At 43.6% G+C, this 142,196-nt stretch overlaps 1 protein-coding gene across 4 annotated transcripts; it reads right to left on the reverse strand.

The window, feature by feature from the left end:
• Nucleotides 1-16,495: 16,495 nt before the first annotated feature.
• On the reverse strand, nucleotides 16,496-117,529 carry WNT7B (Wnt family member 7B). 4 transcript variants are annotated; one of them, XM_063355084.1, is made up of 4 exons: nucleotides 117,105-117,529; nucleotides 60,097-60,323; nucleotides 31,880-32,151; nucleotides 16,496-19,863 (listed from the first exon to the last, which is right to left on the reverse strand). In XM_063355084.1, exons 1-4 carry the CDS (start codon nucleotides 117,173-117,175, stop codon nucleotides 19,384-19,386), a joined length of 1,050 nt encoding a protein of 349 aa, XP_063211154.1. In that variant the 5' UTR covers nucleotides 117,176-117,529; the 3' UTR covers nucleotides 16,496-19,383. The 4 variants fall into 4 exon arrangements, with proteins under 4 accessions (XP_063211154.1, XP_063211144.1, XP_063211163.1 ...); XM_063355074.1 differs by lacking the exon at nucleotides 117,105-117,529 and adding an exon at nucleotides 109,972-110,353; XM_063355093.1 differs by lacking the exon at nucleotides 117,105-117,529 and adding an exon at nucleotides 109,323-109,736.
• Nucleotides 117,530-142,196: the final 24,667 nt, after the last annotated feature.

The following is a 142,196-nucleotide window of genomic DNA, read 5'->3' on the forward strand; positions in this document are numbered from 1 at the left end:
AATCATGTTCCAGTTACTCTTGTCCTTGATCTGGAAAGGAAAATGCAGGCGGCCAACACTTGTCAAACTCTTTTTGTACAACAGTTAAGATTAAATAGCTGTACCACTGAGCCAATAATCAGAGAAAATTTATGTCCAAAGCCAATTGTGAAAATATGCATTCGTTTTTTGAAAATGTTTCCAAACTTACTTGCCTTCCACAGTATTTGAAAGAAACCGCGTTAATTCAGATTTCCTCAGTTTTCTCTGTGAACCGATTACTCGATTCGATTACTTCTCACAGATTTTCACTGAAGATACTGATATTTAAGATGACATTCTGCTCTTTGAGCAGATTTGAATGCTGCATTGACGGGATTATTTACATTGCATAGATTATATTCTGAATGTTTTCTGGGCGTACCTTTTGAAAATTATTTTATTTCAAGCTTTTGAGAATTCATTTTTTCCCAATACGCTTTGGGCTGCTCAAATATTAGTTGAAAGACAAGAATGAATCACAGGCAGAATTGAGTAAAGCTTAATTTTGCATTTCTAATGAGTTATTTACCGATCATCTCGCCCACTTTTGCAGTGTAGAAAGCAGGGGCACTTACAGCGAAAAGCTGAGTGCCTGTAAACTCCTCTTTTATTTCTATAGGGTAATGCAACTCTTATTCGTACAGTTCCAGAGGAATGACACAGAACAATTTTTGTATATTTGTAATACACAGCATAGGTTGTAAAGCTGCCCTGGTTTTAGTTAATCCAAACGAGAACAGGTCGAAGACAGAGATCAGCAAAACCTGAAAGTTTTCTCCGTCAAAGCATGATTCAGCTTTTGCACTGTATCTCTGCTCTGATGGCTGCGCAGTAATGCTTATGCATTGCCCATGATGTGTTTGGGTCCGGCATTTTCACTTTAAAGATGTTTACAACGGAAAGTTTTGATTTATTAAAGTACTCAGAAGTTAAATGGATAGCTTGAAAAATGCCAGGTGAAATGGCACCTCTGAGTGTTCACAGCTGATTTTCCTATGTTTCGGAGCAATGTAACTCTAAGCCGGTGTGTCACAGTACATGAAGTTCCTGTGAAAGTCGGTCCGGATATATCCTGTAGGATTGTTATGGAGCATGCAACCGCGAAATATGGATCAGAAACATTAAAAAGGACCCAGAAATCTGCAACTAGTTAGGGCTGTGCAAGATGTCCACAATGAAAACAGAAACTGCACGAGATTTGTTTAGTTTGAGGATTTGTTTAGAAATTCAGAATAAAAACTGCCTGTGTCCGAAGGTCTGTTCAAGTTCACTAGCTTGCCTACTGACTCTAAATTCATTCTCAAATAAACCCGGCTTGATTTATAAACTGGTATCAAAATCACGCTAAACTTGTGGTTTCGTACGGTTTAAGCTGGCCGTGCTACTTAAACTAGGTAGCACTCGGTGGTTTTGGCTGGGTTTTGCCTGGCTATTTCGAGTTCATTAGAGCCCCAGGCTGAAGGTGGAAAGCCTGGAGGTGCCAACCCTGCCCTGCTCCCCGCCGGGAGCCTTTGGCAGGGCAGCAGGATTCACGCGGGGCAGCCAGGTCGCCTTCTGTGAGGGCAGGACCGTAAATGAAGGAATCCATCTTTTTCCAGGGAGTAGAGGCGCTTCTGTGCTCGGTCGCAGAAGAAAAGCGCACGCGTGTGTGTGTGTGCGCGCGTGTGTCTGTAAAGAGTTGCAAAGCTGATTTGGGGAGTAGGCGTTCAGGCAGAGGAGTTACTGCTGCAAGTTCTGAGACTTATTTTTCCAGTTGTGAGTTGAGAGTGTTTCTACTTGCGTTATTATGTCTACTAGTATTAACCTCTTTCTTCAACGCATGCCAGATTTTATCAGCGACACATATGTTTTGAGAGGCGAGTAGCTATTTTTGGAGTGAGGCTTGCGTTTCCGTGACCGCTGCTTCTGCATCTGTCTTTGGTGATTCGGGAGCAAATTCATCCACTTGTCCTCTCTGAAGTATAACCCACCGTGCTTCTCCTATTATGTGCGTAATTTCACGTATTAAATTTATTCCTCGTGCTGTATTTATTTAAAAACTTTATTCCGTCACATGCCTCTATGTGCATTTAAAAGGAGCCACAAATATTTACGAGGCAATTTTAACGCTTAGCAATTACTTTTGTGGGGCTTGGTATTACAGTAGGTACTTTAATTGTATCAACCTTGGCTGATATTTCCTAATTTTTCATATCTAGAAGTGTTATCAGCAGCCGTCACAGAGCGTTACCAGCATCATTTTAAGCTCTCTTCACCTTCTTCAGTCTGGGTTTTATTTGAAAAGCAGACATGCAGTCCCCAGTGAGAATTAAAGTAGAAGCATTAGCTTGCAAAATATATGCCAATGACCTAATGATTCTGACATTTCCACAATACGAGCTTTACAAGAAGGCATGCAGACAGCAAAGTCTGTTTTTCTATCTCATATTTTTTTAATGGGTAAATGTTTGGAGGAAACAAAATGGATTTATTCTGCTCAGTCCAGGGTATAATATCAGGACTTATCCGGTTCCGGGCCCCAGGGCTTCAGACAACTAACAAAACACATCTTACTTCTGCTCTGCTAGTTCTCTGTTATGCTTTTCACACGCAGGAAGAAAGAGTAAAAGCATAACCCAATTGAATAAAGCAGCGTGGCCTGCTATTCTTTGCTTATGAAGCATCACATGATAGACACCAAATTAAGAAGAACCCCCCACCTGTGGCTAAGTATGTATGCAACTGTCAAGCCGTTTTATGTAATATAGAGGGAATTTTACCATCCCTTTCGCTGCCAGAGTGCAGGAGTATGTTAAAAATGTTAATGTCTCACCAAAGCATGCTTCATTATTTTTGAATAATCCAGTGATTTTATGCCATTTAAATAAAATCAAAGATGCTCTTCCCCCGTTTATTTTGAACTGCTCCCGCTTTTCAAATCTTTTGCTCTGATACATGGAAAGAAAACTAATCTGAGGTTCTCCTTGTAGAATTTAAGTTGCAATTTGTTTTTTGGCTAGTCAGTCGCTGTTTATGTAAGGATGTATTGGGATAGGGCTGTCTGCCATAATATGGTAAAAAAAAAAACATCTTTTCTAATAAAAATAAGGTGCTATTTAAACAAGAAGTTAAAGGAAATCTATCCTTTCCTTTGACCTTTCAGACTGTGGTAAGCATAGAACATGCAGTGCCAATTTTATGACACGGTTGCGTCAAATAGATTGTATATGATATATTTTAGTTGCGATTTCAAAGAAGGTTTCGATCGTGAGAGTTAGAAAGAAAAACTCACTCATGCAAATATGTTCTGGTTACTTTTCGTACAGTAACTTCATGGACCATCCACCTAACACCTATGACATGCCATATGCAAGAACATTTCCTTAACCACGGGGCTTTCTGGTTCATTTTCTTCAAGTACTCTAAATTTTTCCTGTCGTTGCCCTGAGAAGTTGCAAGCAAATCTGATGGCGACGTCAAAGTCTTAGAGGTGTCTGGCATTTGTTCAGATACCGGGCTGGCAATTTTGACTTTTGTGTTTTTCCTTCCTCTCCCTCTTTTGCAGGATTAACTGCATAGGTGATGAGTTAGTTGCAGTGATTTCTCGTACCTACATATAGTAGGGTCCTTGCAGCAAAAGGGCTTACATTTCAGAGGTGGCCTGTGTACATAAAAACCCTGTAAATTTGAATTGTTTTCTTGTGATACAGTGTTCAGTACATAAGCAATGAAGGGATCACTTCAAATTCATTGGAAGGATCCCTACCACAGTTGCCGTTGCTGACTGTTGTGACGGAAATATTTCAAATACCTGGCTATAGACCAAGGAAATGCAAGCTTCAGAAGTGGCTCGTCACTGTGCGTGAAAACCCAGTCCTTGCAAAGTGTAAGGATCATTAATTGCCTTAGTCTGGAATTAACATGACTCCTTGTCTGCTAAAATTTCTTCCCTGCAGTTGCTGTTTCTCTCTGTGCATACAGAGGAAAAGCATTGCTAGTGCCATCATTACCGTACGGCATCTTTCTTTTCTTTTTAACGTGGGCTTCTCTTTGCCACAGAGGTGAAAGCTGCGGAAGCCTTCTGCCTTTGAAGAACTACTTAAGATGAAATGGTTCTGAAGTGCATTTAAGGGCGTTTACTTTAGGCACTTTATTTTTTTCTCTATTTTTATTCCTATTGGAATTGGCTAATGTTATTCATTAAACTAACAATTTCTCCCCTGCCTGTTCTTAAGTGTGACTTGTGACCTTGCAATCTGTGTATTTTGTCATCACAATGTGTTACCATGGAACTGATTTTGATGTCATGAATAAGGGCATTGTGAGTTTCCACGTTCCCAAGCATATTTGAGACACAGGTTTGGAAACAAAAATGACTTCACCAGTTAAATATTGTTAGATCCTATAGTATATCAAAGGTAAGAACACTTGTGCCCTATATTCCTTTACATAGAAGAATCTAAGGTTAGGAATTTCAAAGCAGGTATATACAAGAATGACACTACAAATAACATTTCACAAGATTAAATATTTTGTGAGAGCATTGAACTCTAACCCCTTTATGTTACTGTAGACAAAAATCTTTCATATTGTTCATGGAGACTTCTCAGACTGTCTAATACGGAGCCTGTATAAAGAGGAAGAAAGCTGTGTGCACAACAGCACTTGGATGCTGCTGGGACTTAACTCCTTCAAGACAATAGCGGCCAAAGGGAATTTTCCGCCTGAGATCGCTCACAGGCAGACAGAGGGCAATGTAACATTGCTGGTTATGAAGCCGAGAGTAATATTTTAGGCATTTTTCTGAAGAGAGCCGTACACAATGCACAAAGGAAAAACATACTTCCCTTGTGCAGCAGAGCGCGTGTATTCCGTGCCTTAAATTAAAAAGAAAGCAAGTTTCCTCGGTGACCCACCTACCAACATGAGGTTAAGAGAGTTCAATTGAATCTCTTATCAGGCTGTTCCCCAGGGTGTTTAATTCATCACAATTAAAGGGTTGATAAGATTCTGTAATAACGAAAAAGTTTGGAAAGCCTCAAGTGAGGCTTAAAGTCCTGGGTTGCACAAAAAGCGCTAGTGTAACAGTGACCTCAGATACATTTCTATTTATTTGTGCTGCTTTTTTTTTTTTTTCCAGTTGAGACTTACCCATCCTTTGCATTTTACACACTAGCTCAGTAGCATTTTGCTCCTGGCACCCGGCAAATATGTCCTCATTAAGTAAAATTTATGCTAATACCATTCTGATTAGCCAGCAGTCATTGATATTCACTCTCATTAGCTAAATTGGTTCGCTGGAAGACATCCCACTGAGGATTTTTTTTTTTCCTGTTTTAAGTGGAATATAAAATGTATGAATTCGCAGAGATGACAGATGATGATAATTATACCCTGTGTTTACTCAAGCAGGTTTTTTTATCCTAAAGGCTCCCAAAGTAATTTGCAGCATTTCCGTCTGCAAGGAGAGAGAAGACTTTTTTTTCCCCCTTCTGAGAAAGAACCTCTGTCGGAAATATAGAAGCCATTCTGGTTTCACTGTTATGAGGACAGATTGCACAAAGGAATCTTCCATTCTGAATTCAGGGCCACTTTTTAATGAGACAGAATCCAGGTCAGTTCATAGGAAATCTAGCTGGGGAATAAACTCGATTCATGCAGTAATGGGACTTTCTACGTACAATCTTTTTAGAGTAACCTTGCGACTCTGACTTAACATCTCTGGGAGTTTTGCCTGCAGCAATTTTGCAACAATAGCCTCAGTGTGAACCTTTCATCAAAATTACAAGTATTCTGTCAGCCCACTCTTACACATCTTGGTTGAGAGGACCGGTAGTTTCAGCTGGAAACGTTATCACGTTTTCTTGTATTAAAACATATACGATTAATTCAAGCCATGGTTTAATTCAGTCTAGTGTGATGCTGCGGTGAATTATCATCCGTTTGCTGTTAACTCTCTTAAAGGGCTCTTGTTATGCAGGGATGACCAAGTAGGAAGCTGTTACTCCCAAGGTGTGATAATCTTGTCATCTATTAGGGTTGAGAATATGTGTCTTTGTGTCACAGCCCCCATTTCAAGTGCCAGGTGGAAAGCAGTGATCTTAATGCCTTACATTCTTAGTCATATTTAGAAAAAATAAATCTCAGTAGATACCTGTCTATATATGTAGGCATATATATCCTTTAGAAACTCTGCTGCTGTACTCTTCTGATAAAACTCTGGTTACACTTAAATATTGGTACTCTGTATACTCCGTTTTCTTTAAGGTGGGAAAACATTTCTCTGGTCATTCAATCCTTGACCTCACTAGAAGGTATATAAACAAGGATGTCTCTTCATGCCAATTTTTTACCTTTTGAATCTGTAATCAATACCACTTCATTTGGGCTGCCAACCAGCAAGCAGATGGCAGCAACCATTGACCATCAGCAACGGCAAGATGGGGAACGCTGGCCGACAGTGACCTTCAACTGGGCTTGAAATTCCTTGGTTTGTCTTTGAATCCCCATTGCTGAATAGTTCACATCACTCCTGTGCAGTAATTGCAGTGTTTTCACGTGTGCTCTTCTGTTTCAAATCGTCTCGCTCCTATATTGATCTAATCTTTTCTTCGGTAATCAAAACTAATTTCACATCCAAAAGATGCTTTGGAGGGGACCACAAACAGTAACGTGAAACCACCCAGAGGCAGATAAATTGCCATTCTCCCTCACTGCGCAGAGAAATTGCGTCCTAATGGTACGGCAATTACTTTGTTTCCATGGTGATGTGTGTGTGTGAGAGCATGCTATAAATAATGTTTGGTGTTTATAAACAATTCAGTTGATACTGAATTATACATACTATTTGTATGCTAATATCCGGTATGCACTTCCAGTTATTTCACAGCAGTAGAAAAATTAATAGAAAGCTGGAAGTTTTGGAAGCACTGCAGTGAACCATGGGATTTTATTATTTTTTCCCCACATTTTATGTCCGAAGGAAAAGCTACATGAGCTGAATCTATTTCCTTATCATATGGCATACACCAAATAACTAAAAAAAAATACTGGAAAGAAAAACTCACAAAATTAACATATTTTTTTTGCTGCTCATCATCATTACTATACCAGGGTTTTGTCCCAGAATGTACAAAATGTTTTGCTTGCAATTCAGCACACTGTTTCTGTGCATGCTCATTTTTAAGCCTGTGAACTGATAAAATACCTCAGTTCAATGGTTTAAAAATTTATTTTTTTCCCCCTGTTATTGTGTAATAGCAAAATATTGTCTCTATTTTCTTTTTGGCACTGAATTTTCATGAGTACTGCAAAACCAACAAAGGGCCGTCAGCATTTGCTCAAATAGGGTAATAAAATTCACTTCAATAGCAGCTTGTTTGCTAGTCGCAAATCATTGCCAGGGAAAAAAAAAAATGGGGCTATTACTACTATTCAGTATGGTTGCAAGAATAGTTGCGGTGAAGGCAGATTTTAAGAATAGGCAGGTGAATATCCAGCAGCAGGTAGAAAAGCGCGGGCGAGGGGGCAGCTCTGAAACGAAGGAGCGCCGTCGACGGCAGCGCGTTAAGAGGGACGAAGGAAATTCCTCCTCCTCCCTCCCGTGCGGCTGGGGAAGCACAGTTCACTTCTGCAGCTCCTTGGCCACTGGCCAGCGCGATTAAAACACTGCACCCTACCTCGGCGCGCTTTAATTGCTGCCTACACACTTTGTGAGCGGTGTTTGTACTTGTTTAGCTTGGGACCTTTGATAGGCTTAGCAGCCGGGCTGGAAGAGGGAAGCAAACACAAGCAAACAAATTTATGTTAACAGAGGGTAAGTGTTCGTACTGCATAACACCTGTGGGCAGACACGTAGACAGCGGTGGGTATGCCATTTAAACAGCAAGAGAGTGCCATTTACCCATTGTTTAGGAGTAAATGAAATACATTGCACTAAATTTGTTCCTTGGCAGTCATCCCAGTCAAACTGCCATGCTGGTTAGCCCTGGACGCCCCTGTATTTACATTAAAATAGTTTGGAAAATTTCGCCTTTATTCATGCCCTGAGTATGCAAACACAATCTCCTCGGGGCGAGCTGCGAGCGAGGTGGCGAGGTGTGCTGAAAGCTGGGCTTACGCCTCTCCGGCTCCTGGGTCCGCGCCGGGGCTGGCGGCAGGGCAGCCTCCCCAGGGCAGCGATCCCAGTCCGCCCCCCTGGGCCGATGGGGTCCCCCCTACCTTTGATGTCCTGACACATGCCACCGCCAAAACAACATGAGTGGTATATTTGCTTTATTAGCTGGGGGAAGGTTGGATGGCCGTTTGCCTCGTCCCCACTTGGAGTGATTCTGCAGCCTGTGCTGAAGGTGTGTGGCAACACGGTCTCATGGCAGCATGCTGATTTTGCACTGATTTGTCGCTGGGCTTGAAAAGAAAGATACTTGCTGCCAGCAAAGCACCAAGAAAACAAATATGACCCAAGGCTTTCCAATTGATAGAGGCTAAATATTGTGGGATTCAGGAGACAGCTGTTAGCGTTGGGCTGCATTGTCACTTGAGAAGAGCTCTGTGCTTGGACATCGACTGCATCTCGCTCCTCTCTGTCTTAAATAATTTCTCCATCGCTGGCCGCCAGGTGTTCTCCTGAGCTGGTGCCACAATAAGCAGAAACGACCACGCTGACGCCGGAGCACTGGTTGTCCAGCAGTTCACTTGTAGCTCCCAAAATCAAGCCTTGGAGCCTTGCCTTCTGCCTTCTCCTTCCTCAGAGGATGCAGAAGTAGTCACCATCCGACAGTGAGGAGAAGTCAAGGCTGTAGTCGTCGCTGAAAATAGCTCTCGCCATGAGTTGCTTACGGTACCGTTGTTGGTATGAGTATTTCTGAGTTTCACAAATGACGGGGGGGGGATGTTGAAAAACCCGTGCTAGCCTGTGCGTTACTACACCCAGCGTGTGCTCCCTGGCTTCCTGGGCTTGATTTGGTCTGCCTGAAGTGTCCTCTGCTACACCTGACCACAGGATTGAGTTCTACCGGGGTTTTCTGAATGAAGGGAAAGGGGAAGCTACCTAGTTGTTGGGCAATACTTCACAAATGAGATCTCAAGTCTGGCCAGTAAGCTCTTATTTAATCATTTGTGTTTATTTTAAAACTGTGAGAGAATATGACAACCTGGCTTTGTTTTAATATTAGGCTTCTACTATTTAAATGTTGTTTTCTGTGTTGTTTTTTTTCTTTATATTTCCACTACTTTTCAAAAACTACTCTTAACGTCTTTTGGCTTTACATATTTATAAGGTGAAGATGATGGTATATTCCAGTTTTGCTTGTTTTGGATGTCTGAACTTGGAAGAATGACATCTTATAATATATAGTATCTATCTGAAAAGGCTTAGAGAGAAGAAAAAGAAGAAGCTGTCTTCTTTTAGAACTGAAATTTGAAACTCCACCACAGTCACGTGGACTTTTTTTTTACCAAAGCAAAGTAGGAGGGGAAGAAAGATTATGGGCTCTATTTGAAGAGAAATGTTCAAAAAGATAACATATTCCTTAAGCAAGGAATGAAATTATTTTCCTATCACGCACACACACAGAAAGAGAATCCTGAAAATTATTCTCTTTCCAAGGGATCAAAAAAATTTATAGTTCTGGGATTTGTTGGATCAGAGATAGGGTTTGGCTTGGACCAGATAAGTTATTTTGGTCTGATTATTGTGAAATCTTTTTGTATCTTGTTTCTTTCCCTTTTCTGAGCTTTTAGCTTAAACATATTAAAATATATAATTAAAATTAAATAAAAATGAAGACACTCAGGAAGCCTACTCTAAAAAGTTTTCTCACTTGCCAGTCTCTCACATTTATGATCAGCTTCAGAGATTCATCCCAACTCTACCTTTTTTTGTCTTGATTTTTTCACCAAAGAAATTTTTTTTGCCAAGTTCTTTCACGGGTTTGGGGGTTTTTTTTCCAACCAAGGTAAGTGTATGAACGTGTTATAGGACAGATGTAGGTGTGAAATCATGCCAGCCTCAGAACTGTTGCAGTTATATACTGAGCAGCATCTGTGTTAACATTACTGTTCTGCACAGACTGCATCTTTTCAGTAGTTACAATTTTTTAATCTTCATGTGATTGCTTTTTGTGATTTTCTTTTTTCTTTCTGGTGCTTCTGTTGAGTGTGTGAGCTACGTTATGATTTTGAGGCTTATCCTGAAAATCCCTTGTTGAGAGGTCTTTTTTCAGTAGTTTAATTACTGAAGGGTAGTAAAATATGGGAATTATGCTAAACAGAAAGCTTTTAAACAAAAAGCGTTTCAAATTTTTCAGAACTGAAATGGGATATTTAGGATGAGGTGTTCAAAAGTCAGAGGGACTTAGAAAACCGTCTCATTTAGGTCACGGCATCCTCTAGTCCAGCCCTGCCGGGCATAGAGTCGGAGCTGAATTTGGTCATAACCATCACCTTTGACAAATTTCAGGTCAAGAGTTGGAGCAGGGCCTAATTTGATTTATTGCTGCTTAAATTGATGTGGCTTACCTCGCAGTCGTCCACGGTTGAAGGGTAAGCTCAATTCCCTCCTCTCTCGGCTGGAGACGATGGGAGCGGGCAAACACTTCACTGCTCTGAAGTGCCAGCAGAAAATGCTTTGAGGACTGTGGCCAACACCCTCTACAAGTACTTTTTGGATCTGTCTCAGCTTGAGTAGAGACATTTGTACAGGCACCAGATTGAGAGGGAGTGTAGCTTGCTAAAAAGCTGAAGTGGAGAAAGAAGCTCAAGTGAACCCATCTAGGGAAAAGAGGCATCTCTTGTATGCCGAAGGTTTTAAACAGAAAACTGAGGGTACTGTTTTTAAAGGAAAGCAAATGGAGGTCCTTGGAAAAGCATCCATTTAGCTGTTTTTTTAAAAAAAAATTATTTCTGTTTGTTCTCTTTGCTGGTAGACAATTTAAGATGGCGAGAAAAAGGAAAGAGGAATAGCCTAAAATTGTCAGTGGTAGTACTTTTGCTAAGTGTATTCTACATATACGTATTGAGTTGGTCATACGTAGTCAAAGACTATAAAAAGGGTTCAAACACTATTAGGGGCCATCCGACTTGTTAAATCTTAATTTACACTTCAGGTGGCCATCACCAAAGGGGCATATGACCTATTATCTATTTGAATGAAGTACTTCCCCTCATTTTTAAAAGTGATACAATTTGAAAAATATGCTCTGATTTAAAAATAAACATTTTCCATACATACATTATTATTTTAATATTAAGTTTCAAAATGCAGTCAAGTTGCTGTTTTATGAACCTGAAGACTAGAGAAGCAGAGAATGAGTAAATGCCTTGGGAACAAGGAAATCTGGTGTTCTGACCTGATGCCTGTATTCATTTGCTTTTACCTTTTCCTTTTATAAAATGAATTTGATAATTTGATTGGCTGTCACAGGGATTATTTCTATTTTGTGGAAACTTTTCAGCACAGAAGATATGGACTGTTGCAAAGGGTTCGGAGATGAAGAGTGCTGCTCAAATTTAGTGTGGGTGAAAAACATCCAGGATATTCAACTTCTGTAAAGAGATCTTCAACCAGAATAAAAGAATCTTGTTCAGAGGCTTATACTAAGAATAAAGTGTATTATTAATGCTTAGGAGTGGCTCTGTTTGACTAAGAAAATGCCATTGGAACCAAGTATTTATGACTAAACACACTTGAATAGAAAACATGCAGAGAAAACTCTTGGTAGTTCATTTGTCAAAAGCTGGCTGAACTGTAGCCCTGTAATAATTCTGTACTGGATATCACAGGCAGAGAAGCTGGTGACCGCAAACTAACTTCCTCATTCCTTCTCTTTCCTCCAGGAGTGGTTTGGATTAGGTAGTCTGCTGAAACTTCCAAGGCACATATTTTATTACCATGCTGCTGCAACCCATCTCCAGGTATTTCTTGCTTAGATCCCCACCAAACGCATTTTTTCCCCACTTTTGTCCATGAAATTATAAGTTTATTGACGCATTGACTTAGTTAAATGTTTCCTGGGTCCCCCTGCATGCGTGCACAAACGCACCCACACAAATGCATAGAGAGGAAAGCAACCTATGCACTGAAAAAAAAAGGCAACCTGGCATTGCTGAATGTAATCCAACAACTCTCTAGTTCCTTGTCCCGAACAACAGATATTCTGTATCACCTAATATTAACAAACAAAAGACTTTTTTCCCACGCCATTATATATTTACATTAGCCTACTGTTCAAGCTTGGCGTGTTGGCTTCCTTAGACTATTTGATCCCAGATGCAGCTCTGTGCCAGAATTGCTGGAACAAAATGCGGTGGGTGGACAAACCTGTCCTGCTGCATTGCTTCTAGCCTTTTAAAAACAGAAAGCATTTATCTGACTCATTACTGTAAATGTACTAACAGAGCATACCGGTGATGATTTTCTGACTGAAAGTGCCTGCATCTGCTCAAAAGGTGAACACGGGTGCAACGTGAGTGCGTATCATGACATATTTGTTGATACCAGCCAGGGGCAAATATCAAGTAGCTTATCTTTTAAAGAGAGAGATAAGGAAGAAGGGTTGTGAGATGCTTGCCAATAAACATATATTCATCACAACTGACGCTCCTGTGCATAGCAGTAACCACAGCGGGTAGGGCTGGTAATCGCAGCCCCGGACCGAAAACCAGGATGTCTGAGTTGTAGCCCTGACTCTTGACTTGTGCTGGGGCCTTTGACAAGCGATTTAGAGCGAAAGCAGGCTGCCTGCTCTTCCCAAGCGGCTGAAGGGGAGAGAGTTTTCACACATCTCCCCTTTCTCCAACTGCAAAATGAGAGCTTTTTTTTTTTTTTTTGCTTTTCTTTGAGACCTACAAACAGGAAGGCCTACAAGTGAAAGAAAGAGGTGTTGTTGGGTGTTATTATGATGACACAGCCCATCTGGAAGGAAACGTGGAAAATTTGTATCCCTGCATTTCAGTAGGAGGCCACAAAATCCACTCCCCTCGAAAAAGGAAAAATTGAGGAAGGATCTTAGAGAAATTGCTCTGAATATCTGCAGTGTCTGTTTTTGAAATACACACACACATATATTTATATAGTTTTCTATTTATAAATTTTTATATATATTTGCATATACTTGTGTGTGTGTGTATGGAAATACATGCATGAGATGTGCGGGCATATTAGACTTTTTATTTGGGCTATACAATGCAAAGTGAGCAGTGCCTTTTTTCCTCTCTCTGGGTAGGTTAATGTTTTCTTAAGTAGCTACGTATACACTTCTTTGTCTTCAAAAGATAGCATACTTACCTCAAAAAGGTGTCAAGACAAGTAACTGTATCCTGTGTGATGGCTAGCGTTACTGGGAATACGAGACTGTTCAATTTCACTGCCTTTTTAACAAGCCTAACCCGTAAGGCTGAACTCGGCTTCAATGGCAGGGTGCAACCCCTGCAGGTAATTGGGATGCAGCTGCAGTGAGAGCCTTTTGGCGTAGCCTGATGTGCTCACGAGCAGCAGCCTGGGTGCGCTCCGATGTATTAACCAGGAAAGCGTAGCAACGCAGCCCCGTTCCGATCCCTCACAACCAGTATCGTAACCCTATTAAGCCTTCACCCCATGGATCAAAGTTCTCCGCGCAGCGCAAATCTTAAGGGGAAGTCAAAATCATAACTAAGCCACTTTGTAGGAAACTGCTTCATCAAGTCACTGGATAGTAGCCCGGCTTTTACAGTTCTCTTTGAAATCATTTCTGCGGGGAAATATTTCATGCGTAAAATCGGCAGTCGGAGATTGGTTGGAAGAAATGAGAACAGGGTGGCAGTAAAAATAAAAAGCAAAGCCAATTTCACTGACATAATACGGTGTCTATTCCACAACACGTAAAATAATAAAGCTTGCCGTTAAAAAAAAACTAAGGGAAATATAATTAGTGCCCAAGAGCAGCTGAGGCAAACGGTAAAGGGGAAATGGGAGCTCATTCACACCACGCAATTTTTGGTGCTTAATTTCAGTGGCTAAATTATCCGGCATGCCTCTCTGGGGTTTCTCTCCAGTTGGGAAGAAGGAGAGGGTCCATCGGAGCTAAACTAACACCTCCCCAGGAGCAAGTTCTCTCTTCCTATTGTGGAGGGAGTCCGGCAAGGCTGTCAGCTCGCTTAGCCAGTCTTTTAGTCTTTTAAGTTGAGTGGTGTGAATAGTCTTCAAAATGCCTTTGGGTTTCCCTTTACCCAAAGATTGAGGGAATGCTCCTTTTCATTCTGAGCCACAGGAATTAAACAATAAGATCAAAATCGTGTAATCTCCTTGGGAATTCCTTTTAGCTGTATGGGATCTAAAATGCTGGTTTTCCCCTAAATTGCTGGGCAAATCAAGGCAGAGGCAAATCATACAACTGGCTTTCAATGCAAACGTTTTCCATGTCTGGTGCAGTGCCATTTGTTTGGGATCGGCTATGAAACAAATATCTTAATCGTCTTAAATACCTATGCACAAGTTTAAATGTCATTAAGCTGTTTCCTTATTGATCTTATGGTCTGTTTGGAGGAAGAATAAGAGGATCCAGGACCAAAGCAAACTTTATTATTCCCGTTTTTTTGGCCTTTCATAGTACCAAGTTATGGAAAGGATCATCCTATAAATTCGAATCACACTAGGGGTCTCCAAACAGGTAATATTTAGTGTATTACCTTCAGTAAAAACAGCATGACTAAAGATTTTTAATTATTCCCTCTGCCTCAGCACGCTGTGGAACACATTATAACCAATAACCGTGTATTATGTGAAAACTGCCATCTTTATTCAGCAAACCAATCTTTTAAAGCACATGCATCTGTACTGCAGGAATGTGCAGGGAAAAACACCCTAGATCTTCATTTAAAAAAAAGGGATGCAAATTTTAAATTTGCAGCTGCATCTCCCCTGTCAGAAAATGATCCCCTACAATTTCCTAATAGCAGCTAAAATGCCAAGAGGAAAATACTTGCCAACCTTTGGGTGTGCTTGTTCTCCAGTGACAGAGTCCGGATTTGCAGACTTGCAGACAGGGACCTTGGATACGAGGGGAAAAAGTTTGTGGGTAGGGTTCAGCCTACAATGCGGTTTGTGTTGCGTGCAGGAGGTTTCTTGCAATATCAGTATCACAAACTGAAATTGCTTACAACTTCCCCTGCCTTTCCAACTTCGATGTTTTGGGGTTTTTCCCTTGGACATCGTTTTAGCTGTGTATATCCCACATCTCGTTGTGGCCGTCACTCGGAGAGAAGAATGCTGGGTCTTTACTGTACCGCTTACCGTACCGCCTTCGCTGTGGGAACTGTCATTGCAACAAAAGGTCTGAAGGATTGGAAAGGAAACATGCAGTCATTCTGCCCAGTTATGAAAATTGCTATGAATGCAAATTACCTCTAGCTTTATAGAAAGCATTTTCTGTTGAACACCAATAGTGCCTTCAGTAGTGAAAGGCGTATCAAGTTATTCGCATGGGAAAGCTGGTATAAGGGGAGGTCTTGATTTATTACGTTCAGTATTGCTTTTGGGTTTTAACCTTAAACTAAGAAAGAAATCCATGGAAATATGTTCGAAACTTTAAGTGACCTACTCACAACATGCTTTAGATTTGTTAAAAGATTTGCAAACCTTTTGATGAGTTTCATCTACTTTCCAGATGTCATCATAGAAACAAATGTAATATTACCATTTGCTATAAAAACTTCCTGCAGCTCTATTAACAAGTTTCCCATGATGTAATTAGAAAGAAGGTGCACTGTTTTCTTTGGCATCCATGGATACAATGCTGTGCATACTTATACCGCTCTAAACCCAGGGCAACTCAGTTCATTTTAATGAAGTTATTTTGGATTTAGTTCATGTGGAATTTGGCTATACCTTTATCTATGGCTGGATATCTTCCCTGAGGGGCAAATACAACAGAAGTTGTACATTTTCTTTAGATTTCGTGGAGGAAGACACTATTCTCAATATCAAGGGGAGTTGCTACGATTCTGACCAAGGTAAATGCTGTAAAATCTTTTAGGTCCAGATTTGGGTAGGTTTTCAGATGTGTCCATAACTTGCTTGAATAAGCAAGTGCTGAAGTCAGGGCCTTCAAGCCTCTCCTCTACGCCTCTTATTTCTCTCTGTTTGCTAATCTGTTATGAGAGGTTTTCATGGTTGAGCACTATTTTGGAGTCTGATGCCACATTTCTATCATAAAACAATTATCTCCTTCTCATTTGAGCCTTCCAAATTCTCTGGTAGTAACAAGGTTGGTGCTAGTGCCAGTTTCTCTGCACCATTGCTGCAGGTGGATGACTTTGGACTGTGATACCAAACACAGGCACGTTCACTACTGTTTCTCACAAAACACAAAAACTGCTTTGGACTTGGAATTTGCATATCATTTCTCATCCAGAGAAGCCTGCACACAAATGTCCTTCCCATAAGGCATTGTTGCCTTCTTTCTTTTTCTCCATATGAATAACAAACAAGAAGAAAGGGAACTAGAAGGGGGGGGAAATTAAATTTTAATGGAAACACATTTCATCGTTTGTTTTCTGCTTGCCATAAAACATTAACATAGTAAACAAATTGATCTTTGCTCTTAAATTCTTTAATAACATACAGTATTTTGAGTTTTGTCATGGCTAAGGTATGGTTAAACCACGTAGTCTTGCTGGTCGCATTCAAACCTCTATTGTCACAGTTCTTTGACATCAAACTACATTTTTAAAAAGGAAAGTTGTGTGTAACCCACTTCTGTTCATCGACACCTTCGTTAAAAGGTTGCCCTATTTTGGGGATGTTTCAGTAAATTAGTGGTAATGGCGTTTTCTGACAAAAACTGCTTTTTCCTGGGACATAGTTCAAAGTCCATGCATTTCTGTGGTCAGCCCCTGCTTTGTGCCGTACAGTACCTTTCTGAATGCTGCACCCCCACACGAGCAAAGCTTTTATAGGATGCTCTGAAATGTTATATTCTAGACAGCTCATCCAATAGTCGGACTGTTACCATGGTGTTACTTACAATAGCTGACAGAGCTATTTGAAATAGGAGTATGAAAAAAAAAAAAAAGAGAAAGTGTCACTTTGGTCCACTTTTCAGAGTGGTTGGTGTTATAATATATAACCCTTTTTTTTTCTTTCTTAACGCAGTGTAGTTCACAATAATTTAAAATACTCTATAGACATTTAAACGATATACAATAATATAACTTAATTGGATTCCTCAATTGTACTTAACAAATACTATTCTAATATATTTACAGTATCTAGTACCATAAGACTGTGCATTACCGTGCTTGGGAGCTTTATTTGCTTCCTGTCAAGAATGTAGTGAAAGTACAGTATATCACTATTATTCAACAATACCCATGAATCAAAGGGACTTTAAATTACATGGAGCGACTCAAGCATTTCTGGGGGCCCCTGTTGACTTCTGTGGAGTTGCGCTCGTTCACGCCAAGGCTGAGTTTGAATTTCTAGCTGGTAGTTAGAAACCAACAGCAGCAATGAAAAAAATATGAGCTTTTCGATTTTGGATCGCTCTGTGGGAGACTCATCAAAGGTGTCTGATTTTCAGAGGGTAAGTGCTTGGGGTCAGAGAGGCAGGTCCTCGCGACTGTTCAAACGAAGGTCCCCAGGTGATTAGTTACTTTTGATAATACAGGTCCGTAAATTACAGAGGTAATCCTGGCTCATTCACGTATTCAGCCATGAGAGCTGGCGGAGCAGTACCTCCACCAGCCCCTTGCCCCAGGAGCACTGTGCGGTGTGGGAAGTGCTCCATGTCTGGTGGGGAGGGCTCATGGCTGTGCAACCCCTCAAGAGAAGTAATAAAATGAAACAAAAGCTAGAAATGCAAATAAGCAGGCGTTAGGAAATTTTTAATCCAAGTTTTCGGAAAATCAGGTAGGGACCCTTGCTGCAAGCAAACATTTATGTGATTAAATGTGCGGTGTTAAAAGTGAGCATGTATCTTAGGGTTAAAATCACTGGATTTTACAGTAGAAAAATATATGAGGAATTTTAAAAAATCTCTCGTAGGGAAAAGGTGTGTGAATTAGACTTGTGTGCTGGTGTAAAAAGTCTTTCTTCTTTCTTAACATTCATGTATTTACCAGGGGGTACGTTATTGCCAACCTTAGAATAACGATGACGCATACTAACCTGAATTTTAGCTTTTTTATGCCCATGAAGCCACCACAGCTCACAGGTTGCAGCAGCCTAGAGCTCAGCTAACATATTTTCATTAACTTCTCAGTTCATACTGAGAAGTTACATAAAACTATTGGTAATAGCAACTTTCAACCATTAAAGGCAAAATGCAATGCTTGGAAGATCCTGCCAGTGCATCTGACGGCAAAGCAAAACCTTTGATATTTGTTGAAGCGTGTCTTTGTGTCCTAAAACTCCCTAAGAGGAGCTGAGGGCAGGTGCTCCACACCTTAAGCCTGAGTCTAAAAAGAGTCATTCTTATTCAGGAGGCAAGTGGGAAAAGTCTTTATCAAGCATTTGTAACCACAGTTTCGCGTGATCTTTTTGTTCAGTTCTGGTAATTGCTTAAGGCCTACAGTAATTGAACTCTCTAATAGTGGAGTGACAACAGATCAGTAGCATTGAAGAACTTAGGGAGAACCAAATACAAAAATCATAACGTCAGAGTTCCAATAAGTTTACATTTAGTACAGAATTAAGACATAGCTACCCGTTAGTGCTTAGAATTTTTTGATACTATTAAAAACATAAATAATTATTTTTAATGTTCATTCAAAGAGTTCCAGTGTCACTGGCAGCTGATGTACTTTTGCGAACTTTATTTTTTCCAAACTGATAGTGGAGTATTTCCGCCACAGATTTTGTCTCCCTACCAGTTGTTTTCTCTCTACCTGCTTTCTTAGAAATTTAGGTTTTTGCAGCCAGACTGCTGTGTTCTAGTCAGTGAAGGTTTCACTTCCTTCAAAAAAAAAAAGTCTTGGTTTGCACAGGGCTTGGTGGTTTTGTTGTTGTAAAATAAGAGAAAGTGTCTTTTTCTTTTAAATTTCATGGGAGCTGCAATGCTATCAGCTTCTCTGATATGTATAACTTAAAACACTTACGAGGAGAACTCTGCAACACCCAGATTGTAGTTTAAAAAAAAAAAAAAAAAAGAGAGAGAGGGAAAGTTTCATGTGGTTGTCAACATCACCTTAATCCTGTTGCCCTTGTTTCCAAAGCAGTTACAACAGCCAGCCAGCCAAAATGCACCATCCTTAGAAGTGTAAGTAGTGGGGAGGGAGTGGTTGTCGTGGTGTTGGTTGGGGTATTTTTTCCAAAGAAGATTAGATGTGCAAAATGATGCTGTCGTCGTTTGTTGTACTCCACTGTCTTCACTCGTGGTGATTTGTTCTGTTCATTTGCACGTGATGCCGTTATTTGCAGGTGAACACCTCTGTCCTCTCGCTACACGTGTTGCACTTCACAAAGCAGCACCAGTGGAATTTGCAATTACACTGCCACACCTTGGTGTACTGGTGCGTGTTGTACCCTCTTCCACAGCACATCATGTCGCACCCATCCGCATTGGGAGAGGTGCGGTTGCAGAGTCGTCCCTGGGTACCGACGCTCCCCGTGGAAGCATCTTCCTCACAGTAGTTGGGTGACTTTTCGATATACACTAAATCCGTTTCCATGGGTTTCTGGTAACTCTTAATCTGCTTGATCTTCAGGAAGGTTGGCTGTCTTAGTCTACTGGCTCGTACCACCTCCACTTGCACTGCAGCGTTGTATTTCTCTTTCAAAATATATCCAATCTCTCTGAATTTAGGCAGCGTGGTCCAGCAGGTCTTAGTTGTACAGGAACCTGAAACTCCATGACACTTGCACTCCAATTTCATTCTCTCTTCGAGAACCTATGTGTACAGACATTTGCATATTGTTACTGCGGGAAAACGGTATTGCAAACTGGCCTAAATCTCAGTCTGTTTAGTTCATACGCACGTTCATTACTACTGGTTGAAATTTTTCAAAGGCATGCTTATAAATCTTCTCACCTGCCAGCAGAATGCTCAGAACATATTTTGTTTTACATGGCGCCTGGTCAGTAGCGCAGTGTTTGCAATTTAATAGAAAAGATTTGCATTCTGTTTTCAAATATTGGAGAACATTTACTGAAATTTCAGAAGACGTGTCTTTAGAGACAAGGTAATCCATGGGATTCCAGTGACTTAAAAAAAATAATTCGAGCCATTGTCGTTTTGAAAACAGGAAAAAAAAAAGTTTTAAAAAAATTTTTTAAGATTCAGCATATTTAAGCTTAATTGCCTCAAGTAACGTTCAAGGAATGTTTAAAAAATTTTCACTGGCTTTAATATCACAGAACTATATGTACTGTGTGGCTGAATAGGCATTCGTGTTCACTGCATAATTAAAAATTTTGCTGATACTGGCAGTGGCAATACCAGCATAACTCTTCACTATTTGGCTCACAGAGCATACGATCCCCTTTAGAAGCAGCACTCTGCAGCATCTAGCCCAAATATCAAGCAAACGTTCGTTCAGCCACATATACCTTTTTTGCACCAAAGCAACGATTGCGCAACACTAGAGGATTATAAAACCCAGTGAAGGGTCCTGCTCAGCTGCCAGCCAGAGAGAAGTGAGAGTATTTATTATTGCTATTGCTAAAGGAGATTAATCTAGAGGAGGTTAATCCAGTGTCAGATGGTCCCTAGAAGGGACCCAAGCACTGGCGGGTGCTTGGGCTCATGCTCCACTCCCGACCTCCCGCCTCCGCTGCAGCCAAGATGCTCGACTGCTGGCACATCCCTCCTTCCCCGGACGCGGGGCTACGCCCGGGGGAACGGCAAGCAGATGCCCATGTGCACGGCAGAGGGGAAACCGGTCTCACGGAAGCGCCTCTGTTTTTCTGCCCTCGTGCTACCACTTAAGCCTGACCACAATTACACCCACAGTCACCATTAGCTTAAGAAAATCAAGCCTTAAGAACAAAGCGAAGCGATCTTTCCCCTTCGCAATGGGATGCTAACAAAGAAATACGAGCTACCGAGCTTGTCCTAAAGCATTACTGATGCTGCAGACCATCTCCTGTAGTGGTTTCATTGCAGATCCCAGAACATGACTGAAATGGGCAAAGGATAAAAGGGCCGAAATCTGAGTACAATGGCATAATGAAGTAGAAGGGAAGTAAAAAATGCTTACTGCTTAAGAAACTGGCCTTAAAATAAAAGCTGTACAGATCTGGTTATCCCTGCAAATAGAGGGCACCCTCCTGAGTTGTTTGAGTTTCACTTAAATTGTATGTTTTGTTTTTTCCCAGATTTCTGGGGTTTCAATATTAAAGAGAATATTTGGTTTTGATTCTCCCTTGCCAACATACAGTAGCAAGTACAAGTTAGCTGAGCATCCTAGTCAAAAATACCTTAGACCTTCTGGAAACACAGGCTTTTCCCAGGTCAAGGTCAAGTTAGCCTTTCAGAGGCAGAAAGGGTGATTTCCAGGAAGGTTTACTGGGTTAGGCAAGAAGCTCCTATAGCTGCAACTACTCTAAAAAGAACAGCAGCAAGGCTGTGATGAGCACTGGAACAGCCTCTGCTCTCCAACAAGCTGTATCACTTTCCTACCTTCCCTACGGAAAAAAGAGAAGCCAGAAAACTTGCCACCTTCTGCTGCAGCAGCAGCAGCATCTCAGTGGCAGTGAGTAGAGGAATGCCGTGGGAAATATTCCAGGGCCTTTCAGGATTCCTCTGTCTCTACTTCGTGCCTGTGCAGAAGGATGGGATTTTTGAAAGACCCCCAAACAAGATTCAAATCCTATTCCACAAATCTGGGTTGAAATAATCTATTGGTATTTAGATGTGCACGTAGATATGTAGAAAAGTGCTAATAAATTTTGCTTGATATTGCTGAAGTGTGGGGTGGGTTTTTTTAAACCACCCCGTTTCTACATCTCTCAACAATGCATCAACATGCAGTTGCAGCCACAAGGACTGTAGCAAAATCCGTGACAAAAGGTGGCTGGAGACAACCTCCTCTATGCCTTCACCAAAGAGCACTACGATCCAAGGACTTCCAGGAAAGCGTTACCAAATGGGATGGGTCTGCCACACCTGATTGATTCGTGCTCCTTTTTCTCCCTAAGTAGTAAACCTTGGCGAAGCGCAGGTTTGTGGTTTAATACGTGTTTTGTCAGGTTCTGCACGTGTTTGTGGTGCCGGTTTTTCAGTTTGAAAAGGCCACGTCAGTAACTTGCTCAGAGAGCGGGAGGGGGTGAAGCTTGTGAGGCACCTTTGCCTTGCGTGGGGGCTCGACACTCTGGACACCGTCCCAAGGATCCTCCGTCTCTCCGATGGACGTGCTTCCCTGATACAACTAAAAGTGTCGTTATTCCTGAAAAAAACCAAGATGTCACCCATTCTGGTGTTCTAGGTGGTACCTTTGTATATGTATATGTATATTTATATATGGATGTGTGTGCCTATCTATGTTTGCCTGGGTGTGTTTGCCTTTGGGTGAGACGCTGCCATTTAAATACAGCACTGCCTGACACCCTCTGTAGTGCAATCTCCAGCAACTTTATCTCAGGTCTCGATTTCTTTTTTTGTTGTTGTCTTCATGAAGGTCCAGTTTTTGTGAGTCATTTTGCTGTACAGAAATCTGACTTCACTGCTATACTTTTTCAGAGGTTCCCACTGTTTATGATCGTGGAAGAACTTGCAAATGAAAGCCACGCAGGCTCAAAAAAGCAGAAGTTTCGAAAAGTATTAATTCCTGATCCTGAAGCCAACCTCACAGGTTTTTTTATTTTTTTGGAGGCTTCTCTCATGATTGTGGAATGCTTGGGGTTACAACACTGAGCACAGGCCCAATCATCAGGTAGTTAAATTCCTGAATGCTATAATTTGTGTGCCCACAGTCAGCTGTGGGTATAAAATTGTGCCCAAAAACTTGGAGGTCAGGGAATACAAGGCCCAAACTAAGCAGATTCTAAGCAAGATTTTTTTTTTTTTTTCCTTCTTTCCACCCAGATGCTGCGGAGCGTTCCTCTTTGCTGACAAGCCAGCACGCTCCGGCTTTCCCAGAGGTATGTCTATCTGCGTGGTACATCTCGAGCAGCTTCCCACTTGCCAGCAAGGTGCCACTGGACCTGGCAAAGTTTACAGGATTTGACCCTGTTCGCCCAATGCTGTGAATGAAGAGCGACTCACGTTTTTCTTCCTAAGTGTCCCTCCAGCTCACTTTTCCTCGGCAAAATTCCCGTCAAAGCTTTGACCCTGAGCCTTAAAGGTACTTATTTACTCAGTCTAATACACTGTGCCAAGCTAGGTGCCTGATTAAAGATTGAAAATCATTAGCTCGTACGACCCACTCTCTCAGCAGTTTCATTTGTCATGTATGTCAGTGCCTCCTATCTAATCTTGAATGGTTTACAGCAAGATCTACCTCTGAGAGCAAATTCCCATCGTTGGACTGCGCTGCCTCAGACTAATCGTAGGAACATTCCTTAGGTCCCTTTTCCACATACAGGCCCACTCCCACCCCGGTATGGTCTTGCCAAGTAAAATCTTCTAACTACTGCTACTTTGTTAAATGAATTGTGAAATATAATGTTAAAGCTTTCTTATCCCACATATTTTTATACCTATATAAATCATACACTGAAAATGCAATTTGAGGGTTGTCCGTTGCCAGTTAAGTAGAAAAAGACTTGCGAAGACTGAAATAAAACAAAATGATACGCATGAAAAGAAATTAATCTTTTCAAGTTCCATATCTAGACCCAACTGCATAGCATCAGATACAGTTTCTGTACATATTAAAAATCCTATCTGGATAAAATATGTAAAAACAATAGTAACATTTTGTGTGTGTTTGTTTTGGCTTGCCTTTTCTGGTTTGTGTTTTCCTTAGTGGAAATGCACATTTTTGGACCAGATGTTGAATGTAACAAAATCCCTATTACTTTTCGAGTGCAGTATCAAAAAGAAATAGAAGACTTTAGGAGTTTCCCCCCATCAAATATGCAAGTGATCAACTTTTTTGGGGGGTAATACCAGTTCCAAAAGAGGTGGATTCTGGTCATAAGATGTCACCACCCCTTTGATACTTGAACAGCTGCAGCCACGAGAGCTGATGGCTTGCCGACGACGCGCGGACAATGCCGAACCTAAGTCTGAGTGCAGCCTGGGGTCCACCACTGCTGTCAAAATGCTGATCCCATGCACCCATCTGGGAAACAAAGTTGGGTTTGCTTGGGTTTGGCTTTTTAACTTAGCTAGCCAGGGGTGTAACTAACATTAGTAGGGTGCAATGCTACTCCTCTAATACGAGTGTCCTGGAAATATTCTTCACTAATAGCAGATCATGAAGGCCAAAATTGAGCACTTCATGTCATGTCTCCTCAGGTTGTGCCCAGCCCCGTGAAGAGAAGACAGGGAGCCAGCAGGAGAGGAATGTGGGTGCTTCAGATGCATACTTTTCTTTCTGCTCCTCCGTGAGGCTGCTCCATCGAGCATCAAAACAGGGTTTATACCCTGTGGGATGGGAGATGAGGAACTGGATTACTCTGCTTACTCCTTTTCTTGTCACATCCCTTTTTTTCTTATTGTTTAGTTTGATGGGAGCAGGGAGCCTCTGCTTTGCAGCGGGTACTATCCAGCCACGGCGCGAGATGGCTTTTCCGTGGCACTGGCGGATGCTCAGCAGGACTGGGGACCCTCTTACGTACCAAGAGGCATCGATTCACCTCCTCCTACCCTTCACCTGCCTCTCTAGGCAAGGCACCCACCCTTGTAGTATCCCCACTGAATGCACTAAAAAAACTGAAGGCAGCCCACTGCTCTCTTTACCTAAATTCTCCTCTTGGCTAGCAGGAAAATAAGCTTGGGATTTGGAGACTTGCTGCTCATCAGATGAAAGTCCCTACCACTGTGGGGATGGGCTATAGACCCTTACCCGTCTGTGCCTCTTCCCTACCTTCTAGAAAAAGAGAGAATAACTTCTAAGTTTGAGCAATAAACTGCTGCAATTGGTTAAAACTTTCTGAAATTTATTTTTACAGTGTAGTGTTGCAAAAAGAAAAAAAAAAACTTGAGAAGCACCTTTTAAATCATTCCCAAAATGAGTGCAATTGCAGTATTTTACTGTCATTTCTATGGAATTTGCTATCAAGCTTGAAGGTAAAATTTTAAATATCATCTTAAAGGGGTGAAAACATTACATTACTGTTTTTATTCTGTCAAGCAATATAGAGATGTCAGGGCGGGGCTTTTTTTTTTGGGGGGTGGGGGGACAGGGTGCAGTAACATTTTACCAGATGGATGATACGTGTCTTGCATACATTGCATGGTATGCATGGGCATGCACATTTCTAGAATAAAACCATTTAGCAAGTCCTAAAATATTTGGCTATTTCCCCCTCTAATTTTAAAGCAAAATGTTCAAAAAGTAAGATAGTACCAGATGTAGCTTCTGGCAGTCAATATTAAGGGTGTGTTTCTGGAAGAAAAAAATAGGCTAGTAAATCCAGCCCAACTGGAAGCAGGAGAACTATCCTCATGAGATTTCGAGCCAAAGCTTGCATATTCAGGACATATGGATAAGCACTAGTTATCCATCCAACCCACCCAAGCTGTAACACCAAACTTTTTGAAATTGGATTTATATCTGTCTGCAAATCAATTTAAGTGGGAAAGCTGAAAGTACGCCGTCAAGCACAACTATCAAACGCTTTTCTTTCAGTGTTCTCTCAAGGGATGTGCAGTGAAATAGGTTGTCTCTTTCAGAGAAAGAAACTTTCAGCAAATGATGGACTCAGGGCTGTAAAACCTGGAAAGTCACATTCTTTAAATTGCTGAAATGACTTAGGACACAAAGTGGCATTTTGAAAAATATTTTAGGCTTATAGGAGCATCAAATTAGTCGGCTTTCACTTTTGAAACTGGGATTCAGCCTCCACTACGACTTTGGAACATTTCGTCCAGAGTCTTTTTCTGGGGTTTTTCTTCTAACCTTTATGTCCTGTTAGGTGACAGTGAAGGCAGTTTGCAACATATTAGGGCATGCCGTGCGTCTTGCAGAAGTGAGCTTATTAGTTTAAATATTTCATGTGAAGTGAGCTAACACTTTCTTACACATTTTATGCACAGACAACACATAAATATCTATAAATATACATAATTATGTACACACTTGGCCCGCCTACATATACATATATGTGTGTGTACGTGTGTATAAATATATATATATATATATATAATGTGAATGGTGACCAACCAATCACCTCATTAGCTGTTCTACCGCCAAAGCATGTCAGCAAAAATCCCTTCCCAGTACCACAGTCCTGTGGCGCCAGGAACTGTGAGAACGAGCCACGGCTTAGATGGAAATGTTGTCCCAAGTAATTGACTAATCTCTCCTGAAGAGAGTCTGAATTTTTTTATTTTTTTTTTTGTCCCCATACTCTTATTGTTTGAAATGTAAAATAAGATGTTGTCATCTTCCAGGCATTCCAAAAAAACAACAAGAAAACCCCATCGACATTACAAAGGCCTAAATATTGGGCTGGTACCAGGCTGAATTGCTGGCAGCCAGTGTGATGGGCGTGTTTCTGGAAGGGAAAGAAATAGGCCAGCTTTTTCTCCACATAACCACAGTCATTGTCTATCGTAAGAGCCTAATTGATTGATAAACTGTTAGAAACATTTCTTTTCTTCTTTTTGGTAAAAGCTGTGATCTGCTACCAATTTGTCAGCTTGTTCTTTTAGCTCCCCCCCTTGAAAACAAACAAACAGAAAAACCCATTTTTGTAATTGAGATTCCCCATGAGAGCCGGTCATTGTTTTGAAGCTTTCAACAAAAAGTTAAGATTAATGGCGTGCGTTCCCAGATGTTACGCTTTCTAAGTTCATTTATCCCAGAATAAAGATACTTGTTTCTAAAAATACATGGTAGAAAGCTGTCTCATAAAACAGCATCAAAGCTTACTTGGTTTTACTGGTATTTAATTTTTCATTGCTCTATCAAAATTTTGCCCACAGGTCTCTCTGTAATCATTCAGATTTGCAACAAACCATTCTTTCGGTAAGATTTGCATTAGACTTACACTAGTCTTCCTTTGGGGGCTTGTTTTCATTTATCAAACTTGTACTTTCCATCCTGAGTCATAGCGGCCATCTAAAACATGGTGGTGAAGTTAGCTACTTCGCTCTTTTACACAGCACGATGCTGTTTTGCCGCAAAGCATAAATCTTCCATCGGTAGCGTCTCATGTCACTGGGAATCGCTAAGCATTTATTTCTTCCTAATGGCACCAATGGCAAGCTTATTATTTTGTCACTGGTGCTATTTGTTACAGATTTACTAGAAACTTCACAAATTTGACATTAGCTGAAATAGTTCTTAGAAATGCAATGCAGAGCAATTAAGGGATGCAATGTGGGGCAACTGGGGGCTTCATTCTTTCTGGAGTCATCAGAAATTCCCTGAAAAGCCTAAATATCGTCTGTTTTCAAGGAGGTACCAAAGTGTTGCGCTGAGCATCTCAGCTGTGCCCCCAGAACTATTTCCCCCCATCTGTTTGCAAATTTTGTGCAATTATTTATAGAGCGTGCTGTTTTTTCCTTAAAGAGAAATCCCTCAGGACTCTATTTTTAACAACAGTGAAATACCAGCGGGCTGGCTTTTGAGAACATCCCTGTGAGAGCAAAACATTGTCGTCACTGCTATAGTTACAAATGCCTCTAACTCTCAGGCGTGTCTGGGACAAGTGCTGGGAGAGATTAAGGATGGGCAAAATTCCTGCCCCAGGACATGAAAAATTCCATGTGATGGTATAAAAGAGCACCCAAATAATTGCTCTGGGGGCAAAACTGCTGGTCAGAGTCCTGGATAATGGTCCTAGCAATGATCTTCTGGGCACCTGGTAGAGGTCTAGTGAGGTCATCAGAGGTCTTCCACTGACTTCACAGCAAGTTGGAAATAACAGTAGGGGGGAGTGGGAGTTCTTTGCATCCTTTTTTCCTCATCTCTTAGGAGGCTCTGGGATTTAAAGAGAAGACTAAAATGAAGATAGCAGATTTATTGGCTAAATATTGTTGTTACCTAACTCAAAAAGCCGATTCAGTGTGAACTAAGCCAGTACTCAATAAGAATTGTGAGCCTTACCATTATAGATTTAAACATGAGAGGGGTTTTAATAGTGAAAGCTCCATGAAATATAAGACCTTGGGAAATGGACCAATGTTCACATAATCAAGTTGTTGGATTTTTTTCCCTGCACCAGTTTGGATAAGATTGAACTGGAACTAAGAAGTATTTTAGTGGTTGGCAGAATCTCTGTAGGAAGCTACAAAAACATGTAATTCCTTTACTGTCTCGGCATTCCCACCCCACAGTTGAAAAGATTATTTGAGAACTTCTGAAGCAGCAGAGAGGTAAAAAATAAAAATAACCTGAGTTGCCTATGGTCTCCTTCTTACCTTTTATTCCTGTTCAAAAAGAGGGGAAAATACCCTTACTTTGGTCCTTAATAACAGTAGTCATGAACCAGAAGCTTGGCTCCAAACTGTTTCCAAATTTTAAGACATGTCAGACTCACATCAGCAGGATGGTAGTGACAGAGTCTTACTCAGAAATGTACGAGCTTTTCCCAGTTGTGTCGTGAGATGTTGGAAGGGGAAAGGAGGAAGATGGAGGTTCAGTGTTGTGCTTCAACCAGTGCCAAGACATGAATGCAGTGTGAGACATAACTTGATTGTGAATAAGGACCCTGTGGAGTATGTCAGAATAACACCCACACATAAGCAAAATCTCCTGGTTTCAGATTTTGTGTTAGGCTAAAAATCCAATCCAGGTTTACCCAGGACCCCTAAAACTGCCAAATTTCAGGTGGGTGTAGGTCAGATTTCAAATTTGTGTGGATTCTCAGGAGGGACTTGTGATTTCATGTTGAAATTGCACAAAACTCTGTGGCTGCTTTCGTAAAGGTCCAACCCAAAAAACAAAGCAAGTATATCCTAGTTTCCAGAGTTTTGTTCTAACCTAAAGTTTCAGTCAGTCTCAAATTCATAATGTCTAATTTATACAAATAGCAGATGATCTCAGATGAACCAAAATCACTAAGTATTACATACTGTCCAACTTTGCATATTCATTTCATGGGAATGTATGTCATAACACCAACATTATTTCTAAACATGGCCCCCAAACCATCTTTTATATGAGCACATTCCTCAGGATTTGATGGATTGTACTTAAAAACAAAAAGCTGCACCAAATCCTTAGCTTTTGAAAGCAATATGATGCATTAATGATTACAATGAAAATATATGGGTATAAATAACTACTGAAAACTGCCAACAACAAAAACGTGTGGGAATTCCAAAATACTATTTATGAAAAAGGGTACTTGGGGAACAAAACCCAATATTGTCGGTATTTACATGCCTTTTTACTCCTATCTCAAAAGCACAAAAGTGAGCGTTATCATTTGTTTTTGCAAGAACATTTGCAGAAAATTATGTTTTTAGAAATGTTAAAAGAAATACATTTGCACGAATGCTGCTAGCAGAAATATTTGTAAAAACACACACTTCTTTGGTTTGCTTATGTCCCCCTGCCTATGAAATTCTGATGAAGAGTAAAAATATAATTTGCTTAATAAGAATCAGCAATGTGGTCTAGTGGTTACTGGACTATATTTAGAAGTGGGGGACCTGGGATCAGTGCCCGCCTCAGATATGGAGCCGCCTTCTGTCCTCGGGCAAGGGACTTTTTGCTCTTCTCCATCTATGCACCCGCTTTTGCTCTTTTGTCCCTCTTTCACATCTAGACTGTAACATGTTCAAAACAGGACATGCATCAACATCTCCATGGGGGTGGCACAGTGCCCCCTACAGAGGGTCGCCAGTTTAAGCAGGGATCATAATGCATCTAGCGGTAATAAATGCTCCCTTGCAAGTCTAACATGTGGCTTCCATCTTCTTCTGCATCCAAATGCAATGCATGACACCAAGGTGAAATGCCCAAAGAAGTGATCAGACCTGGATCTTCCAGGCTGCAATACAGCAGTGTGAGGTATTCTGACCCCCTAACCGAGTAAGCTTTGGGAAAAAAAGATTGTGCTGCTCTTAGGGATGCCTTTCTACCTGGCTCTTCAGTCAGCTGCCTCCTTCACATCTGGAGAGCTCAGTATAAAGTATCAATCTAGTATTGTGCATCAATCCAGTATCAAGCCTCTCTGTACACTTGAGATTATGCCCCATAACTGGTCTCTTTTACCAACTTGAATTTACGCAATACTTTCTTCCCAATGGATAACTGTTCGTACACCACCTTCAGTTTCAGTGCGCAACCAACTGCAATACCCAGGAGGTTTTCTTGCATGGCCTGGGTATGTCATGGTTTCAGCTGGGATAGAGTTAACTTTCTTACTAGCAGCTGTTATAGAGCTATATTTTGGACTAGGGATGGGAATAGTGTGATAGTGCACTGGTGGTTTTGGTTGTTGCTAAGCAGCCAAGGGCTTTTCTGCTCCTCACACTACACCACCAGCAAGTAGGCTGTGGGGGGGCACAGGAAGTTGGGAGCCCAACTGACCAAGGTGATATTCCATGCCATATGACATCATGCTCAGTATATAAAGCTGGGAGAAGAAGAAGGAAGAGGGGAATGTTGCAATTATGGCATTTGTCTTCCCAAGTAACCATTACGCATGATGTAGCCCTGCTTTCCTGGAGATGGCTGAACACCTGCCTGCCCATGGGAAGCGGTGAAAGAATTTCTTATTTTGCTTTGCTTGTGTGCATGGCTTTTGCTCTACCTATTAAACTGTCTTTATCTCAACCCTTGAGTTTTCCCTCCCCTTTACTCTTCTGATTCTCTCCCCCATCACAACTGGGGGGAGTGAGCAAGTGGCTCTGTGGTTCTAGCTGCCAGCTGGGGTTAAAGCGCAACAGTGTTAATAAGCATCCTCCGAAACACAGGTAGTGAGAAAATAGTACTGCTTCTGTCACCACCAACTTAACCATCTCTGCCCAGCTCAGCAGCCAGTGTTTGGTGTAGGACTGAAAGCGCACACAAAGTAAGGGAGAAAATTTCAGTCTAACTTTGGGGTCTAGATGTGGAGGAGTGATATGTTGGAGTCTTCTGCAACACTGGAGGGTAGAACCAGCAATTTTTTTACCTGGGTGAAAATACTTTGAAGCATATAGTAAAATCTTTCCTGAGGTAGGTACGTATTATGCAGAAAGATTTATTATACTTTTTAAAGGGCGACCTTTGAGAGCTATGAGGAATATTATTCAATGGACATAGCTCCATGATGTGTATTGTTTCCATTGCAAACAACTACTCAGTCATGGTTGTAGACATGAAACTCTTTCTTCTTCCAAAGTGATGTTTATGCAGCCATTTGTAGCCCACCAGTGCGAAATGGACAATTGTGCCTTTGCTATGAAGTGTGTATCTCATTACAGCTGTGGTCAAAGAGGTGTTTTGATTTTGGATGGAGTAAATAGCTGCAAGTGCTGTGGGAGTTCAGCAGTGCAGACACTCAGTCCTGTCCCATCACAAGCCTCGACATCTCTTGCTAGATTTTTGCAAAGGAGATGAAAAATGCCAAACATGTTATGCCAAACAGCTCCAACAAAGTCCTCTCTGTTATCAGTGGGACTGGAAAGAAGGCTTAGGAAGCAGAAGCATTTAGGGGAGCATCTATAGTACGTGGCCAGCTCTGAATAAAAAGAAACAGCAACAAAATGTAAACATTAGATGCCATCAGGTAACTGGATGTGGGTGTGGGATAACAGCAGAGGGGTAAGTTCTTGGGGTATGCCTCCTGCCACCAAGCCAGCCTCCCCCCGTCCTCCAGCACACACGTTACCCCATCCCTCGTCCTTTCTGGAATACCTTTCTTCCAGCCTCATTGTTGTGCAAGTTCATCAGCCTCCGTGCATTCTTTTTGATTTCTCGGGCATCAACAAACCTCCGGGAGAACTCAATGCCGTATCTGATATCCGCAGAGCAGCCTCCCCACTTCCAGCCCTCCTCCTGGTTGTAGTAGCCCTGTTTCTCTCGGTCACAGCCACAATTGCTGAGGTTGCCCTGGCTGCAGGCGGCCGTGACAGCGTGTGCAACCCCGGCAGCAGTAATGGCATAGGTGAACGCAGCTTCCCTGCTTCCTGTGGAGAGAAGCCAAAAGCTGGTGGGTTGGCAGAAAGGCAGCGCTTACTAAAGAAAGTACAGACATTATCTACAGCAACGGTGTCAGGCAGGAATGCGAGGAGGGCGTTACTTCTGGTGGGTAATTCTCATTCTTACAGAATTACATACATATTTAAAATGCTTGGCTCAACTGGGGCATATTACCCCAGGTAAGCACCGGCCATATGACAGTCCATCTAACCCCCTTTGCCAAAGGGCAATTTGGCAATGAGTCTGGACAGTGGTGAGGTGAGGCAATACGATTGTTTTCACACTGTCTAGTCAGGTTTGCAAGCTGAATTTTATCTATATCAGATGGTTAATAAGCGAGTCACTGGCGGCAGTGCTCCCTGGAAAACATTGGTTACCTCTAACCATTGGCACTGCATAGAAACAGAAAAGCATTCAGGCAACTTAAGAAATACCAGACCCTTTCGGATGTGCAAGAGTGCTAGGACACAAATGGGGAAGATTATTAATCCACCTTTATAAACACTCCAGTAGCACCCATTAGTGATGCTGGATGTAAAGTATTGGAAGAGAGACCTGTAGAGACAAGAGCCAGGAAGGCTTTGCTTTCTTTCAAGGTAAGGTAGAGACTACCCCTTTCCTTTGCTGACTTCTCTTGCGTATTAGTTTTGCTGTAACTACTCTCTTCCGCTCTCACTCTGACTCAAACCTCTGCATTACCTCAGCTATTGAGCATACGACGGGTATGGAAGTGCTGTGGGAGCATTGTTTCCCCTCCAGAACAAGTGAGATACTGTTATAGAAGCACAGTCTTCTTTAGAAAAAAAGTCCTTTTAGAAAAAAGTTTTTTTTGTTTTTCTACGATGACACTAGTTGACAAGGTTCCTCATTCCGGTTCCCTGTTATAGCTGAGGATATGGAGAGAGACAAATAGACCCCCCTTTCTTCACTAGGCACTGTTTGGCTGAGTTGCCTGTGGGATGCACATACGCAAGGAGATACAGAGGCAGAACAACCGAAAGGGATGCTACAGCCCATGCGTGCTCTCACGTGATATCACACTCTGTCACTGACTTAAGGTAGGGCTGAATCATGGCCCTTGGTGTTTTGCAGTTCTTATTTATAATGTTTCCCTACAAGTTCCCTTCTCAGCACTATCCTTATTTTCTTCTGTGTGTTTATCTGGTGATAAACAGACAATCTTGTACTACCACAGCCAAAGACTAACTGTAAAGAATTTGCAGAAAGTTGTTGAAATGCTTTAATGACCACACACAGAGCTTTAACATCGTTAATGGATTTGGGAAGGAAAAAAAAAGAAGACATTTTCCAGAGGAGAAAAAAACAAAACAAAGACAAAACAAAACAAAACAAAGACAAAAAAACCCAAACCAAAACAAAACAATACAAAACAAAAACTTAGGAGCTATTTTAATTTTTTTTTTTTATTTTAGGATTCACAGATATGGTAACTATTCTGGAATTATCAGTGCACAGTGTGGGGGGTTTTATGGTTTTTATTTCTTATTTTCATAGATAGCTTCCTGCAAAGTTACACCGCTGCCGGATATGAGAGAGATCCTACAAGAAACAATCGTAAACTGGTTTTTGGCACCATTTACTGGTTTCTCCAAAGCAATAAAAAAAGAGAATTAAGGTAAGAGAAAAATAAAAGGGTACTGTGTTCTTCAGGTACCAACAAGGTTAAACTGAATTGTGTATTATTTGAGTAAATTGTGCAACAGAAGGACTGACTTTGCTTTCAGACGCAGAAGTGTTTTGTAGGGATGTACTATGTGTGCAGTCTGGTTCAGTGGTTCCCAAACCGTGGTCCGCAGAACACTGGTGGTCCAGGAGGCCACGGCAAAGGGTTCACAGCTAATCCACAGAGCCATATTAAACACTGTTTTTAATAGTGTTTTCAATTAAAAGTTTGATGATAATGATGCCTGGTGGTCCGCAAGAAATTCTGAGGGTTGATAGCAATCCAAAAAAGTTTGGGAACCTCTGTTCTAGTTCCTAGTGTGTTCTCTAAAAACGCATATCAATATTCACTCTCTTCTTCACCCGTCTGCTGAAGTCAAAGCCAAGACCTGTGTTTTCAAAGGTATCCTGTTGACTGTCAGGATTTCTTTCTTCGTCCGCTTTCAAAGAAAAAAATAATAATCTGTTCTTACTGTATAGATTGAAAGATTGTAAATATGACATGTAATCGAAACTACATATTCCTTCCTTTTCAGGGTGAGAGTAAATGAGAATGCAAAATCAGACCCAGGAAATTTTTTGAGCTCAGACACCTTTGAAACACATGTAGAAACACTTATAAACAAGCAGAAACATATTCCAGTCAGGGAGCAGACCAGCTGTGAGCTACAGCTTAGTAGATTTACTCAGAGATTAACCAGAGAGAGGTTGCTTATGTTTTATTTTTAAGCTCAATGTATTCCACGTGTATCCAGAGTAGAAAGTAAGCCATTTTACCATGGCCACTTGTGTCTGTGACCTGTCCGTGAGTTTTCACACGGCGCTTCCCTTGATCAGTCTTGTAAAACTAAAGAATATCCTGTCTTTATCTGCATTTCGCTTTCCCTGATTCCCATTCCACCCTGACTACCTTCAGGAACAGAGAAAAACATCCTTCCTTCACCCATTTGAGAACTATAGCAGTGACAGAATTATCTCAAGTCATGGGATAATACCAAATGGAAAACATATTGACTCTCTGAAGAGATTACTCTTCTGTTTCAATGTTGTTCTAAAATAAGAAGGGCTCAGAAATAAGATCCGGCTTGAAAATCAGATTCCTTTTGCAAGTTAAGTTGTCCTGCTAAGAATTAAAGTTTTTGACTTTAGTTTTTTTTGACTAGAGGATGTTCCAAAACTTTCCTTGAACTTCAGCATAAGCATTACCTCAGCAGTTCTCTAAAGTCCTAGGATCAGTAGAGTCTATCAGAAAATGCTGATGGGGGAGGGAGGGGAACCTCTGCGCTCAAATAGTGCCTCTGCTGTACACAAAGCTTTCCATTAGCATGTCATCGCTTGGAATCTGTTCTAAGCAAGTCTTTGTTAGGCAGCTAAAAATATTTAAGTAATGATTGCTGTGATACCTGAATGGAGAACAATAATCTCATTTTATGGAATTTTCTGAGATTTCAAAAATATTCTTGTTCGGCAATGAAACAGAGACAAGTCTTTCCAGTGATATTCATGAAATGGAGAAAGATTATAAATAGCAGAAGATTTGGGATTTGGCCCAACTTTGAAGCTAGATTCTTCTTTTTCCAGTGAATATCCTGGTCACCTAGTTATTTAGCACCATATATGCTCACGATCTGTGTCTCAGAAGAAAAATTCTTGTTCGACTTTTTAATGTTTTCTGTCATGTAGACCTGTATAATTGTTTTGAGGCTTTATTTTGGCGGAAAAGACACTTTTTTGTGCAACCCTTGGATTCACCCATTTTCCTCTTAGAAATGCCTGCGTCAATGAAGGCAGTTTTCTGATTTAATTCCCAAAACACAGAACGAATGGTTTCATGAGTAACGTGAATGTCACTCCGTCTGATCTGATAACTGCCTGATCTAATAACCCCAATAAGAGACCACCATCAGTACTAACTGAAATGAAGCTTATGTCTTTGGTGAAGGTGCTGAAGGTCACTTCTCACAATCTGCCAGGCCGTGAGAGAAGTTTTCCTTGTGGTCTGCTGGTCTGAGTTACTGCCATTTGCTTCAGTTCATTTGCATTCTAACTGAGGGCTGTATTTTAAAAGCGCTCTAGTACCCAGCAATGCAGGCAGTTGCTGCTCAGACAGACAGATACTGGAACATTGCTTCCTAAAAGGCGTGATTTCTGGCAGATAGGGTGAGAGGAGCCTATTTATCCGTTGTTGGAGTTGTGGAGCAGCCTATACTTTACCCCTAACTTAGATGTCATCTCTGTCTAAGTTTTAGACCGCGAACTAAGCACTAAACTTAGTACAGTCTGATATGAAAATTATTGCAAGTTCCATAATTGCCGTAGTTTACTACATTCGAGCATGCACACATTCAGCAGCGTATTTTCAGCATGTACCCACAATCAGCTGAAAATCATATATGCTAAATATATTTTTTGATCATTCAGCTGTGAGTGCAGGGTTAATGATTGAAGTATTTCATAGTTATTAGCAAGGCATCTATTTTTATGGGTAACTAGATGAGAATATTACTAGTCTACACATCATTCTGAAATGTCTAATGTCAGCAGCTAGATGAATAAGAGTGCCACTGAATGTCAGCCGCTAGAACTGTAATGTAACTTGAAGTATTAAGCTGTAGAATATACACTGTTTAGCCAGTAATTTGCTAAATCTTGGATCAACAATGATAGAGAAAAAATACTACACGCTGCTGTTAAACAAAACAAATTCCTCATGTACTTACACCATCTGTAGACACCAGATTGATTATACGACACAATACAATATATATCAGTGGTGAGAAGAAATGAACCACAGCAGAAGTTTGATTTTTTTTGCCAAAATTATTCTTTTCAACAAGTCTTCTTTCGCATGGGCAAAAGACAATAGATACATCTAGATGAGTAAACAAAATCTCAGACAACAGTACCCCAAGTAGGGCTGGATGAAGACTTTTACAGACAAGTTTAGTTCCTTTGTAATTTTGTATTTTATTCAGCACTCTCATTAGCAATTCTCAAAGAGAATAGTACAGGCTCTTCTCTTTGGGTTCGATCCAAAGGTAGTACAAGTCAGCGAGAGTTTTCTCACTGTCTGGAGCAGATCCTTTCTCTATTTGCATTTTCAGTGTAACTAATGTGGGGCTTCTTCGTTTATAATCTATAAGCAGGGATAGGTTTAATTTCTCTATCCCTCTAATTTAGTGTAGTGGTGCTGCATATCAGAGCTATCATAGAATCACAGAATCATTATGGTTGGAAGAGACCTTTAAGATCATTGAGTCAAGCAGTTAACCTAATACTGCCAAATCCACCACTAAGCCATGTCCCTAAGGACTACATCTACACTGTCTTTTAAATACCACCAGGGATGGTGCCTCAACCACTTCCCTGGGCAGCCTGTTCCAATGCTTGATAACCCTTTCTGTGAAACTTTTTTTCCTAATATCCATCCTAAACCTCCCTTGGCACAACTTGAGGCCATTTCCTATTGTCCTACTGCCTGTTACTTGGGAGAAGAGACTGACCCCCATCTCTCTACAACCTCCTTTCAGGTAGCTGTAGAGAGCGATAAGGTCTCCCCTCAGCCTTCTTTCCTCCAGATTAAACAACCCGGGTTCCCTCAGCCGATCCTCATAAGACTTGTTCTCCAGACCCCTCACCAGCTTTGTTGCCCTTCTCTGAACACACTCCAGTACCTCAAAGTCTCTCCTGTAGTGAGGGGTCCTAAACTGAACACAGTACTCGAGGTGCAGCCTCACAGTGCTGAGGGGGATGATCACTTCCCTAGTCCTGCTGGCCACACTATTTCTGATACAGGCCAGGATGCTATTGGCGTTCTTTGGCTACTTGGGCACGCTGACGGCTCATATTCAGCCAGCTGTCGACCAACACCCCCAGGAGCTTTTCCACCAGGCAGCTTTCCAGCCACTCTTCCCCAGGCCTGTAGTGTTGCTATTGACCACTGAAATCAGACTGTACAAGCAGAAAAAACACCACAGAAAAGCAGGGCTGGCAGGAACCTCAGGAGGGTCTCTAGTCCTTCCCTCAACCCTAACATAGGCTAGTAACACAGGTGTCCTTCACAACAGCTTTTTATTTATCCTGTCCTTAAAGATCTTCAGGGGTGGGCATTCCACAGTGTATTCTAGTGCCTCAGGACCCCTTTTGGTACACGTTTTACTAATAGTAGCCTGAAACTATTTTTCTGAACTCAAACCCACTCCTTCTTTCTGTACAGATGCTAAGGACCGATTGCTCCCTTCTAGCAGCAGTCTTTAAATATTTAGACTTCCACGCCTTTCCAGATGTGTTCCATTGTCAGTCCTTGCAGAGCAATTTCAGGAGCTGTGATCATTCCCTGTGCTCTCCTCCAGATCTCCCAACGGACTGGCCTTGTGGTGTGGTGCCGGCGATGCGATAGGGAGCCGCAGCTGAGGCCTTGCCTGCTGGGGGCTAGAGCAGAAGGAGCACTTCATATGTCTCACATGCTACACTCCTGTTTACTCATGCCAGCATGGTGTTTTCACAGCAGCAGGACATTTTTGACTCTTACTCAGTTTGCAGCTGAGTCTTCTCTGCAGCTGCTATCACACCAGATGTTTCCCATCTTGCATTTGTGTAGCTGATTATTCCCATGTATAGAACCCCATGTATTTGCCTTTCCGATTTGCCTCCTCTTTCTTCATTTTATTTTCCTTTTTCTTCTTTTCTGGACCATTTCTCCACGATCATTTTCAATTTTGACCCAAACTTCCTCTGGCTTCCTTACAGTCCCTCCCAGCCTGACATCATTTTTAAATTCAACATGCACAGCTTATTCCCTTTGTCAAGTCAAGAGTGTAATACTGACTGGTACCAGATCCAGCACAGATCACAAAGGAAACCCAGTTAGTACATCCTTCCATTTTTATAGCTACCCTCCACGTACCATTTCCAGAAGTATGTAACCATTTGGTTAGCTTTTCCTTAGTTTTTCTATGAGAATGTCTTATAAAACAGTGTCAAAAGCTTCACTTAAGTCCAAGATATATGGTATAAACTGCTGCTTCTCTGCCTCTGAGGCCCTGGGTGGCAAAAGAAGGAAATTAGATTGGTTTAACATGATTTGTTCTTGACAGATCCTTGTTGACTGTTACTCATCTCCTTGTTCTCAGTTATGAGCTTACAAATGGGGTTTTGTTCCCATATTTTTTCATTTACTGAAGTTAAGCTGATTGGTCCTGTAATTCCTTTCTTATTTTCTTTCAGACAAAGGAAATACATTTGTCTTTTCAATTCTTAATTGGAGTTCTCCACAACTTTTCAGCACTAGTGGATGTCAGGACTAATGGGTCTAACATGACTTCATTAAATGTTCTGAGATGAGGGACAGCTAACTGGAAAGCATTCAACCTGGACAATCCAATGCTGAGATGGTATTCCTCTGTCGATGATATTAGTTCTGTAACCATCTGCTTGCTCACCATTGACCTTTTTAGTGAAAGCTGAAGTGAGAACTGCTTGGCCTTCTTGACGTTATTCTTGGCTTACACTCTCCTCAGGGGTCCACTCAACTGAGTAGTGGACTGGGTTTTTTCCTTCATCTTCCACTCATTGACAAAGTACTGACTGAATGATTAGTGTGTAGCCTGTTGTCAAAAAACAGATATAGTCATCTGTGGTCATGAGGTTCTTCTTGTAGCACCTGTGCTCAGAAGGGCTCCAGAGTGATGAACCTGGTGCAGGTCGAATATCTGTTACTTTCTGGTCAAATCTGATGGAGTCTTCCAGTAGTCACATTGGGTAATGTTCTCTTTACACTATGTATTTGTTTCCCATTTCCTCTCTAAAATCTTCTTTTTCCTGCCATAGTCTGATCAAAATAGCCTTAATTTTGCTTTATCTAGATAAAGCTAGAGCAGGAGTTGCACGTGGTTTCAACACCTTCTTCCTAGACTGCTCATGATGTCTATTTCCGATTACACACGGTTGGGATGGAGAACATTGCAGATTTCAAAGCCGAGAATGTGTAGTGCTATGACATAATGGTTTATTTACCGATTCTTCTCTTATTCAGCGTTTTTCATCTCTAGACTCCCACTAAGTTTTTGTAGTTGGAGATGCCAGAAATTTGGCCATCAGTCTGGAATCACTCTGTCAACTGGATTGTTTTCTGTTGCTCATGCGGGTTTGTCAAATTTTCTTTTAGAATGGGCTGTGCATGAGCCAGACTTATTTCACACTTGCCTTTTTGCAGCTCCTTGCTGTCACTGTTTATATACTTTTGAAAGCATGTCTATTAAAAAGCTATTTGCTATGCCTCTGCTTTTCACATTTTTTCAAGCATTTTTCCAATTTCATGGTTATTTTCTAAAGACTTGGTGGTAATTTTCACAGTGGTTTCTGTAATGAGGCTTCTAACAATTTACAGGGCTTTTTTATTTAATTTAGCCCCTAAAGATATTCAGTTAACTACTGGCAACCGTTAACAATAGTCAGCATTTCTCTTCCAAAGTGAGCATAATTCTGTTGTGTTTTTGACTGTCTTTTGGCAGCATGTCCCTTGGTGGAATTTTCTGGGACAGCTCCTGTCAGGTTAGTAAGTTGGCTGTGACCTTTGAGTGGACGTTTAGAGATGCCCACAGAAATATGACATTTTTGGTGTCTCCCCTGTAAAACTGTATTTGTTGTAGCAAGTATTTCTTACTAACTCGGCCCTAACAAACAATCTGTATCTCATTCTGACAGCAAATGGGGAAATTAAGTTTTGATCCCAAAGCCCCACTGCTTGATTTTGTCAGGGTTTAATCAGAACATGGTGCTAAGCACTCATTTAAAGAATGCACAAGAGCATGGCTTGAGAAATACACAGTGCACAAAGCATGAGGGGGTAGTTCCCAGATACAGCGTACCATTGAGAAAAGCCTGTGCAGTGTCACAGACGGCTGTGTTTTCACAATGCTACTGCTCATACTGTCAAAGTAGTATGTGGGAAGCAATAGCTGGAGCAGAGAGATCGTCTCCTGCCTGTGCTCTCTTCTGGACCTACTGACGTCCCATTGTGGGGACTTAATGATTCCCTGCTGAATGTTTGGCGCTTTTTCTTTTCAATGATGACTAGTGGTTTGATATATTGTAATATGTGAAAGCTCAGACGGAGCCATCTTGCAGCATACTGGGATTTTTTAAAAGTTCTTTGCACCCCTTGTTGGAAAGCATGGACTCCTGAAGGCATCTCAGAGAGACTAAGTCCTAAAGTATGCTAACGTCCTTAAATTAAATGGGGCTATAAGGAACCAGATGTCGTATTCTATTCTATTCTATTCTATTCTATTCTATTCTATTCTATTCTATTCTAATCTAATTCAACCGCATCAATCTATTAACAATAACAGTTCTTATGTGTAGGATCTGCCAATGCATTATGGTCTCTTTTATTTAAGGTCATTTCACAGGGAAAAATAAAAACAATATTTAAGAAAAAGGGAAGGGAAGCTACAGTATGTGGGCACATATTTTTCTTATTTTAGATTTGCTCTTGATAGTGCTCTTGCACTGCAGTATGGCCTGTTAAAGGTCTCTGAGATACCTATGTGGTGCTCACCGAGGGAAATGTCCTGTACCAATATAAGAAATAGAAAATATGCTTACTATATCATAAAAAAAAACCAACAACCAAAACCCCCCAAAAAACCCAAAACAGCAGAAAACAAACCTCCACTCTGAACCTGTCAGGGAAATGTAGGACAATATTACCACATTTTTAAAGTAAATTTGTTTTCAAGTCAACTTGATGCTCAATTTAGTAGGATACAACAGCAGGGTAGGTTGCTACCAAATCGTTTTAGTCACTAAGATTTTCACGTATGTGGATTGTATAGGCTTGAGCCTTTAGTGAGTGAATCAGGTAAGAATGGTTATTCTCCTGGGCTGTCAATAGAGAATCCTTCCAACCTAAATTATTCTATGATTCTGCGATTATGTTTGACTTTGCTATGGACCCAGTTTCACAAATACTCTGTCATCCCTACTACCACGCTCAGGAATATTAAGAAGTAATCACCTTGCCGAATCAGACCTTCTCAGTGGACTCTCTGCTGGATCAGTATTTTAATTCACTTGTTTCAATCATTTCAGTGGCCTCACGCAAATATACTGTGTTGAAGAACACCTCTTTAGAAATAAATCTGCACTTCCATTTGCATGAAGTCATCTTTTCCTGTATTATCTTATGTCACTTCTAACCTAGATAACAAATCCCTGAGGGCAGTGGTCATGTCTGTATTCTTTTATAAATCACTGTGCACACCTGTGCTTTGCTGTAGAAACATGTTAAATAATAACACCTTTTAAAGGGTTCACTGAATTATGAGTAGTTGTAAGCACTAAGCTCCTATACCTGGGCATGCCAGAGTGTCTGAGGGTGGGTATCTGTGGGTGCGAATGTCTGTGTATGTTGCAGATGAAATTTCAGCTCTTGCTTCAGAATTTCTTGAGGCGAGTTAGTTAAATCATGAACGTTCCCTCAATATATTGTGCAGAGCTTATTAGTGGGCCAGGGCCGCTTTGCCATAATTATCAAATTACAGATATACTACGTGATACACACCTCAAATTCGTGTTACACACAAATCTTTGTGTCTGTGCACAAAGGTAGTCCTTGCCTGAAGAAGCTGTGTCTTTCAGCTGGAGAGGGCAACAGAAGAGAGACACTATTATCTTTCTTGCACAAGGCACGAGGAGATTAAGGCATTTATCCCTAAGGGAGAAGGACCTATAAGAGAACAAGCTGTCATCTTCTTGGATTCTCTTTGTGGGGAGGCCACAGAGGAATTTACATGTAGACTTCTCAACTGACAACTGAAACACAAACTCAACCCTGTTTTCAGGGAGGATGTCTGTGCAGCTGCACGGTGGGACAGGAGAGCTCCAGGAAAGAAGCAGCAGCCCCTGGGACTGGGGCTTCTTTGCTCTGCACTTCCACATACTGATCTAGCATAGTATTGAACTGGTTGTGGCTACTGCCAGAGCCATAAAGGGATTTGGACAAAGAATTGTTCAGCATCACCCCACCTGCCAGTACACGGCACTTAGAGTCCTCTCCTAACATTCTGCGCTCACACCTCCTCACACGCCATACCTGCATAGCATTAGATCCACATCCTTCCTTTACTTTTGATTTGAAAAAAACAAACTAGTTTAAGCGTCTTGCCAGAATTTTTGCTGAGATTGCATTTGCTTCTGTTTCAGAGAGATGCTAAATATTTTCATGTCCCCATTTGGAGTCGATAACATTTCTTGATACTAGTAAAACATGTGCAACTTTAAGCAGGATCTTAACAGCTGGCTTCTTCTGTTTGTCAGCATAGACTTATTTTCTTGTACTCGCTTCTTATGTTAGCCAACACAGTTGTTTGATATACATACGTATTAATCTAGAAATCCCCTTTTGGAAACACATAGAAAGCAAGAGCAGTAGCAAGCAAGCCTAGCCCAAGACATTTTGCAGGTACGAGGCACTGTATTCAGATTAGATGCCAATGTTTACAGTATACAAAATTAATTAAATCTATAGGGCAATAGCTAGACACTTAGAGCTAAATCTGCAAAGGGATTTTGGCTCTAAAGCCTGTCTTTAAGATGTTCCGCCACCGAGTATTTTCCATGTGGCCAGGATAGGAATCCAGCCTTACCGAGCACTGAGAGAGTTAGACACCAAAAAAGCAAGACTTCCAGAAGCTATCAAGCTGCATGGGGAAGCCCCAAAACTGAGAGTAGAACATGCAAAGAAAGGGAGAGAGTCTAAACTTATCCCATCAGAGAGTTAAGCCAGATTTCCCTGCACAGTGAGCCTTTCCAAATCTGCTGGCAGCAGTCATCTAAGTGTAATTGCTGAGGGTATACGGTGGTTTTAGTAAAGGAGACCCCACCCTTAAACCATTCTACTATCAGTCCTTATCCTGTTTTATATTCTGACTGGGGAAAAAGATTTCATTACATTAAAAGCCAGAAGATTATTTTGTTTGTTTCACTGATTAGGATAAAGATATTTTACTGAACACAATATAACTTCTAGTGTATTTTTCTAATTTTTTTTTTCAGAGTATCATTTAATTTGATTCTATCAGGTACAGAATTAGGATGATTTTATATAAAATAAAGTACTAATTCTGCTTAGTCATGACATTTGTAAAATAAGGTTTATGAGGAGCAGCAGTATCTTTAATTAAACTGAATTGCATGCACTAGGCGTCTTACTTGGTATAGACAGGAGGTAATAAATAAATATTTATTTAAAGTATTTGTCAGATTTCCAACCTAAATCCAGAGAAATATCATAAAATGGCATAATGATCTGTCACATTGTATTTTTCACTGCAACAGCAATGGAAGAGGAGTATTAAGTCAAATAACTACGAAATAATGACAACTAGAAATACCTCGATTTACACACCCTTTTGTGGTAACAGCAATGAATATGGAGGAAGTACTGCCCAACCTCAGAAACGATGACAGCCAGGCTGGGGTCTCTGAAAAGCATTTTAGACTGCTGGTCATGGAGAAACAGCTCCTGTGTGCCTGGGATAACACTTTCCAGGCACAGAAATTGTTATGCTTTCAGCCTGTCCAGAGAATCTGCTCTTCAAGGTGGCCTCAAGATATTCTTCAAAACAGTATAGACATAGACAAAAGACTATTTCCTATGCTTGACAAAAAAGGAAAAATAATTTGTATCAAATAGTGTACTAGAATGTTGCCTTTTTCTGTAAAATCCTGCACAGGGACATAGCAGAGAGGTTCTCTTTGCATTTGCTGGGAAATGCTGTTGGATTGTCTCCTGGAGGGTAATTCTGAACATTGTTCACTAAGATTGTCCTACAAATCTATGACTCACATAAATTCCTGGCATGGTTTCTGATGCCTGGAAGGACACCTTAGAGGACCAACTCCATATGTCAAATTTCACAAGCAAGTCTATAAGGTGAGCGCTACCGCTGGTGACTCAACACTCATCCTTTAGGTGTGAGGGCTTTAATGAGTTTCTCTGGTACATTCTTGGCAAGGTGGGGTTTGATAGGTGAGATGCAATGGCTCTTGATGTGGCTGTTTAGGATGTTACCACTCCCTTGATATCTCCCATGGTAGCAGAAGGACTGTGCATCATTGGCTTTAACTTACAGTCCAGCCCAAACCAGCCCTTCCTTGGCAGCTGCAGCGGAGAGGCTGGGTTTGCAGATCATCAGTAAGAGCCTGTGTTCTGCTTTCCTAATTCCACTGCAGAGATCACATCTTCCAGACATAGGGCAAACAGCCGGGCAGTAACCCCGTAAGTCACTGGCATCCCCTGTCAGAGCTCAGATTTTGTGGAAAGCAAATGAGAAAGTTATGGTGAAAGGGCTGGGTTGAAAGTTGCTTTCGAGTTTGCTTAAATATTTTCCAAATGCTCTTGCACGGCTTGTGTGGCTGCATTCACATTTCTGATGCATTTTTCTTGCCTTACAGTCTTTCTGGGAGGAGAGCTAGGTTCAAGTAATGATGTCTACCCTTCTTGGTGTTTAAAGGGTCTTTGCCTGGTAGTCAAGTTTGTAACCCCAGTGAACAAGACACAGCACAAATCACACATATGAAAGAGATTTAAAAGAGTAAAGAGCTCAGAGGGTTTTGGATAAATACACAAAGTTTAGATTCTGGTCCAAACCTCTCTGGTTTGCAAAATGAGTCTGGAAGCATCACAAGAGCAAAGTCTTTTTTTTCAGCTCCGGAGTTTCTGGTCCTGATAGGAGTTGGGAAGTGACAAGATTCACATAAACAAGGAAGAATTATATGAGTCTTCTCAGGACTCATGAAAGTTACTGAATCGCTGCATAATCTGAACCTGTCCAGCTAACCCTACCAGTCAGATTGCCTTATCTAGTAGGCTAGTGGTTGTTATTTATTTGTGTTTTGCTAAGCTTGTGTTTTGCCAGGTACTGAGCAAGCTCACCCTAGGATGCTGATCCAAACCTGCAAGAGTTTGATGAAAGGGTGGATGCCAGCCCTGTGAGTTAGCTGCCCTTTCAGCTGAAAAAACTAAGTGTTATGAGGATAAAAAGATCAAATTTCTAGCCCACAAAGAGCTTCCATTTTTTTAAGTGCAATACCCTAGAGCTAAAGGATGAGTTTAAAACAAAGATCAGAAGCAAAATCTGTAGGTTTCTAAGGTACTCCAGCTTCAGACCAGGATCCAGGCTTTGGGACCAGGAAAGGAGGGACAAGTCTCTTTCTGCAGTACAAATACAAGAGCATTTAAGTAGATAGATGGGTATTAACACCAGTCTTCAAGACGCTGCTTACGTAAACTTAAATTTAAAAAAAGCTAGCAAGTGTCTCTACTGCAAATCCACCATTAAAATGAGATATGGGTCTCATCAAATAATCTCTTGAGCCCCCTGCTTTGTAGCAGCCCATTTCCAGATCTGAACTTTGAAGCTGACCCCTGTCTTTGCGATGGGCCAAACCAAAAGCCAGATCTGAACACCACTGAACTCTGGGAAAGTTCAAATCTATCGTTTGTGGTTCAGGTTGAGCTCTAATTAAAACAGACCAGTTAGAAAGGCAAATGTCTTGAAACCAAAACAAAACAACTGTTTCACGTGAAAAGCCTTGGATTAGGCTATATGGTACCAAGTAGTGTTTTTGTCTGTCACATGATGTCATGCTCCTCTGGCTAACACAAACTGACAACACACACATGCTGCTGTATGTGATATTCCATGCAGATGCTTTGAATTTAATTTTGAGCAGGACACAGTATTCACGGAAACACTTCACGCTGTGCAAAAACCCATCAGCAATCTTACTGCCGCTCAGATTTGACAGTACTTTGCCACCTTTCAAACTTTCCATGTCTATCCCTGGTAGCACAGTAGTCCAGTGTCTTTTAAAAATCAGTTTCTTGCCTTCTTTGAGCGAAGCTTATGCCTCATTATGTCAGCAGTATGTGGAATATTTCCACTAATCCCTGAAAACAAACAAGAAAGTGGCGCTGCAGAAACTTTGGTTGTGTAAGAGGGCAGGGAAATCCCGGCTAACTCTCCTGCTAAGAGCTTCTGTTTATACTGTAGTTAATACTACAGTGTCTGTAATAAAGCAACATGGTTGATCAATGGACAAGGGAAAAGAAAACAAAAGGGAAGGGAACTTGGTTTCAGCATTACCGAACTGCCAAAGTAAAAGAAAAAGGGGCTCAGCAAGGAGAAAAAGAAAGGGAAGGAGGGAAAAAGTGTTGAAGCCCCACCGTGGGTGTCAGGATGTCACTGTGCACCAGTAGCTAGAAAAAGAGGGCCTTGGACAGGAAGATTTACTCAAAGAATCACAGAACACATACAGTAGGCATACAGTAAGTAGCTCTCCCCGTGGGCTTTACTCTGTCTCTTTTATGTTACATGTAAGTTCTGAACATGTAAGTATGTTCTCTTTGAGAAATTTGAGTTTGGGCTCTTTGTAGACAACTGCCTAAAGTTTCCAAACTTCCCTCCTATGCGAAGTCATCTAATCACCTTACCAGACCTATTCTACTGAGATTTTTCAGTATGGTCTTTTTTTCAGGCCTGGACTCGCTTTCTAGTAGAACAAATCCCTCTATGACATTTCTGTCCTTTGCTTCCTGTTTGGTTAAGACGACCTTAATGGCAACCATTCTTGTTTGAGGATCCCAGAGTACTTCACAAATGTTTAAGTGGATGTTAGTCCACATTAATTAAGCCTTTCAGTTCCCCACTGAAATTAGTCATCTTTATTCTCCAGACAGTGAGGTATGAAGTGACTTGCCCAAGGTCACAAGAAAAGTATATGGCACAGCTGGGAACAGAATCCAAATGCGTTATCTCCTGGTCCATGCTTTAACCATAAAATGATAGTTCTCACATTGAACTAGGAGCCACAGGGTATGTGAAAAATGACAGGAAGGGAATTGTATTGAGCTTTTTGAGGTGACACCATCCTCTCAGCTCGGACAAAGAGAACGAAAAATTATTTTATCTATTCAGAATACGTACTTCCCAGGTTAAAGAATATGCAAATATTTTCACTCATTGCTCAGAGGAAATTTTTAGTTCAGATATTCCTTTACTAGTCAAGTTGTAATTAGAAGAACAACCTTTCTCATTAATCATTCTGTAGCAATATATTAAATTCTATTTACAGCATCCTTTAAAATATACCAAAAAAATAAAAACAGTAAAAGACACATCAATGCAAACGAATGACTCACAATATTTTCTTCTGCATCAATTTTGTAATGTTCATGAAAGAGTCTTGCCAGGAAGCTACATATTACTTTAGAATATTCTTTAAAGCAAGAAGAGTAGAATGGGAAGAGAGAACTATTCGTGTCCTACACTTGGTAATGTATTGTTTTACAGCAAATCTAGTAAAGAATCCCATGGTCTTGTGACATTCTGAGAAATATGGCAGAAAATATATGCTTCTCAACTTGTGCTAATCTCTCTGAGTGTGGAGTACCACAAGTGCTTAGGAATGAGAAGCAGTTAGAGAATAAAACCCACTTCTCTCTTTAGGAAAGTTCACCACCTTTGCTATGCAGTTAATAAAATACCCCATGTGTTTTCTCCTGGGATACTGGCATTGGCAGCTTTCCAAAGTACTGACTTAGACATCAAGACTGTCCTTCAGAAAGGCCCTGACCTGAACCTTCTCCCAGCTACCTACCATTAACAGCCAGAACTAGCCCAACTTAATGAAACAGCAACACACAGATTCTCTGTGCTGACCATTTCTGATTTTGGAGCCACTCATTGGCATTTGCCATTACCAATTTTTCCGGCTCCTGGCCCATCTCTTTCTTTTCTTCTCCCTTTACATGCATTTGTAGATCTGCTACGCACTTTCCCACTTCCCCACGTCCCTAGCCAAGCAGTTGAAAGGCTTCCATCACAGAGATTGAAAACATACTCCATATTAAATGTAACAGAATAGCGTGACCAGCAGGTCCATGTTTTAAACACATTCAATTCAATCACAGCTGAGAATAAACAGCAGGGGAAGCAACTTGATGGGTTGCTGGAGGCTGTGGCTACCCTTTCTTGTGGAACATGTCTCTGTCACTTGCTAAATAGGTGCACCATCTGGTGGCAATTTTGGACTCCCACTTGTTCTTAAATTTCCATATAGCAGTGGCGGAGTTACGCCTGTGGTTGCAGCATCTTTTTTTGCCAGTATCTGCCTGAAAGTCATCAGCTAAGACAACTTTTCACGTCTGCTATGTGGGGCAAGCAGGTAAATTAGAGGATCACACGGTCCCCTAAGAAACATACATGGAGAGGAGGAAAAAATTCACAGACAAGTCAAAATTAGACATTAACAGGCTTGATACCTAATACCTAAGTCTACGCTCCCACGATAGTCAACAGGGACCTCCAGACAGTCATACAGTCAAATTAAAATCCAAATCGCCCTCTGGAAGTGCTTGTCTCTTCTTTGACCATACAAGGAGTACAGGCTGACTAGGTTCCTATCTTAGATATCTCATGCAAATGCCTGGAGCTATGCAGTATGAAACTGGGCCAAACGGAAGAAGTGAGGAAGGGTCTCCCCATTTTTCTGCCTTTGTTGTCCGAAGCCCTCTAGTTCAGCAACAGAGACAGAAACCACAGCTACCTCTTGTGCCATTCCCCTCAGGAACTGCAAGGTTGCATTGACCATGTCAGATGGGACATTGCGTGGACACCTCTTCTGAACAAGGATGGGTGGAGGCTGAATCAGACAAAAAACAAGTTTCCATGTTGTCCTTAAGAAATGAGTGAACATGTATAAATAAATCATGATCCATGAGTAAACTTTGTTCGTTTTAGCAACTTGAATAGAGCTTTCCAGCGTGCAGCAGTTCAGTCGATGTCTGTTGAGCTTCTAGAGATAGAAGTGTGTTCTCCCAGTGCACCAGTGAGCTTTCTGGGGTGAGAGCAATATACTTAAAGACTCCTCAGCCATCCGAGCCCACCTTTTACACTGACACTGGTTAAGTGTTGGGAATCATCTTTTTGTCACAGTCCCAGAAATCAGAGGTTGAACCTCTACAGTGGAGAGAGCATTATAGATTGCAATAGATTACACTTGTGGATAAAAGTTCTCTGCTGGATCCACTTAAATCCTAAGGCCAAATCTGTTCAAAATTAGATAGGTGTGACACTTTTTACTAGCTGAAGGACCCATTGTCAGCTTGATCTTGCATGCTGGCTTCCACAAGTACTTCTGTATTCTGCAAACCACTTGGGCATGCATTTAAAGTGAAACACTTTCGAACCCTCGTTTACTTTAATAGGACTTAAGCAGTGGATTTAAAGTTAAGCACATACTGGGTAAACAGAGTACAACTAAAGTTGTTAGACAATTTTAATCTGAAAGAATAGCTATCCAAGCACTACTGTGCTAGATTCGTTTTTTCAAGCATCCAAATATAGATACTACAGTCCTCTTTCTTGCTTGCTTTCATTTTAATTTGACTCTTCTATCAGCAACAGTAATATTAAACGTCACAGTTATGGACATATAATATGTCAGTAAGAAAGAAACTACAGTCACGGATAATTTAATCCAATGCTAAAAAGTCATGCATGATACTCAAGAAGGAAATTTTATCAATTAGATAATAAGATATTTGTCAGACATAATATTTTGGAATATGCCAGGCACTTCATTAGAAAAAGAAATTGCTTGTGACTAGAGGCAGGACAGCAAATTGCATGGATCTGCGATCTAAGCCTGAATACTAAAACATTTGTTTGCAAACCAAAATGTACACATCGACAAATGCTGTGTTTTTTGTGATGTTTGTAAATGCCCCTCTGTGCACTTCAGGCTTTCCAATTTAGAAACAGATGGTTTACCAAACAGGACGTATCCCAAAGAACAGAGGAGAAGAGGGAGGGATGCTGCTACATATGTAACTCTGAAGCCTAATGTTATGTTTAGCCTGTCCTGCCTGATGTAGAGGTTGAACGAGATGACCAAACCTATCATCTGTAATTCTAGGGAAGAGATTTTGACAACATAGTTAACCGCAGTAGTAAAGCTCAAGGAATCTCCAAAGTCATTAGAACCCCAAGTTATTACAGCGTCGCATACTGGCAGGTTAGCTGCTGTCCCACGCTACCTGTCGTCTTACGTAAAGAACTTTCCTTGCCGCGGCAAGATTTGACAGTACTTGCCTGTTTGCAAAGTTGCTCGGCACTTTAAAATTCAGATGTTGTATAGTTGATTTCCATTTAACTAATGAGGTTTTAGCTGAATCCCTGCTATGAAATTCAGCTCCAATTTAAACTTCTGCTTGTACCCAAAACCCAGGAGCCTTTTAGTGGCTGTAAAATCCTGGCTCTGGTGAAAGCAGTGGCAAAATTTCTACTGACGGCAATAGGAGCAGAATTTGGCCCCTATCATTTTGAATTAAGCCCAGCACTACTTTATTTAACTTTAAATGCTATTTGCCTTCCTGTTTTAAGCATGCATTACGTTGTAAGCCATTGACCAATAGGACTGGGACACTGGAAGTAACTAATTGAGTCAGCATGCTATGAATCATTTGCAGCCAGCAATTTTATTCCAAACTGACATGAAAAAATGACATTAAAGGAACATTAACGTTCCAAGCGAGGCACTTGGAAGTAAGGACATGCCAAACTTAATGTTGCTATGCAAAGTTAGCCCTGTTGTGTCCAAATTATGGTACAGTATTCAATTAAAAAATAGCCTAGAATTTGCACGTTATCTTTTCCACAGGACCTCTGACTCACTCATCCCAAGGGAGACCAGTAAAGTAACATGGAAAATTTTATCCTGAGTAGCTAAAGACAGAGTTAAAAGCAAGAGAAAAGGAGGATTTTTGTTCTGGCCAATGCTGAGCAAGAGATGAACAGAGTTACAGGTCATTACAGGCTCTGCCTGTAGAGCCACATGATACATAATAGTACCCTTTTCCACTACTGCTAATTACATATTTATTAAGGTGATCGCATAATGCCAAAAACCATAAGTACCCGCCCCTTACCCATAGGTGTCCATACCCACACCTGAATGGAGCTATTCCATTTAATAAAAAACAGGTCCATTTAGGTTTGAACCATTGAAACAAAGTATTAAACTGCATCCCCTCATCAGTCTGTTGTTTTCTGAGAGCGTAATGGCCTTTTTTTAACCTGAGGCATAAGGTCACAGGAAGGCAGTGTGTCATGCTACTTGATGTCTCCAGTCGAGCTGTGTGATGTGTTAGGGAGCCATATAGCTTAGAACGCAAACGGAAGCACGTGAGAGCAGAGCTCATGCGCTACAGAGACTTGAGTCTCCCCAGTTACAGTTCCCTGCATCAATTTGCATCAATGCGCTTAACCAATTTAAAACTAAGTGCACCAGCAAACCAAAATGGAGTTGTTCAGAGTCAGGCATATCAGTGTATTCGCCTTTGAAAAGGTCTACAGAAAAACATCTGTTCCAAGAAAATCTTAATTTTTCTATGTAAAAATGGAATGAAACATAAGTTTAAAAACTTAGCACCTCTCTCAGGATGGAAATTCCAGATTTCATTTGGGTCAACATCTACCATTTCTCATCCAGCTGCAGGCCATGCAGGGTTCATGAAGTAATTGTATTAACATATTAGCGCTATGTTTAGAATAAGGATGTCTGCCTTTTAAAGCAAGCGTGCTGCCAAAGAGGTAAATATTTAAATGGCAACATTAACATTTTGATTTAAGAACATTATACTTTTCTTCAAAATCATGACCCTTGAAGGAGAAAAAAAACCCACACGATTGAGCTATACTTGAACTAGACAGTAGTACATTACAAAAAGACCAGGGAGTAGAGAATACAAATTGGGGAATATAAAAATCTGTCTGTTCATGGTTGGAAATGATTATATATGTTACAGCTTATATATGCTAGGCATTTCTTTTGTAGGAACACAAAGAAAAAAGAGGTGCGGATGATAAAATTAATGTAGCAAAGCAGTCAAACAAAATTTATTACTGTCAACTCAAAATTTACAAATGGTACTGTCCATTCACATTTATCTTTTCATCTATGATTTGCAGTGTGTTTTGAAAACATTAATTAAGCCTCACCAGATCATTATGAGGCTCTGGCATCTAAAGAAATTTTTAAAGCACAGAGAAATTATCGCACAGAAACTTTCGAACTAATTCACTAACCTGGAAATCCTCCACCCTCTCAAAATAGGCTGTTTCTTTAATACAACAGTACTTCCTTAGCATAGAAAGATACCTTTATTTTTCTAAAAACCTCCAAGTGACAGAAACCTACTAAAATGAGGAAGAGTCTGAACATACCACTCTCACAATAGGCTGTCTCCTCAGTTAAAATAATATAAATTCTTAGCACAGTAGTTGTTTCATAACTTTTTTACCAGTCCTTCCCAACCTCAGCTGCTGCCAGCTGGGAGGTTTATTTTCTTATTCTGGTTTGGGTTACTCTCTTGCTTTGCTACTTGTGATAGTAAAAAGCTTATCCACCCTTCTACAGCCAGAAAGTATGAACTGTTTGAATCATTTCTTTAATTTCCTCCAAAGATAATAATGCAAACTAAAATAGACCTCTCACTTACTTTACCTTATAACAACTAGATTATCACAGCTTTTTCCCCACTGTTAAGCTTTCCATCAAAATGAATTGGACTGGAAAAACTGTCCTTGCAGGGTGGTTTGCGTACCTTGTGGTACTTACCTTACTACTTGCAGAGTAACTAATAGAAGTGCAAGGGTCCTTAGGTGGAGTAGCCCAGTTTTCCTGCAGCATGACCTTTCTACCTTTGTCAGGCAACTTGTGGGATAGTCACTGACATAATCTTTCTGCAATAATATATATTTAAGAAGCTAGAATAAATATACTGGATATCCTTAAGGTTAAGGATATTTTTGTTTCTCCTTCCAGCAACAACACTTCTAGTTGTGAAAAGAAATGCGCTGTTTGAGACATTTTAAGAGAAGGCTTTGCAATGAGAGTTTGCAGTTTGATAAATCTGTCCTGCAAAATCAGCACACTGAGGACATCCTTAGATTTCGGGTTTTTTTCTCTCTTTACCAGCTGGCTCTGCCTGCCTGCCTATCAGTTATCCAGCTGGTATGGGTACGCTATGCATGTCTTGTTGTGTTTGTTGTTTTTTTTTTAATTCAGCTTAACAATGAGAAAATTCTCTCTCTAAATAAGTCAAGAATTATAAATCTTGTTATACATCATGGTGCTTAAAAACTATCGTTGCATAAGCCACAGCTCATTAAATTTGCCATGGTATTTACAGCATCTACTTGTTTTGCTAAATCACACTTGCAAATGCAACGGCTCCACATGACATTTTGTGAAATGGACATTGGCAGTCACTCCAAGGTAGCCATGTGAGTGATAAAGTCCTGGTTTGTATTGCTCCTATGTGTTCTTCTGGAAGTCGCACACAGCCCTGGTACAGATTTCAGATGATTGAATGCATCCTGTGCACCTCTCTCCTGGCATCCCAGGCAGCCTGATGCACTAGGAGTTGAAAGCTGATGCCAACCCCTGAGAAGCCACCTCTCACACTAGAGTGCTTTTTACCATATCCTAGCACCAACGCAGACATCCAGCTCAAATTACTGAAAGCAAGTTTCTTTCTAATCAGTTGCTTGAACGCTCAAAGGACGCTGTTGTGTGGGACCGTGCCATATGACAGCAACAAAAAACCAGAAATTTTTCCACGTTAGGTCCAAAAGCCACTGTGCAATTGAGGTTCACAATAACTGACAAATGCCTAAACCAATCATTGCACCTACTGCTATGACAAAGATAATTACTGCCTTTCTGTCGGTGAAGTGTGTACCCTGCTCTGTATCATATTTAAAATAATCTAATTCCAACTCATTTTCCCCCTCCAAATTGTTTCCAGCTGTACGATTCCTTTCTTTCCCCCATATTGTTTTTATTGGATATAACGCAAGTCGGTAAAGATAGATTTTCCCATAATAAACACACAGATGTTAGAATAATAAACATACAGTCAACCTGATATATGAATATTACTAAGCATTAATAAATATATAACTAACAACATAAATTGATTAAAAAATTGGAAAATGAGAACATAAAGTAACAGAGAAAGAAATGGCAGGAGGAAAGAAAGGGAAAAAGTGAGATAGAAATGTACTTTAGGCAAACTATCTGGATTCATTTATGGTTCCCTTTATTGATTTGCTGATAGCATTAAAGCACAAGTATGGTTGTAAAGCATTCCTAAGAATGCCGCCTGTCTTCATGTATTGGAAGTTTTCTGCTCATACTGAAAGTCAGGCTTTCCAAGTTGGCCAACTCATACCATACTAGACACTACTGTGCTAGATTAATGTATCTGCTTGGACGCAAATTTCCATTTTTGGAGAATAATGAGCCTCTCTACTCCTCCCATTTTTGGTAGGAAGTTTTTATGAACATTTGGCATCTCGGTTAAACCACCATCATACCCCAGAATAAAAATGACTGGATTCATATGTGAGTCTGAATCCAAATTTAATTAAGTCTATATATGGCCTGAATCAAGAATAATTTACTGACTGACACCCCCTCAGCATGTATGATAAGATGCCAACCATTTCTCCATGACGCCATCACTTACATATCTTTCATGCCCGATTCCTACTTTCTTTCAGGCCTGTAGCTAAAACGCTGGGATCCAATGTGGACTTAGTTACCTGTTTTCGGTGCAAATACAGAAAGAATCACTTTTTTTATAAGTATCTTTCCTTCAGAAGGTGTTCCCCTCCCTTTCTTAATCTTCTGTTTGAAATTATGCTGTCTTCTTAAGCAGTTTATGTGTGCATATGTATGAGTGCGTGCTTGTATATAACAGCGACATTCAACTTTATTTTCTGACCGTGTTTCTCAAAATAAATTGTAAAGTCTCTTCACCTGTGAGTTAATAAAATCCATGCACAGATCTTGATAGTCTTTAAAACTGTAGCTTCTCACCTATCCCTCCCCCTTTCTGCCTGGAGAGTGGACCAAAAGTTGAGTGAATGCATGGCAACAGAAAGCTTCTTAAGAAGGTGTTCTTCTCCTAAACTTCCCGCAGCAAACAGGGCTTTAACCTCACTTCAGATGCACCCTTTCAACATGCCAGAAATCTACAGATCAATACAAAAGGTCAGAGATCTTTTCAAAAAACTTCAGAACTCCTCTGGGGTTTGCCCATTTATCGATTCTTCCCTGCCAGGTGGCCAGTTCAATGATTTGCGAAATCACTGTATCGATGACACAGCCAAATGAATACTACCACATTATGAGTCTGACAAAGGAGACATCTACAGATGTAACTTATAGAGGTACCCACATGATAGATTGCTCCAACCACCATTTGGGGTAATAGACACCAGTCCTTATTGCTGGAGCTCTTTTGCATCAATAACCTGATAGGCTATACTTTTCCAGATCAGGGTCTTTGCCCTCAAAAAATTCAAAGGACAATTATCTTTCATCAGTGGTTATCCATAATGAACACTGGTATATCATTGACCAATTAATTTGTGAATCCATTTGTTAAAGAGATAATCTTTAAGGAGGTAGTTTGTTAAAGAGGCTTACAGCAAGAGGAATAAGTGGAGAGTGCAAAAGACGACTTCATGTGAGAAGCTGGGGATGGGTGCAGGGAGATGACAAATACAAGTATGTAGAGGGACAGGATGAGTAAAATGAGTGTAGTAGTGACTTTTCTTTGGGGATGGCATGACTATGGAAAAGTTCCCAGTTATAAATACACACAAAAAAAAATCTATACACAATGCTTGGCTAATTCATCCCATGTTACATCCTTTGTTCATGCTACTAATTTGGATCCCTCTGTCGCTTTTTATCTCTAGCTGCTATAAATCTTTCACACCAACATGAATGCCCCATGCCTAATATAATTTCTACAGTTGTTATTCTGTCCTCTGAACTATTTCAATTGTTTTTAATACAGACTCCCATGTATTATATAGGTAGTACAGACCTCAGTCACTGAAGTACCTCTTTGAAAAAAATAGCTCAGCATTGATGCAGCTTAGCTAACTTACTGGCGATTCCCCTGGCATAGTATAATTCCCAGAAGTCACCAGAGTGGACATTTGCTCCTGTGTCATGCCTTCTGAATGCTGCTTGGTTGTGGCTGGAAGGCATGCATAGTTGGAGCGTAATGGCACCCAAGAGGTGGTGTTGTCCACAGATACAGAGCTGTTGGAGAAACCTCATGTTGGGTGAGTCTGGGGGTTTGCTTTGAATGGAGGGAGGGAAGTGTCACATCAGGATACGAGTGAGAATAACCATAAATCTGCACTCGTCAATGCTAGTGGTATAGCCTTGGTCCAGCGGCTAAAGATCAGGCCCTCTCTTTCCCATGCAGATAGAGAGCGCTTAATATCACGCTATCATAGCTTACTCGCCCTCTCCACCCTATGACCTGAATAACTTGCCTTGATTGTTCATCTCCCTAGGCAGTTCTGGGAGGAAGCTAGATGGGTTTTCCTTTGAGGTGAAGTGAAAAACATGCCTGTCTTTTTTAGTCTTAAGCCTTTCTTCAGTCTGTTCAGGCAGAACCAAATGTCTGGTTTAGTGTTTCTGTATGTGTCAGACAGGGACGTGTTTTGTTACACACGTGAATATTTATGCTTACAAGTGTTTTGTACCTTTAAGTGGTTTTCTTTTTCAAGTTTTGTCCTTTTTTGACATTTTTCCCCCCTCACTAGTGTAATAACACCACTTCCTAAACCCTGTCCTTTTCCTAGATACTGACCACATCATCTCTGGGTGCTACTTCACTAATAAAACAAATAAAGACCTGTGGATTATGAGATCCTTTATAGACCTGCATGGAACTCATCTGGCTGAGCTGGCAGGGGTCATGTAAACCTTCTCCATCCGTTACAGTTTGTGTGGTTTCACACCCAACAAATGTCAAAGCAGAACTCAGCTGCGACTGCCAAGTTTCATCTGTGTTTAGGTTAAGCCATAAAAGAACCCACCAAATTCCACATCAGCCGTTTCAGAGTTGCAGGAAACCACCCAGGTTCGGTGAAGAGGTCAAGAATCTGGTGAATATTTTGGCAAATACGGCCTGAACAGTGGCTCAAGAAAATCCTGGTTTTTTCAAACTTTGTGTAGTCTGACCAACCTGGTAGCTGGTCCATCCTGATGCTAACAATTTTTGTTCCCTGTAGCTCTTATTTTGTATAGAAACCTTCAGAATGAAAGCACAGGCCCAACTTGTAGTCCTCTTTATGCATTTGGACTGCACTCACTTGCAAGTTTTGTGAGGATGAAAGGAGTCTCTCTGGTGAAGAGGATTATTACTCATGAGTACAAGGACAGAGCTCATGAGGTGCCACAAGATTCTCAGCTTGAAGAGGCAAGCAGAAGTGGTGAAAGCCTTTTCACCAGGAAGCTTCGTGATGACACCAACTGTGCTACTACCCTCCCGACTCTCCTCTTCAAGGACGTAAGTGATCTCACGGAAGTTAAGAGGACTTACTTGTCTAACAGTCAGAGCATGGCTGCAGGTTTCGGCAGATCAAGACAACGTAGCATGGAGAAGTACAAGGGTGGCATGCTTGGCAGCTGTATGTCTTCTGGCAGTAACATCATTTTGGAAATAAACTTAAGACAAAAAAGCATAAGACCAACCAAGGAGGACCAGACCTGTGCTTCTAATAGTCAAGACAAGCGACCAGATGTTTTTCTGGTTCATTTGAAGTTGATGGTTGGTAAAAGTCAAATGTTAGGTTATCTCCTGTGTATGTTGTCTTGAGAATGTTTAATCCCTTCCACTTAACGATCTTTTTAGGAAAGAGAAGTTAGACGAGCAGTGTTATCTGAACAGAATTAGAAATATCTCAGGACAAATGTGGGAAGAGACACTGATGAGCAAATTCCTCACTACCAACTTTTCAGTATATTTTCAGCTCACAGAATATGGCAGATTCTCTGTGGGTGTAAGTCAGTTCCCCTGATGCCAATGGATTTATTCAATTACAACATTTTACAGCTGGACCACAGTGCCCTCAAAAAGCCCAGACCTAAGCCAGACTCTCAGACTTGCATGTTCTTTAAAAAAATAGTCAGTTCCATCGCTGACTTAAGCGTAGCTCAGGTTTTGGCATTCATTTCAGAATGGTGTTGGAAAAAAAAAGCAAAGCCTTGATCTCCAGTAACAGCCAAAGCACCATGTAAGTCATTTCCTTTTTGCACGGATGGGATGAAATGTTATGCCTTTTTTTTAACATAGTTTTAATGAGATCTTATGTCTGTCCACACTCAGTTGTGTTGGAGGCACAAGACTCACCCGAACCACTGAAATAAAGAAAGAGGTATCACCAAAAGAAGAATTGAAAACAAGAAGAACAGGGAACAACCCCACTGAGAAACTGGATGGTATCACTCTGAATGCCCTTGTGAGAGCCAGACATTACAAAACGTTATCCCAACACTTAGTAAACAGTATGGAGGATGGTAAGTGGGCAGCCCTTGGGGGAGAGAGGAAAGGTCAAGAACAGGCTAAGGATACTCAGCTGGGTGATGAGGAAAATAATGATCTCAGTGCTGGAAAAAAATTGTATAACCTCTCCTATGAAATAATATCAAACACAGGGTAAATGGAAAGTGATCAATTTAACTTTTGCCAGCTAACAGTTTGTCAGGCCAAGGTCTTGTATTATTTTCTTTGAACAGGTTTCCTGCCTCAAATCACTTGCAGTATTTTCTTTACAGTATGATAGCAACACTAAAATGGATACGTATCACTGCCATATATTGGAAGGGCAGTGTCATATGCACTGTACTTCCATCAGTTAATTGGGATTCTCCCATTACTTAAGCTTTTGGAAGTCTGCAGAGGGATTTTTTTGGAGATGATTTTAGTTCCCTTTTGATTGGCCGTAATATGCACCACAGTTAACACGGAAACCTCTAACAGGACAACAATCAAAAATATTTTTTCACAGGGTGTGATAACTGTGTCCTTGGATGCCTGTGCAGGCATCTGGGTCCTTGGTGGGTATGAAGTTGCACAGATATGAATGACTTCATCTAGAGATCACTAGAGATCTCCTGTCTCTTGACAGTTACTTTTCAATGAGTGAAAACACACAGACCACAGTTGTTCTGGGAGCATCACTGCTGTGCTCCGGCAGGCAAATACCAGAGGCAAAATCCTTTGCAGGACTGCAGTCAGAAAGCTAAAAGAAAACCAGCCCCAACATATCACTTCAGCACCATATTAGAGACACCCTTACCTACTCGAAGCTCTTGTCCAAAGACTGTTTTCTCTCCCAGTGCGGAGCAGTTCCACCTCCCGTACCGAAACTGGTACTGGCACTCATTGATTCCCATTTGTGCCCCTTCCCCGATCACAATGATGGCATCAGGGCGGCTCTGGCAGATCGCTCGCTGCCGAGGGGCCAGGCCTGGGATTTTGTTGCAGATGATATTAGCTCCTAAAGCCACCACGGATGACAAAGCTCTGAAGAAAAAAAGCAGAAAGACAGGTTATAACCAGTGTGAGGTCATTGATGGTTTTTGCCGTGTGCTGCCGTGTGGTAGGCAAGGTGCTGGGCAAAAGGGGAAGGGTTGGAATTTGGGTTCCTATAATTATGCCAACTTATCCCAACCTCTCTGGTCTGGCAAAAGAGGCTGGAAATCTTGCGGTAATTCCTGATCTGATTTGTGACAGAAACAACAAAGAAATGGAATTTTGGCACTTTTGCTTTCAGTCCTACACAGAGCCATCAACCGATGAGATGTGTAAAGCAAGACATATTTAAAAGCAAAAAATAGTGCTAATTGATTGTCCGTGAATCTCTGAAACTCATGTCTGCCTTGAATGGCTTACGTAGAGTTAGGTTCAGCGTTTTAGTTACTGCAGCCAGTTCATCCATCCCTCATTTGAAACTGTTAAGCACAATTTAGAGAATGACTTGACTCCACCAACCCTCTTGCCCATAATAACACACAGGGTATTGAGTGATTAATGAAAGTTCACCAGCATAACTGTGCTTTTAGACCTGGCAAATATCTTGGAGCACATAGGAGTGATCCTTAATATGTGTCACCCAGACTAGAAACATTTGTAGTTCTCTTTCTTCAAGTATATTTTCAGAATTCATTATAAAGTTTGCGTATAACTTGCACCTGCCATATGTTTTCACTTTAGAGTATTTATTTTTCATTTTTCAGCTCACTTTTCAACATCTTTACAGGCTCATTTTTCAACCTCTTTACAGGCTACATTCTAGGTGGTAATATTTTGAAAAAAATAAGACAACATGTGTACACCTTCAGTCATACCTCAGGTCGCATCTACCAAGTACCATCCAGGCCCATGCCGGGATGCTTCACCTGGCTCTGGACAAGTCAGCAGGAGCAAAGAGAGCAGTATAGCTACGTTAGCAAAACAGGCCTGGCTCAGCATGGTGTGATGGACCCTGAGACAGCTATGCAACCAAAGCCTGGAAAAGCCCCTGCCACGCTGCCCATGCGGCTGTCCTGCTCCTCCGCTCTCCTCTCCCTCTCCCCTCTTTCGCTTGTCCCAGCCTGGTATTGGATCATGCGGGTAATTTCATTTTCCTATCAAATGCAGTTGTTGACTGCCTCTGTAACGTAAAGATGCTTGCCCAGATCATGCTGCGGCACCTTGGGTTTAAGTGGAGCTTCACAGTAACAGAAGTCATGATATATAAACAGGTTAGTAACAGAATACAGACTAACTTCCCCGTTACCTTCCTTTCCATCTTGAACACTGAGTTAAGCCTTTCTTCTTAGCGCTAAAAATTTCCCGCTGGAAATGCTCTTTTTGGAAAATGCTGACTAAACAAAGTAGAAGAATTTTATAGGAATTTATCAACTTGATCTCAAAGGTAACTGCAAAATTACATAAATGTTGCATTTCAACGAAATCAGAGTGTTTCATTTTGCCATTTCAATAAACTACAGTAAAGCCAGAGCAAAAAGGGTGAAACGGAGAGCTCTTCCCTGGCCAAAATGAAATACCACTTTTACTATGGAATGGAAATTCCGTGATGATTCACTCCGCCTTTAATAGGTATTTGTGCATCTTTTCCAAAGTTAACTATGCATGAGAAATTCGCCAATTGTGTTTTTTTATTTACGGCTTGCGGGGGGGGAGGTGTTATGGATATAGTTTGTATGGCAGTACAAACACAGAGCATGCATGCCATGTGGCGCTGCCTATTAAACAAAAATAAGAACAAAATGTAGTTGCAGCTCTGACCACTCACGGTGTTTGGAGCAGGAGCATTCAGACCTGTAGCTTTAATTCGTGTTCCTCTGGGTACTGAGCAACAAAGCTGGAGCATCAGCTGGAACCAGCGAGTCCCCAAGAGTCATGAAGGTTTTGAGCTAAGGTTTTTGTTTCTGGCCGACTTCTACTTAAGCAACTGAATAAAATATTTAAATTAAGATGTCTTTAAATCAGCACTTTCCAGGAGATATGATAATCTTCAAATAAAACATTATGAGTTTGATGTAGAGATAGCAAGATTCGCTGACCTTTACAATGGTGCTTTATATATTAACTTACAGTTTCAAGCGTTAATGACAATCACAGGGGAAAGTATCAATATTTAATTTTTTAAAAATCATAGTACAGAAAAGAAAAAGTGTTTAGTTTCATAGCTCATGGAGCTTTTATCTCTCTGATTTCAGCGACTTTTCACATCAAGTAGGGTGTACATCCTGAAAATGTTGCAGTAAAACACAAAGAAAACTATTTTTCCTTTATAGCTGAAGTGTTGTATTCAGAACCATACTCTTTGATGACCATAAAACGCCAGGACCCTTTCCCAAATCATATTAGGATCCAGGTCTGGCCCTTCCATGCTTTCAAAGTTACAACAAGGGACAGGTATCTTGTACAATGTGTGTAACCTGAAGATGCCGGGGGGGCAGGGGGCTCTGCTTTTACAGCTTAGTCCCAGTTCTTCTCCCCAAGGGAGGCTGAAGGCAACCCAGGTTGGCGACTTGCTCTCTGCCATGGCTCACAGGCAGCAGGTCATCTGAGGAAAGGGTGAACTTCTGCAGCTGTTCTTGAGAGCAGAGCAACAGCCAGGGCTCCCTGGCAGCAACAGCTGCCCAGCTCAGCATACGCAGTGGTTCTCCGGGTGCCTCTCAGGCTGTGTCCCGTCTTTACCCCATCCCTTCCACCTGGCTTTCACAGTTCTCTGGGACAGAGCAGGTGCCCAAGCACCCTTGCCCAAGCATCCTGCAAGACCTCCCTGTCTGGTAACCCATTTCCCTTGCAGCAGGAGCTGCTTCAGACACTGACCCTTCTAGGAAAACCTAGTCCTGAAGGAATCTGGGGCTGGGTCCTAAGAAACAGACAAGCATTCAAAATTTAAGTTGATGCTCAACACACGTGCACAGGACGTGCAGCTCTGGTCCCCTGGCTGCCCAACGGTCATTGTCTTACTGAGGCGACCAACTTACTGACAAAAATTATATATGAAAATTATTTGTATATGATATAAATATTTTTTACAATTAAAAAATGAAAAATACTGATAAAAGCTGAGAGATAACTTTCTGACGTAATTCTTTTAAGAGTACTGAGCACCCACAGTTTCCACTGTTTTCCCAAGTTGAGCAGCAAAAACTTATGACTTTTAAAACAAAGGAAAGCAAGGAAGAGTTGGCTACGGTATCTACCCCACGTATAATTTTTAGTTTATTTGCTTCCTCCATACACATTGCTACTGTCTCACAATTAGATTAAAGAGTGTATTTGTTGGACTCCCATTGGTTTTGGAGAAGGCCTTGGTCAAAGTATTTTAATACAGTGCATCAGTTTATTCATCCAGAAAATAAGAATGATCATATCTGCCTCAGAAGGTATTGTGAGGATACGATTATTATCACGTGTTTGTAAAGTGCTTTAAGATATTCCTCATTAAAAGAATTAAACTGCAATTATTGGGGGTGGATGGGTCTTAGTTTTTTTATTATTACTTCCAGGGACTTCCCCCTCTCTGGCCTGAACTTACCAGCATATTCCCTCAGACTTGTTTAGCCTACTTTTAAATTGTTGCTCTAATTTCAGTGCCAAAAGAAATGCTGAATCATGAAACTGAGGTTTTGGAAAACTTTATTTATATTAAAGAAATGCACCCAACAGCATTTCAAGATTCCTCTCCGCCTTTTCTTGCAGTGTCCCTCAGTTTGTGCGTCCATCACACATTTAGGAGGGTTGTGCCGTGCTCCTGCCCCTTGGCAGGTTGAAGGCTACATTTTTATTTTTTTTCTAGATGGAGAATGTCTTGCTTTATAACTGTCAAAAGGCAGATCCCCCCCTGCCACATTTTGGCATCTTCTCCCATCTAATCTTTCTCTGCGGTGCAAACCCCCTTCAGTCTTATCAGAAGGAAATCCTGAGTGCAGCATTTTGTTAAGATTCCTGGTGCAGTTTACAGTAATTGTAACCACCCCACACCACCACAGCCGCGCACGCTTTGGAGTTCTATGTTGGGTCATCCACATGGGTTATCCAATTAAACATCATTCACATGGGCTATCCAACTAAACGGTGTTACTGGAATAATGTCATATTTCCTAAGCAATTAATGGTAGTGGCTGGCATATGGAGAGTCTTTACCTTTCGTCATCACTTAGTCATTAATCCAAGGGAACACCAGCACTGAAATAAGCAGTAGTTACAAAGAGTTACATCCAAAGATTAAAAAAAAAAAAAAGATTATCTGAATCTGGGCTTGGATAGGACCTTGCAGTTCAAATTTACATCAAACTAAACCTGAGGAGCGATGTTTTGGAGGGCTTGGTTTCTGCATCAGAATCCTGAAATGTCAAGTTTCTCATTCTTTGAAAGAATAACTGTGACTGCAGTCATAGCAAGCAAAAGTTCATGGCAGTGGGAGACAAGTTTCAGATGCTTTTCTGAAATACTGCTTGTTTAATTATGCAGAGACAGATAACTACTGTCGCAAAAAAATGAAAATTCTGCCTCAAAATGTATTTCCTATTATGGCTGCGTCTGGTACCTAAACAACTACAGCTTTCCTTTTCACAGAGGTATGTGGAAAAATTGAAAGATCACAACCATGAAAATTATTATATATTCCAAGCAATTCATAAAAGTAAAGGTCTTTGAAAACACTTCAGAAATTAAACACTGAGGCCTAAAATCATGTGAGTTTTAAGAACATAAAATTTAGTGCAGTGTTGCTTGTCAGAAGAAAAATGTACTCCTCATTCATAATTTGCTTTCCTGAGTCTGTATTTTAGATTTGTAAATGTAGGTATTTGCTTAACTTGAGCACATCAGTCATTTCATTGATTTCAAATGTTATTATGTTCTTGCAACTTGAGATGAGTTTCACGTATAGGAAGGTCATCACTTGAACTGTAGTTTATAGAGAGTCTTAGAGTCTTCCCACAAGTGGCAATCCACATAAAGGATAGTTGTACAACCACGTGTGTTACATGAGGAAAATCCTAATTTTTACTATTGTTAGAAGAATCTGAATTTTTACCAAAATGATGAAATAGAACTGGCTATGTATAGATAAACAGCAGTAACTAACCAGTCTTCAGAGTTGTTCCCCAGCTACAGGCACAGATGCCTACTGAGGTTTCTCCAAAGAGTTTAAAATTTGGTTCCGACAAATATATAACAAAAGGAGATGTAAGACAGAGGGATTAAACCAACAACACATTTCATACAGATAAAGCACTTAACCAAGTTGATTTTAATCTTTTTGATTTAAAAAAAATAAAAATAAAAATATTTGCCCTAAAAATTCTTCTCTGTCAATCCTTTCTCCCTGGGCAAATAACGTTTTGTTGCAGGCCAAGGGTGGTTTCGGGAGCTATACCTTCTCCTCTGACACCCTCCCTCATTTGTATTCCTGGCTGCACAGCAGCACAGCGCACATTTCCTCCCGAGCTGCCAAGCCAGCCTCACTGCAACCCCTCTGAATAGGCGCCCGGAGGGTCACCGTGAGCTCACCCCTATTCCTGCTGCTCGATATTCACCTGAAGCTGCTGTTGGGCAGGGGGTTCATTTTCAGCAGGGAATGAGGGGATTTAGCCACGCGAATCCCATTAACAGCAGAGGAGCCGCACGGCTTAAACCTCGGCGCACTGTACCGAAAACTTACCCTACCGTCTCTGATAAAAATCCCCATAATGGATTCTTTGTTTAGAAGGAACCACCGAGATATTTTGTGGTGACACTGCGACTCATCTGAAACACTACACCACTACTGAATGGTTTACTTAATTAAGAATTCCTAAGTAAATATTTTGAGTGTGCATCAGTTGCAGAAATTGGCAGGAGCGTCCCGGGCTCTGAATGCCATCTGCATATGTTTAGGCTTTCAATTTTGTTTTCCACCGCTGGCTTTGGGAAATCATTGTTCAGCGCATGTGTTATTGAAATGGAAATCAAAGAGGGCTGTGTGGTACGCTCATCTCTGCTGGAGCTCCAAGCTGAGCCTTCGGACGTGGGGGCCAGGGACAGCAACACGTTTACTCCCAAAAAACAAAAGGCATAGATTTCTCTGAGGAGGTCACCCCAAAAAAAACAAAGCTGGCTAGATTATATAGTGTGATTGCTGGCATGGTCAAGAATGAAAGTGGTGGGATAGCTAAGCTTCAGGGATGACTCACGCAAGGGCAGAGCGTGCCTCAGGCTAAACGCCTGCTTTAGAGAGGAATCGATGGGAGAAACATCAGCAAAGCCTTGGATTCACACCCTCCCCTTCCTGCCAGCTGGGAGGCACAGGACAGCTGCTATGAAGCTGGCAGCAAATGATTAGGCTTCAGGAGGAAGCAGGGGAGACCTTGCCTTGCGGAGAGATGTCCCCAGGTCACAGCGCCTGTGTGGCAGTGTCCTGCATGCTGCTCCTAGGACCCACACTCACGGGCTGCACCACAACAGCAAGCACGGGCTCTGACCAAGGGGTCTCCTCAGGGCCCACGGGGTTTTGTGTCCGTGCAGATGACTCTTTTATGCAATCTCTGTTGTTGTGGCATTTACCCCACTAGTTCTGTAGTGTATACCAAAGAAAAGCTTACACCGAGTACCAGAAGCAGCAGTGCAGGCGTGAATGTTATGAGCCAAAATGGAGATGGTAAAAGCCCCGTGAGTCAGCAGAGCACCCCTCTCTACAAGAAGGGTTTGTACCTTGCACTGTCCTTTTGGTTGCTGCACAAAACCATAGGATTAACAGTGGTCCTGAGCCCAAATTGTAGGATAGCTGGGAGTGGTACTCGCTTTGGCCTACAGGAGAGATGGGGAGGGACTCGTAAAATGAGGGAGTGTAGCGATAGGACAAGGGGTAACGGTTTTAAACTGAAAGAGGGGAGATTTTGATTAGATATCGGGAAGAAATTCTTTACTGTGGGGATAGTGAGACACTGGCACAGGTTGCCCAGGGAAGCTGTGGATGCCCCATCCCTGGAAGTGTTCAAGGCCAGGCTGGATGGGGCTTTGAGCAGCCTGGTCTAGTGGGAGGTGTCCCTGCCCATGGCAGGGGGCTTGGAACCAGGTGATCTTTAAGGTCCCTTCCAACCCAAACCATTCTGTGATTCTTAATGCAAGAAGCTCCATCTGAAGGCCCAGGAGCATCATTTAAATATCATTACAGCAGGGTGGGAGGACTGGGAGAGGTTCGAGACAAAATTTTACTCTCCTACTCACCAGCTGTCAATCACCATCAGTGCTTGGTATCAGCCTTGAGCTAATCCTTGCTGCTCATGCCAGAGCAAGAGAAAGCAAAAGCATCTATGACTCAGGAGTATTTCTGGCATGATGTCTCCTGAGAATTATCCCCAAAAATGGCAATCCAATATGATTGTAAGTTGATCCATATCTTATTTAGTGTATGACTGATCCACTGCAATAATTTTTATTAATATTTAAGTGAGGCAACACTTGGTATGTAACAGCAGGATATCTTGAAGACCTGTTAAATCTCCAGTTTACCTTTACTGAAATTTTTCACACCAAGGGAAGACTCGTGGAAAACAGAAATGCCTCACACGCCTCATATGTCCTATTGTATAAAGCACACTGGCAAATTGGACATTTAAATTTACATTGGACACTTACTTTCTTGCAGCAGGCATTCTGAATTTACATGTCAAAGTACTATATAACAAGCCTTTTCTTTCTTGTCTCCACTCACATTATTCTAAGGGCATCTTGCTATATGGTGGAAAACATTCACATCTTGTACATATAAAAATCAATAAAAGTAAAATAGGATGTTAAAATATCTGAAGTGTGGGAAATGTCAATTCCAAAGCAATTTGGGTTTCAAGAAGCGTTTGGTTTGCTAAACCAGAGTAAAGTGATAGGCTTTAGCAAGCTGTGGCCTGTGTTGGAAGCTGCAGGAAGGCGACAGCTCTCCTGGCATGCATGGGGCAATTTGTGAAAGGCTGGAATATTCCTGCTTTGGGCTTGCCAGTGATGAAGGTGGTGACACGTGGCATAACTGAACTTAGCTGAGTAAGTTTAATGAAAAATGGTGTTGATATAAAATAATTCGATTCCTTTTGAAAACCCAGGACTTTATCAAATTTAGAAGTCAAACTGAAACACTTGTGTTTCATACAGTTTTTTTCTTATAGCTATATAAACACTGTTAACAGGACCTACCATTTCAGTTCTGCAAGCATACTTCTGTTATGCCCTGCAAAGTACCAAGCAACTTCTACCATCAGAAACAAAAACGTCTGTTCCTGAATGCCAAGACACTTGGTGAGCACTTGCAGTTGGTATTGATGTCCAGCACTATTATTTGTCTTTGACCCCATTTCTGTTTTCCCTTAGCACTAGAAAGAGTCATGCTGATATCTGACAGAAAGTTAGAGAGTTGTTTGCTGAAGAGCGATCCACCACAGTGGAAAGCAAAATGACCTTGCAGAATAACTGTGGTGGGATATTGCAGTTCCCCTGTGGGGGAATACAACTTTGAAATACCAAAATAGCTGGAAGAGATAAGCCGCAGATTTTTGATGTCTACACAAAAACAATTCAATGTTACGGAGAAATAAATATCTCACACTTAAAGTTGTAAAATGCATGCTTTTGTTATGTTTTTCATATATCAAATAAGAATGAATAAATTCTCTCCATAACATATGCATAGATGCACCAAGTGCAAGGTCCTGCACCTGGGTCACGGCAATCCCAGGCACAAATACAGGCTGGGCGGAGAATGGATTGATCACAGCCCTGAAGAGAAGAACTTGGGGGTGTTGGTGGATGAGAAGTTTAACATGAGCTGGCAATGTGCACTTGTAGCCCAGAAAGCCAACCACATTCTGGGCTGCATCAAAAGCACGGCCAGCCGGTCAAGGGAGGTGATTCTGCCCCTCTGCTCTGCTCTGGTGAGACCCCACCTGGAGTACTGCGTCCAGCTCTGGGGAAACCAACATAAGAAGGACATGGACCTCTTGGAACAGGTCCAGAGGAGGGCCACAAAGATGATCAGAGGGCTGGAGCACCTCTCCTATGAAGACAGACTTACAGAGTTGGGGTTGTTCAGCCTGGAGAAGAGAAGACTCCAGGGAGACCTTATAGCGGCCTTCCAGTACCTAAAGGGGGCCTACAGGAAAGATGGGGAGGAACTCTATCAGGGAATGGAGCGATAGGATGAGGGGTAACAGTTTTAAACTGAAAGAGGGGAAATCTAGATTAGATATTAGGAAGAAATTCTTTACTGTGAGGGTGGTGAGGCACTGGAACAAGTTGCCCAGAGGAGTTGTGGATGCCACTTCCCTGGAAGTGTTCAAGGTCAGGTTGGATGGGGCTTTGAGTAATCTGGTCTAGTGGGAGGTGTCCCTGCCCATGGCAGGGGGGATTGGAACGAGATGACTTCCAAAATCCCTTCCAACTCTAACCATTCTACGATTCTGTGTGGGCATTTTCCAAACTTTATTCCAAGCCTTAATAGCCATAACTGGAGTGACATTTTGGCTTCGTCCAAAGTTTAGCAGACTGCTCTCCCCTGTGAAAAGGTTAAAAGGGGAAGAGGAAGATTAAGTCCTTCAGGCAAAGTCTAAGATTTGGGAAGACCTGCTAAATTTGTGAGATCTGATGGAAGTGTGTCACAGTCATGGCGTGGCCCTGAAACTATGGTAGAACAGTTCTTGTGCACAGAAGCATATATTCCTTGGTTAGCTTGCTGTACAATGTCTTTCAGTTAATAGCAAGTATGCATTTGTGGGTTTAAAAACTTAAAGATGGACTGTTGGTGGAATCTATTTTAAAATACATCCTTTGTTACATTTTTCATTTAAGTATATGATATATGTTAATCTTTTGGCTTTGCTTGGACGGGACTTCCGTGGATACGGTACAAAAATTGAAAGAGGAAAGCATGTAATAGTGGGCCCACGGGAAAGGAAGATACCTGCTTCCCAAAAGGAAATCATCTGGATTTATTGCTGTGGTGGTTCAGGTAGGAACTCATTTTTGTTAGCTAATATCTGGGCAGTCAATGAGAAAAAATTCAGAAAACTTACTAATGAGCCATTCTGTTGTAAAATTTAATCTTCTGTGTTAATGTTAAGACTACACTGCAATGGCTGCTAATCATGAGGATGAAAGCATGTATGTGGCTTTAAGCTACACCTGAAAACTGATAAAAAATAGTCTCAGAGGTCCTTTTAAGTGAAGAAGGTGGAAAGACCATATTGACCCCACACACAATGTGCAATTTGGACTAAATGACCACTGGAGGTTGCTATTTGTGCACAGATATATGACCACAAATCAAGCTGTCTGACTGGTCTTGGCTTAGCAGCAGAAGAAAAAAAAAATAAATTTACTTTGTCGGTGACATTGCATTTTTATATACTGAATCCACCAATATACTCTGAGTCATGATTTATTTTTTCTTTTCTCATCGCATTTTTCATGGTGGTAAATCTGCTAAGGCCATGAGATATCAGGATGTGAAATTAAATAACATAGAATCATCATGGAATCATAGAATACCAGGTTGGAAGGAACCTCAAGGGTCATCTGGTCCAACCTTTCTTGGCAAAAAAAAGTTTGCATCTGCAAACAGAATTAAAACCATAAAAAACATAGGCTTGATGCTGTCAGGGTTACTTACTGGCCTGTTTCTACACCTGGAATGGGTGCATTGCTCAAACCAGTGGCAGCGTTTGTTGTTCCCATCTGTTCTAATTGTCCCGCTTAAGGCAAGACTGCTGTCTGCCAACACAGAGGATGAAGAGCGTAAGGTCTTCTCTTGATTTTTCTCTACAATTGATGAAGCTTTGGGATGACACACCACCAGGGGAAGGACAGCCTCTCCTGAGCAGGTGTGCAGGAGGTAAGGAAGTGAGTGTGACAACTGGGCGCATACTTGGCACTGCCCAAGTGTACCAGGCAGTTCATTGGCTCCTTGACATACTCCCAAATTGGTTGCAGAGCCTTGAGCCCTAGATGTTTTCCTCCTCAATGGCCTGCTTTCACCTTTCCCTCAAATTACACGAGTTGGTGTACACTCATTTATAGTGACCTCACTTGCATTGTTTCCAAGATGTGGGAAAAACTGGGAAAGAAACACAAAGTCCCAGAAGCAGAAACCACTGACCTCTCCAGGTCTGGCGTGAAGGCAGCTATTCTTTGCCCTTTTTTGGAGCAACTAATTACATCACAGTTTGTCCCACGTGCTCTACTTTTGGAATCAAGATATTTTGCCTTTTCTAATATTTTTCTATTGATTTAGAGACTCCCATCCATTCTGTGGGTAGTACTATCATGTTGCTACCAGTGTGCAGAATGCCATGTCACATTACTCAGTGGCAGGTCAGCACATCCAGAAAGAAAGTCCACAGAAAATTACACAGGCACAAGCTACTGGAAGCAGCAGAGCAACACCTGTTCAGTTTTAGGTGACCTGGCAGATACAGCCTCCCTCCTGGCCTTGGTGTTGGAGATAGAGTTGCACAGCCAGCCCGCCTTGCAGACCAAGGGTACTTCTGCACCATCACCCAGTGGCGAGCTCAGCCTCATGCAGACACATCCAGACCAGCTTTGGGTGACCTGTTAGAAGCTGCAGTGTAACCACCGTAGACCTGAGATGAGCAAGGGCTGATTGCCTGGGTGCTTGTCCGGCTCCTGGGACAGGTTTGGCAACCAGGAGGTTGTGCTATAGCTAGACTAGTAGCTTTAAATGAGCTCACTAGGCTGTCTGTGAGGTGGGCATGCTCCTCAAACAGAGATGCCCTGAAAGTTCCCTTCAGCCTGCACAGCTCAGGTGAGATTTTGCAAAGCCTTGATTTAAGGACCGGCGTATTAAATACCAGAGATCTATCACAGATTTCAATATGCTAGATGCATAGTTGACACCCTTCGTGCTTTCCTAGTCATGTAGTCCTATTTGCTTCAGCAGGAAAATTTGCTATTAAGCTGCAAATCACCCTAAGGAAATGTATCAGAATACATCCCTGCATAAAGACTTCATAGTAAACACCAGAGCCCAAAATTAATCGAAGATGTAGAAGCCTTGCACTGAGGTAGATACTTAAGAAATACAGATTGCAGAAACCCTGCAGTTGGTAGATTTTAATACTTCTAATAAATATTTGTCTAAAAATAAAATAAATTAAAAATGCAGCCTATTTTTAAACAAATACCTGAATTGCCCTTGTAAAAATATTTTTTTTAATAGCCTATTAGTGCATTAGCTAATCTTGCATTTCCCCTTCTGAGTCTATTTGGCGACATTTATTTCCCAGTGACAAAATTATTTGCAGCCTTTCTGCACCATCACAACTAACTGTAAGCAAAACTGCTTGCCATTTTTACGGAGCGGGTCTGTATTCCTTGCACCCAGCAAAACTCCCATTGGCTCTTGATAATCATACAAAGAGAAATTCTGATCCGTCAGATAGATAACTTATGCTTAACGTCCTTACATGAATTATCTCATTCAAGCTGCAAGGCAGTTTGTGTACATGAGGTTATTCAGGTTAGTAAGAGAACGAAAGAGGGTTCAGTTGCGAATACCCTACGAGACACATCAGATCTTCAGATCTGTTCCCAGAACTTAAGCAACACGATAAAATAGCTGCAATCTGAGAAGGCCTTGAAGGTAAAAAAAAAAAAAAGGAGGGAACCCCCCAGAAACTGTAGAATATAAAAAATATATCTCCTATGCAGATTTCCAAACGTTCAAAATGTTATTGTATTCAGCGTGTGGGCTTTCTGTGAACAGAAACACTGTGTTTTATAATCTGAACTGTCAACGCTGGTGCAAAACAATGTAACACCCAACAGAGCTATCCATGACTTTCTAAGGTTTCTTTCATCTGCTTATTTCAAAATTTTAATTTCGAGTGATGTAAGAGCCATGGTAAACCACACAGTAACTTTTCTAGTTCCCCAGCTTGTTGAGCTTATTCCAGGTGCTCAGAAGGATTAGCAAAAGCCATTTGGAGTTGTTTTTCCAGAGGGAGTTTCTAAATTTGGTAGGCAGCCATAAAAATCATGCATCTGTGTTATTATCCCAGTAGCCCGTGTTGGGTGTGTCCCTGGCTTTTTGCAAATCGCTATAAGCTTGTGAAAGCAGCTGGATGAAATACTTCTCCTTCTAAAATCTTCTCTCAAAAGATCACACACACACACTGGCGATCATACCTATGCAAGCATTTACCTGCATTTTTGTTATGGTGTATATTGACCCCAATTAAGCTTCTTCCTGCCTTCAAACTGAAGATGCTGTTGGCTATGGGCATCTTGCATGCTTTCCCCCTCCTGTTCTCTTTCTAAATCTAGTAATTCGAAGACGTCCCTTTATGGCCATGTAATCCAAAGAATGAGCATATTTAAAGAGGTAAGCAATAATAAACGTTTGGGATTCACAGCTGAGCCAGCAGAGGTGGTACTAAAACAGCTACATAAAAATGAAGTATAGGAAATCTATAGGGTATATAGGCAGATGGTCAGCACACGGAGCGTCAGTCAGCGAGCACCCAGCACAGGTTAAGCGTGGCTTAACAGCTACATCTGACTCACACCCAAGTTTTCATCTTCTGCCAGCCTCACACGCTTAGATAAATCTTCCTTCACTGCTAACAAATACTTACTCTGGTTTTTTTCCCAATTCTGTCACTCTTGCCACTGTTTTTTTTAACTTTTACCCTTAAGCACACTAGAAATTGATAGAGAAGTGTAACTTTTCTGTCTGAATTACATTTAACCATTCCAGAGGAGAAAAACTTAAACTAACGATATCATCATGGACTATAATTCAGTCTTGAAACTATTAAATTTTCCTAAAAGCCTACAAATTAAATATCATTAAGCCCTATGGCACTTACCCACTACTCAGAAAGTGAGGTTAGTTAAAAAGGGTTGTGATTGTAGCCAAGAATAGTCGTGGGTGTGCTCTAAGATGTGAAATCTGCAACCTGCATTCTTAGTTTCTCCCGGTGGGTACCCAAATGATGCGATACGCCTTTGCATATGGTGTTAAGCCAGCCCTGGCAAAACAAAGCACATGCTTATCTTTAAGTGTACCAGCAGAACACATGCATCTAAGGATCTATAAGCACATGCCAAAGCACTCTGTTGGACTGGCATATGTACGCACAGCAGTGTGCAGAGCTGGCCTCTGGATGCTTACATTGAAAGGCTCCCGTTAGGATAGTACAAGACCACAAACGCTGGTTTGAGACTGAATGAGCTGCATTCCCCAGAGAGGGTCTTGCGAGGAAGCACTGTGGTAACCACTTCTGTCTGAATGGGGATGGGAAGTCACAGTATTAACAACAGAAGGGAATAAATAGGACAGAAAGCGACCTTAAGGAGACAGTAGTCCACCCACCTTCCCCAAGGCAGGATCAGCTATGCACTTCTCACCCCTGACAGATACTTAGTACTATTTATAAAAACACTCTAACTTAATTTTCCCTAAATTCCAGCTCTTCAGTGCTCCTTCTTTAATGCCCTATGGAAACAGAATATTTTGTCCCCAGAGGTCTTGCACCATCTTTTACATTTTTTATAAATCTTCTGCAGCGCAAAACAGTCCTCATCCAACTTTTCCTCTCAGGCATGACACCTCGGATCATTTCTATTGCTCTCTTCAATGCCCCCTCCCACTGGTCCATGTTTTTCTGCACAAGAAGCTGCTAAACTGAATATGGCTAGCACTGAAGGAAATACACTCCCCTCTCCTCCTCACAGGGATACAGTAAAAAGATAACTGGTTTTGCTGTCCCACACATTAAGTGCCATTCTGGATGCTGCCTGCTACCCACTGATCCTGGGCTTAGCTCTAATTCGGGAGATACCCCAGCGCAGCTGTCATCAGTGGGTATCTTCTATATCATGCTCTTACCCTTCCTTGCTCGCCAACATTACGTCCCAAAACAAACCCCACAAGTGTCCCTCCTTCCTTCATACCACAGTCTGAAAAGGCACGTAGCAGAAAAGGCAGGACTGCTGCTCCTCTCGGGTTTGGTCCAGCGGAGAGATGCCCTATACAGGGGGGATGACCGACTCTACTGACTTAATTAAGGACCAGAGACCTCAGGCCATCTGCAATACTGAGGCTCCCTGACAGCCTGTGTTAGATCAACCACCACGCTCTGGGATAGCTGTAGGCGAAGGGGAATGAGCTGATCTGAGAAATCATTGGTTTCATATTGAGAGTGAAACTTAATATATAGAGGATATCAAAACCAATACTGGCTCAACGCTGAGGCCTTCCTTTGTATCCTTCATAGCAGTATAGGAGCAAAAGGAAGCAAAACACTGTAAATCTGAAAATAGGTACACATGGAGGGAGGAGAGAAACAGAGTTGAGACCTGAAGTAAAGTGACTATTTAGTCCTCATTTTAGAGTGAGTTTCCATTGCTTCTGACTTCTTCAGTTCCTGCATGGATTCAGCGTTAAGACTGTCTTGGCCTGCAAAAATATTTTGACTCCTTGAACTTGTGTCTCACCCCATCATTAGTAGAACAGGAGCAGTTGTGCAATTAGCGTCCAGTTATCAGTACTCCTTTGATTTGTAAATAAGGGGAGTTGCAGCATCTGACTTGGAAAACACGGGGCAGATGGAGGGAAAGTACGGTAAAAAGTGTAGAAACAGAGTTTGAATAGATTATGCTTGATATTTACATTAAAGCTTTTAGTATCTGAGACAGGGTAAACTCTGCAAGTAAAAGTATCCTCACTAAATTCTTAAAATACAAGAAGGTCACGTTTTAAAAGCATATATTTAAGCAGTGTTAGAAATATTGCATGTATTGGCTCCCACAGATACACAGTCTGAACAAATCTAAACCAAGTTTTGGTGCAGTATTGAGTAGAATTACAGCAGAGAAAACTAGTTTCCCAGTAAGCGATAGTATGCTTGAGGTGTTTTGGTTTCATTGCATTTCTGAGAATCGGAACAACTGCGCAGGAGAATTTCTCTAACCAGAGGTCTGTGAACTGGTTAAGAGAAATTTGGTGGTGTCAAGCTTTAGGCTGGTCTGGCCACTAAACGAATGACAAATGTTCTCTACTAATCCCTCCCTCCCCAGAAGGGGAAGGGAGAGAGAATAAGGGAGGGAGACTTAACAGGTTGAAAAAAAGGCTAAAAGAGCTTTAATGAAATATTAGCAATAATAAGAAAATATAATAATATTAATAAGAAAATAATGAACTATATAAAAAAAACATATATAAAATCAATATCAAGCTCCCAGGATGATGATCATGTCAGTGGCAAGCACTGAGAAAGTCCCAGACTGGACTCGGCAGCAGACAGGAACTGGATTCAGGAACGTGTGGGTTGGGATCAAAGGCAGAAGAACAGGGTCCTCCTCAGACACTGGCCATTGAAGACAAAGACGCTGACCCCTTTGATCCATCAGCTTTTATACTGAGCATGATGCAGATGGAATGGAACACCCTGTTGGTCAGTTTTGGGTCACCTGTCCTGCCCGCTCCTCCCTGCAGGTGCGACCCCTCTACGCTCCTCCGCTTCTGACCCACCAACGGGGCACATAAAGTGAGCTGACCCTGGGTGTTATAGGAATAGTGCAGCCAGTTGGAATAGGCTTAACTGAAAAGTAAAATTACTGGAAAGGAAAACTGGATTTATTCTATCTCAAACCAGGACAGGTGGCATCACTTCCAGCCCTTCGGGGTCATCCTCTCACATCTCAAAACAAAGTCAAAGAAGTTTTTGTTGTAAGGACTGGAATGTGTTGGTGAAGTGTCTTTCAGTTGCAGGCTGAAATGCAGTCTCTCTTTGTTACATTTCTAGGCCAGTCTGTATGTCAAGGGGCCCTAGGAACTAAGATTAAGAGTCCAAATCATTATATGCTTTTGAATTTGCTATAACTCATGGATTTTCTATGGAATGTAGTATAAAACTTTCTGTCCAATACTACTTTACATAAACAGCTCTAGAATTGAGCCAGCATTTACACTTTTTTATTCAACTTCTGAGCATTTCATCCTAGTAAAAATCAAAGAGCCGAATTTTATTGGATTACTATTGCGTTATTCCATCAAAGTGAATCCTTAAACTCCAGTTTCTCTAGCTCACACACAACGGACTTGTACCATATCCCAGCTTGGCCTATACGATCCAGGATGAAAGTTTACTGCCATGGCAGAACAAACGTGTAGCATGGGAAAGACACCACTGTAATAAAAAATTACATGGAAGCTGAAAGCCCAAAGTAACTATGAGAGCTGAGGTTTGGTTTCTTTGGATCTCTAATCCCCAGAATGGCTCAATTTTTTTGTCCAAATTGTTCACCCAGGTCTAATGACCATTGAACAGTCTAGCAGGCACTACACATGAGATAGGATTAGGAGGTCATGGGTTCAGTCCGTAAGTAGGACCACTCACCCCTGTCACAAATCTACTCAGTTGACAGACAATTCTCTGTGATGAGTTGGCCACCCATTTGGAGGGTCAACAGAAATCTCGCTTATTTTGAAAATTTGACCATGAGACACAAACTGCCTTTCTGTGTGGGGAAGCCCACCCCACAGATGCCCAGAAAAAAAAAAAAAAATCACAGTTCATGCTGTTAAAAATCCATCCTCCCAAGGCTCTTCCTGTGGTGGCTAGTGTTTTCCAAGCTGAGTGCTTTTAATCTGACTTCTGGTGTGTTCTAAAAAATACTTACAGAATGCTGTAATAATCTCTATTTTAAAGGAACAACTAGTTGCAGTAGGTGAACACCATACATATTTGTTCAGTAACTTTAATAAAGAGAATGTTTTGAATGCTTTCACAAAAAAAAAAGGTATTATAAAATAATATTTCAATGACATGTCTTAAAGTGTACTTTAGACCTCTCTTAAGAGGCATCTTGTTTGTTAAGCTTCAAAACGTCCTGTCACCCAGAAACAAAAAAAAAAACCCACAGCATTCTTCTGTCTTACAGAAGTACAAGGGTAAGAAAATCGTCCCTTTGGGGTTTTTTGTTTAGTGTTTGGAAAACTATAGCTTCATGAAGGATCTGATAACTAGCCCAGATGGTGCATGATCCTGATAATACAATCCAAACATCACAAACCAACTCCCCAAAGCTAACAAGAATCAGCAACTTCGTTGTTGAATAAAACAATGCAATCTCATGCTAGCCCAAAATCCAGTTCCTCTGGAGATACCCAATGCCTAATTCACAGTGAAAATAGCTGGTGATAGATGGTGACGCATGTCCTACAGCTTGATGTTGCCTCCCAGAGATGAAACAGAGGGCTTGGTCTCTTGTGGTGTTAAAAATCCTCTGGCATTTTTTGGAGTCAGAGCACTGATGGAAAATCACGTAATTATACTTGCCTGTGTAAAATTCCTATAAGTATTAACTATATATTGTATTCTCCTCTTTCTGTTTAAACAGTCCTTCTGCATTTGGTCTGCACAACAACTATCCTAGCTCTTTTCTGGTAAAGCTGGGGGCAAGAAAGCTGCTGATTACTTGAGTAAATGTGATACCATTTCCTGCTGAATGGCTGATACCTTCCAGTTCTGAACCGAATGACTCTACCTTGGAATTTAGTCTTGGTTTGGTATTTAACTCTACGGCTCAGTGGGACAATCCCGTGAATGTAGAATTGAACACAGGTGTCAGAGGCCTCCAACCGTCTGGGGGCTCCTTCAGAAAGGACAGATGTGTCATATATTCATGACTTAGTTACATATAATACATAAAAAGCGCAGGTAGGTGTGTCTCTATCTCAAAAAGAAAAGGGGTATGAATTTGTGTGTTTGTTAGGATGCTTTCTGGGGAGATGAAGTGATGTCAGGATGGATTTTGGCCATAACTTACCACAGGGGAACTGTGGGTGGCAAAAGAGCTGGCTTACAGTATGGCCAGTCTTATGAAATAGGCTTACAACTTTTGAACATAAAATCATGTGCTTTGAGGATCTGAGGGCTATCTAGAAACGGCAATGAATGAATCCATACTGCACAGAAGAGGATGATCACTTTTCTTGTTTTGCTAGTATAGGAAAACGTGATTCACAGAACTGGGGACTTCAAACAGGAAGCTTGAGATTATAATAATTTTTATACCATAGACACTTTTTGAACCATAAATGTCATGATTGGTCCTCTAGCCAGTTTGGTTACTTAACTCAAAACCACCCTTGTGCTCTTTCAGTGAAACACATAAGCAGTCACTTTCTTGGTGAAGGGGTTATTCTCAGTTCTGCCAAATGTTCAGCACGGTGTATCCTCCAACTCTACACAATGTCACTACGCAAAACTCTAACATAGAGAAAAGTTCATCAAGAATAAGAAATGTTTCCCATGACAAAAAACTCAGTCACTCAGAAGGAAAAGGTAAACCCAGAAGAGAAATAAAATAGTTTGTGGTACAAGGTCTTAACATATTGCAGCCCACTTTTACTCACCTAAGTCTACAGCAAGACCTGTCTGAAGAGCTAATAACTTCCAGGAATGAGATAGGAAAGACCTGAGAAAACTGGAAATCTTGGGAGAAAGAGACCTCATAGACCAAGGCCTGCTGTCTTCAATTGTTAGCATGTCACTTATGTCACAGCTGTGACAGCAGCATGGGAAGGTCTATGCAAGACAGCAAGCAATGTAAAGAAGGCCGAAGGGAACGCAGCCTGGTCTGAAGAAGCTGAGCTTGGTAGGACCACTGGTCCATGCCAAGCACCACACTGCGCTGCCAGTGGTACCCAAGCTAAGGAGGGTCTGGTGGTACCAACCGCTGCGATATGCAAACATGGCAATAGTGATCCCAGAAAAGACATGCACTATGGTAGAGATGGTTGAGCTGCTCAACCTTAGATGACTCAGGGTGACAAATACAGGGACTGCAAAGGGAAATAAAATCCTATGTAGCCAAGATAAAAAAAAAAGTGGCAATTAAACAGTGGGTGTTTGCCTGATGGTATTTTTCCAGTTATAGAAGAAATTCTCCTCCAGCTCTCACCAGATATAGTGTGTGTGTTTTTTAATTTAAGAATGAGAGGCCGAAAAGAAATTTTGCCACATTTCTTGTGGTAAGTTTCTAGAAACTGATGTTCTCCCTTCCTTATTTCCCTCTCCACACCCAGCGACTGCAGAATTCAGTGCTGAACCTGAAAAATCTTGTCTGAGGGTGAAAATGTAGTTCTTTTTCTATTACTATTCAGACCTTGAATTCTGTATAAAAACTGCCAATGAGGCAATGGCAGATAATGGCAGCTGTGGTGTTCTGGGCTGCAGAAATTATCCCAAGGCTGGTCAAACTCACATCATTCAAAACTACTGGTTTTGTCATGATCTGAATCAATGGTGTGAAAATAAAAAGCTGTATTATATTGGCCTACACCAACTTTTTATTTTCTTGGTCACTGATTCTTTGCAATGCCTTTGTATCTTTATGGGTTCAAAATTCTGAACCAAATGCTGCAGATTCCACCAATATCACCTGCGCTCCACTTAATTCTGTGAACTCACACGGCAGTAAGCTAATATTTTCAACCTGTGGTTACTTCAAGCTAGAGGGGATGGAATTAAATATCCCTTACTCCAAAGCACGGTGAACTGTCAGGTAGCTTTTATTTTTGTCTTATTGACAGATTGTCTTCCTAGTGGCTGAGATCGTTGGGTTTGATTGAAAGCTGTTGACTCACAAGCTTACAGCTGTCCTGGCCTGCGTGAAGTCATAAGGAAAGCTGAGCAAAATGCAGCCAAATCGTAACCTGACGCTGTAGAGATGCCTAAAAAGAAAACATGAAGAAGCTAGGTCCCTGTGAAGATCTTGTGAGTTACTGTAGACAGGAATCAAAGCTGGACTTCTGACATTTCTGTACAGCAACTTTATCAAGGAATTAAGCATTGCTGCAGCAACCTTACGCTTATCCTTGCTGCAATGAGCTAGTTTCTATTACTTTTTTATTAATTGTCATCAGCTGTTGGTGGGATCCAACACATTCTGAAGCTTCCTCTGAACATGCTGGCACGCTGTACAAGCAAATCAAATGATTTTTGAACCTGTCCTATGTGAAATAAAACCTAGGGTCTTAAAAAATCACGTATTGAAAATTCCTAGCAATAGCAACAAATGAGAAGTGGTACTGTTAGAAATGTGAATAATGAGGCACAGAACTATGCGAAAAACTGTTTTGAATTTGAATGTGGCAATTAATCCAAAACATCTTTTGCTTCACAAAGCTTTTAATGAACTTTAATGGAAAAGCCTTTTCCTGTCACTGGAGCAGAATGTCTTAAATGGCTCCCTACCATCTTAACTTAGTGAAATTTTTCACATGCAATATCTTTGCCAAGCAAACTCTTACTCAACTCCTCAGTGCTTATTGAAACTTGCAGAATTACCCATTCCCTTTCGGGGTTGAGTGATTCCAACTATTATAGTACAATGTAAAAGGAGGGGATCAAAACCCCACACGGGAGTTGGTAGAAAACAATTAGCTATAGTTTCCAATAGATGTACACCTTCAGATAGGATAAAAACCAAGCAGTTGCTGGACACAAGATTAAGTTTTACTGGGTTTAGTTGCCTGCCTCAGTATCATCCACACTTTAGGGGCTTACAGCTTCTAAATGGCATGGGAAGCCTCCCTGGCATATACTTAGTGTGGTATTTTACCACATGTACCTTCCCATTGTCTTTCTGAATAAGGGATCTTAGCGCTATAATGTCCAATCAGGGAGATGATAGGCCAGATCATCCCACGTGTTTTGGTTTTGAAATGGAAATCTAGGCTCATAGAAAATCAGGCAACCTGACTCAGGTCTCATGCTGCTCCATTCACATCTAGGGTATCAGCTCACTTCCCATGTTCACTACCTGAGTCAGGTTGTGTGAGGGATGCATCAGATAGATGCAGGATATCGATAGTCTCCTGGTCCTGAAGACCAGCCTACACTTGCTCTCCTGGCTTATCCATTCTTCCAGGAGGTCAACAGACAAGAGATGGAGAGGCACTTCTCCAGTGGCTCAGATACTGGATCAAAACAACAAGATCTGGTCCTAGTCTTGGCTCCGATTTGCTGTGTATCTTTGGGCAAGCCATTTCACTGCCTCATGCTTCTTTCCTGCTCCCTTGCATTCACCTGTTTTCCCTTCCTAGACAGTATGTGGGCCAGGACAGTGACTTGCCTGTTCTTGTAATCTCTTCCAGTGTAAGGACTCAGTGCTAGGCATTAATTTAGCTGGAAAATTAATTAGAGGGCAAATACCAACTGACTTCCACATAGGTACCACCAGTAACAAACAAGATAACAGCAAAGAAGGGAGGCAATAAAAAAGCAGAGTACCATCATTTTAATGTCCCCCTCTGCCATCCAAATTAACCTTTTCAAACTCTTTTAAAAATCCTGATCCTTTTTGCTGTAGTTGCTATTATTCATTTGCATGGAAGAAAAATAGCTGGTTGGGATTTTGTTTTGTTTTCCTAGCTGCCCATATCTTTTTTTTTACTAGCTAATCTGATGTTTTTGCCAAAGTAGTAATTCTAAAACAAACCATCCTCTTCACTTTTGCCAAACATATGTCAGTGTTTTCCAGCTCCAGAGAAGGTACAAGAGTGTAGGTATAGCAAATGTCTTCTTCATGTGGCTCAGCAGTACCATCTTAAGGACCATTTTCAAATTCAGGTATATGTTGAACAGACTAACATTAACTAACATGTTAGTTACCTGTCTAAGATGCTAATGTTAGTTTGTGTATCAGTTAGCTCCTACTAAAGACAAGGAGGACATACTGAATATACTATATCTCAAATTCTTATCATAGAGGCAGCCCAAGCATAAATAAAGCAGTTTTATGACTTTATAGATGCTGACAATAAGACACCTCTTCTCTGCTTCACTGCCCTTTCCTTCCTTGCTTGCTGCACATCCCCCTTGGTTTGGAGGAGCCGAGCCCCCACCAAAAAACTGAAGCTACCGCACTGTGCCTTGGCTAGTGCTACCAGGGGAGGCCCACACCTGCGCCGCCTCTCACTCCTCCACCTTGGAGGAACCAAATGGCTGCATGCTGCCATCTAAAACTTTGTAACGTCACCCAAATCCTCTTTTGACCCCTAAAAAGGTCACAAATTACTCATCTAAGAAACCCAGAACTAAAGTACATGCCGGAAAGGATCCAGACGGTACACGAGCACTTCCCAAGGTGAACAGCCCATCGGTCCCCTTAATGGTTTGCTCTAGTGACTCCTGCTGTAACGTTTGCTGTCATAAAAAACCTGAATGATTCTATTTTCAGCTTCCAGTCATTGATTCAGACACTAACGTTTATCACAGAAGAGCAAACAACAGCCAAAAAGAAACAGAAACCTCTGCAGTACAAAATTTAGTTCTGCCCTACGACGCTGACAGTAGCATCCTAAGATAGAGTTGCTTTCTCTTTTTTCACTAACCAGTCTCACTACTTTTCCTCGGGGGTAGTTAAATGGTGAGATAGTAAATTTAACCCATTGATTCCCATGGCTTATGTTCTTCCCAGCTGCCCGCTCTCTTTGGGTGTTTAAAGGCCGGAGGGTACACAGTGCTCACTCTCTGAGTTTAGCCACAACCTAGGGGCCTCTCAGAGAAAGAACTCTCACCTTTCCAAGCATGCCTCTTGGCCTTGAAGCTGATGCTGGAAATAGGGGTGTTAATTACTCCTAGTTACAGAAGTGGCTTGGTGGGACCCATGGGGGACCTGCTGTCAAGCCACAACATCTGTTTTCTCCTCAGCCACCCAGCAGCCATGGTGTGATGATGTCTTCGAACTAAGCGCTGCTCTAGACAGAATTTGGGCTGATCACGGTGAAGCTGGGAGCTCTCTGTTCCATGAGCTTTGGTCAACCTCAGGCCATCACTCTTCTGTTCAGATATATTCCACAATATCCTGCTTCTGCTACCACCCTTCTTCATTTACCCTGGTCTAACCCAGCCAAGCTGGTTTGCAGGCTGCACCTTTTACAAGATTTCTTTCCTTTAAAAAAAAAAACAAAAAACAACAACCAAAAAACCACAAGGCAAACCCAGAAATTTCCGCGGTTGATTTTTTTCTTTCAAATAATAGTTAACTCTGCCTTTGTTACAGATACCTGCACACACACGCACACATACACACGTACCTATGCTCACACCCAGCCATTCACCTTGCTTTCCTTCTCTTGCAAAGCATAACCAGCTGCAGAAATTACAGTGTGTTCTAATGTCTTTATCTAAAAATACACCTTGTTTTAGTAAGACGTCCAGTTTAAGAGTTAGGACAATTTAACCAAGAGCTTACAAGCAGGGTGCAGTCTTCAGCAAACTACTGTGTGAAATTATCACTTAGCGGTTTTCCATCAGCTATGTGGCAAAGTTTTAATTTGCTCTGTGAATGCTTCTGTTTCTTTGGCAAAACACAAAGTAGTTCTTTTTTTTGCCCTGCAAAGGCATCCAAATATGTCTCTTCGTTTACTGAGTTGTTGACACAAAGGAGTCCAGTGTGCTAGGCCAAGTCGATGTATCTCTTCATTGTGAGTAAGGCTAGCAGGATTAACCTACCAAAATGAAAAGGGTGAAATAAGCCAAATACCAAAGTCATTAGAGTAATATGAGGGATGAATTTGGGCTATGGCTCTAAAATCCCAAACTGTTAAATTCTAGGATTTAACAGACTTCAATTAACTTGATAATTTAAAAGTGACGGAGCCAATATATTATGATTTGTCATAGAGGAAGCCTCAGAAAATCAAGGGTGGAAAGAACTGTTCCCTAAAACACACACAAAAAAAAGACAATTTACATCATGTACTAGTTCATTCTATCAGTCTTTCCATTTAAACCACTGTAAGCATAAATAATATTAACGGATAGAAAGCAACTCTACAATAACTTTTTAAGGTCATGAGGTCAAGCACTTGTAAGTTAGGAAATACCAGAACAAGGACTGTCAGTGAAACTTTAATACATCTGTCTTCTGCGTGTGCACAGTTGTAGAGCCTGCAGTTCAACGGCAACACAACTTGTTCTTCCACAGGACCCCTCTGCTCCACTTAGTGCGCAGGGTGGATGCACTCCTTTGAGGAGGAATTGCTCTGTCTTGCTTTCTGCTTGTTCCCTGTGCACACCCCAGGCTTTATTAGCACTTCAAACTCCCATTTTATCATGAATTCTGAGCTTGACCTTGGCTTTTGTATAGTGCTTATCAATACAATGTGTGAGAGAATCACAGAAAAATCGTCCCCTCCCTTTGAGAAGGGGAGACACGATTCTTCACACCTCAGAAATTTAGCAAGATTTAACTATGAGGCATTCACCAACCCAAGGAGTTCAGTTTGACAGCTCTTAGGACACCAGCCTTCAAAACAGCTTTTTGTCTGAAGCACTGACCCTTCTGACTTCTCCTGCAGCTGGGACTGCTCCCCACTTCAGCAAGTCACATCCTGGGAACTCAAATCAAGCGATCAAATACAGGGAACAGCTACCACTAACTGACTACTGACGGAAGTTCGAATGACTCAGCTAGAAGTACACCAGCAGCTGGACCGGGGGAAGAAACAGGACATAGTTCCCGACAGCAACACTCAAATGCTTGACACACAGGAGCGTCCTGCTCCCCCCCTAAACAGCCTGTGCTCAGTCACAGTCCCTGGAGGAAAGCCTACCAACCCAAAGTCACTCTAAGGAAATGGCCCAGAGCATGCCCTCCTGAGGCACGGATCCCGTAGAAAAACATGACCGTGAATTAAAGACCACATGCTAATGCACACTTTGGCAGGAGCCACGCTCAGGATCCTTCCGCAGTTCTCAGGAAAAAGGAACTACTAAACTCAAATTTTAACCCAAATTTGGAGTTTTCAAATGTCAAATTTGGACACAACTCTGATACCAGTTGCAAATTCCTGTTCAAGAGAACAGGAATCACTCTAGAGATTATGAGAGAAACAGTCATGAAGGTCAGGGCAGTATCCTTTTCACTAGCCTCTTTCTAAGACCCTTCTGAACTGCCTTGTCTGAAATTTCTGATGCAGTCACAGAACGAGAAAAGTCTCGACACCAAACTAAATGCATAACAATCGCTCCTATAATTACAGATAAGAATTCTCCCTCTCTGCCTTGGCTTGTATGTGTAGTCCTAACTTGAATCAGCTGTGGCCCAGTTTCTCACCCTTATATCCATTCTGAATAGGGCTCTACTTAACCTGTAGATGGAACCACCTGAGAAGGTTTAGTGTCCAGCATTGACAATTATATTTGAAATTCACTACAATCTGTCCTCCAGAAAAGAGAAAAAAACCAAATCGCTTCTGCATGTTGGGAATGCCCAAAGTTTAGAGTCAAAGTCAAAGGCTTTTTAAGTCAAAGAAAACTCTATATTTTCCTGGGCGTTGTAGTGCTGCCTTACCTTCAAAGATGCATTTCTATATTTTTTTCATAATGTCTTTTTTTGTTATTTAAATCAAAATGTTATACAAGAAGACTGTTATAATGCTTATCATTTCCTTCACCCTCCAGTGCGTTTTCTGAAGAAAGAAAAAAAAATGAACTATTGACAGGCTATTGTACCCCACAGGGTAGGTAGGCCCTTGTGAGAGACGGTGTTGCAAAGTAAAAGTAGTAAATGGTGATCTCTGCATTGACAGAGCTCCCCAAAAGCAACTTTCAGAGTTAAAAATATTTCTGCATAGATTGTAAGCCTCGCAGTTCAGAGCCATCTGAAAAACAAAGCAAGCAAGACATAAAACTGAAACGAAGCAGAACTTAAAAAAAAAAAAAAAGTAGTTTGCAATGCTTTTTGGGCAAAACTTATGGAGTTATGGAAAGAAAAGCCACTAGAATAAGAAGGGTTTTTCTTGTATTGTTCATGCATTCTAGCACCCTTTTAATAAGAGATTGCTGGGAAAAACACTACAGCATCTTTCTGGAAAAGCTAATCATCTGATCTTGTTGTCCATGCCACATAATTGCTGCTAATCCATATTCCATTACGTCATACTCCGCAACATCCCTTCCGTTGCACTCATAGTCCTGCTATCTCTTTTTCTTCCACTCACGTCGTCTTCTCTGGTCCTGCTAACCACAGGAAACAGTCTTCATTTACTACTTTCTGAGACTCTGTGGTTGCTAAAACCTCTTTGGTATTTATGATAAGTATTAGTATCTATGGGATTCAATTGACTTACACAGCACTTACACACTCTCTACCTTCCCAGATTTGAGCTCGCTTCCCTTTCTTGCTTTCTCTGTCCCTCCCTGTGACTCACTCTGTCTGCCTGGAAGTCCCAAGCACACTTTGGCACCTCTAGAGACTGTGTTACCTCTCCCCGAACTGCTGCTGAACCCCTTACCTGAATGAGAAAACAGGTTTGCTCTGCCTCCTCCTCATCTGTACATCGACCATGGCACTGATAACCGATAACAAAGGCTGAGAGGTTGTTTTTCTTCAGGAACAGCGGTGTGTTGGTGAAAGAGTGGCTGAGGGAGCTGAGGTTGTTTAATCTGGAGAAAAGGAGGCTGAGGGGAGACCTTCTTGCTCTCTACAACCACCTGAAAAGAGGCTGTAGTGAGGTGGGAGTCAGTGTCTTCTCCCAAGGAACAGGCGATAGGACAAGAGGAAATGGCCTCAAGTTGCGCTAGGGGAGGTTTAGACTGCATATTAGGAAAAAATTTTACACTGAAAGGGTTATTAAGCATTGGAACAGGCTGCCCAGGCAAGTGGTTGAGGCACCATCCCTGGAGGTATTTAAAAGATGGGTAGACATAGTGCTTAGAGATATAGTTTGATGAAGTTTTTTGTCAGAGTCAGGTTGATGGTCAGACTAGATGATCTGAAAGGTCCCTTCTAACCTAGGCAATTCTGTGATTCTATGATTCACTATCCTACCTTCAAAGAAATGTTGCTATCTATCAGTGCCATCACACTACTCAGTCCAACAGCCTAAAAAAGGATGCCACTGCTGCAACACCCCAGGACTATTTTAATTTATGAGGGGTTTTTACAGCTCCCATTCATCAATCCGAAAATCCATGCAGCACAAGGACTGCCAGTGCTGCATTTTCCTTTACACTACTTGTGACCCACACATATCATGGGATCATGCGCACAGAGCAGAATTTGATCCTCTGCCTCTTTAGCATCCATCCCATTCGCACCCTTCCAACTCTCTTGCATCGCAGCATTCAAGCAGCCAGGCTAGGTCTAATTAATTTTAATGGGAATTAAACAAAGTTGATTGGTAGCAGTCTTCACTGGGACCCATTTTCTCTGCTGTTCACAGTGCTGCCAGAGGTGCCTGGGTTAGGCAACCAGGTGCCCCAGGTGCCCTCTACCATCACGGAAAGAGTCAGCCACCTCCCAGGATGATTCAGAACGGAGGTGGATTGAATTACCCCATGGACCTGCCTGTTTCTCCATTAACTGTAGGAGGCACCCAGGATGACCAGACTCCTAACTTCAGAGCCTCTCCTCGTTGCCTAAATTTGGTTGTATGAATCCACCTCTGCGTGTTGCTGCAGATAAACATTCAAAAGGATTGCAACACGCCGCTGCCTTTCACAGCTCCTTTTGTTCTTCTCTTTGTTTACCTCTTATCATGGAGCAATTGTGGTTTCCGCATATTGAATTTTCCAAGGAAAAAATCCTACACACAAATATGTATTCCAGTTGACTTTGAAAACAACTCTGGATATTAACACCGAGGCCAATTTTCTGCCACTCTGCAGCGAGTCATCTCTGAGGACCCACTCTGGTATGCCTTGGCTTAACAGGAGCTACCAAATATGAGCAGAAGCTGCAATATCTTCCCTCCTGCTGGGCCACATGTTAACGCTTGGTGTGCATTATCAGTCACCCCTGTGCTTGATGCAAAGCCTGTTGAAATCAGCAGGAGTCTTTTCACTAGATTCAGTGGACTGGGAAGTCAGTTCTCATATGAAAATTACTCTGCATGTTTGTCAGTACGTGACGGACAGGTGGGTTTTGGATGTTTCATGAGAAAGGGGTCTGAGCTACGACTGGATTGACGTATCAGTCCTCCAAAGATCAGGGCACATTTGGATCCACTGTTACAGTTTCTAGTATCTATACTTTTTAACACTGCTGGTGGTGCACAAATCTTCATTTGTTAGGCTGGGGATGACTTGTCATAACACATGAGTGGTTTAACAAGTGAAGATAAGAGCCTTTTCTAACACTAAGCTCTTCTATATCTGCTTCATACAGCATTCTGCATTCGAATAACATTCGAGTAATCTCAGACTTGCACTACCGTTTATGGCTTAGCTTTTGACTTGTATGCAATTAGCAAAAGCGGTAGCATCTATTTGCTTTCAAAGGAGGCTATTCCCTCTTTCTCCCTCCCGCTGCAATCTCCACACCCTCCCCTTCAATCAGCTGTGTCTCAAACTGGGAGGGAACTGGAGTAATTTGACTCACCCCATTAAAGCAAATGATTGTATCAAACAAAGGTGGCCTGAGCCAAAGTCCATTTAAGCATACAGGAGTCTCTGAGGTCTCCAAAGAAATGACTGTCCTCACCGCAATAGTTGCCTGGCACTACATATATAGGACACAAAGGTCAGTATCAGCGCTCATTAGTGTTGCCTTACGGTTCCTGTCCTGCTCAGGACCTTGCCTGTGCACACGTTTTTCCCTTTCCTTGCCTGCTAGACCAGGGGATGGGTGGTAGAAGATTAACTCCACTGGTGCTGGTGGTTTGCCCTCCTAGAAGCTACTTCGTATGGGCAGCTGTAGAGCAAAGGTCCAGCTTGAAAATAAATAAATAGCAGATGTTAGAATAGCAATGAACAGGAAAGGAGAATGCTGGGGGAGGAATGACCATCCCTAGAGTACAGCTGCAGAAGACCAAAAATAAACGGTCATGCCACGTCTCTGCGTATGGGGGAATGAGGCACCTGGAGGTGCAGCCCTGTGAGAAGAGGCACCGGGAAGGGATCCAGTGCATAGCCAGAGAATGCGTGCATCTTCAGCTGGATGTACGGACAATAACACAGGCGTGTGAGTGAATGGATGTTCTCCAGGCTTTCAGGGAAGGTGATTACCTTCAATAAGCTTTTAAGCTAGCGATGACAGTGGGGACAGATAATTAAAAGGAAATCTGTCCAGTATGCAGATTTCCCAAAGAGTTAAAAGCTCAACATCCAGCAGAGGAGCAGTATGATTTCTTAAAGACCTCATATCTCCTTCAGGCATCTACGTGACGTTACACATTCAGCACGTTCCATATGCGGATTTGTCCCTTTCGATTTTGATGACTGCAGGCAGCTTTCCCAAAGAGATCTGAGCTCCCGTGTTAAAGGCAGCTCTTAAAAAGCAACACAAACTGTCCAAGCAAAGGTCTGAGAGCAAAGGGACAAACTAAACAGCCCTGGTCAGGAAAAAAATGTAACTGAAAACAGTCTGGTGAAGCAACGGCCCACCCGAGGGAGCGTGCTGTGACAGAAGCACACACGTCACCGGTGGCTGCTGGTGACACTCAGCCTTTTGGTGTTCGTCCCATGGAGCACACTGGCCATGGGCTTTAGACGTGCTCTTAAGAGCGTGTGGAAAGTTTTTAAAGACGCATACGTTCCCACTGAGTTCGAACCAGAGCCAGTGGGATACTCCCAGGCTTAACTACTTTGGTGAAATTAGGCCACAAAACGTCAGCCTTTTGCTGAACTGAGCTAGGCGGGAACCCGATACAACAGATTGCTTTGTTCAGCACATACATTGATATCACTTACATTGTGGTGATATCAGCTGGTAAGCTGCGGAAATGCCTCCTACGTTACTTATCCTGCACCTCTCGTACTCTCAGTCCATTAACCCAGGCTTGCTGGAGCCACTTCTGAAGCTCCAAACCCAAGCAGCAGTTATAAAACCACTAGTGCACAAATAAACATATTTCCCCCAAGAACTGGTATTTCCTATGACGGAGATGCAACAGTCAGCCTTGGATGATTGACAGGCTTCATGTGTAATATCTTATAAAGTCATTCCCACTGGAAAGGAGCATGCTGTACCCCTGAGGAGCTAGGAATTGTCTTCTGCCCATTTCTAGGCCTTAAACAAGGTCAATACTTACTGACACTGGGCAATACACACTTTTATGTAGACAGTGGCCTCAGGATGCTGAGAAAGCACTCCTGTTACAACATGTTCTCATTCGCCCTGTGGCCTGTAAAGTAAAAACTCAATTGCATTTTCTCATGGTTGCAAACAACTACACTGGATAACAAAAGATCCCATCCAGCACTGGCTCTGAAGTGAGAGGACTTGATGCTGAACTTCGGTTTCCAGATCTACACCAATTGCCAGGTCGCCAGGGCAGCATCAGCTGAAGGGATTTTTCACAACTGGACACTTTCACAGCTCCACCATGCTGGTGCCGTGTTACAGACAAGTCCCTGAACTCTTAGTTTTAAAAACACCTGGCTTAAGAGGCAGATGGGCAGGACCAGTAGTAAAAAGAATATATTTTATAATTCTCCGGGGTATTTCCAGGATCAACCTTTTTTCTGTACAGGGCATGACACGGGAACATAGCAGGCAGACACCGGCAGGCATCACATCACGCTGGGCACTGTCTGCCTGCAACCACATCCCCGCATGCAGGAGCGCCCACGGGGTCTGCTCGTGCCCGCGTGTGGGGCTCCAGGAAAACCATCCTTGGAATACGTGATGACAGAGGCAACAAGGCTTTGCTGGCACAAGTTTACACACACACAGCAACACTTCACACATATGCTGGCAGGCTCTCACACAGACAGCAATTGGGGCCAACTGCATTGACGTGTCCTTGCTCATTACTTGGAAGCTGCAGCACCATTCTGATCCTGAATATTGTCTTAACTAGTTCATTAGTCCTTCAACACGCAAACTACTGTGATTTGCTGTTCCCCTCAGTCTGCAAGGAGTCGGAAACAATAGCTCAGAGAGAAATGTAAGCTGCGCGGTTCGTGCTACAAATCTGCTTTTCCTGAAATCTGGCATAAATGGCAATTAGTGTGCTTAATCATTTCACTCCTAGAAATTTATCCAGAAGCTTTTAGGCAATGTGCTCGTGGATCATCTTTGACTGAAGCAGCAGCTAAAAGGGATGCAGCATGGAGAAGGTTCCTCAGAGCCGTTACTCGTTCTGGGACTTGTAGAAGGAATTCAAGCTCTGCACCTTTGCGTAACAGCCTTGTTCCATCTCCTGCCTAGAAGATATCCCAAGGGTTCAAGACACCAAAACTCCTTCCTGTGGAAGCTTCCCAAGCTCCAGAAGCTCCAACTCTCAGATCCTTGTGTCCGTATCTCTACTTCTCCTCTGACAACTTCTTGCATTAAGGAGGCACGGGGACAGGATTAATACTGCATAATTAAAATCTGGAGCAACACAAAATGCCATGTATTTTATATCAGAATATATAAATGCACAAAATAAGTCTTTTAACAGCACAAGAGGTCATGCCCAATCAGATGTCTTCAGTGACTTCAGGGGTGTAATTTAACTGCAATATTACTGTAACATATTCTGCTGGTGCAGGTATAGGCCAGATGGGCACAACTCCATTTATTTTCTCTCTCATAAAATTCAAACCTGTTCCCAAAGTCACAGTTCTAGTCAAATTGGAGATTTTGATGAAGAACAGCGTTCGACTTGCTCCTTGGAGCTAGTCCAGCTCCAGAGGTGGTGCAATACAGAGGAGGCGAGAGAACAGACTTAAAAACACTAATGAGAAGTCATGCAGGATCTTAAAGGAAGAGGTGTAGATGAGTATCTTTCTGACATTAGCTTTCCCCCTGTGCTCTGCAGGATGGTTAGCAGCAAAGCCCATCATTTTTTTATCTGGTCTGAAATGTGTCAGCGCGCTGCCAGGCAATTTTTGAGAATTTCCTGCTCCTCAGTAGTTAAATTTTGTCCTTTGCAATTTTCAGATTTCTGACAGAACTGCTGGTGACAGTTGTAATAATATTCTGCAAAATGTTGTGGTGGTGATTCTTTGAATGCCTTTGTGGTTTGCTGTCCAGAGTTATAATAACCTATGTTTGCCCAGATATGTGTTCTCAGCTTGGAGGCACTGGAGCTAGCATTCGCTCTTCTGCCTGGGTGACTGCACGTGTGTGCCAGAGGGTGTTGCTGAGCGTGTGAGTGAGTCTCTCCCCAGGTATTTGCCACGTGCTTCCTGGTCCCCGGGAAGCATATCTTTGGGTTCACATCTCAGGGAAAGTGGGTGACTAGAAGTTTATTCCGAAAAGCAGAATCCGCTAGTGGGGATCATAGGTGGTTTCTGAGCCTCCTTTTAGTTTCATGTGTTTCTTTCTCCGTTATCTCCTTCCTTAAACACTTCATTTTAGAAACAACAATGGAGGGAGTAGAAGAGAGGGGAAAAAAAGAAAAATACAGCTCTGTGATTGTATGACAGGAGTCAAGATTGAAACCGGCATAGCTACACTGAGATTAGTTTTGATAAGATAGTTTACTGCAGATGACAATCTCGCTCTGTTCATCTTAAGGAGTCTAATATGAGCTCCTCAGAAGAATGAGATGCAATAGCCAGCTTACGTTAACATTTGCCTGGTCTTAGGTCTACTCATATATGTCCTAAGTGAAAACTGCTGACTGAAACTTTGAGAGTCAAGCCTGTGAAATATATATATATTAAAATCATGTATGTGTGTATGAGGTGCCAATTTCAACTAAAACTGTGGGCAACTTTGGAAAGAGAGCTCCAAACAAAGCTAAAAAGAAGATCTCAAAACCACTCATAGTAGTAAAGGACCTTTTCCTGAGTCTTTCTCTATCTTATAAACCTTTTATATATATTTGTGTTCATGAAGAAAACAACAGAAAAGAAGAGAGAGATGTGAAATATGCATGGTACTGAACTAAGCTTTGTATAAACACAGACATATCCCCAAAATACTTTACAAAGTAATAAACTAGACGCTGGTAGTGCATGTATGCTATAAAAGCCAAGGTCTCTATTCTGTGCCAAGCAATAGCTCTTATATATGTTTGTTAAAAACTGGATCTCAGTCAGAGGAAATATTGAAGAGAGTTAGTTCTAGAGATGGGAAGAAAAGAGCTGAATTTAATTTGAGAAGAAAATCCTTCATGGTTTGGCTGCACACAAACAATGCTATACCCCCTGAAAGCTTGGCTTTTGAAATGAATTCATGCTCTGAAGGAAAGAAAAGCTGAGCATCCCCTCGGCAGTGACTGTCCCATTTCGCCCTTGCACACGGGTGTTACACAGCATTTGCTGTGACTGAAGAACTGTAATATTATGTGTTGCCGTTGCGCACTGCAATTGCAGACTCTCAGGCCAAAGAGTACATTTACCCCAAAACTGACCAATTAAGTCCTGTAAGGAGAGGCTTTAATCCATGTCCTTATTAACCATTATTATTACAGCATTTCCGAATTTCTAAACTTAAAAGTGCACCCACATAAGGCTTCAGGTTTAGTGGCTGGTAGCATATTGGGATGCTAAATAGTAAATTTGTCCTTAGGAGTTTACACTCAAGGGCCTGGTCAGAGACCCCAAAATCCTGCAACTGTAGAGCTAAGCACAATTTATGTGGAGCAGCCATGCAGAAAATCTTCTTCCAAAGCCAAATTCTCTTATTGATGTAAACTGCGCTTTGTTTCTCAGCTCTTTTACATTCCCTCTCTTGCACCTCTCCCCCTGCCTCCTCCTTAAAAGGGGGATCATCCTCTGCTAGCTGAAATTAGCCAGCTACAAGTTGTGCTCTGTCCTTTGTTGTCTCTCTTCCTGACCAGTGATGGTCAGTCACATCCTTTCTGGGGACAAATAAGCCACAGCAGCCCAGCGGGGCATCTCTGGGCTGAGGTTGGTTTCCTGAGCTGTTCTGCTCGCCCTTTCTGACCATACTTCCCAACTGCGTGCCTTACTCCTGGTTGCAGGCGATGCTCCTCTCCAGACTGTGGTCCTCATGCTGAGTTGCAAAAAAAGCTGCTCTCAGGTGATTACATTTCTGACCAACTGATGGGGTCATGACCTGGGCCAACAAGATGAGTTAAACAACGATTTGGCTAAATGCTGAATCTCCCAAGAACTGTTTCCCTCTCATTCGCAACCATGCTAAAGCCTGTTTCGTTCTCTAGATCCATCTTTTCTGTTGTCCATGCTTCCCTGACCTCTCACTCCCTTCCTTCCTGCTGCTGGGCTCTTTCCCCTTTTCTCTTCCTAGTTCACTCACTTTCCTCCCCATTGTATTTTCCACCCCACTTCTCTTCATTCCCTTCTCCATGGGGAACGCGCAGGCTCTGCCCTTGCTGTCTCTTCCCTTGATGCCCACAGCTCCCCATTGCTTTTCCTCTCAAAACTCATGAGACGTAAGTTTGGTCCTCACGCGCGACCAAGAGGCTAAAAGGAAAAACCTAACTTATATAAACTCCTATTTCCCAAGCTGAGATTTCACTGATACTCTGACACTGCACATCTTCAGCTCACTTTTCATGGGTTTGCTAGTGAAAAAGTAAAATTGAGAGCTCTCACCTGAATTTTGAACTTTGTTTAGAAAAGAGTTGAGCAAGTGTTGGAATCCCTTTGTACTCAGGGAACATACAAGGGTGCTAGGCTGTGTACGTCCTGTGTTTTTTCAAGGTTTGGGCCATGATCTGCTTGAATATATGCATGTAACTACAAGCTGCCTTAAGCCAGCACGCTCACATTTCTCCATGTGTTTTCTTGAATTTAAGCATTGTCTGCTATTGAAAGGGAAGCTTCTATTCTGAAAAAAACATAAAAGGGCTCCAAATAACCAGGGAAACTTTAAAAAAGAGGGCTTTGTAGCGATGCATTTATTTTTTTAAGAATTAAAGAATTATGATTTCTATACATATCTATATGACTGCATATAATCTTGCAAACAGTCTTTTCCCTTTCTTTTTCCATCTTCTTCTATTTCTCTTAACAGAAACAATTTTTCACAGTGGAAAGATACATTGAATAAAATAGGTTTTTTGTTTAAAAATAAAAGGAAATCCAAAATATATGTTTCACAGTCTAATACCAATAAACCACTGTAAGATATCTACTGGCATGATGCTCCTGACACTTTTCTTGTGTGACAGAAAGCAGATTCTACCACAGCTTCACAATACCATCAACTCAATACTATCAGTTTTTCCTCTATCTGTTGCTTCTGACCATCCATAGCTGTAATAGATTGGCTCAGAATTTCCTATCATCCTAACAGTCACTCCTTTGATATCACAGCATGCTTCACTTCCGCATGTAATCGAGAAGAAGGTGGTAGATGACTCACTGTTCTGAGGAACTAATGCAAGCAAAGTAGTGCCTTCATGCTAGTGTAAATGTAAATTACCCTGAGGAAAGAAAAACCCAGTCACCTTTTAGGATTTACTTCAGCTTAAGGGAGAGCTGGTGGCAATATAGCGCAGCGTGTATTATTCAAGAAAGGCCAGGAAGACACTCCTTCGGTGTGCTGACAACATGCTTCTCATCCTAGGAATTTTCCAGGGTAGGGGTCTCTTCTTGGCAAGAGACACGGCCACAGGAAGCAATATTTTTCATTGCCAACTAAACCAAGAATGGCCCTAGCTCCATTCTCAGGTGTGCTGAAGAGAAGGACTGCCAGTGGTTTGGGAGCTAGGCTGAGATCGGGAAAACTCCACCCCAGTTCCCTGCCCTGCTGGGTGGTGTGATTTGAGCCAAGTAATTTAGTCCCTGCCTGCTGCAGTCCTGCAGCTTCTGCAAAATAAGTCATTTCCCGACAACAGGGAGTGCTAGTGGGCATACATGAAAGTTTGTGGTGGGTTCAGCAGGGACCACTGACAGTATAATTAGCTGCTGGGAGAGCTACCAGCAAAGCTGGTTGATGCCACGGATCTGACACAGATATCTAGGTATCTCTGAAAGAACAAGAGCAAAGGAAGCAATGTGATCTTCTTAAATTTAACGGTGCTTTCCCTGCTGAAGGACTGTGTGATAAGTTTAAAGGGGTAAGATCAGTTTTAGGTCCAAATACAATGGCAACTGAGGTGCCAGAGTGTGTAACCACTATCTCTGAGAGCTCATTTGGGATCACACCACATGGATCTGCCACCTGCCATCTTCCAAAATCTCTCACAACATCTGAACCCTCTGCAACGAAGTAACGAAAATTATGCACCTTAAAAGGCCAATATGCACACCAAAAATCAGCAGATCAAAGTAGGATCTAAGACAATAAATAATGTTTTCCTTCTTTAAAAAATTATTCCGGGAAACTGTATGGCTCAGGGGATTGGTACTGGGATATGGAGCCTTTCATCGCTGATCCAAACATGACCCAAGTCAGTAGTGACCAAAAAAATGGTTACTGTTTGGCAGATGCTTTGTGGCCTAGAGTATTTGAAATGAGTTGATGGTCTTAATCCAGTTCCCAGTGGACGACTATCCACATCACAGAAACCACCACCACAATTGGCACCCTTATTGGCAGCCTTAGCAGGTTGGCCAAGGATTAAATAAGTACAGAGACTGAGCCACCCGCTTATGCCTAGCTAGAGGTTGCCCCTCTAGGTCATGGATGAGACACAAGGATGGGGTGGAGTGGGGAAGCTCACACACCCTCTGCTTGTCCTGTACTGGTTTTGTGGGTAAGGAGAGGAATTCATTTTCCAGGGCTGTGATTCAGGCACCCTTCATAAGCAGAATATTCATCTACATGTGTTTAAACATGAATTTAAAAAGGAGTCAGAAATGGAGAGAATTTCAGGATTACCTCTCAAAAAATAAGGGGCCGGATTTGTTTCTGGGGAGTTCACCAAAGTTAGGGTAGTTGCACTGGGGCTGCATTTAACAAAATGCGTACAAGCAACCAGTAAAGCAGCCCTACTTTGAGAAACATTCCTTTTGCTGTGCTATGTTGTCAGTCATCGCTTTAATTATCTCACAAGATGTCTTAGAGTGAACATAATCCGTGCCAGCTATTGTCAGAAAGCTAAAGCTGATTTCTAATTAGGTATACAATGGCAACTATCATGTAAGCAAAGATCTGATACACCTCAAAAAACATATCTGTGCAATATGAAGAAAAGGAGGACCTTTGTTAGCACTGAAAGCATTTTTCATTTTCGGAGAGGTAAAATACGTCAGTCCCTCTGATTTATCTTTACCCAACGTAGGAGATCTTCCTCAGTGAGTTGATGGATTTTACCATTTCTTTCCAATTAACAGCACTGTCCTAACAAAATATTGTGAGCCAAATCCTGCAGTTATTCCGGCAATGTTTGGGTGGAGCCAAAATTCAAACTGAAACTTTAAACAAGGCAGCACCTAAGCTGGCCAGGTGAAGGGCAAATAGCACAAGTTTTGCACGTGCTTCCCTGTGCGAAGGCACGGAGAGATCTTCCCCCGCTCGCAGCCCAAGCAGGCAAAGCTGGAAGAGGAACCGCAACATACAGGCGGGAAAGGCTTCCCCAAAGTCACACCAAGACCTTGGCAGCACTTGAAGCCACTTCTGTGCTGTTTCAGTTTATTCCTCTTAGAGCATTGCAGTAGACACAGCAAGCAATGACAGCTCTGCCCAAGTGAAAACACGGGCAAGGAATTCTGCAGGCAGCTGGAAGCCCCCCCGCCTTCCTATTCACCTGTGTGATAGCCAGAGCCTCATTGTCTGTTGGATGTCATTACAACAAGGCTTTAATAACACGGTAGGACCCTGTGTATCTGTCTGGTATTTTTCACTACAAGACTGACTTAACACATACCTATAGTAAGACTGAAACGCAAGCCAGCCTGTGAAAGGCAAGGCATTTTCCACCTACAAGAAGGATTTGGTCTTTGCTGCAGTACAGCCCTCATATGGTTTAGTTTTTAAAACGCTTCTTGCAAAATGGAAATCCCAGGAAGAGAAAGTGGCAAACTCTTAAAGGGTTCCTTGCCCGTGACATACGAAACGAAGCGTCTTGTCCGAGGGAGCCGTTTCCATTTGGTTTTACTTGCACCTGAATTAATGCTCAGATTAGCGGGTCTTCGCGGAGGGAAGGTCCAGGTTCAGAAATAAGCAGAGTGCAAAGTGGTGAGAAGTAGGATCTCTTCTCTGCTAGTTGCAGGAACGCCACTCAGCACAGTGCATTGCCTGACCCTGGACATCCACATGCTCCTGCCATGCCAACACATGTTAGGTGTGAAGAGCACCCTAATAGAAGTACTTGACCTAAACTGAACAAATTTCCTAATTGCACTAAGACAACACTTGAGGGTGTGGTTACCACAGAAAATCACACCCATGGACAGATTAGGAGCACCTGGCTGCACCTCATGCCTCCTAATGTCCCAGGGGCATGATTATCTCATCAGGTGCCACCTGCCAAGTCTTGTTGCTGAGGAGCTGGCTTTGGCACGCTGCGTAGTGTGGGTGGGGAGAGGAGAGGAGCACACAGGGGCAGGCACACATGCTTGTCCCAAGTGCATTCCTTAAAATTGAGTATTTACACTGAGACGGTGCCTTGGTTTTGCTCAGAAGCACAGCTGCGTTTGGGGGTTACAAAGCAGCCAGCTGTTGCTTCTAACTCCTGTCCTGCACCCCCACATCCTCAGCACAGTTTGCGTTGCATGTTAGTGGTTAATGGACATCCCTGAACTTGCCACTCTCCAGCCACAGCTTTTCAAACCACTCAGTGCAGCCTACAAGAGACCCAAACAGAAGGATGAGCCTGGAGAATTGCTTGGCTGGCAATTTTTGATGTATTTTGCCCTTTTTCTCCCAAAAGAGGGCAAAGCCAAAGGAAGACAGAGGCTTTATGACTTCCAAAGTGCTCTGACCATCAAAACAGCGTGCCGACTTCAAAGTAGGTAGCCTGTGTCCAGGTGAGGTTACGCTGTGCACATTGTCTCTGCATGCAAGTTCTTCTCATCTTTCCTATTCTCTTTCATCCCCAGTTCAAGGTGTGAAGCCTAACCTCCACACAGCAATTAGTGGATCGTGGCCCAGCAAGAGAAGACAGACCAAACCTCTGCCTCTGCCAAGGCTGTTGAGCTCCTCAGGAGCAAGGAAGATCATAAAACACAAGACAAAGCTCTGAGCCCAAAGGTAAGTTACTCTCGGTCGAAAGGATCTGTCTGGGGAAAAACTTTCAGAGATTAGACTAATCCAGAGTCTGATGACCTTTAGGTCATAGTGCAAGAACTTCCTCTTTGATACATCTTTTACAACATACCCAGAGCGACACTAACAACAATAACCTGACCCCATCCCTCCCCTCAGGAGCACCTACCCTGGGCAGAGCTCCCCAGAGACAGAGAAGGGAGAAGAACAAAAGACTCCAGGAAGTCTACTAGGGATGTGCCAATCTAATTATTATGGGCGGTGCTCAGATACTGTGATGAGAGGTGCCAATAAAAGAAAACAACCAAAAAACTGTAAAGCTAGGTGATGTACCCTTTAGGCCATGGGAGTGGAGAAAAAGGAATTCACTATGAATCAGATGAAGCCATATTTATTTGCACTCCCACCCTTGGCCCTTGTGATAGCATCAAAGTCCCCTGGATTTGAAGCAACCCTGACAGGCTTGGCTGTAGCCCACAGCAGTAGGGAACAGATTTAAGCCCCGTCCTTTGCTCCTTGCTCACTCTGCTGTACAGCAGTGCTGTTCTCCATCCAGCAAAATCCTCCTCTCCTTTAAGGCTCAGCACAACAGGTCTGATTCAGAAATGTTCCCCTTCCTCTTCGTTCCCTTGGATTTCTCACCCTGAGTCATCGGACTACAATACAACTTTAATGTGGAAAGTTTTGTGGGTACGTTTTGTTTTCTTTTAAGTTCAGAAAAGAAAAGGTACAACCAGAGGGGGAAAAAAAAAGTGTCTCATGGTTGAGAGGACTCTTTTAACCATGGAGTCACATGGCTCCCTGGCGAGCAGCCAAAGGAGTCATGAGAGATGCTGCACTCCCTTAACCATGTCCTGCCTGCTACCCAGCCTGCCACTGGCCACCTCGCACCCCGAGGCCAGCAGCTCTCCTCGGCCAAGCCTTGCCCTGCTGCGCCCATGGGTGGCTGACTGGCTCCTGTGGAAAGGGGAGGCACTGTCAGAAAGGATGCTTTGTGACTTTGGTAAGTGGCGCTTTCCCTCTGCCCTCTCCCCGAGGCCGTGCTGGACACGATGGTGGAGTAGGTGATAGCGATGCCATGTTTCAGATGAGGGGCGCTCATGCCGTCTCCGCTGCTTGTGGTCAGAAAAGAATCACTGAAAGCAATGACGCGGCATTTACATCGCATTTTCTGTTTTCAAAGTGCTGTGGCAGTTTTCACTTTTCTGCCCCTCCCATACATCCAAGCCGTGCCAGCATTGTTATTGCCCTATTAAAGCTGTGGGAAACTGAGGCAAGCAGAAGTCAGGATACTACTATTCAGCATCTCAGGCTTCGGTCCAGTCTGGGACCTTGCCTGTCCTCACCACAGAGCAAAACCCACCATGGAAAAGCATACTCTTTGGAGGGGCTATCCCGCTGCCCTGGCCAGGGCCCAGATCAATTAGAGATGCACTTGGGCTTTTTCAGATGCTTTCTTGCCTTGCTGCCGGGGATGTTGGGACCGGTGCTGGTCCTGCATGTCCATACAACTCTGCTGGGCGCTACTTAGCAGCTGCTGCATTCCACCCCAGCAGTGAGTGAAATGATCCTTGCCCGGTTCACTTGAATACTGGGAGGATTAATTCACTTACGATCCTTGAATGAAAGAAACTATTATTAAATAGTAGTCACTTTTCATAATTATGTCTCACTTCAGCCAGATTAGGAGGGTGGATATGATACCCAATCCCAGCACTGCAGCACTTAAACAATTCTAAATTAAATACACCTCAAATTGTTTTCCAGGCCCTGCTTGCAGGCAGAGAGTGGTTTATATCTTTCTGGCTTATGCTTACTTCCAGCTTTGAAAGCTGGGCTGCCCCACAATGCCTTGCACATAACGAGCAAATGCCACAGTGCTTTTGAAGTGCTTCTCCCCTCAAAAAATAAATAATGTTTTGTTTTTATGTCAGCTCTTACTGGCACCAGGGGCCGTAATGATTCTTTCAATAACCCATAGAACTGATTTTGGGTTTTGTCTGACATGGCCTCCTATTAATACTGCTTTTGCTGTATGGTCTTGGGAAATATGGCCACATTCCCTTTAAATTGCGTAATATGGCAGCCTGTGCCAAGGCTGTGCTCGGATGGATACTGGAAGAACAAGGCTTGTGCTGACTTTCTGTTTGGTCCTCCTCTCACTTGCACCAGAGTCACTCCGTTGACTGCGGCGGAGTCACTCCTGCTTTATTAACTTACTGAGCTGCGGACGTAAGCCCAGGGGAGAGAAGCCTGAGGCCCTCGGGGCTGAAGAGACAAGACATAAGATCTTCACAAAATGCTTCACAGATCTATAATGATGGCCACCCAGAAGCAAATATCTTTGAATACCTTTGCTCCTGCGTTCCAGGTATGGGCTAGTGGAAGAAGTAAGTCGTCAGCGTTATCTTTGCACCACAAATCTGCCAGTAAAGTCCCCGGAGTTCAATCAGTTTTGAAGGTGGTGCCACCGATTAGCAGCAGGGTGGCTCTACCTCAAATAAATGATTTGGGACACACAGTACACTAAGCGGTGGACTCCGTGCCACTTCACAGGGGAAAATTCTTCTGACACATGTAAACCATCTGAGGCTAGCTTTTGCCCTCAGCTGCACACTTGCTATACCACTGGATGTCCTTTTTTTGTTATTACTTAGGAACTCAGGGTGAAATCTGACCTTGGACAAAGGGCTAGAACAAAGACTATGTCACCATGATGATTAAGTGGGATTTTTGCATAAAAGTGAATTTTATCCTTTGTGGGTTCCTGCCACGAGGGAAATCTGATCCACACGCATAGGCTGAAAAGAAAATAAATTCAAAACTCTAACAATGATGTGGGTACAAACTCTATGCACTATTAAAATTATTTCCAGAAAAAGATACAATAACTCTCTAATTTAGCCTGTCTTCAGATTTTCTAAAGAAGGTATGATTTGCTGTAAAATAATTAATAGGTGATAATCATCTTGCTCTCGCATCCTAATGGAAGAAAGATTTTTTTATGATGAGAGCAACCACTTGGCCTTAACTATCTTAACTTTAGAAAAGCTGCCTACACTCATTAGAACTGAACAAGGCAGCTAACTTCCAGCTCCATCGCACTATCAGGAACACCGCCTTTTAGAAAGCAAGCCCAGGAGGAAAGTGAGGAAAAGACAACTCAGCGCTTTGTCTGAAAGTTTGTCCTAAAAACATTTGGGCAGTAACAGAAGAGAGAAGTCATAGAAATATATTGCGTATGGACAGTAAAACCTACCGAGAAAATACTTTAAGTCTCTGTATCTAGAATTTCCTCACATTTGCTCCAGTTGAAGTATTTGCAATTCTCCTTATGCGTGTGCTTTAGCAAAAGCAAATACATAGGAGCTGCCTTGACAAGAAGCAGCCAGCAAGTCCTATGCAGTTCTCCAGAATGGAGGGAAAATGTATCCTTTTACCTTTGGGGGAGGATTGAAGGGAGAATAAAAGAGAAGGAGAGGGTGCTAATAAACCTTGAAGGACTGAAAGACATCCTCCAGAAAACTGCTTTCCTTGTCTTTTCTTCCAGAGCACTCCTGTGCCTGAGCTCCTGGTCTTTCTTAGTCTTCCCAAGTAATTCTGGGCTTGTAAACCTGCAGCTTTCGGCGACAAGTTTGTTCAGCTCATTGCCAAGGTATTCACATGTGCACGGCACCATCCCAAAACCCGAAAGTCATGGAGATTTTACTTTTGTGCGTAGATATTTTGATCATGGATCTCCTGACTAGAGGCCTGGCTGGTTCCCGTATGACTCTCTCATGCGAAGTGCTCCTGTAACACTGTATAAATTATATTTCTGCGTCAGGTTGGGCTAATGCTGCACAGGAGGGCAGTGAAGCATCAAGGAAGAAAGCGCAAAAATAATGAGAAGAATCAAGCAGGCAGGAGAACCTGGGCTTGCAAAAAGCCATCTGACAGGTAGTTAGCAGGTAGAGGTGGTTTGCCAGCATGCATGAAAGACACCGATGAGAGTCCACAGAGGGTAAAACGACGTGCAAAGGTTATGGGCTGAGGAAATCAGGCTTGCAACATTAACCAGTTCTGTAACGCGTGGTGTCAGCGCGTCTGCAGAGCACCTTTGATCTGTAGCTGGTCCCAGCTTTCTGTTGCGTGTGGTAACTTGGGAGGACTAGACGGTTAAACTGTATTTTGGGTGTTAGGAATCTCTGACAATATTTCCGTCCAAATTACGCAGTCCCGTGCAGAAAACACTTGGCACTGCTCTACCTTTACATGCCATATTGCCAGGTACACGTGGGGCATCTTTTCCATTGCATAAAATGTGTTTGTCAGTCTAAATGAATAATTGCAGCTCACTTTGTTTAGCTCTTTAACACCTCCTTTGAAAGATTGTCTTCTGAGGGATTAGCCTTGTTCTTTGTTTAATATGCAAGCATATCTGCATTTAATCTCACCTACTCATCTGAATATTTCACGTTGCTTTATACCCACTTGTTATATTATTAGTAATGCAGCCCATGTAATTCCATGCTGTGGTCCTACAAATTCTGTATGCTGCCACTTTTCCTTATAATTATTTTTTTTCAACTTTAAGGCATGCTAGACACCCTATTCCCAGAACCTGCTTGCCACAAAGGATCGAGAGAGGTGCCTGCATCCAAATGCATTGGGGTTCCGGGATATTCAGAACTTGGGTGCTTGGCCTAAACCATGGCAGAGAGAGGGGTGGCCAGTCACAGATTTACCAAAGATCTGCGGCTTTAGACGGGAATTTTAGTCTGGGTCTCTCAGAGCTACCAAGAAGTCATACCACAATCACACTCACATCTTTGTGTGGCAGCTTCAATACATGGAAATAGCCTGTATCAGGCAGGTAAGCCAAGCTCGCAGTGATTATGTCAGCCCAGCATGCAAATATACTTTATCTTTCTTGTTTCTGACAAGCAAAAGCATTACCTTTAGGTGATCCTGAAAACAGGTTGAAAACCTTCCTTTGGAGGTTCTGTCTTTAAGCCAACACATCTCTGAGGGACAGTAAAGTTGAAGTCCTGTTCCAAATCCTCTTATCGATGACTATTATTCTAGTACCATATAAAAGGCGTACCTAAGGATCTCAACAGAGCTGTCCTTGGGCACAGGACTCTTCACAAATAGAGGCTGAGAGGGCAAGCTTGCCCTAAAGAGTACACGGTCTCAGTTATGAGTAAGTAAGTGCAAAGGCAGGGAAATGACGGATTTACACCGCAGTCCAGTGACTGAGCCAGGGACAATCCTGTTCCCGTAGCAGCCAGTTTTATCAGAGGTCAATACAGCCCTGATCTAACCGGGAAGGGAAGAGTGGGACAGATTGTGTAGCCCTGATGTGGGAGCATCAGTCACGCTGGTTGCTATTAACAGTGAAGCCGTGCCCACCGTCCCCTCCAAGGGTCTGCGCCACGGAGCAGGCTGGCTCTTCTCTGCTTGCGTAGCTCCCTCCCACATTGCACAGGCTAAGGGACAAGCTTCAGGGACTGTCTCCAGCAGCCCTAATCTTTAGGGATTAGGCATGAGTATTTTCCTGTAAGCATATGAAAAATATGCGTTCCTTCTAACCCGCTTCCCACCAGTGTGGAGAAGCCCTGTTGTAAGGGATGTGGAATTGTAAGGACATGAGAGCATCAGCAGAACAGATGCAAAATGTGCAAAGGATTTTTCTTCCTCTACATTTCCTAACCAGCCAGTAATATCTATTCGCTAATATAAATTATTTGCTGTATTACGCTGTTAGAATACGTAGTTGCTTTGAAGATTTATGCTGCTGTTACTACATACACACGCTGTCTCTTACGAGTTATTCACAATCACTTTACAGCAAATAACTGAATTAACTCTGTCTGTGTACCAGCAGATAATCCCCGAAATAAGCTTCTTAAGAAACGACTCTCACATTGCTGGTGAGCGCATCCAACCCTAAAGATGAACAGTGAAAGGAGTACGCAAATGGAAAGTTAGACTAGCACCATCTTCTTCAGAATAAGCTAAATGTGTGTGCGTACAGACACATGCGCACTCAAACATGCACTGCAAGAAATGGTGCCAGAAAGTATTATATATAATCCTGTTTTTTAGACATTTATACTAATTACATAGATATTATTAAATGTCAGTTTTATACTTTAAATATGTAATTGGATTACCAAATTCTGTCCAGAGCATTAAAATGCATCAATCATCACACTACCAGCTATTCTAGCTGCAGTCGATTTTCTTTTTTGAAAAGTCAGTCATTACACGCTTCTGGTTGTAAAAAATGTTTACAGTGTTTCAGAGGGCCAAAGGTTAGTAGGCAAGCACGCCGAAGAAGATTACTTTATCAGATAGCATATTTACAATACAGAAATCAATTTTATAAAGGAGTAGGTTCTTTAGAGTAATTTTGGATGTATTCTACTATAAGTTCACTTTCTTCCCAGCTAGTGCACATAAAACACTGAGGCCCCCGTGCCTCTTTCATTCTGAAAATGAAATTTCATTTCATCATTGCCTTTTTCATTTTGAAAATCCTGTTTCCTCATTATGGGATTTTTGCTTTACAGCTTCTCTAGCAGAATAACCGAGCGGCATCGTGCCCCCCTCCCTTCTCCTGCCCCAACTCACACGCGCCAAGAGAGAGGGAGCAGGGACACTCGGTTTAGCTCACCCACTGCTACATACTGCCAAAGGATCCTCTGTATGCCTCAAGGACCAGCAACTCCGAGCCCATGGAGTTGTTCCCATAGCCAAAGGATGATAGAGATCTCGGGCAAAATTAACATAACCATTGACAGTCCATGTAGCTCAGTAAATAGCAGCTCGGGAAGCATCCTCCCCTCCAGAGAGCAAGGGTAGCAGAAACAGACACCAGAAGATAATGCTCGAACAGGCTCTACTATGCTTTAATCTTCAAAAGCTACCATTAGTAAGCCAGAGGAGTATATTTACCCACAAGATAAACACCACAAGTTTTCTAGGCTACTATCCATTAAGCACTGAAATAACTCCTCTTTCTTTTAACTTCCAAAAGGGAGCGAGGCGAAGCATCGCAGCGTGCCCGGCTCTCCCCGCCGCTGCTCCCCGCTTACTGGGGGCGAAGAGCCCGGGGGGGGACACTTACTGGGGACACAGCTGAGACACCCAGGGGTCGGGGGCGGCCCGGGGGGCTGGCGGGGAGTCGGGGGTGGCCCAGCGGAGGGGGGGGGGGGGCAGGCAGCCTCTCCCCGCTGGCCCCGGTGGCGCTGCTCTCTCCCCGGGGAGGCAGCCGGCTCCGTCCCTCCGGAGTGATGGATGGAGGGAGGTGCGCGTTGCTTGGGGGCTCCGCTTTGTTGGGTTTCACCTCCTGATCCCTTTCCCTTCTGCTCTGCTGGACTGCAATAGCCACCTCGGCTCCGGCTCCGCGGGTCCAGCTCCGAGTGACCTGCCGCTGAGGGGATGAACTGGGGATGGCACAGGGAAAGGCGAGGGAGCATTATTTATCCGCAACAACTTCTCATTGTCGCGGGGGCAGCGCTCAAAAGATCCCCAAGCAGTTCGCTCTAAATAAAGCAGGCATTGCTTCCCTTGTATTTCCCCTCAGCAGTCGCCTTAGTATTATTATTATACTTCTATAGCTTTTGCTTTCGGACCTTATAATTATGTCACACAGCAAGGGAAACCGCTAGCATCCCAGCATCTGGTGTGCGGTTTAAAACTTTTGTTTCAAGATTTGAACTATTTATAGAAGGAAAACTTTGTAGGATAGTAATTTCCTACGGTTTTGAGAAAAATATGGCTACGCTTATATTAAAAGGGTGTATTTATTTATTTATTACGACTCCTTTCTCATGTTTTTTTTACAAAAAAAAAAAGATAGCACTGCAATTTTTTTTACAAGCTATTGGTCACCTACCAGCAGACTTATCCCGCCTGTGAAAAGAAACAGGCAGCTCTGTCTATTTGGTTTAATCAATAGCATCCAACCGAATTAAACCTAACTTGCTTCCATAAATCAAGCGCCTTTAAATATCGGTAGCCAAGGCATGTGCATTTCATTAAGAATTAAGAATGTAAAAATAGGCGTTTAGTTTCTTTTTATGGGTGTGTTTATTCCTACTTTTCTTCCATAGCGGTGGGTTATATTTTTCCATAGCCCACAGAAAATACACACACACACACACACACACAGGAACACACGCACACGTGCTCTCTTATATGCATGTGCTCCCGCGCAGGCAGACAGAGGAAAAAAACATATTAAGAGGCATAGATACATAAATCCACATACACTTCAGGGGTAGGAGCTCAAATTTTGCACCCGCCGGGGTGCGAAAAGGTCCGAGCTTGGTACGGGGGTGGGGGAGAAGGGAAATCCGCCCGGCCCCCGCCGCCGAGGTGCATGCGAGGCCGGGGATACCGAGGCGGGTGTTCCCCATCACAGACCGAGACGAGGGGAGCCCCTCTGCCGCCGTCCCCCGGGCCGGACCCCAACCGCCGGCTGCGCTTCCCGGAGCTCCCCCGGGCCCGATCCCAGTGTCTCGGCACGGCGGGGCTGGCGGGATGCTCGAGGGAGGGAGAAGGGTCGAGACTTTAAACCGGCTCCACCGGCCGGGGGACCTGCCGCCCCCAGCGCCCTCCCCTCCCCACGGCTGCCCCAAAGCGCGGTCAGAAGCCCTTGACAGCTTCCCAGCGGCCCCCCCGCCCCCCGGGCTCCGGCGTGCAGCCCCGACCGGGCCCGGATCCCCTCGGCACGGCGTTCGGCCGGCGCCGGGACCCCCGGCCCGCCACCCCCGGCACCCTGAAGCTGCTCCCGGCGGGGACAGAGACCTGCCGGGGGGACCTGCAGGAGCACGGCGGCGGACACTCTCTCCGCATCCCGCACGGACTAACCCAGCCGCGACTTATCCACCGCAACGTTAGATACAGATATAGATATTAAAAAAAAAGAGACCGAAACTCCTTGCAGTCCCACCCACCGACTCTCATTTCCCCCACCCCTACCTCCACCCCCTTCCTCACAAGGAAAAGGTCCTGGAGCCAGCTCTAACTGCGGGACTGGAGATCCCTCCGGAGCAAAAGCAGCCGGCTAGCAAGCGCCTCCGCCGCCGGGGGCTCGCCCCGAGCTGCGGGGCTGGGCGCTCGCCGCCGGCCGCAGCGGCCCACGGCTCCTCGGGATCTCCGCGCAGAAACAACACGCTTCCCCCGACGAGCGCGAAGCGATGCCCATCTCCGGTTTGGCAGGAGGAGGAGTCGGGGTCGGAGTCCCCAGGGGAGACGCCGGCCGCTCCGTTGCCCCGTTTGCCCCGCCGCCCTCCAAGGTGCGCCGCCCCCGCTGCGGGCACGCCGGGCCCCGGCCCCCGCCGGCGGGGCAGCCCCGGGAGTTACCTGGCGGTGTGTACCTTCCCCCGGGCAGGGTCCGAGCAGCAGCGCCAGCACCGCCACCAGCACAGCACCTCCGCCGCCGCCGCCACCACCACCGCCACCACCACCACCATCATCATCCTCACCACCACGCACTGCACGGAGCTGCCGCCCGTGCTGGCTTCTCCCGGCTCCCTCTGCTCGCTTTGCGCATTGCCCCTAGGTAGCTGCTAGCGGGGTCACTTCAAACAGTATTTTGAAAAAAAAAAAAAAAATCTGGATCACTTACAGGTAACTCCCACTGGTAAGGATGAGGAAAATCTGAGGGTAATACACTGAGAGTAACACACTGCGAGATGAAAAAAGGATCATGGCTGAATCCCGTTTACACTCTTGGAGTTCGCTTCCTTGGTTATTCCTTCCTGGCCCCCCCTGGTCGTAATTCCCCACCCTTTTTGGTGTCAGCTGTGGCTTGAATCTGAGTTGGAATCCAGTCCCTTGGGCTTGGGGGGGCTTTGTCTGTTTGTTTGTTTGTTTGTTTGTATTGTTGTGTCTAGTATTCCCCTGGTCCTAATGCTGCTCCCTGTGCAGAGTATGTGCTGCTGCTGCTGCTCTCGCTGCTGCTGCTGCCTCTGGGCTCCTGCCTGTCATGTCTCAGTGGTTGGAAGTTGTTACAGTGGGTTCTCGTGTTGGAATGAGGATGGTTTAAGGGATTTGGATGGCAGAAAGTGCCTCTCTCTCTCTCTCTCCCCCTCTCTCTCTAACTCTCCTGAGACTCGGGGCTGCCATTGGGCAGTCAGTCACTGCAATCCGCCTACTTTTTTCTCTCTCTCTCCCTCTGTCTCTCTCTCCTTTTTTTTTTTTTTTTTTTTTAAAGGGGAGGATGACAATGGAGAGACACTGATCTAGCCCGGGCTGCAAATGAATCCGCGCTCCCTGGCTGAGCCCTTTCCCTACGCCTGGCTCCGCCACCGCTCCTCACCCGCTCCATGGGGCATTTTTAAAGCTCTCCCTCGGCGCTCGGCGGGCTGCGGGCGGCTGGCTCCCTGCGACGGCCGTGGCACCCTTTCAGCTCGCCCTGGGAGGGATCCCGAAGGAGCTGGCAGCTCCCGGCTCCGCTGTCGGTTAATTGCTTTTATTATGGGCGGCTGCCCCAGTTCCCCCGAAGGGCTTCGCCGTCCCTCCAGCCTCGGCAGGGCTTTGGCTCTTGTTGTCCCCGGTGTTGAAAATTAAGCTCCGGTTTCAGGGGATCTTTCAAAAAAAAAAAGAACAACAACAAAAAAAAAAAACACCAAAACCCAAAAAGGCGTATATGTTGTCGTAGCTCGCCTGAGTGAGAAATAGAGACCTGCACACTCGTAGCTTCCTGGCGAGATTGGATTTCGCGCGAGAAGGGGAGGGAGAGGACTGGTGCGAAAGAGCCGGTTGTAGGGGGGCGAGCGGGGGGCGGCAGCAGCTGCCGGCGGCTCCCGGCTTGCCGCTCCCGCAGGCAGAGCTGGCGTCTCCTCTCTTCCCTCTCCCTCTCTCCTTCCTGAGAAGACGCCAGTCCGAAGGGAGGTTTCCCGGCAGGTTAGTTGCTTCTCACTTGCCTTTCCTCCGAGCCGGGCGGCTCCTGCCCCTCGGCACCGCCGCGCTCCGGGGCGAGGTGATGCTCGACCCTTCCCAGCTCCGGCGGGCGGGAGCCCTTCGTCCCGTGTAACCCCAACGGTGCAGCAGATAGATAGTCAGTCTTCCTCTTTGCCTCGTTGGGCGTTTGTCCTTTTTTTTTTTTCGTAGGGGGGGAAAAAAAAAAAAGAATTTTTAGTGGTGGGATAGATGGTGGAAAGACGTGCGCTGCGGATGCCGAGGTCAGGGTTTCAGAACGAAGACCGAAAGAGAAACGCGCACCGCAGATAATTTAGCACAAATGCAGCCGAAACGAGCGAGAACCAGGCTCCGAAGTCTCCTCGGTCCGTAGGGTTTGTAAATGTTCGTCTCAGGTTAATTGCCTAATGACTGAAGGAGTTCTCTTGGCCAAGAGCTCTTCCAAACACCCTGGGAACACCTCCTCCAGTTAACCAGTCCCGGCACATGGGTGCAGCTGTCTCCGTGACACAACGAAATATTCCTTCAGATGGAATGGGAATTGCAGAATTGGTGTTAAAAACGTTGTCTGCCGCCCAATACGCGATAAAAATCTTCTCGGGGTTTGTTTTCATTTAACCACTTTCATCTACAAGTTCAGTCCAGACGCTGGGATAGTCAACGTCCTTTTGAGAAACACTAATCTCGATTAACAAGAGGCAGAAGATTAAGCCTTTCAACGACTATTTGCATCCCAGAATCCTCTTATTTATAATTCTTTAAGATTCCAAAATGGTCATATTTATACTTCTGTAGGTGTGTGTGTGCGCTTATGTATAGATATAGACAGACATATAGATGTGTATCTCCTCTAGTGCCCGTTCCCTCTCTCGGACATGCAGGCTGTGGTTGGAGCAGCTGTGCTGAACACGAACTAGGGGAACGGGTAGAGACTTTTCATGTTTTATTTCTAGCACTTGTACGGCTTAGAATATATTTTTAAACGTGCATCTGCTTTTAAAGATGTGCCGGGGGGAAAGGGGGGGGAGGGGGAAAGACGAATTGTAAAAATGAAAAGTAAATGCTGGCGCTGGAAAACTTCGAACTGGTGTTGGCAGAGTTTGACCCAGTGCATGTGAAACGAAGATGGTTTACCAATCTCCACAATTTTCGGATCGAAACTGGTTTTGTCCACAGCTTAGCTGTGTAGGAGGAGGAAACTTGCATAAAAGAAACAAAAACGTGTCGTTTCTTTTCGGAAAGTTAAATTTTATTCTAAAACGGCGGGCCGGTTATTACGTCGGAAAATTAGTAATGATGATGATAAGAATAACCTGCTAAATTCCCTCCAAGTGGTTTCTGTACGTACGTTAGCCGGGGGTAGCGAGAAGTGCACTTGTTTAGTTGATTGAAGCCGAATATATTGCCTTCAATAAACTGGTATGACACTGGAGGAGGGGGTATTGTCAGTAACACCTAATATGGGCATTTCAGCATCTGTCGTTGCTTCTTCCACAAACACGTGTATTTTGGACAAAACAGGGGCAGAACGGCATCGAAATGGTTGCCGACACCACAGCCGGGCACTTGAAGCAGAGCAGGCACGAATAAAGTATTTCCCTTTTGGTTTTTCCTTTTTATCTGTCTATCCCCAGCTGCGGCTTCTTTTCTTACCCCAAACCTGGAGAGTGTCTGGCACAAAAGCACGTCGGAAGCCGGTGAGAGCTTTGAAGGTACGCCCGGTGGCCAGCACACCGGACTCCTTTCTGGTCGGAACCGGGTAATTCTTTGTAGCTCATCGAGCTTCAAGTCTAGTGCCAGGGGAAAGAAGGCGGGGGAAAAAGATGAGTCGCTTAAAATAAGCGGACGTATGGTTGGCGGGGAGGGCGAGGGGTGGCGGCGGCAGCATCAGCAGCGGCACAAACGGAGGGTGCCCGTGGAGGGGCCGGGGGAGCCTGTCGTCCCGCCGCGGGGGACGGCGCCGAGCAGCCGCACCGTCCGGGGCTTCGAGCGTAAATCCCGCTCGTCTCCTCCCGGGGGCTCCCGGCGCTGCCACGTGCTGCCCGCCGTCGAGGGCAGCCCCGGGGATGGGCGAGGGGAGCGGGATTTCTTTGGCGTTTGTCGCAAAGCCAAGGCGAGCTTCGCCGACGGGGCGGGAAGCGGGGTCGGCTGGCCCGTTCCCCGCCTCAGCGTCCCCCGGGAGTCCCCAGAGGGAGCGGCGTGCTCCGGCCTCCCCGGGATTGGCCGGGGCCCCCGACGCCCGCAGCCCTGTGAGCCCCCAGCTCCGTTCGGCGTTGCCGCAGGGGCACGGAGGAAGGGTCCCCGCCGCCCCCAGACGGGATGCCGGCGCCTGTCGTTGCTCCCTTGGGCAGCGCCAGCTCCCGCCGCCTGCAGCCCTCGGACCGCATCTTCCCCGCGGGGGAAGGGGGTCCTCTCCGCTCCTCTTGTCGCTGCTCCCGGCTGACCCCTTTTTTCCCCTCCAGAAAAGATAAAAAAGGGTGGGGTTTGCTCCCAGAACCCTGATGCGGGCATTGCCCGTCTTTCCGAAGGAAGGTCACATCCCCAGAGCATCCGCTGTGATTTGCATCTGGGGTACAGCTGTGATTTTTAACTTCCGACGTATTTATTAATTAAACTGGAGCCGAGTGCTCTGCGACCTTCGCAGGAAATATTTCTGTTTCAATCCTGCTGCTAGCCGGGGTCAATATTTGATGTGATCTCTTTTCGCGAGGGGATACGCGCAGTCAGCAGCGGGGCTGCAGGCGCTTTACGCTTCGGTGCCTGGACGGAAACGTCATCGACAGAAATATCAAGGGATGCTTCACCTCACGCCTCTCTCTCCGACAAACTCGGGGATAGGAAATAGAAATGGGAACAACGGGAATTCCCTGAGAGGGAGGACTACTGGAGCGGGACCTTGCTTTCTCCTCCTGACTGGACATCGCGGCTTTTTTCTGGTACCCTGCCATGTCACCCCATGGAACGCCCCCCGCCCCGCCCGACAGCTGGGTGAATACTTCTGTATTGCTTTATTTTCTCTCCTCTCGGTCTCCTGTTTGCCACTGAGAGCGGAGCTTTTAGCACGTTTTATTAAGACATGAACACGTGCTCCACAGCAAAGAAAAAAGAAAAAAAAAAAAAAGCCTGCCAAGTCTGACCTCTTTGCCATCGCTGACACAATGGCGCTCTCCTTCGCGCTGCAAAATAAACCTAATGCACTGGAAGACAAACTACGCTTTATCTCACTTCATCTGCCCCCCCTTTTCTATGCAGAGAGCTCACTAGAAAAGGTATCATTACACTCAAAGGATATGGTTTCAACAAAATGGTAGTTCCAGTGGCTGATGAAAGAGGAAATAATTGCATCCCACATGCCTAGCCTAGAAGTAGCCCTGGATCTCGGAGCAAATTTCTCTCCTATTGTTCAGAGAAAGTGAAGTATCCTCATCGCCTTACAGGCATGGTGATGGATCTGATGGGGTTTCTGTAAGGGCTTTTACTGCTCCTGCTGACCACTCAGTTTTACTTCCAGGCTCAATCCAACAGCATTCTTGTGATTTTTGCTCCGAATCCCCTTCTAAAACAGCCCAAATCAATTTCGAAAAAAGATCTGCCTTCCCGACTGACATGTGCCCAATCTTCTGTTCCCTTTAAAAATAAAACCGCAGTGAAAGCCAATAGCAATATCATTACCCTTATTTTGCAAAGCATTTTCTTTGGGCTCGCCTGCCTCTCGCTCTCTCTGTGAGGGATGTGTTGCACGAAGTCCTCCGGTTATTGAAGCAGGCGGGGTGCCCCCGCCATCGCTTCATTTATGGATACGCAGCCTCCCTAAATTCACCTTTCGTCTAAAATCCCTGTCAACCTGAGCCTGGAGGACGACAGAGCCCGTCGCTGCCGACCATAGCGACGACAAAGGGCGGCACAGGTATGTAGCCCCGCAGAGGTCAGAGCACAGAAAACACCCTCCTGTCGCCAGCAGGCAGGACTTGGGGCCACCCCCGGGCATATGCACCGGTCGGGGCAGGGGTTTGACGTGGGCTCCTCAGCGGGCCAGGGCAGGGGGTGCAGCGCAGAGGGCCTTCTCGGCGTCCGCGCATCCTCCGCGGGCCGCCCGCGGGGCAGCGCCGCGCTCCGCCGGCCCCCGCGGCGGCACCTGCGGCTGCAGGGGCGGGCCGAGAAACCGTGCCAAAAAAAATATAAAAAAATAAGCAAACGCAGGCGGAGGGACGCAATCCGGCCGGTGCCCGCCGAGCAACCTGCTGGGGACCCTCCGGAAGGCATTCGCCAGCAGCCCTGCCCTGGCTGCCCGCGGCTGGGGAGAGAGAGGGCAGGGGGAGCTCCCGGTGGGGGGCACCGACCCTGCTGGGGCAGCGCTTCCCTTCTCATCACTGAGGAGCCTAATTTAATTCTTCCCCCCCTCTCCTTCCCCTCCCCCTGTAACCTTAATCCTCGGGTCTGGCGTGCTCCCTCTGGCAGATTCCCTCCCCTCCCCCGCCAGCCCCCTCCTCCCCGCCGCTGCCCGGGCTGCTGACAGCGGGGACGGGGCTGTCCCCGCCGCGCATCGTGCCCGGAGCAGCGCCCGCGGCGGCAGCGGCGGCGGGACGGGCGGGCGGCGGGGCCCCGGCAGGTCCCGGCGGGCGGGCAGGGCCGGGCAGCTCCCAGCTTCTCCCTGCGCCGCTGCCCTCCCGCTCCGGGATGGGACGGGACGGAACGGAACGGGACGGGGTGCTGCGCCGTGCCGCCGGCCGGCCTGCCTGCCCGGCCCTCCGGGGAATTGCCCCCGGTCTCCCACCTTTGGGGGCTGCCCTTTGGCTCCCCGCTCCCCACCCCCCCACCCCCCCCCGCTCTTCCCTCTATTGATTTCAAGGTGGCAAGCGAGCGTTTTTGGATTGCAACTCACCTTATGCATTCTTGATCATTTAAAAAAAAAAACTCCCGCAGCTATGCAAAGACAGGATCTTTAAAGAGTTTGTAGCTCGACAGGTAAGGACTCGGCTGGGGCTCAGGAATGTGGAAATTCAACTCAAGTCAGCCTACTGCGACGAGCAATATTAATAAGGGCATACAGGTACGGGGGGGAGAGGCAGAGGGAGAGAGGGAGAAACCTGGCAACTAAAATAACAGCGTGATCTCGATCGTGGTGATCAAATACCGAGGAGCAAACGGCGGGCTTCCCGGGAGCCCCCGCTGCCCGCCGGCCTACGGGCCCCCGGGGCCGGTCCCGCCGGCGGAGCCCGCCCGGCTTCCTGGGCGCTGCAGCGCGGAGGTAGCCGGACCAGTTGTCAAGTTAATTTCAACACGTCTGTGTGATGGATAGAAACGCAAATTGTGTCTAGGCCTGCATAAAACAAATCCCTGAGTGCAGGTTCAGAGCAGGGATTCCCCTCCTCCCGCCCCTTTCGCCTTTTTAATACCTAAGCTCCATTGTCCCAGCAGCAGCGGCTGAGTTAACTCTGTCAGGCTGCTTTTTTTTTTTCTTTTTTTTTTTTTTTTTTTTTTTCCTGAGGGTACTGTAAGCCAGAGATAATATTTAAGTTCGCTTAAGCAGTACAAAATAAAAGGATCCGTCATCACTCGCGACCGGCTCCCTCCCGGCTGGGCGGCTCCGCAGCCGGGCATCGCCCCGCCGCGCTGCCCCGGCACCGGCACCGGGGGAAACGCGGACGTCTTCGGGGGGCTGCCACCACTGGGACACCCCGGGGGAGCAGAGCGGGGAGACAGAGAGAAATAATCACCTCTTTTTTTTTTTCCTTTCTTTCTTTTTTTCTCTTTTTTTCCTTTTGCAACATTTTGTTCACAAGTCTGTAATAACGTGACCCAAAAGCCAAAGGAGATTTGTCGTGCACAAGGACTTACCCTAATTTGACATAGATGACTCCAAAGCATAGAAACACGTAGAAAATCCACTTCCGAAAGTTTCTGTGCATGATCTAGAAAATGGACTGAGCCATAAAAATTGCACAAAAAGTCGAACTGATCTTGTCGATTAAATCCCAGTCAAGAGCATTGCCGAAGCTACCCAGGAGCAAAGCCGGCCGAAGTGTAAAAAATCAACACCGTGCAGATAAGCAGCTCTTCCCAGAGCCATGGTGACCGAAACCGGCTCCGATATTAAAGCTAAAGAGGGAGGAAAAAATAGAAAGAGCTGCTCAAAACGATAAAACAAAAATCCCAAGACAGACAGTCTGAGGGAGAAAATGAGCAAGCACTGATCTTGATCAACTGCCTCATAGAGCCCTGAAGTTCAATGTGTTTTTACTTGTTCTGACTTCCCCAGGTAACACTACGTATCTTGCAATCTATGGCTCCAGGTAGGAGGATCTCTCTCTCTCTCTCTCTCTCTCTCCTCTCTCTCTCTCTCTCTCTCTCCTGCTCTTCCCCCCACCCCGTGTGTGTCAGGATCTAATACATATCTTATCTGTCTGTGTGCATGTGCGTGTGCGAGTTATGCGTGTGTTTGCCTTTCAGAAGGCATGTCCTTAAGCCGGAGCGTTGGGGAAAACACACGAAACGTATCCAATAAGGGAAATAAAGGACTCGTCCTCTCAAACCGAAGCATTTTTTCATTTCCTCTAGTATGGTAACGCGGCTCGATTTGCAATGTATGGACGTCGCAAAAGAGATTGTTAACTCTTTTTTTTCTTCTTTTTTTTCTCCTTTCTCTTTTTTTTCCCCCTTCCCCCTCTTCTTTCTAATCAAAAAGAGGCAGGCGTTAACCCCTGTTGGCTTACAGCTCCGTATCCTAAAAGGCGATATGTGTGTGTGTCCAGACACAAACGCCTGTCACTAAATTTAATATCATTGTCCACAGTAAGAAAACACTCTTCCTCCTTTAAGAAACAGATATACTTGGCTTTTAACGCAAGTTTATTATATTCAGTTTGCTGGTCGTAGCGAGATTAATCAGTGAGGCAAAAACTCATTTTGTGTTCGGACACTAACAGAGAAGCACGGCTTCCTTTTCTTTCTGTCTTTTCTTCCTTTCCGTCTCTGTCTTTTCTTTCTTTCTCGCTGTTTTCTGAGCTTCTCAGTTTATTCCTGCATTCTGTGGCATTATCTATTCCAGTCTACTACATAATGTGCGCCTGTCTGGAGGCATATATCTGCATGCATATGCACGCTTAAATAGCACTCAAATACAAGTTTGTGGGCTGTGGTAAGTTATATAGATAGGGATAAACCCGTGCACCTATGCCCGCTTATACACATACATTTATATACATGTAGTAACAGTAAACATAGATAGCTCTAGGCATCTCTCGAAGAGAATCGGCTGAACACACACCAGTAAAGGCTGAAAGGAAAGCAGGCAGTGACAAGCAAGCAAAAGAGGCTGAACACAGAAGTTCATCGTAAAGTATCTATCCTGACGGAGAAAACAAAGGACTTTTTAAAGCCCAGCCAGGCTGCCGTGGTTGAGGAGATGCAGTGTGAAATCGCGGGTCATTTTTAGATGGCTCCCACAGCCAGCGCTGCCCGCACCTTGCCATCACCCGCCCAGCTCCCGAGAACGGGGTCTCCTTGGGTCATGGCGCGGAGATCCCGAGATCCCAAGCCTGGCCCTGGGCAGGGGAAGCAGAAGCGAAGCGGGACGGAGACGGGCCCTGCTGTGGGGTGCCTCACGCCGCGTCCCCCCTGGGACAGACGGACGGACGGACGGATGGGGAGGGCCGAGCCTGCCCACCCCACCGCCGCCCTCCGCTATCTCTCCCTGCTGATCGGTTTTGCTCTGCCTTTCCCCCCGCATTCCTCACGTTTTATTCTTTAATAATCAACGCTCCGGCTCTTGCAGACAGCCGGCCCTCCTGCAGACCGCTTCTGCTACATTTTTCCCAATACTTAATTATGACCAGTTTGTCCTTTTAAAAAGTTGAGTTTTCCCTTGTATGTAGTCTTTTACTCTTTTTTCCCTGACCCAATATCACTTATTTTTGCATCCCCCTTTGTCTTTTTTTTTTTTTTTTGTGAGGATTTTTAGGTAAGATGAGGCCACGCTTCCCTTTTGCAAAACCATTTCTCCGAGAGCCTCATAACCTTACCCAGACCCGCCATCCAAACCCCTCGACCAACGCCCAGAGGGAATTCAAGACGCAGCACACACCCCCTCCCCCCCGCCCACTTTCCCCCCTGTGTTTTTGCCGGTATTTGAAGCATTTTGAAGGGGAAGAGTGTCCCTTCCCCGAGAGCCCCGGACACCCGCGGGGCGCGGAGCGGGCGCCGCCCGGGGCGGGAGGAGGCGCGGTGGCCGAGGCGTGCCCGCGGGGCGGTGGCAGGGCCGAGGCGGCGGCGGCGGCAGCAGCGGGGCCGCGTCGGGGAGCTTCAGCCCCCGGCCCCACCAAGGCCGGCGCGGCTCCCTGCCGCCGAGCGCTGGGCCGGGGCGTCCCGGACGCCGGGCGCGGCCGCGTCCCGCGGGGTAACACCGCCACCCAGGGGCGGCGGGCGGCGGCGCCGGGCCGGGGCGAGGGGCGGCCGCGGGGACTCGGAAGGTAGTTCCCGCCGGGCTGCGGTGGGACGATAAGCCGTAGTTCCCCAGCCCCTGCCCTCCCGGCCGGGCCGAGCTGGCCGGCCCCGCCGCGGCCGCTGTGGGCTTTGGGAGCGCAAAATCTGGGTGTTGGCCGTGGGCTGCTTCCCCCCGTCCCCTGCGGATCCCCACCCGCGCACAAAGCCGGGCGTGGGTGTGAAAAACCAGCGTGGAGGGGCACGCTTCCGCTGGCTGTGAAGCCGTGCCGGTTTGTATACAGGAATTAGTCTTCTGCTGGTCCGGGGAGGTTAAGAGAGAGCGAGGCGCTCAGCAGTGCAACTGTTAATTGCTATGTTACTCCTCTAAAGATTGCCTATACAGGTTGGTTTGGGTTTTATCCTCACAAAACCCGTCGAAGTAGAACTGCAGTTCAGATGACCTTCATCTCCTCAATGACTATGTGCTAGCCATCAGGCTAGCTCATCCTGCTTGCTTCTTTGACCTATCAGGCCTTTTTTTGTGTTTCCATGCAAACCCAAGAACTTTCATCAACAGAAACTAAACTAGATTGTGTCTAAACTAACTTCGGAAATAGCATCATTTTCAGAGCAAAATCTGTTTGTATTTTTGACCCTTACTCCCCTGTTATCTTCAGCTAATTGATTTGCAGCTGATGGACTGGGGAAAATGACAGATTTTCTTTCCTTCAAATATTGGTTTATCTATTGCTGAAAGCTTAGGCTGAGGATAAGAAGATCTCATGAAGCTTAATAATTCTGTGATTTAAGGAAAAAAATTATAGAATATTAAAATAGGTAATTCTTACATTAGCATTCAGAAATTCAGTTACTTTATAGGCAAAATATGTAAAGCTCGTTGAACTACTTTAAACAGGTACCCCTTTAGTAATGCTAGAAGACTTATAGAAAATAAAGCACTATTCATAAAGACAAAAGCATTGGTAAACGTGAGTTGAAACCATTTGCTGAATGCTCTTCTAGTGCACAATCATTATTTCTTACTCGTGCAAAATAATTGGCGTGGCAGGTGATGCAGTCAATTGAAAATTCGTTTTTCCAACCATTGACCTTCTGCTGACAAATCTTAACATTCGCCCCTCTAAACCCACAGAAGGAAAGGTCATCTGTATCCCACTGCTGCCCGGTCCCTATACTTCCCAATAGCCTTTTGATAAAACGGCTCCTGTGGTAAAATATTTCAAAGGCCCATTGGACTTCTGCTTTCACAGTCTGTCACAAGTGCACTTACCCCCACGCTTTCAACCGAGAGGCTTTTCCTGCACTGAGGGAGGAGAACCCAAGTGACCTCCAGAAGTCACCAGTCAGGCTGTGAACTTAGGTGTCAGACTCTTCAGAAGAGGGGACGACAGGCAAGAGTTTCACTGGCCGAGGCACGGGTCTCATTTTATTCCAGACTGCACATCACCCATACTGTGCAACAAAGGGCCACGGTGCTATTAGCCTGACCTGGGCTACTATGGCTTGTAGGGCCTTACTGGCAGACGACTCTGTCCCAGCAGGAGGAGCAATCTTCACAGTATGAGGAGGAGGTACGTGTAAATACTGTAAATGGAAGTGTAAGCAGCGCCGAAGGGTAAAGGAATTTTAAACTGCTGGTCACAGCTCACATCATCATCCCTAGAGCTTATTTCCAAGCGTGGGGTTCAAAATCAGAGCAAATCCCGTGAAATTTCAGGGGAATGTTGGCAACAGGGATCATTCCTCTGCGACGGGCTGCTTTACATGCCTTTCTCTTCTTTCTGTACTGGTCAAATCAATGACAGGTAACCAGCATGCTTGTTACAGGTCCCAAAGGCTTAACTACGGGGAAAATCCAGCTGCATTTATCCCAGCCAGCCACTGTCTGGCACTGTTGCTCCATGCAATTGTAGATGAAGGCTCCATCTAACACTATGAAAATAAAAGCGCAAGAATGTTCCTCAGGGAAAATATACAGAGCATATGGCATTGAAAAAGAAAGAGAGAAAAAGAACTGAAAGAAGAAAAATTAAAATAAGAAGTGTACATATCTTACACACAATTTACCGGTGTTCTTTACAAATGTCTGTTAAGTATATATACACATATATTTAGTACCAGTCTTTAATATTTTGTATTCGTGTTATCAGGCCTTTGCATATTCAGTCTTTTCTTAAATGACTCTCATTTACCCACCTCTTTCCTAGGTCTAAGATGTCCATTCTTTCTGAGATACTACCAAACCCATTCTCTGCCTCTAGAGCTTTTCTTAAGACTCAGGATATCCTTCAGTGGGTTTCTGATGCCCAGCCTTGTTCTCAGTCACCTGGTCTTTGAGGTTTGATTCAGCAGAAGGGCATGGAACCCTTTTGATGGAAGTGGGCAAATTACAGAATCACAGAATCGTAGGGTTGGAAGGACCTCTGGAGATCATCTTGTCCAACCCCCCTGCCAGAGCAGGGTCACCTAGAGCAGGTTGCACAGGAACGCGTCCAGGCGGGTTTTGAATGTCTCCAGAGACGGAGACTCCACCACCTCTCTGGGCAGCCTGTGCCAGTGCTCTGCCACCCTCAGGGTAGAGAAGTTCCTCCTCATGTTTAGGTGGAATTTCCTATGCTCAAGTTTGTGCCCGTTACCTCTTGTCCTGTTGCCAGGCACCACTGAAAAGAACCTGGCCCCATCCTCCTGACACCCACCTTTTAAGTATTTATAAGTGTTGATAAGACCCCCCCTCAGTCGTCCTTTTTCCAGACTGAAGAGACCCAAATCCCTCAGCCTTTCTTCATAAGAGAGGTGTTCCAGTCCCCTAATCATCTTGGTAGCCCTTTGCTGCACCCTCTCCAGCAGTTCCCTGTCCCTCTTGAACTGGGGAGCCCAGAACTGGACACAGTACTCCAGATGTGGCCCCACCAAGGCAGAGTAGAGGTGGAGGATGACCTCCCTCGACTTGCTTGCCACACTCTTCTTGATGCATCCCAGGATGCCATTGGCCTTCTTGGCCACAAGGGCACATTGCTGGCCCATGGTCATCCTGTTGTCCACCAGGACTCCCAGGTCTCTTTCCACAGAGCTGCTCTCCAGCAGGTCAGCCCCCAACCTGCACTGGTGCATGGGGTTATTCCTCCCCAGGTGCAGCACCCTACACTTGCCCTTGTTGAATTTCATAAGGTTCCTCTCCGCCAAAACTCTCCAGCCTGTCCAGGTCTCTCTGTATGGCGGCACAGCCTTCTGGTGTGTCAGCCACCCCCCCAGCTTTGTGTCATCAGCAGACTTGCTGAGGGTGCACTCTATCCCTTCATCCAGGTCATTGATGGATATATTGAAGAGGACTGGGCCCAGTACTGACCCCTGGGGAGCACCACTTGTCGCTGACCTCCAGCTAGACTCTGTGCCCCTAATCATGACCCTCTGAGCTCTGTCTTTCAACCAGTTATCTATCCACCCCACTGTCCATTCATCTAACCCACACTTCCTAAGCTTCCCTATGAGGATGCTGTGGGAGACCATGTCAAACGCCTCGCTGAAGTCAAGGTAGACAACATCTACTGCCCTCCCCTCATCTATCCATCCAGTCATGCCATCATAGAAGGCTATCAGATTAGTCACGCTGTTTATGCTTTTGGGGCATACATCTGGCAAGATGTCCAGGACAGTGCCCATTCATGGCAATAGAAGGTTTGCACCAAGGTCAAGGTTTGATTTGGTCTTAGATAGTAACTAAACTTTCCGGTGCTACTCTTGGTTGTTCTCTCACTTGGTATTATGCAAAACAGCATTTGTCCACACCTTTCATTGCCACTGGCTTTCATTTGCCTTCCTTCTCTGTTTCCTGTTCCCTATTTCTTTCCCTCGTCTTTCCTCTCTTTTACATCTCATTACCTGGAATATGTTCTACTTCTCAGGGTATCTGTCTTCCTGTAATTCCTAAGCCTGCTAGCATTTTGTCAGTTTAACAGACACCAAATTAGATTAATAAGTAACATAGGAGTCCATGCTCAGTTGTTTCATGTATTTCACATTTTCAAGTTAATCATGGCTTGAAAATTTTTGTTTACTTTTTGTTTCATCAAAGCTGAGAGGCATTGTTCAAACCACAGAGGTGTATAATTAGATACATTACACAGGTCTGGAGGGCCAGCATGAAATGGAACCAACAGAGTTTCTCACTAACTCCTCGCTAAGTGGATACTTACTGGCTTTGTTGTGCTGCACTTGATACAATTTTAGGTCCTTTTTTTCTCTTCTTCATGAACTGGCTTCTTAGTCCATTGACTATGCTAGTCTGAAAGATTCTCCGCAGAAAAAGGTTCAGCAGTTAAAACGGAATGTGAGTCAGCAGTATTATATAGCTGCAAAAAAAAGTTAAATACTCTGAATAAACTAGCATGTTGTATGTACCTGCTGTATGTGAACTAATCCTTTTACTCTTTGCAGCAGTAGGAAGCCTAGACTGATGGATGCACTGTGTTTTCTGGGCAGCATACTTCAAGTATGACATAGGTGGGTCACTGGAGGTGACCCAGAGGTGAACAATAGGAAGGTGTGTAGAAGACATGATCCATGAAGAAAAGTTGAATCAGCTGTGATTGTTTATTTTACAGAAATATGGACTGAGCAGAGAGAGGATAATAGTCTTCAAACGTGAAAAAAAGATGTTGCAAAGATGGCAAGGTAAGGATTTGTTGTACACAGACATAAATGTATTTGAGCAGCATTTAGGCAAAATTAGTTTAAGAATTAGGGAAGATATTCCCAAGATCTAAGATCAGGTTAAGTAAACATCTACAGAAATTTAGCAGTACAGGATCCTACCTCAGGCTAGAAGCATCAAGGTCCCTTTTAGACATGATGCCTATGATTCTGTGACTCTGCTTTCAAGCACTGTGCTGTGAAAATGCTATTGTCCTTCATGAAGCATGGGGAGATATAAAATAAATGTTCCCAACTTACTTGAAAGAGCTTCAGAAAGCCTCTAGCTTGACCAAAGGAGATATAGTTTGTATCCAGGAATTCAGAGGAATACCCAAAGCGTCTAGGTGTGTTTCATGAGGTGACTCATTTCATCCTCACCTTGCAATAGCAAGTACTCTCACTGGTCCTCACGAAGAAAATGTCTAATAAAAAGGAGTCTCTGCACATTTCTAATTAGGTAAGCAATTCAGAGACTTAAAGCTTGAAACTTGAGGTTTTGAAACTCTGTGAACAACTTTAATTCCCTACTTCAGGTAATGTAGTAGAGAGAGACAATCTCACTGAACACAAGTTGGCTGTTTGCCTAAGGCAGCCCTACTAAAGCAGCTCAAATGAACGCAAACCAAATATTGAGTTCAGCCAGGTTTATAGTGGAATCACAATAAGACAAATTTAGTCCAGTAATATAATCAGTAATCAGTATAATCTTTTACTGTCATTTTTATTTTACTTAAAGAGGAATCCCTTCTCTCACCCTTTTCTAGGAGCTATTGCAGGCCTCTAGGCCAACAACTACCTATGATGCAACAAAGGAAAAGCAGGACTCAGGAGTAATTTTTTTTTTGCAATTTATATGCTCCTGTCATGTGTTCTAATTATATTCTCAGAAATGTCTAGGTGGGCAAACACCTTTTTAGTTATCTCTGTTTTCAAATGGTGAATACAAAAGGTACTATAGTGGGTCTAGATTCCACTTACCCCTTAAAATCATCTTTTTGAAAGCTAGGTGACTGAATAGTTTTATGTGATATATTGAATTTTTTTGCCTGCCTATTGTGTGCTGGAATTTTTATAATACTAAAAGGGAAGCTACACATTGTTAAGCAGTCTATAGGAGAGTCTTTTTACCTAACTGATTTTCTTCTATTGTAACCTTACACTATCTGATGCAAAATCATTTTTGGCTTCTATGAGTTGCAAACCAAAAAGCACTGATAATCAGCCTGTGAAGACTAAGGCCGTACCTACTCTGTGGATTTGGCCTGATGTTTTGTCCCAGTGAAATTTCGTGACTGTAGATTTCAAACACAAGAACAAACCTTGAAATCTCGCTACAGCAAACAGCAGCTTTGCTTTTGTTCAGATACGGTGAGACACAGACAGTGTTTGTCACTGGGGCAGCATCCCAGTGAAGGTGAGGCCAGAGGGACCACAGTGCCAAATTATGGGATGAGGTTGTAGATAAGGAGCACGAGACTCTTCTACCAACGCTAAGGGGATATTGCTTCCTTACAGAAATATGAGACAAACATTCCTACCCTTTTAATTACCAGACAGAAGGTTCTCCCAGGCCCTACTATAGCCTTTCCACTACTGCAGCTGTCTCCTCGTTTGATGTTAGCTTCATGCCTATAATGTGCAGTCAGATTGTGAGTCTAGAGTTGCAGGTCCTTTTGAGTCCTTCTTCAGGTAACCCTCTGCCGAGGTACTTTTCATTGTAAGAAGCTAAGGCACCTCGGTAAGAATGGTTAAAAGTATACAGTAGGCATACTCATTTAAAAAAAAAAAGAAGAGGGAGAAATGTAGTGGGGGAAAGCATTAGTAATAAATAAAATGGTACAATGGTTCTCTCCTCCAATCGAATCAGACATCAACATTTTGAGCTCTAAGGTCTAGTGAGGTTTCCACTTACCCTGCCTCATCTCCATCCACCCATGCCCCTGCCTCATTGCTAGACAGTGAGAGAGAATCTACTCATTTCTAATTTGAGTGTGGAGATTACTCACTTCCCATTGGCTTGACCACAACATGGATACAGCTTAATTATGTGTATCATCTTTAGTAGTTCATCTTACTGCTTTCAAAGGTGTTACTCATAATCTCCCAGAGATCTGTCATCAGAAGGAACACATGCTTCTGTGGGATTGCCACCAGACCAGGGATATAAGCATACAAAAATCCTGTAATTTCACTAATTGCAAATACAAAAATCTTGTCGTTTCACGAATTACAAATAACCATATAAAAAATCAGCCTTTTTTCCTTTATGGTTTCTAAACTACATTTCTCAGAAATCTCAGGTCTAGAGGGAAAATGCACATCTGTCTCACGCTGTAACAGCTCTAGCTACCTGGTGCAGTCTCCTCTGTCAGGGAAACATCCTGAAAGGTGAACAGTAGGGGCAGAAAACCATATAATAGCATCTTTTTTTCCTCCCATATAAAAAAAAAATCAACAGATTTCAGCAATCAGTAAGAAACTTCATAACAGCAGCCATATGTTTGGGTCATATTTTATATCTTGTAATTGAGCTTTAAAACACTCATTTTTTCCTAAGAATAACTCATTAAAGGACTTGATAACCATCTCTGAATAAAAATACAGGACTTTATAGGCTTTATTCATATTGAAATTATTAATTTGTTTTATTGTATACTGCTTACTATTTTGGGATAAATCTGTATGAATGTATGCCCGCCTGTTTGGAGTAAAAGTATCATCTCTCAATTTTGTGCATGTTGTTTTTAAAAATTACTCTGATGATCTATATTTATATACACTTGACAGTACATCATCACTGCCAGATTTCAAAAGCTAATCGCATGCCTTCCAATGCTTCATGTTTTTAAACAGATGAGATGAGAACCTCTGGATTTTTTTTGCCATGCATGTGAGATGCCAAGAAAAACTCCTAAAAGTGATTTTTTTTCCCCTCCTCCCAGAAACTATGGCCTTCTAAGAAAAGAAAACACATCTAGATTTGCTATTTTTAAAATTATCCTGATTTGTTAAATAAATCTAATAATGGGTATGTGGGGGAGGGAGAGTCCAGGCATTAGTTTTGAAAGCACAGGATTGATCATACTGACGCTGCCAACCTAAACATGAGGACATTGGTGTGTTTAGCTTCCTGTCTCTTCCACCCAGCCATCATCAAGGACCATCTACTGCTCTTACCTAGGAGGGAATGCATTTCATTTAAAGCTATAGTAATGACAGTGCTGAGATATATGTCCATTCATTAGCTTACTTCTTAACAGTTCAATCTATTGCCAGTGTCTTAAATCTAAAAAAAACCTGCCCCCTTAAAGAGGTTTTCAAGTGAAGATGATGCCTAGTGAGTAGTTTCATAAGGCTGTGTCCAATGGAGTTTACCCTTCATGCACCCTTCATCCATTTTCCAAAACATTTGTCTCTTTTACAGGGGTATTTAAATCTTTGCCTCTGTGCTGTCGCACTGTAGTTCTATGATATAATTGCATTGAATATATTAATTTAGTTATACAGAAATGGCCAGACTTTGGAAATAATGTAGAAAGGTTTGCCACTCTTCTCTTTACAGTTTTCAACGATTCATCAAATAATGTTGTTTGTGTCATGTCCTCCCCCAGGTCACTAAATTATAATGATCACTTATCTACAAATCTTTCCTACATTTTCTTTCTATTACAATAAGCCTCTCTTTCATCAGGATTATCAGCAAAAGCTGCAGGATATTTTATCTGGCTGCAATTCAGCTCCGTGTGGGGGTGCTCACATGCACCCTGCGGTATTTTGTGCAGTTATAAGCAATTTATGAGATGTTTGAAAGTGCATACTTTACTTTTCAGATTTAACTCTTTGCTTGAATCCAGTGTCTGATTAATCTCAGTACAAGATTTCTGTAGAGACGAGGGTCTGAATCTTAAGTGGTGTTGACAGCCTCCACTCTTTCATCACCTTCGCTGGAGCTGAAGGTTCCCAGCGTTTTTTTGGATGCAGCCCTAATGTACCCTTACCTGCATTATAAAAGATGTTAAAAAAATTCTTCCCAAACCAAGCACAGGCCTACTGAGCAAGGGCCCAAAAGGGCAGTAGCTTCCCCATTTTGCCTTCCTGGCTTGACACCTGCAATCCTGCACCGGGGGTTGGACTAAATGACCTTTAAAGGCCTCTTCCAATCCAAACCATTCTATGATTATTTGAAAACATCGTGTGGCTGCCATAGCTCCCATCTCTCCCCCCATAGAGTGTGCTCCCTGAAAGCTGCAAAGCGTGAGGACAGGTTACCTAAGAAAGGATGTAAAACAAATCCTGTAAGATGCTGTAAGATCCTGTAAGGTGCTGGGCTCCTGTCATACCTACCATCCACGGTGGCAATACAGGTAAAGCATGGAGCAGAAATCAGTTATTTAATGATTTTGGCAAATGAAGTCTCCATGACCCTGCCTCAGCACAGAGTCTTTAATTCTCTGTGGCTTCTCAAATCAATTTCTCTTCTTTTTTGAAAGAAAGGGGGAAATGTCTAAGTGCCACTGTGCTTCCACCTGTGCACACAGAAAAGTGAAGAACTGGGACATCTTTGGAGAAAGTATAAACAGTTCCTGAAGGATGGACAGATTTCAAACCAGGGTATAAATGAAATTCTTTCAGTCCTCTTTGGGTACAGACAATGGCTTTTTTCTACACCTTCCTACAAGAGTTGGCAAATTGGAGACTAACTTTGTGACCTTTACATGATACTATTACATAAACATTAATAATGAATGCTACTGGTGTTAGTAAGAAATGGTGAGGCAATGTTATCTGTCCATGGAGATTTTTTATACAAAAAAGAGTAGCTGTATGTAGCTATGTTCACTCATATGGTCCTAAGAAGGAAAATGCATCAATACAAATGTAACGTAATTCACACCAGGAAATGTCTTGATATGGTCTCTGTATATATGACAATGCACGTAAGCCAACAATAATTCTCCCTATTTGTAATGGCTGTCTATTGTCTGGTCTAGCTAGAGAACAAACGCCATCAAGAACCTAGGAATCCTGACCGCTAGACTGTCTCCTGTTTCCTCCATTATCTATTAGTCGTTCTCCTCCTCCGGAGGCTGGCACCACAACAACAAAATTGCTGACTACCAGCCTTAAATGATTAGTCCCCAACATCCTTCCAAATCCAGAGTATAGCCCTGAAATCTAGTACCACTCTGTTGGACATTCCTCACCACATTTTGTCTGCAGGGTCTCTGGTTGAAGGAGACTTTTATGCTGAGTAAATTATTCCCTCTACAGTGATAGAAAGCTTTATTCACAGAATCATTATGGACTTGTTTATGTGTGTGCTGGAGCTAATACGGTCTTCTGCCTTTGACTCTTTGATTGGTGTAACAGAGATCTATCATACAACAGTTAATTGTTAATGCTATTGTCTACCGAGTCTCCATGAGCCGTAAACTGAGAACGTATTTATTGCTATTACCAAACACAGGCTCTTGGCTAAATGCTTCCTTATTATATTTTTTCACTCCCTTTTTTCTCCTTTTAGAAAGTCATAACTTGGTTTGATTCTACAGGCAATGTCCTGCTTTGTCTACAATGTCTCTCACAATCAATGGGGCATAAAAGTAAGGGGGAACCCCCTCTGTTAGCTGACAGCTGTAGGTGTCCATTTACTTTTGGCAATCAAAAAAAAAAAAAAAAGACATGCAATTTTCTAGACATTTCTTTGCAACTTTCCTATTGTTGTATGGGTATTTTTCCTTTGTAATGTGGAAACCAAATGTTAATTGTCTGTCATTCCTTAGAACTGCATTCTTGCAGAGACTGCCCTCTAAATCTTACTTTTTGATCTCATAATACAGAGCAATCTGTTTTCTGTATGTAGGATAAGTGCGTGCTTTGGAAGAGTTCAATACGGGACAATAAGTATTCAAAGGCCGTTAAGGGTGACTATTATACCTACTTACACATTGACAAAAAAAGACTGTAAGAGAACAGAAAAGGTAAGGTAGCAATTTCCAGAGAAATTGGGAAAGAACAGTGATATAAGAGAAACATGTTGCACAGAAGAGAGTCAGCAGACAGCGATAAGAGAAGAGATGTGTTAATCAGAATAGGAGTGAAGGAAAGAAAGATTCTGGAACCAAATGGAAGAAAAGTACCTTGGTAAAAGGAACAATTGTATCAAAAACATACAAGAAACACAGCATTTCTTTGGTATTTCTAAGAATTTCTTTGTAACAACTATATTTTGAAAATAAAAATGAAAGCTAGGTTCAAGAGCGTAATCCTACAGCATATGTAGTATTTCTGGAATCCACAAGACCTTGTTTCCACTAATAATTTCCATGGCAATAGCTCCCTTTTTGAATTTAGACCCTGTTACCGCTCTCCTTCAGACTAGCATGGCTTTTCTGAATGGTCTTCCTTGTAGATGCTGACAGACCAACTCAGTTCCAGTTGTTTTAAGTGTATTACATTATTTGTCTGTCAAGGCATCCTGCTGATAATGTAGTGAAATAATGCAAACCTTACCCATAGAAATCTAACAATTGGTAAGTGGGCGCCTTCTGCCTTTTAGTTCTTTGTCACAGGTTACTTCAGCTAGTCATTGTTTGTGTAGTTTGTCAGAACATTAAGGAAATTTGAGTATAATGGATTTTATGTGACTAGTCTTACTGAATCACTGGCCTACAGAATGACTTTATGTGAGTCATTTCCACCCCTGCGCCTCCTGCCTCAGCGAGAAGATGGGGACATTCGTGCTAGTTCCTTCTCTGTGTGCTTTGCTATCTGCTCATTGTGCTATGAAAGACCGCAGTGGTATTATTAATGATGCAAAACCTAAAATTATGGCAGTAGCTTTGGGTGATACAAAAGAAGCAATAACAAAGCCAAAGGATATAAATATACCACTTTCTTCGGATGTTTCCGCCAGTTTTGCTGAATGGGAAATGCCAGAACTGTGAGCTAGACCTTGCTCTTCGTGGCTTGCAAAAAGCAACAGGGTGGTTTTAAGGTTATTACTGACAAGATTGTTAATACTTTCTGACATAAAGGGTGGATACTGGCCACTTGCACAATTTGTAATGAAGGCACTTCTGAAGGTGTCATCTGTATGTGCTAGTGACTGCATCAGTTTTTGCTTCTCATAGGCAATACTGCTGGTGGTGTTCTCACCACCTTCTTTTCTTTATCTGTCTATATGCGTGAAACAAGGAAAAATTACCCAGGGACAGAAACAAGTACGGAGATCAGGCTTATCTTTTGCAGACACCATATGTATCTTGTGAGATATACTGATATTCCCTGAATCACTCTTGGCTGGTTCAGGGAATTTTGTGGAAGTACAAGGCCTCTGCTTTCAGTGGCCATTTCTACTCCCTTCATAAACACTGGATACAAAAATGATAATTTGCATATCTTTCCTAAGAGCACTGAAGTTTCCAGAAACACTGGAACAGGTTTCCTAGAGAAGTGGTTGATGCCTCAAGCCTGTCAGTGTTTAGGAGGCATTTGGCATGCTTTAACTTCTGGTCAGCCCTGAAGTGGTCAGGCAGTTGGGCTAGATGATCATTTAAGGTCACTTCCAATGGAAATATTCTATGCTATTCCATTTTATTCTATTTCTCAGTATGCAAACAGTCAGTCTGAAAAAATACTTTCTTTTTCCAGTTACTTAGAGAAAATGGAACAGTAGATTGAGTCACAGTCAATTCAGTCAAGATAATGGTTATACTGGTATGCAGATATATCTAAGAGGAAACAATTGAGGATGATAAAGGCGTACCATTTATGCAGAAACAATTTTCACACAGTGTGTTTGTTGCAGCAAGTACAAAATATTAAAAAGACATATATACTAAACAAGTTTCCTTGGACTTTAAGATATACAAAGAATCCCTCATTTTACTCAGGGATCAACTCCAAATCACTGCTTTAAGAGTAAACCATTACTCAGAGGTAAGAGTGTGAGAATGGACAGAGTGTCAAGACACACTCGGGTTTATGCACCATTCTGGGTTTTGGTGTTGTTTTTTATTTTTTATTCATTTAAGCAAGATTCATTGAATACAAACTTCACACACAGAACTCTCATGGCATAAGACAAATCTCCAGCTATGTAAACCTCAAGTACTCATTTAAAGGAGCTCTCCTGTATTTCTTTTGATAGGTTTACAACTTCCCATTTATCTTTCTCCAGTTGTTACTGTTTTACCACTCTCTCTGTTCTGCATCTGGATTTACAAGATGCTACTGACCACACAAAACAAATTCAATAACCTCTATTTTGGATTCCTAGCAAACCACACGACCATATATTCTATTATTTTTTTGCTATTTTTTCTGTCTCTCATTTTTTCTTTTATGTAATTCTCAGTCTCACAAGACCAAGCCCAACTCTTTCTGTGGTGCTGCACTAATGCAACTGAAACTCAGATTTACCCCTTAGAAATTGAAACTCAGTTTCTTCTGTTGATACCAATAATAATTTTTCCATAGACTTCCTCATTCTCCCAGTATTGTTTTATGTTACAGCAGAATATTATTCTAATTCAATCATTTTTCAACCAATCTAATATAGCCCAAAAGTGGATTAGCCAGCAGGCACTGGTAGACTGCACATCCATCAGTTGACAGCTACAAAATCACTGGATAATTAAATCCAGAGAGAGATCCAGAAAGGGAAGGAACAATTCATTTGTTTCCTACTCCTCCATCTGTTGCTGTTCACTCCATACAATTGAAGATCAGCTCCTCAGCCTTTCGTCTTCCAGCCACCCAAAGCTGGAAGTGGCTTCCACGCCTGGGGCAGGAGAAACAATGCTTTGAGAAACTGAATGCAACATAAGGGAGCAGAGGAGATGTCTGATTCCCCCACCCCTTTTGTCCCTAGGCAGGAAGTTTCTTCAGAAGTCACACCAGTACTACAGTATCTACAAAGGATTTGCACCGTGATGGCTATGTTGATGTAACTACAGCACAGCAGGCAACCCTATGGCTTGCACGCCCTGAGTGTGGGCATTCTATAAACCATCTGTAAACTGTCCTAAAAGCAGGACAATATATGATACCTTATTGTTACAGTGAAGTAAATAAAATGTCTTAATCCCATTACTAAGTGCTGATAGTTTTCTCCTTTGTGTGCATTCTTACGATAGGCTTTTTTTCCTTCTTCACATTCATCACGTCTTGAAAAAATAAGGGGGTGAATCAGATTTTTTGGTGAGCTTAATTTGTCTCTCTCTCCTCTTCTTTCCTATCTCAAGTAAATGTCACCAGAAGATGCACGCATGCAGGTTCTCTAGTCATGATTTCTTTTAATCATCTTCCTTTTCTAAGCAGCTTTTCTTATATTGCACAAGTTATCTTCAGAACAAAGTATGAACTTGAACTTGTAGGTTTTGTTCATAACAGGATGTCTTCCTTCAAGCTGGCTGAAAACCACTATGCTAATACTAATGCTAATACTGATTAGTACGAGCGTTACTATATTCTTCGAGAAGGCTACTTACTGTTTCTAAGTAGTAAATTTATATTTACTATAAATATTTTCTGTATCACTTTCTACATAATTAATTGTAGCATGATGTTCATCTAACTGAATGTGGCTGGTTACAAAATGCGTAGACTTTTCCCCTGCTGTACCGGTATCCCCCACACTGTCTTTTCCTTCTAACATTGTCAGAACTGCCACGCTGTAAATGCTGCTTAATTACCACCCTCGTCATGGAGTTAAAAAAATTAAACGCCAATGAAAGTAAGAGGTCCATTTCTCCTTTTGGATATCCGCCAGCAGATCAGTTGGTGGGTGAAAGGTGGGTAGGGTTTGGGTTTTCCTTTTCCTGCTTTAAGGAGCGGCTGTTGAGGGAGGCTTGAGGAAGCTACTTTGGCAGGGAGAAGCTACGAGGTTTTGTTAGTTGCTGTGTGTGCATGAGACAGACGCTGTAGTGCATTTTTGCCAGCCTGAAAAAAACCAGCTTTTTTTAATGGTTTGGACCCCTCCCTGCTGCCCAGAGGGTGCCTCGAACAATTGGAGTGGAACGGGAATTCTGGGGTGGGGGAGAAAGATGAAAGAGTCACGAGGCCTCCAAAGGACTCGGGCTGCCCATTCCACGGACCTCTAAATCTTGTCCTAACATTTTAAAATAATCCTCTGGCATTTAAAATTAACCAAATTTTCTTCTCCTTGGACCATGAATAAAGTAACAGAGGCATACAACAACTCCCTTTCTCCAACTCCAAAAGAGCCTTTCGTAGGGTACGGCTTTATTTCTTCAACTGATGGAAGTGACTGATCGTGATTAAGCAGCATCCAAAACAGGCCAATCCACAAATCTTGACTTTCAAACTCACTGGTATCTCGAAGTGATCAACAGCTCATAAGCGACCCTTGAAACAGGTGCCGGCCACCTTCCCCCCAGCCGCCTCACACAAGATGGCGCCGTGGAAGGCCCTGGGCAGGATGGCATCAGCCTGGCAGGGCCTCAGCCTCACTATTTTCGGGGACTTACGCTCTGCATTAAAATATATTAGTCTGAAGGGTCAGGAGAAAGTCTTTTGTAACAAATTAGAGTTCTACTGGAATTAGTCGTACTAATAGTTGCACTAAAAAGACACAACAGCACTTGCGTATCTGGAAAGTACAGAAGTATAACTGCCAGCTTTGAACGAGGGATTGCTAATTGAAGTATCTAAGTGTGATTGCAGGTGCAAAAATTTTTAGAGGGGTAAAAGGTGCTCACTCTTGGTGTTATTTAGCAGTACTTCTGACAGCACCATCTATTAAATGGTAGTAAGCAGCGTTTCTGCACAGAAGTTGAGCTTCTCCGTGTTAGGGCCTGCCACCGCTAGATTTGTGTGCTTTGGCACCCAAACCAAGACACTCAACGCCATGTCGGTGTCCAAGCACCAGGCAGGTAAGTGGGAACGCGGCAGCGAAATAAAGCACCACGAAGCTGTGTAATGAAGGCAGCACTTTCCTGGAGGGGACAGACCACCAAAGGCAGCAGGTGGCACCCCTGAGTGGGGCCAGCTCAGCTGTACAAAATGGTAAAATTAAGGGTCTTCCTCCTGCCTCTTGCTCCGAGCTCACTCATCCCAATCCCAGACTCTGACCTCCCTGCTTCTTCACAGCACAGGCTGTGGGACCCCGTTTTGTGCAAATCACTGGAAAAGAAAGGGAGAAGAGAGAAGAGAAGAGAAGAGAAGAGAAGAGAAGAGAAGAGAAGAGAAGAGAAGAGAAGAGAAGAGAAGAGAAGAGAAGAGAAGAGAAGAGAAGAGAAGAGAAGAGAAGAGAAGAGAAGAGAAGAGAAGAGAAGAGAAGAGAAGAGAAGAATCTTTTTAGTCGGAAGAGACGTTTGAGATATCAAGTCCAACCATTAACCTAGCACTGCCAAGTTACCACTAAACCATGTCCCTCAGCACTACACCTACATATCTCTTAAATACCTCCAAGGATGGTGACTCAACCCCCTGGGCAGCCTGTTCCAATGCTTGATAACCCTTTCTGCGAAGAAATTTTTCCTAATATCCAACCTAAACCTCCCCTGGTGCAACCTGAGGCCATTTCCTCTTGTCCTATCGCCTCTTACTTGGGAGAAGGGACTGACCCTTAGGAGATTGGAACATCTCTCTTATGAAGAAAGGCTGAAGGATTTGGGTCTCTTCAGTCTGGAAAAAAAGATGACTGAAGGGGGACCTTATCAACACTTATAAATATTTAAAAGGTGGGTGTCAGGAGGATGGGGCCAGGCTCTTTTCAGTGGTGCCTGGCAACAGGACAAGAGGTAATGCGCACAAACTTGAGCATAGGAAGTTCCGCCTAAACATGAGGAGGAACTTCTCTACCCTGAGGGTGGCAGAGCACTGGAACAGGCTGCCCAGAGAGGTGGTGGAGTCTCCGTCTCTGGAGACATTCAAAACCCGCCTGGACGCGTTCCTGTGCAACCTGCTCTAGGTGACCCTGCTCTGGCAGGGGGGTTGGACTGGATGATCTCCAGAAGTCCCTTCCAACCCCTACCATTCTGTGATTCTGTGACCCCCATCTGGCTACAGCCTCCTTTCAGGTAGCTGTAGAGAGCAATAAGGTCTCCCCTCAGCCTCCTTTTCTCCAGGCTAAACAATCCCAGCTCCCTCATCCTCCTCCCTTGCAGGACAGAGGGTTGTCCCAGGTGGCCACACTGCTGCTGACATGGATGGCGTTCCTCGCTTCACGCCAGGCACGAATCCATCTGCGCCCCTTTTTACTTTCACGAAATCCCAAACCATTATCATACCTCAAAGTAGTATTTCAGCGCACGAACGCAGTGTCAGCAACACTGTACATAGCATCGGCTAATCTTCGCTTTTTAAAAGTAAACTTGGAATAAAACCTTGATTACCTGCATAATTAATCCCCGTTCACAGGAATTTGCATGCCTGAATAATTAAAGAATTAGAGCCTAAAAATGAAAAGCGAGGAAAGCCTGCTTTTTTTGTACTTGAAAAGCTTCAGTGGCAATCAGGATAGTTCACAGCACATAAATAATTCAAAGAGAGCTTCCTCGCCTTTTTTTTTTTTCTTGCAGAAATCCTCTTAGTGCTTCCTAATTAAATGAAAATATTTTATAAGCCATCATTTTGTGACATCACAAGAATATTTTAAACTCTGGATTAGACAAGCTGGATTTACGTTTTCGGCATTTGCGATCTGACATTGGGAGCTTTTTAATGGAACTACAAACCACCACACAGCAATGGTAAAATGGGCACGCGCTTTTAAAACGAAATGAAAACAAAACAAAACAAAATCTACGTCGCGTTCATCAGCTGGGTTGACCTCAACTTTTAATTTTACTCGGCAGCTCAGCACTTTTGCCTTAAAACGCCCGGGCTGTAAATAAAAGAATCTGACAAAATCCTGACAAAAATTATACGCGGGGGGGGCGGGGAGGGGGGATATATATTGTAGGGTGCCCGATCAGCTTTGAAAGATGATTCCTTGCCCCGCCAAAATGATTACATTTTCCATTTTTAAGGGTAACGGCTTCCCCCTCCTTCTTCTCGCAGGTCGGGGCGACCGGATCCGGGGGCGTGGCGACGGGATCCGGGGTCGGCCTGCTCGCCGGGCGGCAGCAGAGGGCGCCCTCCGCCCGACGGCCTGTCAGTCAGAGCGCGGAGAACGTTCTGGAAAAGGGTCCGGTTTACCCCTTCCCCCTGGCGGCCCCGTTAGCCTCCGTGAGGGGCCGAGCGGAAGCGCGGTCCTGCCGACCGAGTGCCGCTGTCCTCCGGCCCGGCCTGGGCTTCCCACCCCGTCCCCAGCGGCTTCTGACTGAGCGCCGGCTGCGGAGAGCCGGGACGGAGCGGCGGAACACCCCCCCCCCCCCCCGCTCCCGGCCTGTGGAGACGCGGCCGGGTGGAGGGCTGGGGAGGCGGCTCGTTCGCTCCCCCCCCTCGGCACGATGCTCGGGTCGTCGCGGTGCCAGCCCGGCCCCCCGGTCCGCCTTCGGAGGCGGAAAAGAAAGGCTCGCCGCTCCTCTCGCCCGGGTCCCAGCTGCGGGGCTGCCCGCCCCGCCTGCCTCCATGCAGCCGCCGAGCGCTGGCGCGGCCGCCGGGCCCAGGTGGCAGCCGGCCCGCGGCCCGCCTTCCCCTCGCCTTTCTCCATTTTCTCTCTCCGCCTTTCCTTGCCGCCCCCGGTTCCCCCCTCCCGGGCGCTGTGCGTGCCGAGGAGCGCAGGCAGATGTCCCCGTCGTCGCCCGCCCCCCGTCCCCCTCCCGCTCCTCCTCCGGCCGCACGGACATGACGCGGCCGCCGCCAGTCCGCCCTTTTCCTGCGGGCCGACGAGGGGAACCTGCGGGCTGTCACCGCCCCGGGGTGCCGCAGGAGGGCGACCGGGCCCCGGTCGGCGGGGACACGGGCTGGCGAGGCGGGGGCTCGTCGCCCTGCTGTCCTGTCCCGTCCGTCCCCCCCCGCCTTTCCCCCGCCCGCCATAAGAGGGGGGAGAGCCCGAGGGCAGCACGCAGACATCTTTATTTGGGGTCTTCTCTCCCCCTCTACCGGGCTGTGTGATAGGCTTCTTTCTTGCCTGGAAATAAAGACTCGAAGGGGTGGCGATTCCCTCCCCCACCGCGCTTATTACAATTTTTTTTTTTTTTTTTTCAACTTTTCGGCTCTGTGAAACGGCAGCGCTCTGGGGGCTCTGGTGCGGGGCTGCGGTCGCCTGTCCGTCCGTGCGGCAGCCCAGCGGCGGTGTCGCCGCCCGAAGGTCTGTCGCATCCCACTTCTCTCCCCCCGTCTCACATCGCCCAGCCTTTGCGGGGACCCCCGCGGGCAGGACCGGCCCCCCCCCGGGGCCGCGCTCCGCAGCCGGGCGGGAAGGGGGCGGCGGGGAGAAACCACTTCGCTCCCTCGGCGCTTACTCGGCCCCTTCGCAGTCCCCAAATTAATGCCTTTATTACCATTTGGTGTAATCCCATCCTCCGCTGACCTTTTTTTTTTTTTTTTCTTTCCTTTTTTTTGAACGCGGGAGAACCGGGGCCTGCGTGGCGAGTGTTTAAAATGGCGAGGACGTCCGCCTGCTGCTCGTCTGGAGCGGCCGGCTGCTCCTGCTTCTCGTCTCCTTTCGTTTTGTACTGCCTTAATTCTAAAAAAAAAATGACAATAAAATTACCCAAATGTGATCAGCCCGAACGTCCCTGCCTGCCCTTTGCCTCCCAAGTAACTGAATGCGTAATATTCAGGGCCCCCGAATTGTATTTAAAAGACAAGGTTGCTGAAATCATACCAATTCTGTATAAATAATCACGCCGTTTATTTAAAAATATATGCGTTGCTCCCGTGCCACAATTTGTAATGAGAGTTTATCGCTACACCTCCTGAACTCTGCATGTTTTACTGTTTGTGAAGAGGAAGGTTAGTCCTGGGATGTAAAACTTTCCCCGGGTTAGACTGTGCATTTTAATCCTGGCAGCCAGCCCCGCGGTCGTTAGTCATGAGTAGAGGTAATAACCGGGGAACGTACCATCATAAAATAATCCGGAGGTACCATGTAGAGAATGGTACGGTCATATTTTGTCACTGTGGTTTATCACATCGCTTAGATTCACCGAGGGATCGTTCTGTTTAATCCATTTTACGAAGCACTGGGTAAACCAGACATAAAGACAATGCCTGGCTAGAAAAGCTGCTGCTGTTACTGACTTTGCATTATCTCGGGTCTAATTTGTGCCCGCTGTATTTAAAGATGCAGTTTTAAAATAAAATAAATGTCAGTCAGAATATCTCAATCTTGGGCATACCCTTTATTTCACGCTGCACTGTTTTAGGATGTTGTACAAGGCCTAGTGCAGAGATACGGGATTGCTGCCTTCTGCAGAAAAGCTAAGAGACATTGCAGGGGAAAAAAAAAAGGTTCATTCCCTCCGTGGTGGGAGCGTCGTGGAGGAAAATCCGAGCAACAGCTCAGTCTGCTGCGTTGCGTCCTAAGCTTTTATTTTGGGGGGTTTTGTTGGCTTGGTTTCAGTTTGGTGGGGTTTTTTCTTCTTGGTTGTTTTTTTTTTTTTCCCTTGCTTTGCTTTGCTTTACAAAGATCTCGACAACGTTTTGATTTTAGGTCTTTTGAATTCTTTTAACTGTCTCTGTTGCTGATTTAACAATAGGGGAACGAGGCGTGCCGGCGGGATCCCGCAGCCCTGCCCGGCCCCGCCGGCGGAGGGTCCCAGCCGCTGCCCTGCCGCTGTCACCCTCTTCGTGCCGTGGTTTCCTCGCTTCCCGCGTGGGCTTCATCTCTCCCACCGCATCCGAAGCCTGCAAGCGGGGCGCCGGGCTGGGTTTCAGACACAGCACCGTTAAGTTTTAGTGGACCGGGGTGTTTTGGTTTTCTTATGCCCTCGCCTCGGAGCAAAAAAACCCAAACCTGATCGGTTGCAAAGGCCGGACCCGAACGAAAAGAAATCATGGGTGTCGGGGGGCATCACTTGGTTCTCGGCTGTTTGGCTACAAGGTTATTAACTGGTGGCTCTGGTTCCGTAAATACCCACTCGGCGGGTCTCGCCGGTGCTCCGGGCGTGTGTGTGTGTGTGTGTTACAGACGAGAGTAACGCTGCTGATATTCCTGCTAGGACGGCGGTAGGAATGGGACTGGCGGTGTCCAGAGGGAATGACGGAGTTTGCAGATCGTGCTCTGAAGTGCGGCTGTCACTATGCTAACATCCCCTGAAATAGTTTTTCGTTTATGATACTTTTTTTTTCTTTTTTCTGTTTTTTTTTTTTTTTTTTTTTTCACCCGGCTCTAACTTTCGCACAGTGTTTCTACAGGGCTCACATCTGTTTATGTCATCTTTGGAGCGTGGTACGGTGAATTGGGGATTGAAATGAAGTCGTCGGGCTTCTTGTTTGTTAACGTAGGCGCTTAAAGTTAGGCTATTTAAATCCATAGTTAGGCCTTTATTGAAAGGTGGCCTGTTTTCTTCCAAGGCTTCAGTACCCGGCACCTTCCAGGGAGATCAACAGGAACAGTGAGTGCTTAGCAAGTGGGAAAATACTTTTACTTGAATCAAAAATGGAACTAGCAGTCTAAGTGTAGTGTTCGTCCTGCAACATGTGGGACTAACTCTGTGTTTCCTATTTGAGAGCCCTCTCCCTTTCTTCTAAATAGCGTGTATTATACCCACGGTAAGACTGGAAATTGCAGTGAAGTTTCAAATAAATAATAACTTTCATGGCACATTAGTGATTAAATAACATGCTCATTATAACAGCTAACGGGTCGTTAATAAAATAATTTCTCTGAAACGTGAATGAAGGCAGAATATTCCGGGCTACTTGATAATTCAGTTTAAACTTCCAGTTCCTTGGAAGGAAGATTTGCAAAGCCCCTGGCTTGTTTCTGCTGCGTGGGAATACCAAGCAAGTTTCTCGCTTGCTGAGAAACTAGCGAGCCACGCTAACAGCCTTGTCCGTCGGTCCAGCCGTCCGCAGGTCCTGCTCCGGCTCCCTGCAAACCGAGATGGCAGCCGCTGACAGCGGGCAGCTGCCACGCGTGTCCCCCTTTCCCCCTCCCCACGGCCGCGCAAGCCAGGCATGCCGGTGAGCTTTGGGAGCGGGTTTGCGCCGCTCGGGCAGGGAAAAGATCAGCACTCCCTCCCGATGGAACGGCCTTTCCCTGGGAAGGGACAGGCGGCTCCAAGCGCTGACACTGATGCACCCGCGTGGGAGAACCGGGAAGTTCGCATTTGGGTCGGTGGCCGTCTCTTCTCGCAAGGCTGAAGGGAGAAAGGAAAGTAAACCTGGCTCCTGCACAGGGGACACCCATCAGTAATTCTCGTAGGGCCTCATTCTCTTCCCGCGTAAGTCAATAGAAATTTTGTCTTCCACTTCATTAAAGAAGTATAGTCAGGCCCTCCTCATCGCCTCCGTATTTTTTTTTCTCCTTCTGGAAACTCTTATTAATAGAAATGAACATGGATACAAAATGGGCAATAAAAAACCCAACCAAACAAACAAAAAAAACCAATAAAAAACCCACACAACAGTAAAAGCTCGAAATAAAAATAATAATTAAAAAAAAACTAGAAGAAAAATACGGAAATCTTGTTTTGTGAAGTCTCTGTTGTAAGAAGTGTTCATTAAACATCAATTATTTTTAATTAAGGAAAAACAATTGCTATCCTATTCTTGTTACCTAAATGCGTACTTCTTAAACTGCTAAGGTCATATTTTAAAGGCTCCGTAGGTCTCTAACAGCGGATTACTACGAGATCTTTAACATGTGCTATTTCAGCCGATATTTTACCTACAAAAATAACAATTAGGTGATCGTGATTTTCAGAAACGTAT

Source organism: Chroicocephalus ridibundus, chromosome 1 (assembly GCF_963924245.1).
Source record: "Chroicocephalus ridibundus chromosome 1, bChrRid1.1, whole genome shotgun sequence".
Taxonomy (NCBI): Eukaryota; Metazoa; Chordata; class Aves; order Charadriiformes; family Laridae; genus Chroicocephalus; species Chroicocephalus ridibundus.

Coding starts and splice junctions, on each gene's coding strand:
- WNT7B (XM_063355074.1), bottom strand. CDS start 110,054: ATGATCCTTTTTTCATCTCGCAGTGTGTTACTCTCAGTGTATTACCCT. Junction 60,324..109,971: donor CTTACCAGTGGGAGTTACCT/GTAAGTGATCCA, acceptor TTTTTTCTTCAG/AGCTTTGTCATCCGTGGTGG. Junction 19,864..31,879: donor ACAATGAGGCTGGAAGAAAG/GTATTCCAGAAA, acceptor CTGTACACATAG/GTTCTCGAAGAGAGAATGAA.